The 137,938-nt window shown below is 45.0% G+C and overlaps 18 protein-coding genes across 20 annotated transcripts; 9 read left to right on the top strand and 9 right to left on the bottom strand.

Moving 5' to 3' along the window:
* Positions 1-7,498: 7,498 nt before the first annotated feature.
* Positions 7,499-8,736, bottom strand: LOC117592695 (odorant receptor 42a-like). Its single transcript, XM_034286659.1, has 2 exons — positions 7,961-8,736; positions 7,499-7,895 (listed from the first exon to the last, which is right to left on the bottom strand). Exons 1-2 carry the CDS (start codon positions 8,734-8,736, stop codon positions 7,499-7,501), a joined length of 1,173 nt encoding a protein of 390 aa, XP_034142550.1.
* Positions 8,737-23,042: 14,306 nt separating this feature from the next.
* LOC117584523 (odorant receptor 42a-like) lies at positions 23,043-24,539 on the bottom strand. The gene is made up of 3 exons (XM_034273473.1): positions 23,658-24,539; positions 23,235-23,592; positions 23,043-23,174 (listed from the first exon to the last, which is right to left on the bottom strand). Exons 1-3 carry the CDS (start codon positions 24,464-24,466, stop codon positions 23,079-23,081), a joined length of 1,263 nt encoding a protein of 420 aa, XP_034129364.1. The 5' UTR covers positions 24,467-24,539; the 3' UTR covers positions 23,043-23,078.
* Positions 24,540-29,498: 4,959 nt separating this feature from the next.
* Positions 29,499-30,723, top strand: LOC117584422. The gene has a single exon (XM_034273309.1). The coding sequence runs from the start codon at positions 29,535-29,537 to the stop codon at positions 30,255-30,257; it is 723 nt and encodes a 240-aa protein (XP_034129200.1). The 5' UTR covers positions 29,499-29,534; the 3' UTR covers positions 30,258-30,723.
* A 5,439-nt stretch (positions 30,724-36,162) lies between these two features.
* LOC117592694 (alpha-amylase 2-like) lies at positions 36,163-40,515 on the top strand. The gene is made up of 3 exons (XM_034286658.1): positions 36,163-36,237; positions 39,904-40,056; positions 40,111-40,515. Exons 1-3 carry the CDS (start codon positions 36,163-36,165, stop codon positions 40,513-40,515), a joined length of 633 nt encoding a protein of 210 aa, XP_034142549.1.
* A 177-nt stretch (positions 40,516-40,692) lies between these two features.
* On the top strand, positions 40,693-42,363 carry LOC117584421 (alpha-amylase A-like). The gene is given in 3 exon segments (XM_034273293.1): positions 40,693-40,831; positions 40,834-40,910; positions 40,965-42,363. Coding segments are annotated over 3 exon segments (1,452 nt in total). The 5' UTR covers positions 40,693-40,764; the 3' UTR covers positions 42,273-42,363.
* Positions 42,364-44,893: 2,530 nt separating this feature from the next.
* Positions 44,894-47,241, bottom strand: LOC117580573 (alpha-amylase A). The gene is made up of 3 exons (XM_034267181.1): positions 47,049-47,241; positions 46,352-46,415; positions 44,894-46,297 (listed from the first exon to the last, which is right to left on the bottom strand). The coding sequence occupies exons 1-3, from the start codon at positions 47,159-47,161 to the stop codon at positions 44,990-44,992; spliced, it is 1,485 nt and encodes a 494-aa protein (XP_034123072.1). The 5' UTR covers positions 47,162-47,241; the 3' UTR covers positions 44,894-44,989.
* Positions 47,242-61,934: 14,693 nt separating this feature from the next.
* On the top strand, positions 61,935-68,239 carry LOC117586560 (zinc transporter 2). The gene is made up of 10 exons (XM_034276724.1): positions 61,935-62,197; positions 64,468-65,053; positions 65,655-65,828; positions 66,020-66,182; positions 66,487-66,640; positions 66,767-67,066; positions 67,334-67,469; positions 67,558-67,727; positions 67,800-67,870; positions 67,935-68,239. Exons 2-10 carry the CDS (start codon positions 64,694-64,696, stop codon positions 68,042-68,044), a joined length of 1,638 nt encoding a protein of 545 aa, XP_034132615.1. The 5' UTR covers positions 61,935-62,197; positions 64,468-64,693; the 3' UTR covers positions 68,045-68,239.
* Positions 68,240-77,936: 9,697 nt separating this feature from the next.
* Positions 77,937-83,974, bottom strand: LOC117578430 (nuclear pore membrane glycoprotein 210-like). 2 transcript variants are annotated; one of them, XM_034263892.1, is made up of 8 exons: positions 83,806-83,974; positions 83,375-83,506; positions 83,091-83,290; positions 82,689-82,946; positions 81,860-81,985; positions 81,505-81,608; positions 79,464-79,466; positions 77,937-78,248 (listed from the first exon to the last, which is right to left on the bottom strand). In XM_034263892.1, the coding sequence occupies exons 1-5, from the start codon at positions 83,906-83,908 to the stop codon at positions 81,860-81,862; spliced, it is 819 nt and encodes a 272-aa protein (XP_034119783.1). In that variant the 5' UTR covers positions 83,909-83,974; the 3' UTR covers positions 77,937-78,248; positions 79,464-79,466; positions 81,505-81,608. The 2 variants fall into 2 exon arrangements, with proteins under 2 accessions (XP_034119783.1, XP_034119784.1); XM_034263893.1 differs by lacking the exon at positions 79,464-79,466.
* A 396-nt stretch (positions 83,975-84,370) lies between these two features.
* Positions 84,371-85,046, bottom strand: LOC117578431 (nuclear pore membrane glycoprotein 210-like). The gene is made up of 3 exons (XM_034263894.1): positions 84,905-85,046; positions 84,664-84,787; positions 84,371-84,603 (listed from the first exon to the last, which is right to left on the bottom strand). The coding sequence occupies exons 1-3, from the start codon at positions 84,928-84,930 to the stop codon at positions 84,442-84,444; spliced, it is 312 nt and encodes a 103-aa protein (XP_034119785.1). The 5' UTR covers positions 84,931-85,046; the 3' UTR covers positions 84,371-84,441.
* A 286-nt stretch (positions 85,047-85,332) lies between these two features.
* On the bottom strand, positions 85,333-86,591 carry LOC117578429 (hydroxysteroid dehydrogenase-like protein 2). Its single transcript, XM_034263891.1, has 4 exons — positions 86,433-86,591; positions 86,201-86,364; positions 85,933-86,146; positions 85,333-85,867 (listed from the first exon to the last, which is right to left on the bottom strand). The coding sequence occupies exons 1-4, from the start codon at positions 86,444-86,446 to the stop codon at positions 85,399-85,401; spliced, it is 861 nt and encodes a 286-aa protein (XP_034119782.1). The 5' UTR covers positions 86,447-86,591; the 3' UTR covers positions 85,333-85,398.
* A 119-nt stretch (positions 86,592-86,710) lies between these two features.
* LOC117578427 (mitochondrial intermediate peptidase) lies at positions 86,711-89,176 on the top strand. Its single transcript, XM_034263888.1, has 4 exons — positions 86,711-86,962; positions 87,022-87,284; positions 87,350-87,616; positions 87,676-89,176. Exons 1-4 carry the CDS (start codon positions 86,822-86,824, stop codon positions 89,108-89,110), a joined length of 2,106 nt encoding a protein of 701 aa, XP_034119779.1. The 5' UTR covers positions 86,711-86,821; the 3' UTR covers positions 89,111-89,176.
* On the bottom strand, positions 89,113-89,543 carry LOC117578432. The gene is made up of 2 exons (XM_034263895.1): positions 89,385-89,543; positions 89,113-89,300 (listed from the first exon to the last, which is right to left on the bottom strand). Exons 1-2 carry the CDS (start codon positions 89,444-89,446, stop codon positions 89,204-89,206), a joined length of 159 nt encoding a protein of 52 aa, XP_034119786.1. The 5' UTR covers positions 89,447-89,543; the 3' UTR covers positions 89,113-89,203.
* Positions 89,544-89,797: 254 nt separating this feature from the next.
* LOC117578428 (glutamate-rich WD repeat-containing protein 1) lies at positions 89,798-91,371 on the top strand. The gene has a single exon (XM_034263889.1). It carries the CDS (start codon positions 89,878-89,880, stop codon positions 91,249-91,251), a length of 1,374 nt encoding a protein of 457 aa, XP_034119780.1. The 5' UTR covers positions 89,798-89,877; the 3' UTR covers positions 91,252-91,371.
* Positions 91,365-99,060, bottom strand: LOC117578425 (mismatch repair endonuclease PMS2). Of its 2 annotated transcripts, XM_034263886.1 has the most exons (8): positions 98,883-99,060; positions 98,670-98,829; positions 98,467-98,610; positions 97,829-98,397; positions 97,138-97,768; positions 96,395-97,075; positions 96,071-96,324; positions 91,365-91,504 (listed from the first exon to the last, which is right to left on the bottom strand). In XM_034263886.1, the coding sequence occupies exons 1-8, from the start codon at positions 98,988-98,990 to the stop codon at positions 91,388-91,390; spliced, it is 2,664 nt and encodes an 887-aa protein (XP_034119777.1). In that variant the 5' UTR covers positions 98,991-99,060; the 3' UTR covers positions 91,365-91,387. The 2 variants fall into 2 exon arrangements, with proteins under 2 accessions (XP_034119777.1, XP_034119778.1); XM_034263887.1 differs by lacking the exon at positions 98,883-99,060 and having other exon boundaries at positions 91,374-91,504; positions 98,666-98,754.
* On the top strand, positions 91,790-95,650 carry LOC117592197. Its single transcript, XM_034285806.1, has 11 exons — positions 91,790-91,976; positions 92,039-92,154; positions 92,207-92,965; positions 93,024-93,236; positions 93,290-93,392; positions 93,455-93,733; positions 93,830-94,020; positions 94,101-94,850; positions 94,909-95,121; positions 95,193-95,295; positions 95,357-95,650. The coding sequence occupies exons 1-11, from the start codon at positions 91,889-91,891 to the stop codon at positions 95,611-95,613; spliced, it is 3,072 nt and encodes a 1,023-aa protein (XP_034141697.1). The 5' UTR covers positions 91,790-91,888; the 3' UTR covers positions 95,614-95,650.
* Positions 99,061-99,344: 284 nt separating the features above from the next.
* Positions 99,345-102,887, bottom strand: LOC117588070 (DNA replication factor Cdt1). The gene is made up of 3 exons (XM_034279136.1): positions 102,571-102,887; positions 101,721-102,367; positions 99,345-101,067 (listed from the first exon to the last, which is right to left on the bottom strand). Exons 1-3 carry the CDS (start codon positions 102,649-102,651, stop codon positions 99,627-99,629), a joined length of 2,169 nt encoding a protein of 722 aa, XP_034135027.1. The 5' UTR covers positions 102,652-102,887; the 3' UTR covers positions 99,345-99,626.
* A 423-nt stretch (positions 102,888-103,310) lies between these two features.
* Positions 103,311-109,026, top strand: LOC117588049 (SRSF protein kinase 3). Its single transcript, XM_034279105.1, has 4 exons — positions 103,311-103,615; positions 103,840-104,513; positions 105,596-106,549; positions 106,625-109,026. Exons 2-4 carry the CDS (start codon positions 103,925-103,927, stop codon positions 107,548-107,550), a joined length of 2,469 nt encoding a protein of 822 aa, XP_034134996.1. The 5' UTR covers positions 103,311-103,615; positions 103,840-103,924; the 3' UTR covers positions 107,551-109,026.
* Positions 109,027-130,089: 21,063 nt separating this feature from the next.
* Positions 130,090-130,375, top strand: LOC117588239 (metchnikowin). The gene has a single exon (XM_034279393.1). The coding sequence runs from the start codon at positions 130,131-130,133 to the stop codon at positions 130,284-130,286; it is 156 nt and encodes a 51-aa protein (XP_034135284.1). The 5' UTR covers positions 130,090-130,130; the 3' UTR covers positions 130,287-130,375.
* Positions 130,376-137,938: the final 7,563 nt, after the last annotated feature.

Genomic DNA, 137,938 nt, shown 5'->3' with positions numbered 1-137,938 from the left:
AATTCAAATTTTTTGGCGGCTTAGCTCACTTAAAATGTATACTTATTTTAGCTTATAAGAAATTAAGAATTCAAGAATTTATATATGAATATAGTGGCGGCAGTAAGTATACGGACTAAGAATCAGATGTATTTATTATTAGAATAAAGAGGGGGGGGGGGGGGGGGGGTCGAGAGGTATCAACCCATTACGGTTATGATTAAATATTTATGTATGTGTCAGTTTCTGGGGGAAAATAGAAGTTATTAGCAATATATGCACACGAGCGTACGTGCAAGTACGACTTAGCTATATCAATTAATAGTTTTAAGGTCTCATACCCATTTTGCTAGCTCCGGTATGGTACATCATCTGATCGACGGTACAAGGTGGTAGAAGTTCCAGGTGAAGAGAGGTTTATTTGTAATCATGTTAACATTTTGGAAATGGCGTATGTCTCACTTTCGCTGTTAACCGGGGTGTGCAAGAAGTTCAGCTAATGCCACGGGCTTTTCAATTCTGGACGTGAGTCGATCAAGTCGCTTCTCAGACCAAACCCAAGTTTTAGTGCGAAGAGCTTAAACCGCGGCTGGAAATTGTACAAAGATAATCAGAAAATACCTGAAGAGAAATACAGCCGCCGCTGGGCCGCTTAGAATATCGAAAAAGTGCCAAACGCAAATAAGCGATTGGCACTTAGTACTTAGTGCAAATCTGTTACATTGAAGCTACAAGTACATTCACCCTTGAACCAAAGCCGTGTATTAAAGGCAATAAAATCACTCAATTCGCCGAGTAGAAAAGCAACACACAAAAACAGCAGAATAATTAAGAATTTATTGCGCTCCCAGCGATCGAGCAGCAACTAAAGCCGAGAGAAGCCGCTGCAATTGGACGTGAAGTAGTTTAATTCGCACCTCCGAAGCCACCGTCTGGACGGGGAAGCCGCGATTTTCTAACCGGGAAATGTCGATTAAATAACCCTTCGTTTACATTTTTATATACATATCTCTAGTTTTTTTTTTATCCCACCCTAGCCTAAGTGTAAAATAAGTTGGGTAGAGTTGAGTGAAACATGAAATATTAAGTGATTGCCGAGGAATGTAAAAGTCTCATAAAAGTGGTTAAAAATTGTAATATTGTGTGGAGCATTAGAAAACGCCGTTAATTGGTGCAATCGACGTTCCTCTTCCCTTTTTGTTCTTCGTGCATGTCTCTCTCTCTTCTAATATGGTCGGGTATTGTTTTTCTTCCCTTTTTAAAAAGTGCAACAGATTCGCCGCCTCGCATCGAAAAAATCGCTTTTGGAGATGGAAGGTTCCGAGACATGCACGTAAGTGGAAAAAAATGACTTTTATTGCATGTTACAAAGATTATAAGAGCGCACTAATATAGTTTTAACCTTTTTTTTGTCGACATATACTTATGTGAATTTAAATTGTATTACTTTCAAACCATTTATTATAGCTGACCCGGTGAACTTCGCACCGCCTAACAGTCAATGAATGTCGTGTTACTTTTTAGCTGAACTAATTTAGGCTTTAATGAACGTAAAACAATGATACAAAATAATATGTTTATACAGATAGAAACAAAAAAGTACCAACTTGATAGCGCGTGATTTCATCGTTGGTATTGGATGTTTGGATACCAAAAACCGCCATGTCGCTCTCTTTCGTGACATATTTGCAAATGTATTTAATTGACTTGACACAATTGCAATCACTTGGCATGCGCTCTAAAGCAGTCTTGAACAGCCTGACCAATGCATGATGTTCATGAAGCATTTGCTGTAGATCTTGGAGAATTGCTCTCTTCGTAGCTGTGTTGATCCCTTGACGCCTGTCAAGTTGTTCTTCCATATTGCCCATATTGCAAGAATTTATGCTGTGCGTCTTCTATTGGTTGCAATGATCCAATGCGATGGTAATCGGATTTTCATTCAAGCACTTTGTGGTAAACGATATTCTTTGTTTTTTGGTCAGGCGCAAGAACAAATAAAGCGGATGGTTTGCCGACACGTGAGCATGCCTCGTACAATTGACCATGAGAAAAACATTCATTTTCTAGATTGAGGCCACAAATAGTCAAGGATTGGCCGTGGGATTTGTTGATCGTCATGGCTAAGGCAAGACGAATCGGGAATTGAATTCGTTTAAACTCAAAGGGCATACCCGTTAGGATCATCGGAATCCTTGGAATAAGAACTTCCTCATCTTTAAATTTTCCTTTAAGTATCGACGCGTGAATCACATTGCTCATCAGTTTTCTTATCACCAAACGCGTTCCATTGCAAGGTTTTGGTTGGTTTACCTTTCTAAGCATGATGACGACAACTTTAAGTTTTAAATTGTGCGGTGGTAAACCAGGCACATCCAAGGAGTTTAAAAATTCAGTTGGATAATTAGTGGCTTCTTCTTCGTTTGTTACACAGTCGATAGATTTGAATGAATATAAGTACCTACGATTTGATTTTGAATTATAAGATTGAGGTCATCTACATCTTTATTTTTAGCGGCCAAAATTGTTCGCTCACTTAACCACTTAGTATTTTTGTGGTTAGCAATGATATCCGGGAATACGTTGTTGATAAGCTCGTCTTTTGATGATACGAAATCGCAAAAATTTGGAGGAAATGAAATCAAACCGCTCGATTTGTTAACAGGAACACGGCCATTACCGATAGTCAGAAATTGATTCGAGAAATCATCAGCAGATAGATCGTTCAACAATGCAACTCCCATATTTACAGACAGTTGAAGTTTCTTTACATATCGCCACAGCTTTGATGCTTTGAGGCAAGCGTTTATTTCGTCTGCAGCAGTAGATCTTGGAATGACTGGTAGTGTTTGTCGGAAAACGCCAGATAATAAAATCATTGTGCATTCGTCCCATATGATGATTTTTTGATGCTACTAAAACTTTGGCCATTGCGGAGTTTTTCGAAATGCTACATGTCGGTTGTTCAGTAGTTTGAAGGTTTAATGGCAATTTTAACGCTGAGTGAGCCGTACGGCATCCGTCTAACAATGTGGCCGCTATTCCAGAAGAAGCAATTGCTACCGCAATTTCGGATCCCGCACGTACAGTGGCCAAAATCAATGACATGAGGAATGTCTTCCCAGTTCCACCGGGGGCATCCAAAAAAAAATAAGCCGCCATTTCCATCATCAATTGCATTAATCAGTGTATCATAGACTTCCGTCTGCTTAGGATTCAACAGAAGTACATTTGTTTGAACTGATTAAATTAGTTCATGTGGATCATATTCATGTTCACATTCCAATTCTCTATTAATTCCGCGATCAGGCGCTGGCATTCCTAACATAACTAACAAACTGCCGCACATGAGGTAACACATATCTTCAATCAAGAGCAAAGTCTGGTTATGGATCTTTTCATTTACCTCAAGATCGTAATTTCTTGAGCTGACGCGAATTCGATGTAAAATATCTTCGGACATGCTATCTTTGTATTTGTTCCACAGGTCAAGTGGGTTCGATGGGAAGCATGTTGAAATGATGATAGCAAATAATGTGCGTATCTGACTTGGAGATGCAGAAATAATTGCTTCAGCGATTGTCGTGTCCCAATGAGTATCGTTTTCCAGCAAATTGCTCTTGACATGCTGCACGAATTCAAATGATTCAAATGATGTTGGCCCTCGAACATGTACCAGCAACAACCGCAAATAGAAACATTCATCATTCTTCGGATGAACTGTGTAAATACGACCAATAGCATCAGTGGAACGCATATCTGTCGATGGTGCAATCATACAGACACGCTGCTCGATTCAAACCATTTCTTCTTGCACTTTGAAGATTATTCATCTGTTCTTCTGTACGATAAGCTCGACAATTTCTCTCTCTTTGCTCTTGTGTGTGAGAAGCACGAATTAAGGCCCTTCTTTGCTCCATATTAACGCGGCGCTGTTCTCGTGCAATTTCAGATAATTGACTCGCGATATTCCGTTGCCTAATTGCATTACGGCTTCGCTGGGAAAGATTGGATCTTCTAGGACGCGGCATTGTTATTAATATGATTAATACAAAATTAAACAAATACAAATGAACAAAAAATGAACAAATGAACTTTTTAGACAAATTTCTGAACACACACATGATGTTTTCAGACAAAAATAAAGTTTTGTTATATTTTTATATATATTTTTTTATATTTATATTTATATAAGTTGTATTCTGCTACTCGCGACGGAAACAAATCCAACAAATCAAAAACCATGGCAATCGGTCCAGCCGTTCTCGAGTTATAAGTGCTTTACAAAATACGACTTTCTTTTATATATATATAGATTATTTTTACCTTTTTTCTTTTTGTTCCGTAACCTTTTTTTCTGTGATAACCTTTTTGTGAAGCACGCTTAAATTCACTTTTATATCTACTTTTTTTTTTGGTATTGTGTTATAATAAATACGTTTTAATTTGAATTTCAATATGTTCTAGTTGTTCGGATTGTGGGTGCCATGTCTCGACGTAGAATGGAAGTAGTGTAGAGTGTTAGGTCGTTCAAGGGATCATCGGCCTCTCTTTTGGTCTTGCGGCTAAGACGATCATGGTAGGGTGGGCAATCACCAGCGCAGCAGTAGAACGGCTTAAACCAACTTTTGCAACAACATCTTGCAGTGTCATAACTAGTCAATTTTATGTGTGTTTCATATCCTTTCTGTCTGTCCGATCGAACCTGTATTTGGCCTAAACTAGCACGCGAATTGTAATGTAATTATGTATATATACAAAGCGAGCAGGTAGCACAGTGGTCTTTTTAACACCCCCCCCCCCCCCCCCCCCCCCCCCACCAAATCTTTTATCTTCAAAATTGTAGGTTTGGGAGGTTTTCGCAATTTTGCGGGGGCGTAATGGTGCGTGGCTCATTTTTGAAATACACTTGTAACAGTGTGAGCATACAGAAGTCTAGACGCAAAATTTGGTGGCCCTAGCTTTTATGGTCTCTGAGATCCAGACGCTCAACAAGATGGACGGACAGACAGACATGGCTCAATCGACAAGCCTATTGATGCTGATCAAGAGTATACATACTTTATGGGGTCGGAAACGTTTCCTTCTGTGCGTTACATACATTCACTTTGTGCACAAATAAAATATACTCTATTTACTCTTAAAGTTTAATAAAATGTATAAAGTGTTGTGAAAGTTGTACGTATTGTATTTTATTGAACACAGCTGTATGTACCTCCTACTCGAAAGCAAAGAACTTCAGACCAATTAGTCTAACCTCCTTTCTCCTAAAAACATTTAAAGAATAGTCGGACTACATCTGAGGACTATCATCAACCCTCAGATGCTGTTAGGCTCACAACACGCATACCGGAAAGGTGTATCTACGGAAACGGCCCTACATGAAGTAATTTCAGGTATAGAGATAGCTCTACATCTAAAGGAATACTCCCTAGGGGAGCCTTCAAGAACGTCGAGCCATGTGCTCTGTGATCTCATGACCACAAAACTTGAGCGAATTTTAGAATGGACAAGATCGTGCGGACTGGGTGCAACTCCCCGCAAAACGGAGCTTGTGCTATTCACTAACAAGTACAAAACTCCGCCGTTCAACCGCCCAACACTAAACAAATGTAGGTTACCCTTTAGCGACAGTGCCAGTTACCTTGGGTTGGTAATAGACAAGAAGTTAAATTGGAACCTAAACACGAAAGAAAGAGGGAAGAAGGGTACAATGGCCCTATAAGTTAACACATAAGAAATAACATATAAGAAATTAAACACGAATGTTCATGTGCTACCCTAACTTAGCGCATAAGAAATATGAAATGTCATGTGCCGTCGTAACCTATCCAGTCGGATATGAGGGCGCCGATGCAGTAGATGCCGTTGCAGCGGGCGGCTCTCTAATCTGATGGCGCGCCAGTGATCGCATGATCTTGTTTTGTGAGTGGGCGGCTCTTGTCTCTTTTGTGAGCGTCCGGTTCGCCGGTAAAGTTTCGGTTTAGGCTTAGAAGTAAGCTTTAATTTAAATTTGGACAAATAAATGATACGTTCATGTCAACTCCGACAATAACGACGATAATTTATACACTTGCAAAAAATCCATCGGATTAAAACGGGGCATGGTATAGGGGTAAAGTTCAATGGATATACCCAGCTGTAGCCAAACCAATACTGCTCTACGGAGTCACATGGTGGCCGGCTTTGTCAAAAAAGACAACACCGCTCAACTGGAAAAAGTTCAACGAACGTCCACTCTTTGCATCAGTTCGGTCACTCGGCGTTCCTTAGGAACACCATAGTATAGGAACACAAATAGTACTTCACAAAACTGATTATTGCGTTCCCAGGGAGTACACAGCTTCCCCCTTCTAGGCTATTATCCCCCGCAGAGAGGAATGGCTCGACGGCACACCTGGCCCAAAGGGGGCCATCAACATCTCTATAGATGGATCCAAATTAGAAAAAAAAGTTGGCTGAGGAATTTACTCCGAGCAACTAATCATAAGGTATTCATTCCGCTTTCCAGATTATTGCAGTATCTTTCAAGCGGAAGTCATGGCGATCAAGGAGGCGCTGAGATGCCTCGACATCTCGACATGAGATGGCAGAGCAATATGTTATTAGCCTTATATGGGTCCCGGGACACCAGGACATTGAAGGCAACTGCATAGCAGACGAGTTGGCCAGATCTGGCACGACACTCCCCGTTAATCAAGATAAGGAGGAAATACGTATGCCAATGGCCACTTGCAAGCTAATTATAAAAAAGAACTATACCCAGCAAACAAACAACAGATGGCAAATGGTCTTAAGATGTCGCATCACCCGACACACCGGCTGATAGGCCGCAAATCGGCTTGTTGGCGTAAGGGGCATATAACGACTTCTGTCACAGCTGTAGAGACGAGGACGAGGAGGAGACAGTGGAACATCTGTTCTGCTCTTGTCCGGCTCTCAGTAGAAAGAGGCTAAGATATCTAGGCTCACGTTTTCTAAACGAAATTTCAGAAATGGCTACTATAGGCCCCAGGAAGAAAGCAAACTTTGTAAGAGCATCGGGAGGAGAAGATGAGTAGATCCAAGCGGAATCACGACGGGCCGAAACCGGCCTTGGTGTGTCCGGATTGTAAAATCTCGACCACCGCATCAACCTAACCTAACCTAGATGACTGACAAGAAGTACGTCCGTATCTATGGTACCGTGGTGAAAAACGTATACCTGACCAAGCGACAGGAGTACAACTGATAAGTGCCTTTCGGTACAACCATTGAAGATCTTGATGCTAAGAACTATTTAGTATTTTAGAACGATTTCAGATAGATATATATATATATATATATCTATATATATGTGCATTTAAATTTATCCAGTTTAAAGAAGATCAAGTTGTGTACTCGAAGTTTCTTTAAAACTATCTTGTTAAATCGTCGGTCTCATCGACTTTGGCAAGCTTCTCAGCAATATTCATTTGCTTGACCAACGTAAAAACTGAGAATGAAAATTTGGTGACCTGCACGGAAAAGCGTTAGTTACTTATGTACAATCGCCAGAGCAATCGGGAATAATGCTCACACTAATGTTGGTGCCCACAGAAATGGGAAACACGTTCATGGCCATGAAGGTGATGGGTTGCTGAAGCTTCTGCAGGAAGTACATAAGCGTCTTTTTGTAGCGCTGCTCGCCATCGATCCAGTTTGATTGGAAAAGAGCGTTCGCCAGGTTATCGCAGTCGTCCGTCAGATAATTGCAGAGAATGCAGAACGGAGTAGTCTCCAGCAGAACGGCGGCCATGAAGGACAAGGCGGCAACGGCCGAACCCAGATTGGCAAACAGCACAATGTTGATGAGCGTGAATCCAAGTACCAGTCCCACCACCAGAAATTGCACAAAAATGGTGCCCGAAATCACGGGTCGCAAGCAATCGACAAAGCTGCAAGGGGTCAGCAGATTAGATTTAAGAAACAACTTCTTAATTAATGGATGTTTTCAAACTACCGAAGAATGGTTTTGTGGTCTTGAATGCACTGGACTAGTTGCTCGTAGCGCTTCTCGTGGCTCACATCAGGGTCCTTGCCCAACTGTCTTAGGCGGTCCTCAAATATTGACATGTGGGCACGGAGGACTAGGACAAAGTTCACTGGATAGCAGTCCACGCAGACGTCCTGGAAGCAGGCACCGGCCATAGCAAAGTACTCCAGTCCCGACTGCAGACCCAGGTTCCAGGAACTGGAGCGCCAGTCCAGGTACGGATAGTAGTTCTGGTAGGGCGGCCTTCCCATCATTATCGCTGTTAGGAACGTGTTGGTGGCATACACCATATAGACTGACATGAAGAAGAAGAATATGCGGTTGCTTCTGGAGACGGCGCGATGGACACGGAGGCGTTCGCTTGGTTTGGTGAGACGCTTATCCATTTCGTCCAAAATATTATTGGCCTCGTCGAAGTGTTTGACGAGTGCCCAGACGATCAGAACCTTGGTGGAGCAGGACCAGGCGTTAAAGGCCACTTGCAGGGAGGTGAGGAACTCCCCTGGTGAGAACTCAGACAAGTGGCTGATGTATCCAGTCAGGAATCCAATGGGCTGGTAGAACGTCGAGCTGAGGTTCAGCGCAAAAGACCACAGGCAGTAGACTATAAAGAATCGTGCGGGTGGCTGTCGCACCCCCATTAGAAAGATGCAGCGCAGCAAGTAGAGAGTCGCATTCCGAGAGCAGGCCGGTGTCTCCTCCGATAGTGTGTACATGGCCGGGAACACTTTACGCAGCACCATCTTGACTCCAGTTGAATGTCTATTCTTGATACTAAATTGAAGCCTTTTATACTTCCTACAGTTGCGTGATTAAATCGCTGGGCATGTAAAATTTATGAGCGACACTTCCAAACTCGTCTACCGAAATCAATTAGAGTTTGGGTAACAGTTATTCAGCACCTCGGATAGGACCTATTCCACCGAACTCTCGGCACCCTCAACCCCCAAAGGGCTCAAGTGTAGCAGCGTCCTCATTCAAGCCGAATTCCCGATATGTTACGGCGATGGCGATGGCGCTTACCACGTTACGCTCCAGAGAAGTGTAAAAGTTTACACTTGCATATAAATAAAAAATGATGGACATGTTCTCGCCGAAGGGAAGCAGGCTGCCGCAGTTCACAGAGCGAGGGGTATTAGTTCAAATTTCTTTTGCAATGAGGCGCCGACGAAGTGCAGTTTTCAATAAGTACGGAAGCAAGTCAGTAATTACGGAAGCACCATCATGGTAATCAAATCCCAATGACTATTCAGTTTTGACAATAGACTATTTACATTTATACAAACATACATGCACACATGTTTCGCGCTTGTAAAGACTTGACAAACAGCCACGTTTTTATACTTGGTACTCGAAGAGTAAATTGGGGTATATTGTATTTATGCTCGAAAAATGTATCGCAGAGAAGGAATCGTTTCCGACCCTATATGTATGTATGTGTATGTGTATGTTCTTGTCAGAATGAAGAAATTCATCAGCAGTGGCTTGCCCGACCTCTTCCAGCAGCTTTGTTTATGCTTGCCTGTTGCCATTCTTTCTCGCACGCACACTCTGGCTCATGCAGTGTGCGTCACTGGGGACGGTGGCGAGCTTTAAGGGCGTGTTGGCGGGAGAATTAAAGGAGATATAGATAACATACATACAAATGTATCTAGAAAAAATTTATAATTCGCAGAAACATAAGGTTACTTACTAATGTACCCATGGATCACACTAAGGCTATATAAATATGTACAATGTTCATACTAGAGGTCTGCATTAGTGCACTGCACCCAAAAATACTGAACTCGTTTCTTGCTGTACAGTATATTCTATAGCCCGGAAACAAGTGTACAACATTTTGATGGTGTCATTTAAAGAAATTGACAGTGAAAGTTGTACAATCTTTAACCCGTTTAAACTTTGACCCGTTTTAAAATATTGTACACCACAAAAAATTATGAGTTCATATCGTGTTCTCTGTCATAATATGTGAGAATATATACTTGTAATAATTTGCAAAACGTTTACAAGGCTTATAAGTAATTGACGCAGGTACTCCCAAGAAAATGCAAGAAAATTTTTGTTAAAGTATTTACATTTGTATATAAATTGATTGATAATGTTACTTCTTTGCTATATTTGTTTGTGTTTACTGTGTTTGTTTATGTTTTTAAAAATGCGATCACAATTCACAAAGCTTACGAAGGAACAAACTGTAAAAGGCATAGACATAATTGCGAGTATTATAGATATTCAATTATTTACTACATACATACATAAATATGTCTATATTTACCACCGGGTATGAAGTTGCGACCGGCACTCGAAGAGTAAAAAGAGTATTTTGTATTTGTGTTTGAAAAATTTAACAGACAGAAGAAAACGTTTCTGGCCATGAAAAGTATATATTTTCTTCATCAGCATCAATAGTCGAGTCGATATACCCATGTGTGTCTGTCCGCCTGTCAGTCCGCCTTGTTTGACGCCTCGTTTTCATAGAAAATAAGGGCTAGCCGAAGCAGTTCCTTCTGGGCCCAACGAGCTCCTCAAGGACAACTTTTCTTTAAATAGGAAACGATTCGTAACGATGGGTATTGGTCAAACCAGCAGCACTAGCGGGACGGAAGTACTGCTAGCAGCCCAGCGTGACAGCTGGTAGCACACCCGTATGTCGAAAGCGATCTGAGAGTTGGCTTGCACTCGTTCTAACGATATAAATCAAAACAAACTAGTACATATAAACACATACACAAATGTATATAAATAAATGCACATCCCGGACTACTTTTGTGTCGGTGCCTTTGCAAAGACAGCTATTTAATTGGGTACTACCTTTTTATACCTGGTACTCGAAGAGTAAATAGGGTATATTGTAATTATGCACAATGTGGATGTAAGTAACGCAGAGAAGGAAACGTTTCCGAACCCATAAAGTCTTCATATATTTGATCAGCAACAATAGACGAGTCGATATGGCCATGTCTGCCTATCCGTCCGTCTGTCCGCCTTGTTGAGCGCCTGGATCTCAGAGACTATAAAAGCTAGCGCCACCAAATTTTGGCTCCGGACTGCTGTATGCTCACACTGAAACCAGTGTATTTCAAAAATGAGCCCCGTCTCCTTCCGCCCCCCGCATATCGCGAAAAAGCTGTGGTATTCACAATTTTAAAGATATGAGAAAACTAAAAACGCCATTCCGTAAGGAATGATCATATCTATCAGATCACCGAATTGGGATTCAATTGGATCATTATTATAGCCAGAATGAAAAGAAATTAATTTGCAGTGGCTAAGCCCACCCCGTCCCGCAGCTTTAATTTGTTTTTTGCACATTCCACTATGGGCTAAAAGAGCTAAAGCTCTACAAATTGGCATGAATGTTCGTTAGACCAAAAAATGTGGTGATTTGGACCCCGCCTACCTCCCGCCCCATATAAACTGGAACCCATTTACGGCGTATTTATTATAAACGAGAAGGGACGTGTGAGACGCTTCTTACGCGTCGCAATTTGTATACCCGGCATTCAGTACTACTTCTGCACCTTAGCGGTGTTTTGTGAAACTTTTAAATTTTTCCTCATCTGTCATCTACATCTTCAGCACTTCTTACTTCTCCTTTAGCTCGCCCCCCTTCCCTAGACCAACACACTGCAGACTCTCCGCAGAGGCAGTGGCCGCACACAGCAGAAGCAGAATGTGAATGAGAGCATTTGAAAAAAACCAATATAAGCTGCGGGGCGGGGTGTGTTAGGCCACTGGAACTTAATTTCTTCATTGTGGCAATAATATTGCTCCAATCGGATCCCAATATGGTTAGTTGATAGATATGGTCATTCCCTACGGAATGGCGCTTTTAGTTTTCTTTTATCTGGGAGGTTTTCGCAATTTTGCGGGGGCGGAAGGGGGCGTGGCTCATTGTTGAAATACACTTGTAACAGTGTGAGCATACAGAAGTCTGAATGCAAAATTTGGTGGCTCTAGCTTTTATGGTCTCTGAGATAAAGGCGCTCAACAAGATGGACGGACAGACGGACAGACAGACATGGCTCAATCGACTCGGCTATTGATGCTGATCAAGAATATATATAGTTTATGGGATCGGAAACGTTCCCTTCTGTGCGTTACATACAACCGTTATTCCCCACAAATACATAATTTACTCTTCGAGTACCGGGTATAAAAAGGTATTCAAAAGATGAGTTATGATAAAAGATCCTTTAAAACATTTTAGAACTTTTCAAAAATATATTTGATTGACTGATTGAATTATTTTTGGGATAAAAGTAATTTAGTTGGAATCGCTCCAGCAGCGCTGCATGAGTGAACTCATAAGCATCTGCAAAATATTTCGAAAAGGGGCAAAAACAGCAAAAAGCATTAACACCACGTGATTTTGAATATTGGGTTAATAACTTGTAACTTGAACTTCTGTGCAGTGGTGTTCTGTGTAAAAGTACTATTCCACAGAAAACACGCGCAATTGTTAATACCAAGGTTAAAAGACACACGAACAAAACATTGGACCATTAAATCAGGAACTGCAAAAAGTATTATTTGTTATTTTTTAAATAAAAAAATCATTCACTTGCGGAAACTTTGAGGCTGGCGGACATGTGCCAATATTCATCTTAAAGTATATTCTATGCATATCCACCATGATTTAATTGTGTTCAAGTAATATCGAAATACTCACAATATAATGATAACTTTTTGAGTTATATTTTACTACTCAATAAATAATGATTATGTTTTGGGCAAACAATTAAAACTCAAGAAATAATAATTAGTCGTTGAGTTTTATTTTTTGCTCAAAAATAAAACTCAACTTTAAATTGTGACTCCATCTTACATAGGAAATGGAAAAGTTATATTTATTCTTCATCAGTGAGACAAGAGCAACCAAAATATAAAAAAATAAAAAAATAAAATTTAAATAAAAATATTTCCTAGTGAAATTTATTATCTATTTATATATTCATTTAATATTGAATTTCGCATAAAGCTGCTTCTGCTCCAAAGAAAAGTGGGCAGCCATATTTGGCAAATGAGTTCATCAACAACATAAGCAATTAATGTTTTCGTAAAGGCTGCGCCTAAAGATAACAGAATGTATTCCTCTTCTGCATTCTGCCCTTGGCTATGATTATCTTGTATGTTCGTACATACAGCTGTGTACAATGAAATAGTAGTGCGCAGCTTTCCGTCACCCAAATTTAACATGTGAAATTAATTTTTCATTCCATCTAGCTCTTTTTCATGAATGGGTCGCCTCGAATGGGTCAATAAAGTCAAGCTTTGATAAAAAAGAAGAAGATGTTTTGCAAATGTGATAATGTGTTTTCGGGTTTATAATGCTTACATTCGATTCAGTTCAAAAAGGTATCCGTATCGAAATACGGAAAGAGCCTTAAAAAGAGTTGTAAAAGTGGTAGGTTAGGTTAGGTTAGGTTGAGGCGGTCGTCGGGACTTCACGAACCCGACACACCTAGGCCGGTTTCGGCCCGTTGTGATTCCGCTTGGATCTTTTCCTCTTCTCCTCCCGTTTGTCAGGGTGTCAACAGTGCTCCCATCCAGATGCTCTCAAAAAGTTTGCTTTCTTCCTGGGGCCTATAGTAGCCATTTCTGAAATGTCGTTAAGAAAAGGTGAGCCCAGATATTTTAACCTCCTTCTACTGAGAGCCGGGCAGGAACAGAACAGATGTTCTACTGTCTCCTCCTCGTCCTCGTCTCTATAGCAACGACAGAAGTCGTTATAGGGGGCACCCAGCCTATTCGTATGGTTGTCGATTAGCCAGTGCCCTGTAAGAGAGCGAATGACTACGCTGCACCTATGTCTGCTTAGTTTGCATAGTTCAGCGGTGCATTTTTTCGAGATGTCTGGCCACAGGTTGATGCGACAGCCCGTGACCATTTGCCATCTGTTGTTTGTTTGCAGGGTATAGTTCTCTTTTATAATGAGCTTGCAAGTGGCCATTGGCATACGTATTTCCTTCTTATCTTGATTAACGGGGAGTGTCGTGACAGATCTGGCCAACTCGTCTGCTATGCAGTTGCCTTCAATGTCCTGGTGTCACGGGACCCATATTAGGCTAATAACATATTGCCTTGCCATCTCGTGTAGAGATTTGCGAAAATTTGCCACTGATTTTGTGCCGCCTGGTTGTCATTATAGATGTTGAGGTGAGTAGCCGCGACTGAGATCTCCTGAAGGCATCTTAGCGCTTCATTTATAGCAATGACTTCCGCTTGGAAGAAGGAAGGCGTCTGGAAGGCGAAAGGAATGCCTCATATTTAGTTGCCTGGAGTAGATTCCTCCGCCAACTTTGTTGTCTAGCTTGGATCCATCTGTAAAGATGTTTATGACCCCCGTTGGGCCAGGTGTGCCCTCGAGCCATTCCTCTCTGGGGGGATTATAGCCTCGAAGGGGATGGCTGTGTACTCTGTGTCCCTAAAGATCTCTGAGTGACCATCTCGCAGACGTATTGCTGCCGTTGCTGCCTGTTCCTTCCCTGCAAGGTCTATGCCCTGCAGGCATAGGATGGCATTTAGTTCATAATTTGGTGTGGTGCGGAGAGCGCCACTGATGCAGAGAGTGGTCGTTCGTTGGACCCTTGCCAGTTGAGCGGTGATTGTCTTTTTTGACAGAGCCGCCTGTGACTGGGACTCCGTAGAGCAGTATTGGTTTGGCAACAGCTTGGTATATCCATTGGAATATACGTGGGTTCATACCCCATTTTAGTCCGATGGCTTTTTTGCAGGTGTATAGGGCCATAGTGGCCTTCTTCACTCTTTCTTTCGTGTTTAGGTTCCAATTTAACTTCCTGTCTATTACCAACCCAAGGTAACTGGCACTGTCGCTAAAGGTTAACCTACATTTGTTTAGTGTTTGGGGGTTGAGTGGCGGAGTTTTGTACTTGTTAGTAAATAGCACAAGTTCCGTTTTCGAGGCATTTACACCTAACCCGCACGATCTTGTCCATTCTGACTATCGAGCAAGATAGCCAACTTTGCAACCACCCCCCTCGAGGTCACATAGAATCTTATTGATTGCAATGTTCCATAGGAGGGGAGACAGGACACCTCCTTGCGGGATGCCTCTGTTGACATACCTTGTCTTAGTGGACGAACCCATTAATGATGTCACCGTCCTGCATGTGAGCAATTGATCGATGAGCATTACCAAGTGGCAGTCCACCCCCAGGTCAGTCATGGCCGCCGTAATGGCTCCTATCTCCACGTTGTTGAAGGCTCCCTCAATATCGAGGAAGGCCGCTAGGGAGTATTCCTTAAGGTGTAGAGCTTTCTCTATACCTGAAATCACTTCATGTAGGGCCGGTTTCGTGGATTTACCTTTCCGGTAAGTGTGTTGTGAGTCTGACAGCATCTGAGGGTTGATGATTGTCCTCAGATGTAGACCGACTATTCTTTCAAATGTTTTTAGGAGAAAGGAGGTCAAAGTGGTAAGCGCTAGTGGTAGTGCCGCTATTTCATCGTACACAGCTTTGTGTATGTATTTTTATGCATATGAAATAAATTATGATTTATGAAGCTTATCTTAAATCAAACCTTAGTTGCATTGGTGCATCAGTTGCTTTGGTCATTCTTATCACGTGAAATAGACAATTATAGCCCAAAACCGATCGAATTAGATACAAATATAATGCAATATTGGGAACAAAAGAATTACCAATATCCGAATTGATACCAATCGGCAAAAGTTGTGCAATCTGCCCCTGCAACGCAAGTCAGTGTGGAAAGAGCCTTTTCTGCACTTAGATTAGTTCTTTCCGATCTGAGGTGCAACCTATCCACAGAGTCGTTGCAGAAGCTGATATTTGTTATATTAAATAGTAAATACATACATTTATATAAATAAATGAATATACACACATAGATAAATAAATATATATAAATAAATTGCACTAGGAAATTTTATTATTTAATTTTTTTTTGTATTATGCTTGCTCTTGTCTCACTGATGAAGAATAATTATTCCTTTTCCATTTCCTATGTAAGATGGAGTCACAATTTATAGTTGAGTTTTATTTTTGAACAAAAAATCAACGATTAATTATTATTTCTTGAGTTTAACTTTTTTGATTGATCTCATTACTGATTAAGTAGTAAAATATAATTCAAAATTAATCATTCTATTGTGAATATTTCGATATAACTTGACAGATAATCATTATCGTATAATTTTTTTTATTATGATACCATCCCTGAATTAAATAACTACACACAACTATACCCAAAAATGTATTAACGATTAATTTAAATAGCTCGACCTGATATTTCCATATTTTTACTTGTATATAAACTATGTAATCGAGCTACAATTATAGTTGCAAGTTGCTCAATTTATCCCGCACTTTTTCACAAGTCAAAGCCTCTCAAAATCAGCCGACTTTGAAAGCTCGCAAAAAACATATGGTAATACGTAAAAATCTTCTAAACCGGGTTTTGTTCTATTCGGATATTTAGAAATCAGAAAAATATTTTCGCAAATATTTCAAATATTTTACACGAAAAAATTACATAAATGCCAAAAATTCGTTCCTTTTACCCATAGTTCATAGTACCCATTCTATCATTCACACTGTACTTCTGCAATGTGCGGCCTCTGCAGTGTGCAGCTCTAGGGGCAAGCTACAGGAGCGAGTAGGGGTGAGAAGTGACGTAGATGTAGATGACAGATGAAGAAAACATGTAAAATTTGATAAAAACCGCTAAGGTATAGATGTAGTTCTGAGTACCGGGTATAAAAGTTGTGACGCGTAAGAAGCGTCTCACACGTAACTTCTCGTTTTATGTTAACAAAAGCCATATATATATATATATATTTTTTTTTTTTCTCTCTCTTTATATTTGCAATCTGTTTTTTTAAACAATAAGTAAATTGTATAATTAATATTCAATTAACAGAAATAGCAGTTTTCCAATGAGTCTGCTATTATATATAACATCTTTTCAGGTTGTTGGATTTATCTATCAGGGATATCGAGAATGTGGTATCTTTTCAGTTTTCTTACTGTCAGGCTATGTCTAATAGACTTAAGGCTAAATTATTTTCGTGGTTGTGGAGTCTGTCGATGTATTTCTTACTAGTTTTCTTTATTTCTTCTGTAATTGTTGGAATATTCAGATCTTTGTGGATGTTTGCATTAGATAGTGTATTAGTGTCGCAAAGTTTTTGATTGGTAACGCTGAAGTATCTCAATATTTGAGTTGCTAGCAGTTCCCCAAAGCTGTATAGCGTAGGTCCAAACAGGCTTCAGTATGGATTTGTAGAGGCGAATTTTGTTTTCCAAAGTGGTTTCTGATTTTCGACTTATCAACCAGGACATTTTTAGTGTTTTAAGTCTAAGTTGTTGACATTTTGCTTTAATGTGGTTTTTCCATGTTAATCTGCGGTCGAGATGCAAGCCGAGATACTTCACACAGGTACTTTGTGCAATTGGTGAGCGGTTAAGTGTAACATTTGGGCAGTTACCTGGTCTTAATGAAAACGTTATTTGGACGGATTTCAGGGAGTTTATTCTAATTTTCCATCGAAGGAACCCGTCTTCAATTAGGCTTAGCTCACTCTGCAGGAGTTCAGAAGCTTCATTTATAGATGTTCTTGTGGCTAAAACGGCTGTATCATCAGCATATGTTGCAACAGTGCAGTTGTTTGTAACTGGCATGTCGGCCGTATATAGGGTGTAGAGAATTGGTCCCAATACGCTTCCTTGTGGGACGCCTGAGTTCATGAGAAGTAGTGATGAACTATCGGTTTTCTGCTGCACGTAAAAGCATCTTCTAGCCAGATATGATTTGATTAATAAATAGTACGGAGCAGGTAGCCATTTCTTTATCTTGTACAACAAACCTTTGTGCCAGACTCGATCGAACGCTTGTTGAACATCAAGATATGCAGCAGTGCAATATTTTTTGTTTTCAAATGCCGAAACTATATCATTAATAACCCTGTGACATTGCTCAGGGGTCCCGTGACCCCTCCTGAATCCGAATTGGTATTCAGGAATGATGGAAAGTTCGTCCAAAATTGGCAACATTCTCTTCAATAGTATTTTTTCAAACACTTTCGAGAAAATTGTCAACAGACTAATGGGACGGTATGATGTCAATTCCGTTTCTATTTTGTTTAGTTTTAGGATCATAACGATCTCTGCACATTTCCATTGACTTGGAAAGTGGTCTAGTCTGAGAATCGCGTTATATATAAGAGTGAGAAACCGAATGCATTTTGGTGGTAAACTTTTTAGGGTGATACCGTCTATTTTATCAGGGCCTGGTGCTTTTTTAATGTTCAAGCATTTGATTTCTGTCACAACTTCTTCATATTTAATGCTTTTAATAGGCAAGCTCATTTGGCAGGTGACTCAAGGAATTTTTCTACTTCAGTCTCTGTTGTATAATTATTTATATCGTTTGGCTGAAACACAGAGTGCAGATGTTGTGCAAATGTTTGTTTTTGCGAATATTTATGTTTCTTTTATCTGGTTTCTTTAGGTATTTAGTCGCCCTCCATAGGTTGTTGCTGGAATTAGGGTCTAAGTTTCTCAGATACGCAGCTATAGATTCATTGCGTAAGTTCGACAGCAGTTGTCTAAGCTCAGATGCAGCCTTGTTGTATAATCTTTTGTCAGCAGGGTAGTGAGTTTCTTGCCAGCGTTTTCGCAGATTCCTTTTATTTTGTATTTTTTGTCGAAGATCGGTTGAAAGGTTCAATTGGTTTGGTTGTTGATGATTAAGAGCATGATTCGTGTTTCTGTAGCTCGCATTATGAATTGTATTTGTGAAAAGCTCCACAGCATAGTCTATCTCCTCTCCTGTTTTTAACGGAATGTCCAGGCTTATAGCTGAATCTAAATGGCTTTTAAATGCGTTAATGTCTGTAGAGGCTGTTATTACTTTATAGGGCTTTTCCAACATATGGGCTATTGTTCTGTAAGTTGCTATTATTGGAGAATGATCTGAGTTAAGGTCAAAGCTCTCCATTACTCGCATGTGTGATTGTGGGATTCCAGAGAATACTATGAAATCAATCAAATCTGGAATTTTTCGACTATCAGTTGGCCAGTATGTGGGCACACCAGTTGACAAAGTCGTTATGTTATTGTTTCGTATGCATTTGTATAACTCCGATCCCTTCGGGTTAGTTAATCTGGATCCCCACCATGGATGTTTGGCATTGAAGTCGCCTCCCACGATAAACTTTGTTCCCAGTCCTTGGAAAAAGTTTTTAAAATCGAGTTCTTTTATTGTGAATCTTGGTGGGAGATAAATCGCTGTTATTGATACATCTGCGTGCATACATTTTATCTGAATTAGAACCTAGTACTGTCCAAGATTTGAAATTTAAGGCCCTGCTTGACAATAATTGCAGCACCTCCATGAGCTCTATCTGATGGATGGTCAGCTCTTACTGTGTCGTATCCAGTAACTTTAAAAAAAGATTTGCTAGTGAAGTGTGTTTCTGAAATAAGCATGACGTCAATGGCATTCGTTTTTAAAAATAAAGCTATTTCATTTACATGGTTGGAAAGCCCATTGGCATTCCATATTCCTAAGTTTAGATTTATTTGCATAGCTTATTTACAAGTAACATTATCATGTTAAGTAAATTATTGGTAAGTTGAGATTGTTTTTCTAGAAGCTGTTCTATTCTTTCTAGAGACTTGTTCGAGTTACTATTTCCTGCAGCAACTTNCATTACTCGCATGTGTGATTGTGGGATTCCAGAGAATACTATGAAATCAATCAAATCTGGAATTTTTCGACTATCAGTTGGCCAGTATGTGGGCACACCAGTTGACAAAGTCGTTATGTTATTGTTTCGTATGCATTTGTATAACTCCGATCCCTTCGGGTTAGTTAATCTGGATCCCCACCATGGATGTTTGGCATTGAAGTCGCCTCCCACGATAAACTTTGTTCCCAGTCCTTGGAAAAAGTTTTTAAAATCGAGTTCTTTTATTGTGAATCTTGGTGGGAGATAAATCGCTGTTATTGATACATCTGCGTGCATACATTTTATCTGAATTGTGGCAGCTTGCATAGCGTTTTCCCTAGTACTGTCCATGATTTGAAATTTAAGGCCCTGCTTGACAAGAATTGCAGCACCTCCATGAGCTCTATCTGATGGATGGTCAGCTCTTACTGTGTCGTATCCAGTAACTTTAAAAAAAGATTTGCTAGTGAAGTGTGTTTCTGAAATAAGCATGACGTCAATGGCATTCGTTTTTAAAAATAAAGCTATTTCATTTACATGGTTGGAAAGCCCATTGGCATTCCATATTCCTAAGTTTAGATTTATTTGCATAGCTTATTTACAAGTAACATTATCATGTTAAGTAAATTATTGGTAAGTTGAGATTGTTTTTCTAGAAGCTGTTCTATACTTTCTAGAGACTTGTTCGAGTTACTATTTCCTGCAGCAACTTGAGCGTATGATTGGTAATCTTTGGGTTGTTGGGTCGAATTATTAAACGGAGCAAATGATTGATATGTACCATGGTCATTTTTATTATTGTCATCTTTGGTGTTTCTCTGGTGGTTGCGTCCGCTTACTATTTTTTTTGGTATAAGATCCTGATAGACTTTACACCCTTTGTAACTAGCAGCATGATCTTCGTTGCAGTTGGCACATTTTGCTGGTTGCTCTTTATCTTTTGGGCAAACGTTGCTGGGATGGTTAAGAGAGCATTTCACGCATCTGTGAGTTTTGACACAATATGACTTTGTGTGTCCAAATTCCTGGCAACGATAACACTGAACGATTTCTTTGGTTTTACGGGGTGGTTCTATATTAACAACTGCGTTACCAATGAGTTTAACTTTGTATATATCTAAGTTCTTATTGTTGGGCTCAATGTCTAAGTAGAACAAATTCAATGGCTCTTTGGTTACACGACTTTTAATATTACTAATGTTTCTAACAGCGTGACCTTTGGACTCCACATCTTGTTTGATTAAGTCGATATCCGTTGAGAAGTGCAAATTCTTAATAACAACTCTGAATGCCCTCTCATGTTTAAGTTGGTATGTGTGAAATTTGACAGAATCTTTAGTAAGAGTTTTAACAAGTTTCCTGTATTCTTCAATAGACTTTACCATAACTCTCACATGACCATCGCGTTGTACTTTATAAAAGAAAAGCTCTTTTTTAATTGTAGTCTCGAGGTAAACTAGCATTCCTTTTATATCAATGACTTCAGATAAGAATATAGGTGGCGGCTTGGCAGATTCAGTTAAGTTATCTTCAGTTATCATGTCCAGTGCTTCGTTTTCATCTTCATTTGCGTTATTTGGCGTGCTGTCGCTTAGGAGGGCATATTGATTGGAGCTGGTGCTGGGTGCTAAGTCCAGAGTGATTTTTTTCTTTAGTAGAATAGGAGAGACTTGGTTTTGTCTCTTGACTGCCTTTGACTTCAATTTTACTCTCTGCCAGTTCCAAACCGTTGTGTCGTCTTCGTCGTCGTTCATGATAACAACAACACTTTCTTATTGCTTATCAGTAACCACTATTTTGTTTGCTTTTGTTTTGTAAAAGCCATATATAATATTTATTATAAATCTTTATTAAGAGTTAACAGGAATTCGGGCTGCCGAAAATTAATATTAGACAGTAATCTCTGGATCATAGTTAGTTGGGCAGCATTAAAGTAAATAATGTTATTTCTTCGTTTTTATACCCGTTACTAGAAGAGTAAATAGGGTACAATGGTATGTAAGGCACAGAAGGAAGCGTTTCCGACCGTCTGTCCGTCCGTCTTGTTTGTCGGCTTGTTCTCAGAGACCATAAGAGGTAGAGCCACCAAATGTTGCATCCAGACTGCTGTATGCTCCCACTGAAATCAGTGTATTTCAAAAATTAGCCCCGTCCCCTTTCCGGCCACGCAAAAGAGCGAAAACCACCCAAATCTACAATATTAAAGATAAAAGAAAACTAAAAAATTGCATTCCGGTGGGAATGACAAGATCTATCAGATCACCAAATTGGGATCCGGTTGGATCATTATTAAAGCCACAATGAAGAAATTAATTTGCAGTGGCTAAACCCACCCCGTCCCGCAGCTTATATGTGTTTGTTGCCCATTCTCAAATTCACACTCTGCTTCGCGCAGTGCCTCTGACACGTCTCTGCCTCTGCCGCGTCTCTGCCCTCACTCTGCTGTGCGTGTCTCTAGGGGAGGGTGACGAGGTAAAGGAGCGTGTTGGCGTGAGTAGTGTTGTTGATGTAGATGACAGATGAAGAAAAAATTTAAAATTTGACCAATAACCGCTAAGGTGCAGATGTACTACTGAGTGCCGGGTATAAAAGTTTTGACGCGTAAGAAGCGTCTCACACGTCCATTCTCGTTTACACTGCCCATATGTAAATCCTTACGCAACAAAGCTGAGTCATGGTGTTCTCATTCCTAACTCGTTCGCTATCGTTTTCGCGATTGTTCAACTGCTGTAACTATCGTTCTAATCACACATACATATGTACAAAACTACAACTCGTTTATATTAATAAATGTACCTATGAAATTGAACCTCCTCAATCAATCAAACTTCATTTCAACAGCTATTGAAAAAAGCTCACTAGCTTGCCGCGACCGAACATATTTTCGTTGCTTTTCTTAAAATTCGTTCATTAATAGAAAAATTGTATAACAAGTAGGAACTAAATAGTACATCCCATTTAAATCTTATTTTCGGCTCTGAGAGAGACAATTAAAATTTTAACAGCTATACAACTAAAGGTTGGCCGGATCAGCTCTAAGGAACTTTTGTTTTCTCATATATTTAACAAATACAAACAACACAAAAGACACTATATATATATAGGTCAGATCGATACTTTTGCATACCCGAGAGCGATTTTGTTCCGAAATATATTTCTTTATTTACTTTTAGGCTTGAAACCAATTAACCTTCTAACAGCATAAAGTTGATCAACAAGTTGCTAAAGTTACGTCCAATGCTTGCTTCTCTGCGTTTGCTTCATGCCTTCAAGTAGTTAAAGCAGTTTAAACAATCAAGAAAATTCAATTTTAATACATAGAACAATTAGTCTGTTAGAGAAATAATCGAACTTAAAGCTCACTTGCTAATTTAATTTGTCTTCCTCATCAGCTTTGGAGAGTTTCTCCGCAATATTCATTTGCTTGACCAGAGTAAACACTGAGAATGAAAACTTGGTGACCTACGAAGAAACCTTTGTTCGAATACATAAAGTCCACGGAAATTAATTATGGATACTTACAATAATGTTGGTACCCACAGAAATGGGAAAAGCGTTCATGGCCATGAAGGTGATGGGTTGCTGAAGCTTCTGCAGGAAGTACATAAGCGTCTTCTTGTAGCGCTGCTTGCCATCGATCCAGTTTGACTGGAAAAGAGCGATCGCCAGGTTATAGCAGTCGTCCGTCAGATAATTGCAGAGAATGCAGAACGGAGTAGTCTCCAGGAGAACTGCGGTCATGAAGAACAGGGCGGCAATGGCCGAGCCTAGATTGGCAAATAGCACAATGTTGATGAGCGTGAATCCAAGTACCAGTCCCACCACCAGAAATTGCACAAAAATGGTTCCCGAAATCACGGGTCGCAAGCAATCGACAAAGCTGCAAGGGGTCAGCAGATTAGATTTAAGAAACAACTTCTTAATTAATGGATGTTTTCAAACTACCGAAGAATGGTCTTGTGGTCTTGAATGCACTGGACTAGTTGCTCGTAGCGCTTCTCGTGGCTCACATCAGGGTCCTTGCCCAACTGTCTTAGGCGGTCCGCAAAGATTGACATGTGGGCACGGAGCACTAGGACAAAGTTCACTGGATAGCAGTCCACGCAGACGTCCTGCAGGCAGGCACCGGCCATAGCAAAGTACTCCAGTCCCATCTGCAGACCCAGGTTCCAGGAACTGGAGCGCCAGTCCAGGTACGGATAGTAGTTCTGGTAGAGCGGCTTTCCCATCACGATGGCCGCAATTAACGTGTTTGTGGCATAGAGAATGTACACGGCCATATAGAAGAAGAATATGCGGTTGCTTCTGGAGACGGCGCGATGGACACGGAGGCGTTCGCTTGGTTTGGTGAGACGCTTATCCATTTCGTCCAAAATATTATTGGCCTCGTCTAAGTGCTTGACGAATGCCCAGACGATCAGAACCTTGATGGAGCAGGACAAGGCGTTAAAGGCCACTTGCAGCGAGGTGAGGAACTCCCCTGGTGAGAACTCAGACAAGTGGCTGATGTATCCAGTCAGGAATGCAATGGGCTGGTAGAACGTCGAGCTGAGGTTCAGCGCAAAAGACCACAGGCAGTAGACTATAAAGAATCGTGCGGGTGGCTGTCGCACCCCCATTAGAAAGATGCAGCGCAGCAAGTAGAGAGTCGCATTCCGAGAGCAGGCCGGTGTCTCCTCCGATAGTGTGTACATGGCCGGGAACACTTTACGCAGCACCATCCTTACTTCGCAGAAGTTCCGATTGTTCAACATGGACTGCAGACTGTTGGAATTTATATGTCCGCCGTGGAGTGATTATAAGCTCATCAATCGCCTGCCATTGAAAATTTATGAGAGAGACGTGCGAACTCGTCAACGGAATCAATTAGGTTTTGGGTAACAGTTGTTCAGCACCTCGGGCAGAACCTTCTGCTCCGAACTTCTGGCACCCTCGACGCCTAAAGTCTTCAGTCGCCTGCCAGTTGAATTCGATGGCGCTTACACATTGCTTTACATCTGTATGTTAATAAATGATGGACATATTCTGGTCAAGAAGCAGCTGACTGCCGCAGTTCACAAAACGAGGCGCAATAGTTAAAAATTAATTTACGAACTAGGATTACTTGAACACCTTCATCAAGCGCCTATCAAAGAGGGGGAGAGATATATCAGAGGAATATGCATGATACATTTCGTGAATAAATTAACAACGAGAAGGTAGTAGTAGTACATCTGTACGTTGTACTTTTTTTTATACCCGGTACTCGAAGAGTAAAAAGGATATTGTATTTGTGGGGAATAACGGTAGTATGTAACGCACAGAAGGAAAAGTTTCCGACCCTATAAAGCATATATATTCTTGATCAGCATCAATAGACGAGTCGATAGAGCCTTGTCTGTCTGTCCGTCTGTCCGTCCGTCCGTCTGTCCGTCTTGTTTGTCGGCTAGTTCTCAGAGACTGTAAGAGCTAGAGCCACCAACTTTTGGATCCAGACTGCTGTATGCTCACACTGAAACCAGTGTATTTCAAAAATGAGCCACGCCCCTTTCCGCCTCCGCAAAAAAGCGAAAACCTCCCAAATCTACAATATTAAAGATAAAAGAAAACTAAAAAAATGCATTCCGGTGGGAATGACAAGATCTATCAGATCTTCAAATTGGGATCCGATTGGATCATTATTATAGCCACAATGAAGAAATTAATTTCCAGTGGCTAAACCCACCCTGTCCCGCAGCTTTTGTTGTTCTTTTTACATTCTCTCATTCACACTCTGCTTCTGCTTCACTCGGCCCCTGCCTCTGCCCACCCCCTGCCGATGCCTCTACCGACTTTTAACCCACCCCATCCCGCAGCTTATATTTGTTTTTTTGTTTGTGTGCGATCGCTGCCTCTGCCTCTGCCTCTGCCGCGAGTCTGCAGTATGTGGGTCTAGGGAAGGGCGGCAAGCGTGTTGGTGTGAGAAGTGTTGTAAATGTAGATGACAGATGACAGATGAAGAAAAAATTTAAAATTTGACCAATCACCGCTGAGGTGCAGATGCACTATTGTCCCAATGACCAGTTTTGGTGGCTTTTTAAGCCAAATTAGCGCATAGGGCTTATGACCGGGAGCAATTAGTAATTTGTTTAAGTAAAATGAATTTGTAGCATTAAGATATTGAATTGTTGCATTTACGACATACTCACAGAAGTTTGTTGCTATAGAACATACATGTAATATGTGAATACGATAGAGAAAGAGGAAGAACATGCATTTAATAGGTGAATATCGAAATTTAAAAGAAGAAGAGATTAAATTGATTTGAATTCCGACTCGGTCGAACCAGCAGCTCTTGGCTTTTTATTTCGAGATTTTGATTCCGAACTGGTTGCGAGGAGTTGCGGAAACAGTGGCCAACAGTGGTTGGCGATGTCTTCTACATCTAGATGTAGTCCTGAGTGCCGGGTATAAAAGTTGTGACGCGTAAGAGCGTCTCACACGTCCCTTCTCCTTTAATTTTACATTTGTTCTACATCCAAATCACTTTTTACGCCAACACGCTGTTTTAGCTCGCCCCCCTCGCCAACACCAGCACACTAGACGTAACAGAGTGAGAGAGAATGTGCAAACAACTTTAAAAAAACTTCTGATCGGGATGGGTTTCATTCTGGCTATAATAATAATCCAATCTGATCCCAGTTCGGTTCTCTGATAGATATGGTCCTTCCCTACAACATAGGTTTCTTAGTTTTCTTCATAATTGTGGCTGTGGGAGACTTTCGCCCATTGCAGGGGCGGAATTTGAAATACACTTGTGACAGTGTGAGCATACAGGACTCTGGGTGCAACAAGCCCAACGGACAGACAGACATGGATACATCGACTCGGCTATTGATTCTGGATCAAGAATATACATATATATGCACAAGTACAATATAAACTATTTACCGGGTATAAAAAGTCATTTGTGCAGGTAATTATCGTCAACCAATTTTTATTCACAATTTAGCAACGCCCCCTTCCCTCCCCACAAAAGGGCGAAAATTAGCTGCTGGCCACCCCCACCCCTACCTCCATCACCTTTGTTGTCATGCCTTGTTCGACACTGGGGGAGGGTGGCGAGGTAAAAGGGCGTTTGCGAGGGAGAAGTGTAGTAGATGTATATGTAGATGTATATGTAGATAAAAGATATAGAAATAATCTAAAATGTAAAATTCGAAAAAAAAAAACCACTAAGATACAGTCTATACTGAGTACTCTGTATTAAAGAAGCGTATCACAAACATTCGTACTCGTTTCAAGTTGGAATTGGTCAATCAAGTTTATTGTATTCTTCTATTTGGCAAACTATTCAGGTGAAGGAGCCACTAGCCACAAGGCCGAGAGCGTCAGTCATTGGGAAACATCGATTCTCGGCTGGAACAGATGTTACTGCATTGCCACTTTCAAATTAAGTCAACTTTGGATCTAAACTGTGACAGGAGTCTCAGCTGCTGTTTGCTTATTTAATTAGCAAACGGCAACAGTCTCTTAATTGCCCTAACTTTTTATACCCGGTACTCGAAGAGTAAATAGGGAGGGGGTGGTCTAAAGGTCAAAAGGACCGTGTTGGCGTGGGTAGTGTTGTTGATGTAGATGACAGACGAAGAAAAAATGTAAAATTTGACAAATAACCGCTAAGGTGCAGATGTAGTACTGAGTGCCGGGTATAAAAGTTGTGACGCGTAAGATGCGTCTCACACGTCCCTTCTCGTTAATTAAAAGCCTTAGCTCAATTAACAACAGCTAACACAGAAGGCTGAATTACCCGGACACTGAGAGTGCTTCCTCTAAATTAGCCATATCAGACAATACTGCTCACATCAGTAGAGAATTCTTGCACAAATTTTCCAGTAAATAAAGCAAAAATGGCACCAACGAGACTTCCGACGCACATCTTGACTTGGCCCGTCGGCCAATGGGCGTTAGCACGTGAAGAGCACGAAGTCACTGTAACGAGATGGAGGGCATGCCACAGCGCACAGTGGGTGTAACGACCAATCTAGCATGGAGAATGCAATAGGTCCCAAGTAGTTAATATATCATATTCATATGTTTTAAATTTATGTATGGTTATGTTTTCATTTATAAAAAAAACTCGTTCGCTTTGTTGTTTTTATACCCGGTACTCGAAGAGTAAATAGGGTATATTGTATTTGTGTGAATAACGGTTGTATTTAACGCACAGAGGGAAACGTTTCCGACGCCATAAAGTATATATATTCTTGATCAGCATCAATAGCCGAGTCGATTGAGCCATGTCTGTCTGTCCGTCCTTATGAGCGCCTGGATCTCAGAGACTATGAAAGCTAGAGCCACCAAATTTTGCATCCAGACTGTTACAGTGTATTTCAAAAATTATCCCCGCCCCCTTCCGCCCCGCAAAAGAGCGAAACCCTCCAAAAGCTAAAATTTTGAAGATAAAAGACAACTAAAAGCGCCATTCCGTAGGGAATGACCATATGTATCAGATCACCATATTGGGATCCGATTGGATCATTATTATTGCCACAAGGAAGAAATTAAGTTCCAGTGGCCTAACCCACCCCGTCCCGCAGCTTATATTTGACAGATGAAGAAAAAATGTAAAATGTAAAAAAGAACCACTAAGGTACAGATGTAGTACTGAGTACCGGGTATAAAAGTTGTGACGCGAAAGAAGCCTCTCGCACGTCCCTTCTCGTTTATTATTTTATCAATATATTTTGCTTGAGTTTATTAGAGTTCTTAGTTACTGAGACGAGTTGCTAATTCAAACTGATTTATTTTCAGAAATTATTGTCTATATACAGGGAACGCAAAGTGTGCAGTACTTGTGGACTGTGTGACAATTGTGTCTACAGATTTGGGTTCGACGCCTCCCATGCTAATGATTTGACGTTCACACTGCTAACTGCGAGTATGACCCCTCCTTCAAATGGACTGTTTTATGTACCGCGTGAATTCTGTTGGGTTCTGTTTCGTATTTATTAACCTCTTGCCGCGATCCGCCAGGGTTATGATTACGGCGGCGTAACTTGGTGTCTGGTTCTGATCACGTTCTGAACACTAAGAAAATTCTGAAAGGCTACAGCTTAGACCTTCACAAACTTACAGGCCACAAAGCCTCAGAAAACATTCTTGAACATTCCACATATAAAAAACGTCACCCACTGTGCATCTTGCGATTGCACTTGAACTTGTCTTTACGGCTCTTTTTTTCGAGACCCGACCCTGTTCAGACAAGTGGCAACAGATTGGGCCTTCAGCTGCAAAGCATTTCTTAAATGCGAGCGAACAAACGTCATATGTACATTAAAGCACTGCCAGTTTTAAATACCCTGGACAATATTATATCGAAATTTGAGGCTTTGGGCGTTTAAATGAGCGGATCCTGAATAATGATTCACGCCCCTAGGATCCTTTCAGTTAAGAATAATTTTAAGGACCGACCAAACAGTAGCTACAATTGTAGTACAGCATATTTTGTTTGTCCTTCAGCTGGTGCCTGAGCCTTTCCTGCCCACAGTGCGTATGAGCAATCAGCGAAAGGTTGATTCAAGCCACCTCACAAATATTTAATTTTATCAGGCTGTTTTTATTGCGTCGCTGCCTCAACAGGTGTGCCATTTCAGGCTGTCAACGCAAACTCATTTGCACTCGAAACCGTCGCAACGAGTCAGGAATCTGGAGTCGGGGCGGGCATCGGCATCCGAATGAAGTGACAGCTAACCAAATGTTGATATTACCCACCCAAAGCCAACGCAAACTCAGGATGCCTCCAAGTTAACTTCAAAACAGGCTCGCTTCACTTCAAAACGAACAGAGTCAAAATTCTCTAGGATGAATAGATTGTTTCGTCGGTGTCGCATATCGGACGTCTCTGTGCTGCAGATCAATGTGGTATTGCTCCTGGCTGGGTTAATCTTCCTGATGGATGTGTTTAACCACATGTATGTGAAGAACACACTGCTCAGGGACGCCACCATCTTTCCGGGCGCTCTGCTTGCCTGGATGTTCCTAACGCGCTTTGTTACCATGTTGGGGTACATCCTTAACGCCATTCTAGGCATCCGTATGGCCCAGCGAAAGAGTATGTTGAAGTTTGCCTTCTACATGTTAATAAGCTTAATTCTGCTACTTTACACGCTGAGCATAGCGGCGTCTCGGCTTATGTATCGATCACGCTTTGAGCTCTCCGCCAAGATGATGATTCTGCTGCTGTGGAGGAATCACAAGTTTGGAAAGCTGGAGGAGGAGTTTGGCTGCTGTGGCGAAGCGGGCCTAATCGATTACCAAATCTCAACCGAGAAACGCAACTGGGCCAGTGGCGCATGCTGTGGGACAGAGGACTGCGACGGCTGCCTCTCTAAGCTGATCAATTACCTCTGGGGCATCGAGGTGGAGGTGGCGCGGGATAACTTTATTCTATTTATTTTGCTTTTGATAGGAGCGATAGTCATGATGTGGCACTACAAGGGTGTGAAGTTCCACGGTGATCAAAACGAGACAGACGAGAGGCCGGAGGAGAGAAGCAAGGGGTCAGCTAAGAAGACTGAAACCTAGGCGAGCACTCTATATTGAATCTTGCTTGGGGAGCATTGAACAAAACCATCCAGCCGTATTGGCGATTAAGGGACAAATTAACGACCTCTGCCACGGCTCTGGTCAATTGAACTTTAATTTAACATTACTGCCACACCTCCAACCAGTCCTTGTGTGGCTGGCTGTATGTGTGTTAGCTTGTTGCGGCTCATTAATTAGAAGGCCGTTATCCAAGTCCGACGCTCCGCCAGCTTGGGGTAATGCCCGCACTTAATTAGCCTTCAAAACGATTGCCCTGAAATATATTTTAATGGCTTTGGGTTGAGCGTTAAGCAGAACAATCGAATATAAGTTTATGGAATTCTCTCGATTTATTTGGCACAATTGAGATTTACTTACGTTTGTTTTTGTTTCGAGCGGCGGATAAAACTGCGTATGATTAATGTTTACAAAATAGCCCAAAAGTATGCTCCATTGGACGCTCTCAATTGGGTGTTTTAATGGACATGCATAAAACTGTGGCATAAAACTCTTGCCATTAAATGGCAATTGTGGCGCGGTACCAGCAGGAGAGGAAAGAATTTAAATAAAATCAAATTTTCATGAACTTGGGTGCATTGCCGAAAATTCTTTAAGGCGAAACAGTTTGTGCCATTTGTTTTGTCATTTCATTTTTACTTTTCTCCGAATGCGGCAGAGGAAGATGCCACAAGGAGCGCTGGATAGTGCACGGCGGTGCATCCGTTGCGGTTTGTCTAAAGGAAGCGCTGCCGAAAAATAAACAGCCAGAAAGGATGCGAAATGTAACGGAAGTGTGCAACATTTTTGCACATTTCACCGAGCGACTCCACCGTGTCCCGCAGCAGCAGGGTCTGTGTGGATGGGTGGTAGCTTGGCGGGTTTTGTGGGTGGACCGCTGAATGGTTGGGTGGATTGACAGTTCAGAGCTAAGATGCTTTGGCGGGTGAAATGGCAACTTTATGACATTTTAATGATGTCGACATTTATGACAGTTGGCTTGAAGATTTTGCAATGGTTTGACAGTTGGCCTTTTTGCCGCAAATTGAAAGGGATCCAAATCGAATTTCCCGATTCTCTCCTGACAAATGCAGCAGAAGCAAAATTGAAATGCAAACTACCAAGCCCACTGCAATCCTCTTACTTCTACCAAAGCTTGGAAATTAATTTTGCCATGTTTTCACCATACAGTAGCACAGTTGCACAGTGCCACAGACAGGGCCAAGCACAAGCACATGGCCTGTTGATTTGTCACCGAATTGGTATGAGTGTATGGGGTTAGGGGTCACACTGGGAGAGTGCCAGCACAATATTGTGACATAAATCAATCACTCTCACCACAAGCAACGGCCAGGCCTGACATTTATTAAAATCCCATGTATCCGTACGCCAATCAGAATAAGTCGTACTCGTGTTTCATGACTGCTCTCAGATGCTACTGGATTCTGATTTGATTTATTTTTCTATATACATATACTCCTATGTATGCGGTTAATTGAACATTTTTTGAAATTTAATCCGAGTAAGATATCTCTTGGAATTCTCAGAAAATATAAACAAAAAATCGCTATGAACGATTTGGGCAATATTGCGACTATTAAGTACCTGCAAATAGGGAAATGTTAATATGTGCTCAGTATGTACATAAGTATGTACATGTGTCAAGACGATAATCTAGGAGTCCTGTAATTTTCATGATCCACTCGGATTCAAGAAGTCGTGTGAAGAAGGCTTGAACTTAATTGTATGGTTTTTCTGTAACGACATACATTTTACACGAATGCAGCATACCCACGTGCCAATACAGTACCGCGTATAATAAATACGAACAGACTACAAAAGAAATTCTGCCAGATGCACAAGCAGGAGTTTGTCTGTCGTCACGACTAGAACTTGGACAAAACTTTGCACACATAACAAACAAGTTTGGATCGAGTACATTGTATATAGAGAACAACAGTTCAAGAACAACAATCATTTCTACAAATGACACTGACTATGCAAATAAGGCCAGGAATTCATTTTTAGCGAAGAAAAACGATGGGTTGCATTTGTAGAAATTTTTGCAACGTACTCGTATTGAACAAATTTTAAATAATTGTATTCAATGTGCACATGTATTGCATGTATAAATAATCCCACCCAAAATTTAGTCGTGCTGATTCAATCTTTATTTATGTGTGTTAATGAAAACTGGCACTCAGATAATAAATAGTTAGTTAAACTAATTCTTGAATAAGTTCAAGAACTTTAGGCTTTTTCCGTATTTAAGAAGGCCGAAGATAGCCCTAGGAAACTTCTTGGTGGCTGTTACAGTCGAGGGCCAAAGACAGAACTGTCTTCGACAGTAAAAGAAATAAGTCGTTCTCAACTGGCCATATCCGCTTGGAGCTGTTGTACCTTCTAATTGTGGTGCGGCATGCACCAAATAAGAGACTATGCAGTAGAGAGAAAAAAGTTTCACTTCTTTTGCATTTTTCGGCCCTGTCCTGGCCTTGTGCTGCCATACAAGGAAATAATTATTTTATTCGACGGAATAACGGCACTGGAAATAATTATTTCTGCTTTGCAGTGAAACAAAAATTAATTGTACAACTTTGGCCATAAATAAAGCCACAAATAATGTGGCACGATAAGGGCAGAAAAAAGGTCATCAGAAAGGTAACTCTAAACTCAACTTTGCACGAAATTTCCATTTTCGTTTGGCCTCCATTATTTATGCTTTTCGGGACAAAATACAACACGGAGACAAAGTGCCAAACAAAATGTTAACTTTAAACTTGTTACCCGAAACTCGAAGGTAAGTATGAATTGCATTTTAAACACATGCTGCCTGCACTTTGGTTCTTGGCTAAAAACTTCAACTTGGAAAAATGTATCTCTAAATTTCATAAAAAATAAACTAAATACAAATTCGTTCAGTTGCGTCTTGAGGCTACACCAGCGCTTCCAAGCAGCACATTCATCTCCTGGGTGGATTTTCAGACTTCTTCAGTTACATCTCACTTCAGTACGGAATGGACTTGGAATTGAACTGCTCCTCGTGGTCGGTGAATTGGCTATATACAGGCAGCTCTTAATGATCTTCCGAATGCGTGGCTCTTCCTTCCCCGTCGTCAGAGGCAGTTCGATAATTATCGAATTAATTAGAATTATCGAATTATCTGTTCATAATCGACGATCCATACAGCCTTTGCCCAGCTGGTATGCTGCCTTAATGTCAACTAACTCCAGCTGCGACCCCTTGCAGTGGTTTATGAAGGCTTCGTAGACATCCGGCTGATCCTGGTAGTTTTTTATTAGAGACCAGCACAGGGACAATAAGGCAGAGAAGGCCATGTTTAACTCACAGCTGGCGCTCCCCTGTAGGAACGCGGATGGGGAATCATATAGACCCCGCTGTTTGTCGTTGGTCAGGATGCTCATAATTCTGAAGAGTTAATGACACCTTTCTAGAGCCCTCTTCCGTTCGGAGCAACTTGATTCGGGTGTTCGTTTATGATCAGCCGAACAATCGCCACCAATCACCGTACACAGACATAGAATAAGGATTGGACTAACTGCGCAAGAAAAATTCTGAAAATTTAACAAAAATTAAAATAGCTAGCCCCGATTTAGAGAAACATTCCCATCACTCGAGAGTTGAGTCAAAGCCAAGCTTCTCGCCAATGCGCACGAGCTCAAGACAATTTTTGCCTTCAGCTCATGAACTCATATGAATCGTATGGTATATAAATTTGCAAACTTTGGCCCCAAGTTTAGCCGGGAGAAGACCACATAAAGTTAAATTAATGCTCGGTCTGTGGCTACGTCCCCCTCCCATCCCATCCACACTCTCTTAGCCAGCCTCCTGTCTGAGTTTGTCGTTTTCAATTACACTTAAACTTTAAGCGTTTTTCGTTTTTTGATTCTCTAGAATACCCCTAACCTTACCCCTGCCCCTACCTCTCTCACTCTCGCTTATATATCTCTTCAAAATCATCAACTTTGCCCGAGTGGTTCATAATTTTATTAAGCAACGTTTTGAGTTGCGTAGTGCCAGGTCCTGGTGAGATTCATGCCACGTGCTGCAAGTAGTTATACCTGCTGCTCAAAGGATACTCGCACAAGGGTATACTGTATTCGTGTCTATGCATGTAACAACAATAAATCACAGTCGATATAAAAAAGATAAACAATACCTCGGGATTAATGTTTTTCGATACAGTGATATATTGGACATACTATATTTTCTTCTACTCAGTACCAGGTATTGTCAAGACGCCTGTAGCACTCTGTGGCGTATATATTTAGCATCAACTTTGGACAGGGCCAGGCAACGGTCCTCCATCTGTTACATGTAGCACTATCTGCCTGTCCGTTAGTCTGTGGACCCTGTTTTCACATCATTTGAAACGTGGCCGGCATTCAAATGGGGCGCATTACCTTCTCCTTTCGTCTCTTGGGCAGCTTAATGCGAAAAGTTGAATATTTCTTTGGCCGGCTTTAGTTCATCTTCTGGTTAATTTAGTTCGCAGACCAGAACTCAACAAACAAACGATTTATCAAGATACGTGTTAGTTTAGCCCTCTTTTCTGGCTTTATTTTTTGGGGACGACTGTTCGTTCCCATTGCATTCGTAAACGGTTTTTAATTCGAATGGAATTCGGTAAAGCTACGTAATCCACTTAGTTGCTGACTTATCCTGAAGTTGTTTGACTCAAATCAATTTCAGCTTCATCAGACGCTTTGGTGCCAGAACGAACAGAGCCGTTTGTGAATCGGTTAATGCTGCGGTTGCGACTAGTCAAGTTTTTCCATGCCAATCCTCAGATTTCGGGTTAACAGATAATGGGCTCTAATGGGCTAAAGGTCTTTGTCTACTCAATAATACATAACATTTATTATTCGCCTTTCAACGACCTATTGTCTGAATGTTGTGGTGATTGATTGATTCGCTGACTATTTTTTTACGGTTCTCTTGAATATCAACGTCAAATATGACAGGCAGGCATTGTGCAAGCATTTTTACAATTTGCATGCAAATATGCTCTTATTCATGATATGAGCACTTTTTTTGTCGTACGTCCCTTTTTGGCCTTGCAAATATTTACATTTGTCGAGCAGCCAAGGCAGTGCTCTGCACGATTCTGCCAGCGTTCTATGCGAGTAGGAGTATATTGACAATTCCTCAGTTCTTTAGCAAAAGGAACATAACAAGCGTAATAATAAAGAAAAATATCGGATGCACAGCACAATGCAATAAATGATAACTGTATGCAAAGAATGCGCAATATGAGAGACCGCTCCCCCAAAAAGGACACAGAAAAACGAAAATGTATTTCAAGGAAGGCACAGAATCGAGCACCTGTTAGCCAGAGGATGGCAATCGTAGGCAAAATGATTTATGCAGACTGAATTGTCTGAAATATCATCTTTTAGGTCGAGTCATTGCTTTCTTTCCCTTTTAAAGTCAATTTCAACACACAAAAATCAAAGAAGGTTGTGATTAGTTCTGGGACTGCACTCGACAAACGATTCGAAGACGGACACACTAACTACGTAAGTCAGCTCTAAACATGCACACCAGCAAAAAGTAAAAGACTCGCACCCAGACCACAGGCCACAAACTGGCCTCAAGTTAAACAACCACAGAAATCCACACACACGAAAATTGGGCCAGGACGGACTCAATCGCAATGTGAATGAACGGCAGGAGATTTCGTTAAAAGCGGATGGCTCGAAAAAATAATGCGAACAGAGAGAAAAGAAAAAGAAAATAAAATCTAAAGTGAACTAGAAAAACGTGACCAGAAAGAGGAAAGGGCAAAATCATTTGAAAATGGAAGAGGTGCAAAAAAAAAGTGAAGCTAAAGGAAAGACAGAAGTGGTAATTCAGAATGAGGCTCGACGTGTTTAGGCGCTGGTAATGGACATTGGCGGTGAAAATGTCACAGGAGATGAGTGTGTGGCAGCAGCAGCATGGGAGAATGGCAGCATAGGCGTTAGGATGCCATCGAAAGCTGTTTATCCACTGCCTGTCAAGGCGTAACACGCTGTCCTCTCCTGGTTGCTGGCCAGGTGACTGTCGCTATCCTACAGCCGCAGAAAAAGCCAGTTAGTTGGCAATGACATCTGCAGCAGTGTGCAGTGTGTGCTCAGAACATGTGCAAGTCGCTCATTCGGAGCGCCACTTGGCCAACTGTTGAGGGAGACGGACAAGCCGAGGCCCGGTGCCCAAGGGCTTTGTTCTGGACAAATAGGCCGCCTGTCATTTGTGAATGTCGGACCGGCAGAAGCCCGCATCTGACCTAATTGCCTGGGGCTAGAAACGAGCACACATTGCTTTATGTTCAATTGGGGGGTTCTCTGCTTTTGTGAAGACTTGCCTAGCGCCTCGGAGAATGCGATGACATTTGTTCCTGGGTCACAGTCAACAGGGAATGATGCATTGAAGAGCCTAGTTAAGGGTCTAGCCATCTCATAAACATATACCAAGCGTGATCATAGTTCGGCTGTTAAGCTTAGCCGTCAAATAAAGAGACTGAAAAACAGGTAATAAGTAAAAACCAATCGGCATTTAACTGGTGCGAAATTGAAACAAGCTGCGGCTATGTGTTTCTTTTATGGGAGTGTGTACATGCGTCTGTGTCTGTGTGTGTGTGGGTGTGCACGAAAAAGGGAATTTCCATTGCAGTTGTTGTGCCGCTTACATATTTTCTGGCTTGTTTTCGTAGCGCTTCTTAAGCGCTGTTATTTATTTTTCACAATGCGCATACGCCGCGTATGCCAGCGTAGTAATGCAGCAACAAGCAGCGTGCCTCGTACTGCTCGATGTACCATATTATTTTGTCTGCTCGCATTTTTTTTTTCTTCCTTTTTTTGTAATTTTTCCATTTCTCCCTTTATTTGTTTCATTTTGCGTGAAATACACCACTCCCAACGAATCCCCTCCCTTGTGCTGTTCTGCCCGACCATATCGCTGCCATGCCTCTTGATGTACGGCTTGGGCAATATCAGCATTTTATTCTGTGCTTTCGTCAGTTTCCGCTGTTACTGCTCCTACCCTGCCGCTGCTACCACACTCCATGGCTACGGCGACGGCGACGGCGACGACGATGGCGGCGGCAGCGGCAGCGGCGGCGGTGGCATCCGCCATCATCATCATTGCTGGCATTTTGTGCGCACTGACCCGCTTTTTGCGCTTTTCCCATTACATTCGGTTTGCCATTTCTTCCCCTCTGACTCTCTCCCCGCCCTCTCCTCTCGCTTACTTATTTATAGTATAACTGTTTCATTGTTGGCTCGCGGGCATGAACTATCTGCCATTCGTTCTATGTCCAAGCTCCGCATGTGTCCGTGTGTGTGCCTGTATGTAGCTGTGTTTTCTACTGGATGCACCAAATCAGTTTTGCCATGTAGTTTTCATGTTAAACGCGCTCAAAATTAATGGTCACACATACGAACATGCCGCACACACACACATACGCACGCACACACACAGCCGTTGGGTTTCTGAAATAGAAACGAATGTTATCGTTACAAATGTCCTTTCCGCTGCCTGTCAGCATGACTGTAGTTCGCGGGCTGAACCCACACCCCAAACCCTCCTCAGCTAAGAGACACATTCACATTGTACCCTAGTAAAGGGTGTTACGATTTTGACCACATACTTGAAACACAGATAAGTTGCATATTAGCCATTTAAAATGTTTGCGGTGTATTGCAAGGAACTTATGAATAAGCAGAGCAAAATCAATATTTGTTAAGGGCAAAATTGATTACTTTAAAGTAAACGAGAAGGGACGTGTTAGACGCTTCCTACGCGTCACAACTTGTATACCCGGCATTCAGTACTACTTCTGCACCTTAGCGGTGTTTTGTCAAATTTAACATTTTTTCTTCATCTGTCATATACATCTACAATACTTCTCACACCAACACGCTCCTTTAGCTCGCCCCCCTTCCCTAGACCCACACACTGCAGACTCGCGGCAGAGGCAGAGGCCGAGTGAAGCAGAAACAGAGTGTGAATAATGTTCCAATCGGATCCCAATTTGGTGATCTGGTAGATATGGGCATTCCCTACGGAATGGCGTTCTTAGTTTTATTTAATTTTTGAAGTACACTGTTTTCAGTGTGAGCATACAGCAGTCTGGAGCCAAAATTTAGTGGCTCTAGCTCTCATAGTCTCTGAGAACCAGCCGACAAACAAGACGGACAGACGGACATGGCTCAATCGACTCTGCTATTGATGCTGATCAAGACTATATATACTTTATGGGGTTGGAAAAGTTTCCTTCTGTGCGTTACATACAACCGTTATTCACACAAATACAATATACCCTATGTATGCCTTTAGAGAGCGGATCAGACAACTGTCCATTATGCTGATCTTTAGTCACCATTCACACCATTATCTCTCTTCGAGAGTGGAACAATACAACATGGCAAAGTCAAGCTATATTTACATATATTTTTTAAGATATTCTAAATAAAATCCATTTTTTTTAACCTATTTTGTAAAAAAACTTGGAAGGGTATTATGTGACTCGGGTGTCATGAAACACCATCCTGTGTAGTTGTCGGCTCTGTCGCTTACCATTTGGAGTTTTGTGAACACCAACGAGCACCGGACCCACACACAAACTCGAACTCAAACCCAGCGTGCATTTAATATTTGCTTGCAGCTAAATCAAATTGTTTTTCTGCTTCATTTTTTACTTGTATTTGCTTCGGGTGCACAGCGTTTAACATTTTTTTTCTCTCTTCTGTTTTAGTTTCACTTTATATTTCACTTCCAGTCTCTTTTTTGGTAACATGCGCATAAAATATGTAAGATAAATGTTAGTAAATGTCATTTTTAGGAGCCCTAATGTGCCACAACAATTTACCTCGAGGTCCTCATACCCTTTTTCCATTAATAGCCGCAGGATTTGTGCTTTTTGCACTGCCAGATATAATAAGCACTAAATACCTCTCGCCCAACACCACAGTCCTTTTTTGTTTATTTCTTTTTTTCACATCTCAGATAGGGAGTGACTTTTATATTTATTGTTCAGCGCTTATATCACTGGCACGAGTTCTTAAAAATATTTATGATGTGAGGATTCTTAAAGTCATTTAAATAATTATCAGCGGACGCAAGTCGTCTTGAGTCTTCTTGACAGATTTAATATACAGTAAAAGCCCAACATTTGACAATTTATCGAGGAGCTGGGTATGCTATGTTGTGCACATTACCGCAACGGATTTAGATTTTCCACAATTTTAAATTATCTTCTGGTCGATCGGAACATCGATCACGCTCTGAGTAGCAAGCACCTCAAGTGGCCCATAAATCAAGCACTCTAGCCGATATCAAAGGAATGCACTGTCCCGATGAATTCATCGGATTAGGCTCTCTAATTCGAGTAATTAACCACTCATCTAATCATCATTGTGAGTTCGTAGCAATAGTCTCCCATCGTACTGCCCACAATCAGCCAGAACGTCTAGCTCGTCTCCCATTAATCAGCCGGCGTGCTGTCCCACACGCAGAGAATAAATGAATCGAAGAAAGCCGATAAGATCAAGTCGCAAATCACTCCCCACGAAGCCAATGCCGACCCCCTATATAAAAGCGGTGCAAATCTCAATGCACTCAGAGTGCTTTTTGGATTCCACCTAGCATCAACATGTTCCTGAAAAACTCCCTCGTTTGTATCGCCTTCCTGGCGATCGCCAACGCTCAGTTCAACACCAACTCTTCGAGTGGAAGTGGGACGACATCGCCGCCGAGTGCGAGAACTTCCTGGGCCCAAAGGGCTACGCCGGTATTCAGGTGAGATCCGTTCTCCGATTTTCAGAAATCCTCATTCACTCATATTTTGCTCAGGTGTCGCCCGTGAACGAGAACGCCGTGAAGGATGGACGCCCGTGGTGGGAGCGCTACCAGCCCATCTCATACAAGCTGACCACCCGTTCTGGCAACGAGCAGCAGTTCGCCAGCATGGTCAGGCGTTGCAACAACGTCGGAGTGCGCACCTACGTGGACGTCGTCTTCAACCATATGTCAGCTGATGGTGGCACCTACGGAACCGGCGGCAGCACCGCCAGCCCCAGCACCAAAAGCTACCCTGCAGTGCCCTTCTCTTCTCTGGACTTCAACCCCACCTGCGGCATCTCGAACTACAACGACGCCAACCAGGTTCGCAACTGCGAGCTGGTGGGTCTGCGTGACCTGAACCAGGGCAACTCCTATGTCCGGGACAAGGTTGTGGAATTCTTNCATCCTGCATAGCGAACTCATATCTAATCTAGGGGTCGATAACTGCCGATAGACCCCCCAAGCCGCTACCGGTGAGGAGAAGGGCACCCCACGGCAAGCGGTCCGATAAGATCTCAATTTGAATCGCAAATCACTCACCCAGCAAAACAACAAGCCGATGACGCCGATCAACTTTTTCCAGGCACTCCAGACACCTTATAAAAGGCGCAGCAACGACCGGGTTGGTCTCAGAGTGCTTCTTGGATTCCACCTAGCATCAACATGTTCCTGAAAAACTCCCTCGTTTGTATCGCCTTCCTGGCGATCGCCAACGCTCAGTTCAACACCAACTCTTCGAGTGGAAGTGGGACGACATCGCCGCCGAGTGCGAGAACTTCCTGGGCCCAAAGGGCTACGCCGGTATTCAGGTGAGATCCGTTCTCCGATTTTCAGAAATCCTCATTCACTCATATTTTGCTCAGGTGTCGCCCGTGAACGAGAACGCCGTGAAGGATGGACGCCCGTGGTGGGAGCGCTACCAGCCCATCTCATACAAGCTGACCACCCGTTCTGGCAACGAGCAGCAGTTCGCCAGCATGGTCAGGCGTTGCAACAACGTCGGAGTGCGCACCTACGTGGACGTCGTCTTCAACCATATGTCAGCTGATGGTGGCACCTACGGAACCGGCGGCAGCACCGCCAGCCCCAGCACCAAAAGCTACCCTGCAGTGCCCTTCTCTTCTCTGGACTTCAACCCCACCTGCGGCATCTCGAACTACAACGACGCCAACCAGGTTCGCAACTGCGAGCTGGTGGGTCTGCGTGACCTGAACCAGGGCAACTCCTATGTCCGGGACAAGGTTGTGGAATTCTTGGACCATTTGATCGATCTTGGTGTGGCTGGATTCCGCGTGGACGCTGCCAAGCACATGTGGCCCGCAGATCTGGGTGTCATCTATGGGCGCCTTAAGAATCTGAACACCGGTCACGGCTTCGCGTCCGGATCCAAGGCCTACATCGTGCAGGAGGTCATCGACATGGGTGGCGAGGCCATCAGTAAGAGCGAGTACACTGGCCTGGGCGCCGTCACCGAGTTCCGTCACTCCGACTCAATCGGCAAGTGCTTCCGCGGCAAGGATAAGCTGACTTACATGTCCAACTGGGGCACCGGCTGGGGCTTTGCTGCCTCCGATCGCTCGCTCGTCTTCGTAGACAACCACGACAACCAGCGCGGACACGGTGCAGGTGGGGCTGATGTGCTCACTTACAAGGTGCCCAAGCAGTACAAGATGGCCTCCGCCTTCATGTTGGCCCATCCCTTCGGCACTCCCCGGGTCATGTCCTCCTTCTCCTTCGACGACACTGACCAGGGTCCACCCACCACTGACGGACAAAACATTGCTTCTCCCACCTTCAACAGCGACAAGTCCTGCGGCGGCGGATGGGTGTGCGAGCACCGCTGGCGCCAGATCTACAACATGGTCGCCTTCAGAAACGCCGCCGCCGATGCGGCACTCCAGAACTGGTGGTCCAACGGAAGCAACCAGGTCGCCTTCAGCCGTGGCAACAGGGCTTTCGTGGCCTTCAACAACGACAACTACGATCTTAACAGCTCCCTGCAGACGGGTCTGCCCGGCGGCACCTACTGCGACGTCATCTCCGGCGAGAAGAGCGGCTCCTCCTGCACAGGCAAGAGCGTCACCGTTGGTTCCGATGGACGCGCCAACATCAACATTAGCAGCTCCGCTGCCGATGGTGTCGTGGCCATCCACGTCAACGCCAAGTTGTAAAGGACACAGACTCAGTGCTTGTTAAACTCAAAACCCAAGCACCCAAAATCGAGATTATTATTATTAAATACACAATGATATTATGCAATACTCGTTCACTGTGAGTTGGAATGCGTTGGGAAGTGATAAAAGGTTAGGCTAGGCATGCCAAAAGGTAATTTCTCAAGACGGTCGGTCAGAGCTGTCCCTACTTTAGTGCGCCAACTAGTTGAGGTGATTCTGCTGTGAAGCGTCCATTCAATCCAGAAGGGACGAGCAGTGCAAAGTGTGGAAATTAATTAAATTCTAGACAACAAAGGAACGAGATGGGTCACTGCGGATAAGAGGCGGTGCAGATGACAAGTACAGGTGAAAGGCTTTATAAAGTGAGCAGTACGAGTAATGTGTGTCAAACGTGGTCCTTCACGCACAGTGGCACTTCACGACAATTCCACATATTCCGATCCCCCCGCACGAAATAATAGATATCGCAGAGCATTATTCTGGTAGTTTGTTTGTCAGTTTGTCAGATATCTGGCACTCTGGTCGGTCCTCTTGCAGTGTGTTCTTATTTGTGCTCATCGCATGAGCAAATTTTTGTCTTTCTGTGTGGGTTCAGAATGCAGGAGTTGGAATCGGATGCGAGTGCGGATGAGGGGGACTGGCAGGGGAAAATAGTAGCATGCACTTAAATCTGTTCAACAAATATACCCCGAAGAGCATCTGCATCTGCAGACGGACATTGCCTCTCATACTCCTGTTTGCTGAAACAGTTTCCCATGCCAAGTCGATGCTCAATTCGGTTTCATAAAAATATGCACTCATAACTTTCGACCATGGCCCGACTTGATATGAATAAATGTGAGCAACATATCAGAGGATTTTCATGTCATTTACTGGGGGTCAAGAGAGAGTCCGAGTCCGCACACGAGCTGGGCCACACACAATGCAGCAGTACAGAAATACAGATGAGCAGGAGTCAGAGTTAGACCCGCTCTAAGGATGTGGGACCTGCATTCAGGGAGGAACGTAGGGTTCATGCTCCAACTTCCGAGTACTTACCGTCTGCTGCTCGGTCGTTTGCAGATTGCGTATTGTAAATATATTCAAAACATCGCATAATTCTTAATAAAGTCGTAAAATTGCAAAGTAAATCACTTTTCTAAGTGAACGCAGCGCAGATAAACTCGACTTTTTATTACGCAAACACAATTTTCATATGCTCCACGGATTTAGAGTGTGGAATTGAGTGTGTGGGGCACTTGCTTTACCTTCGACAAGGGTATAATGTTTTGTTTGGTTGGTTTGGTGGCCGCCAATCCAAACCAAATCCGTCAGTTGTAGGTATACTATAATTTTCCATGGATCAAGAGCTGAATATTATTTGAATCTGAGTCGAGGGTACTTGAATCTACGAGCACCTAAGCAAGCCTTCCGTTCTTCCTTTTGCTCTGCCTGACAACTATTCGTGCCGCATGTGTACATACAAGAACGAGTTTGTGTGTGTGTGTGGTGTGAGTGTGGGTAAGTCTGCCAAGAAGGAAAATCCATCTACATAAAGGGCAGAAAATCAGAGTTCGCATCAAAAATGATATGTAGATACTCGTACACATAGATACGCACAGACACAGACACAGACACGAACGCAAAACGAGCTGAAAGTCAAAGCTGAACATGTCTAGATTGCGGTTGCACGGGCTCCTCTGTGACTCTGTGACTGAAATGGGGTTGCTGCCTGCTGGCTGCTGCTTGTGGGTGTGGGTGTGGGTGTGGGTGTGACTGAGGCTGAGACCAAGGTGGACCGGGATGGACCGGAAGTGGAGAAACGAGCTAAGCTGCCTCTCGCTTCTCTGGTGCACAAAAATTAATTTAAATCTGCTGACAAAGGAAACCATTCTTGTATTTATGCAAAACATCAAAATGAAACCACACAAGCAGTCACACGGCGTTTGTTCTCGGTATTTTTGCGGCTCCTGCGCGTCTTCCTCCGCGAGGGATGATTTAGGACATTGTTCGGGCATGGGGCTGACACACGTGCCAGAATGCGGGGCTGCGAAGACTTTGGAAGGGCACTATGCAGGCCGAGCAACTGTTGGAAGTGCCTCATTGGACTCTGACGGAAGCACGACAAAAATAATTCCATCTCTCTGATCGGCCTGTAATCAACCATTTGAAAGATTCTTTAAGCGCTTTACGGAACTCCGTTGGGATGCCCCAAGCCTCAACCCACTGTAAGTTTTTATTTTGAAAGTTGCCACAAACTGTCTGTCTGGACTGTCATGTATTAGCGAGCACTGCAAGCATATGTTTTCAATTTTCGCTCAGTGGCAGTGGGAATGGGAGTGGGGTGGCGCTCTTCTTCTACCCCTTGCCGGTAAACATGTTCTGACAGCCTGTCAAACAAGTTTCAAAGCTGACTCTTAAATATTAATGCCACATGGGATATGGAGGCTTTCTTCCACCCACAGACCGCATCGGTAGCAGGCACTGCCAAGCAGCTCTGCGGCGGAGAGCAAAGCCAAAGACAGGTGTCTGACGGTGGTGTAATCACGGGAGTTCCATTTACAGCTCCGACAGGATATCCTGGAAAGTGATCTAGCCGAGTTGCATGAAGGATTGAGGCGATTGCCATGAGGTGTGTGTTTTGTTTTGCAATAATATCATTGTGTATTTAATAATAATAATCTCGATTTTGAGTGCTTGGGTTTTGAGTTTAACAAGCACTGAGTCTGTGTCCTTTACAACTTGGCGTTGACGTGGATGGCCACGACACCATCGGCAGCGGAGCTGCTAATGTTGATGTTGGCGCGTCCATCGGAACCAACGGTGACGCTCTTGCCTGTGCAGGAGGAGCCGCTCTTCTCGCCGGAGATGACGTCGCAGTAGGTGCCGCCGGGCAGACCCGTCTGCAGGGAGCTGTTAAGATCGTAGTTGTCGTTGTTGAAGGCCACGAAAGCCCTGTTGCCACGGCTGAAGGCGACCTGGTTGCTTCCGTTGGACCACCAGTTCTGGAGTGCCGCATCGGCGGCGGCGTTTCTGAAGGCGACCATGTTGTAGATCTGGCGCCAGCGGTGCTCGCACACCCATCCGCCGCCGCAGGACTTGTCGCTGTTGAAGGTGGGAGAAGCAATGTTTTGTCCGTCAGTGGTGGGTGGACCCTGGTCAGTGTCGTCGAAGGAGAAGGAGGACATGACCCGGGGAGTGCCGAAGGGATGGGCCAACATGAAGGCGGAGGCCATCTTGTACTGCTTGGGCACCTTGTAAGTGAGCACATCAGCCCCACCTGCACCGTGTCCGCGCTGGTTGTCGTGGTTGTCTACGAAGACGAGCGAGCGATCGGAGGCAGCAAAGCCCCAGCCGGTGCCCCAGTTGGACATGTAAGTCAGCTTATCCTTGCCGCGGAAGCACTTGCCGATTGAGTCGGAGTGACGGAACTCGGTGACGGCGCCCAGGCCAGTGTACTCGCTCTTACTGATGGCCTCGCCACCCATGTCGATGACCTCCTGCACGATGTAGGCCTTGGATCCGGACGCGAAGCCGTGACCGGTGTTCAGATTCTTAAGGCGCCCATAGATGACACCCAGATCTGCGGGCCACATGTGCTTGGCAGCGTCCACGCGGAATCCAGCCACACCAAGATCGATCAAATGGTCCAAGAATTCCACAACCTTGTCCCGGACATAGGAGTTGCCCTGGTTCAGGTCACGCAGACCCACCAGCTCGCAGTTGCGAACCTGGTTGGCGTCGTTGTAGTTCGAGATGCCGCAGGTGGGGTTGAAGTCCAGAGAAGAGAAGGGCACTGCAGGGTAGCTTTTGGTGCTGGGGCTGGCGGTGCTGCCGCCGGTTCCGTAGGTGCCACCATCAGCTGACATATGGTTGAAGACGACGTCCACGTAGGTGCGCACTCCGACGTTGTTGCAACGCCTGACCATGCTGGCGAACTGCTGCTCGTTGCCAGAACGGGTGGTCAGCTTGTATGAGATGGGCTGGTAGCGCTCCCACCACGGGCGTCCATCCTTCACGGCGTTCTCGTTCACGGGCGACACCTGAGCAAAATATGAGTGAATGAGGATTTCTGAAAATCGGAGAACGGATCTCACCTGAATACCGGCGTAGCCCTTTGGGCCCAGGAAGTTCTCGCACTCGGCGGCGATGTCGTCCCACTTCCACTCGAAGAGTTGGTGTTGAACTGAGCGTTGGCGATCGCCAGGAAGGCGATACAAACGAGGGAGTTTTTCAGGAACATGTTGATGCTAGGTGGAATCCAAAAAGCACTCTGAGTGCATTGAGATTTGCACCGCTTTTATATAGGGGGTCGGCATTGGCTTCGTGGGGAGTGATTTGCGACTTGATCTTATCGGCTTTCTTCGATTCATTTATTCTCTGCGTGTGNTGCCGCAGGTGGGGTTGAAGTCCAGAGAAGAGAAGGGCACTGCAGGGTAGCTTTTGGTGCTGGGGCTGGCGGTGCTGCCGCCGGTTCCGTAGGTGCCACCATCAGCTGACATATGGTTGAAGACGACGTCCACGTAGGTGCGCACTCCGACGTTGTTGCAACGCCTGACCATGCTGGCGAACTGCTGCTCGTTGCCAGAACGGGTGGTCAGCTTGTATGAGATGGGCTGGTAGCGCTCCCACCACGGGCGTCCATCCTTCACGGCGTTCTCGTTCACGGGCGACACCTGAGCAAAATATGAGTGAATGAGGATTTCTGAAAATCGGAGAACGGATCTCACCTGAATACCGGCGTAGCCCTTTGGGCCCAGGAAGTTCTCGCACTCGGCGGCGATGTCGTCCCACTTCCACTCGAAGAGGTGGACCATACCGCTGCGGCCAGCGGCATAGTTGGTGTTGAACTGGGCGTTGGCGATCGCCAGGATGGCGAGACAAACGAGGGACTTTGTCAGGAACATGTTGATGCTAGGTGGAATCCAAGAAGCACTCTGAGACCAACCCGGTCGTTGCTGCGCCTTTTATAAGGTGTCTGGAGTGCCTGGAAAAAGTTGATCGGCGTCATCGGCTTGTTGTTTTGCTGGGTGAGTGATTTGCGATTCAAATTGAGATCTTATCGGACCGCTTGCCGTGGGGTGCCCTTCTCCTCACCGGTAGCGGCTTGGGGGGTCTATCGGCAGTTATCGACCCCTAGATTAGATATGAGTTCGCTATGCAGGATGCGCTGTCTTTTGGCGGATGGCTGAGATTTAGTCGAAATGGCCATTGCGGAAGTCTATCAGCGGATCGGCCCGATTAGAGCGGATTCCTGTGGAAGTCCATAGACATTGCGGAATTCCGCCGGGGGGTAGGGGGACCAGAGGGTCCACTCGGGCAGCCCGAGCAGAGCATATAAATCGCTGGTGTTAATTCTGCCAGTTTCTGTCTTGATTTACAGCCGCGGGCTGAGATTCCAGACATACGCTCGGTGGGCTTGGGTCGTATATATGGCTTAGTTTTACGATGCTGATCGGAAAAACAGCGAGGGGGCTTATCAGGCCGCACTTTGGTCGCGCAACTCCGCACGGGCGGGTAGAAATATGGGCACCTCCCTCGGTTCGGCCATTTTCGGAGTCGAACGGCCAAAACGCAGTTCGTCCCGAACAATCAAGCGATTGACTCTCCAACTGAAGCCTATTTTTAAAGTCCAGCATTTGCATTGGAATGCAGCCACGCCGATTCCGAGTGTTCGTCGCGTGGCGACAGATTATGAACCCCCCAGTGGCTGTCGAAGGGTGTCCGTGTCTGCAATTGGACGAGCGACTCGCTTGCTAATCTGCCAACTAAGCAACGACCACTCCAAGTGTTTCTCAAGATCCGTTATGGCACTTACATCCACTCGAACCTAATGAGAAAACACGCACCAGTGAGCCGCAGGTGCCAGCAATATATTAATTGGAATTTTTATCTACAAATGCAGCTCATGTCCGTCGAGTGCCCAGGTTGTGCCCACTTGAGGTGGCAAGTAACATACATTTGATAAATATTCAATTAAGCCACATTGAGCACCAACAATTCATTTGCTGCTGTTTTCATTTACCAGTTATGCAGTGCACTCATGAAGATAACTAATTTTTACACCTCTCCCCAAAGTCAAACACGATAGATGACCGAAACAATGGGAGCTTTTGGAGGAGAAGGCAGCTGTACGATACAATTTTGCATCAAATTGTAGAAAACATTTCAGCCGCAGTGCAAAATGTGACACGTGTCTTGTGCAAATTGATTCGAGCTCGAAATTGGATTCAGATTGGGAGAAGGAAAGGGTTGTCGGTTAGTCAAGTTGGTGAACAAATATTTACCTTAAAGTGCATAAACGAGAACCAAGGTCTGAATGCGAGCATTTCCGCACATTACACCTGAAGTTTGGAACTTTTCTGAAACGGACAGACACAGGCATACAGCCACTCACACAGTTACAGGCAGAGGAAAGCAAGAAAGTTGGTATCTCTCTTACATGCCCCGTGTCCTCCTTCTACTTGTCATGCCTGTTCCTGCCTTGAAAGCCAATTTGAATTGTAAGCAAATGCCGGATATGGCAAAGTTCAAAGCGGAAACGTTTGCAGCATTTTCAATGCCAGAATGGCTTTCTCTGCAGCAACAAAATCAGGAGCAGAAGGGCAAGAGCCGTCCAGGGAATGGTCATGGTGCACAAAAGGTGGGCGGGTGTCAGCGTCTGGCATAAGCCAAACTTCCAAGTTGCAATCTATAAATGCAGACGAACTTGCCACCAAGCACAGTTAGCTAAGTCGGCTCAGAACTTTGCACCTGTATATATGTATGTAGATGGCTCCAGAATTTCTGTGCTGGCATACGAGAAAAATTAATTTACATTTAAATTAGATCTATGCCATTTTCGGTATAGAAGATTTGACGTTTGACAAAACAATTGCCTGCCGGCTTCTTGCCAAACATCTATTCGAATGAAATCGAAGCCCTCCGTCTCCATACACCACATACATATTTGCGTAAAGTGTCCTGCATGGGGTATGCAAAATATGCAGACTGTGCGTGCCACGATATGCAAAGCATTTTTGTGGCATGTCGCACCCCGAAGCGAAGAGCAAGAGCTACCATAGCAGGGTCCATGGCAACTGATATAACCAGCAAGGATTACTAACCTCAAGGCTGGAGAGTTTATTACCTGAGCATTGAATGCAAATAAAGTGGATGTCCTGTCTTATTTCACTTTAAGGGAATATTGAAACTTAAACCACAATAAGGTTAAAATAATGATTGAATTCGCTTGGAATTAATTCTGCTGACGCAAGGAGTCAACAAAAAGTTTAGTATGTTAGTTTTTAATTAATAACTCTGCAAAAATTATATTTTCTGATCTTTAACACATGAACCATAAAATTAATAAAATATTGATCAAATTGCATGGGCAAACGAATTACAACGACAAGTCAGAAATTGCCATAAGATACTGTAAGAACAGGCTAACCTTAAAACTTTATTTTAAAAGGCCCACCATTAGAATAAGTAAGTCCCATCAGTAGGCATTAAAATCGCAATGCAGAACTTCGATTTTCGTTTATCAGACAGAGACGTTTGTCCAAAGAAAGTAATAACGTCGTTTCCATTGTCTTTCAGAGTCGTTTCAACCCGATCCCCCCACACCACATCCATATGAGCACTTGCTCAATAATGGCACACCACACATGTAAATATGTATGCAGTATTTATGTATGTGTACACCCCATATGGGGAAAGCTGGATAGGAATGAGTCAAAGAACTGCATCCGCGCACACCGTAAGCGCGATTGCTGGCAAAACACTTAACGGCATCGACATACACAGACTCACCTATACACCGAAGGACCGCTAACGACATCAACGCGTAGCTGCCAGAGTGTGTTTGTGTGCACCGTGTGTGTATGTGGGTGTTGTAAAACGTATGATGTAACTTTGTCACATTATCATTTTGATTGCAATGTGCTAAGCACTCGCCCTCATCCACACATGCCCGCGTGTATGTACATACATACATACTTACACATAAATATATGTATGTACCTATAGCTTCCCTGTCTCTATGCTCCATGAAGCTACATTGTTGAATCAGTGATTCGAATGGATTTCATTGCTTACTTTTAGGCGGGAGAATTTGCTGCATTTTGGCAAACTGCTTAAAGGGAATTACACTGCTCGTATTATTCGAGTTCATAAATTTCGCCAAGACTTACTGGCCCAATAAAATATAATACACTGCCACGACCAGACAACGACAGCGACGACAAAATGACCAACTGAAATGCCGGCACCGAACGCTAATAAAAACCAACTTTGACTCTGACTGCAGCGCTTCCTTTTTAGTGTCGCTCGAAAATAAAACGGAGAATAACGAGGCAGCCGAAAGCGGACGAAGGAGAGCCAGGCTGCAGCCACGCCTCCACACAGTTGCACACACAGTGCAATGTAGTTGAAAATTATGAAAATTATCTACCACGCCATTTTTATGCCAGAAACTTTGCATCTAAATGTCCATAAAAGCGGAAGCGTCGCGACGCCAAATGGCAAAAAAATAAAATGTGAAAAAAATCAACGAAGAAATAGTGGAGAGGCAAAGAAAGAAAGATCAGCCCATGGAACCGAACCTGTGGATACCCTTACATTTTATCGTTTCAATGGTAAATTACTCAGGCTATCAGTTTTGAAGTTTCATCCTATTTACTGCCTCTAGTAGAAATTAAATGTGGAAACCTGAGACTCAAAGCTGACTTTGTGGGATCGGAAATGCATTCCTCCTCTTCAAGGGTATACTAACGGGAATAACTGAAAATAAATGAAAAGAAATGAAAAGAAATGGGGTAGCGCTATGGGGGAGATAAAAGGCCAAGCAACGTGGCTACATGGGTACGTGTGGGCGTGTCATCTGCCGGGCCTCAGACTCCACCTCCGCTCCATCGTCGGCATTGCCACGGGGCTCGCTGCCTGGCAGCCGGCATGTCATCATTATAATAGAAATTAAGTGCAGTCACAGCTCAGTTCCAGTGGCACCAAGAGCAGTCAGTGCTCCGCTCCTCTCCGATCCGGTAATGGGTAATAGAATTAAAATGGCTTGGACGCATGCCACCCAGTCAGAGCACCACGACAAAGGGACAAACAATAGCACCGATTCATTAAGAGGCAGCACAGGACAGCAGACGACGACAACTAGGCAAACTTTGCCTTTGGAAAAGCTTAAAGCCACAATTTAAAAACAGACAATTCGCCATAACCGTGACAATTGCAGTCTGGTCTTGTTCACTGGAGCACTCAAGTGTAAGCAACATGTCATTTGAAATGCTTTCACCGTTCAGGCAATCCAGGAAGTCCATGCAGTCGGGAGTCGGGAGTCGCAGTCAGGATTGGCCACCACAATGCAATATTGCACTTTCAGCACTCAGGCATACGCGCGTAGGGAAAACAAACCATTTGACAGATGATTTCCCACATTTCAGCGGCCATTTTTTCCACTCTCAAAGCCAGATTGCCCAAAATTGTATGCGCAATTTATGCCAACCAAAAAAAACATTTGTGTGTGTCATTAAAATGCAAAGTTTCTGCAAAATATTTAATCAAACAGCATGCAAGAACAGGGAATACTCTTTGAATAATAGAATATAGAACGCAATAAAAAATGGGACAATTTAAATGTAAAACTGGTCTGTTTAGTTTATGCAAAAATAAATATTCTCATGAAAATGGGCTGTTTACTTAAGTTAAAAACTGAATGAAGAGACTTCGATGCAGCCACTTTGAAGATCAAACTAGGTGTCAAATTTGTGTTACCCACCCACAGAAGAGAGGGCATAAACAGTCGCAAAGTACCACACACGTGAAGAGGTGGACCAGGCCAGGCCGCAGCAACCGCAGCAATGAAAGTTGGTTAGCCACACACCTACACACAGAGATCGAATGACCTCCCAAAGGACTCCAACTTCCCATCCGAACTACAATCAAAAATCTCCACATGGCAAACTCAAATGTGAAAACAGCCACGAACCAAACTCCATTTCGGCAAAGAGAAAATTGAAATTTGAGGTGAACCATTTGCATTTCGGTATTAACTGGGCCACGTTCGGTGCAAAGCAATTAAAATCGCGTTCGAGACACCTTAAGCATCAACAAAACTTTAGTAAAAGAATCCAGAGCCATCAGCTGCGATCCCCAATGGCATTTAGTTTTGTATTAGCCCCATGCCACGAACCGATTTATTCAACGTTTGTTGATGGAGAATGACCTAGCTTTTTGGCCTGCAAGCCATTCAATTTGTCTTAATGCGAAAACCAATTGCATGCCATAAACCAAATCGCAGTGGCGAAAAACAAACTGCACCGCCAAGTAAATGACAATAGCATCTCCACACAAAGCCATATCGTGAAACATGGGCAGGACATTCGATTTGATGACTAACCTTGCGTCGCGACGCACCGGGGCTATGAACATCAAATCAGCATTGAGTATACACTCGTAGCTGTGTTAGACCGATATTTCTTTATGGGTCACATCAACTAGTTACGAGTCATGTATCTATCCACATCCATTTGCCATATTCAAACTCCTCCTCTAGTATGATTATGTGGGGTCGGGGACGCGGACAAGGACGGGGACTGCCCACCATTCTCAATTTATGACCTACTATTTGTGGCCTCGACTTGAACCTGGCTCCGACCCGACACGACCCGTCGCATCCGGGACTGAATCGATTGTTTCGGCAATGGGAGTCGTGAGTATCGGCACATAAATCAAATCAAATGAATTTGATTTGTGCGTAGGAAATTGTCACTAAAAATAAGACGTCATAAATGTAATTTCCTCTGGGTTGTCTCAGGTCGCAGAGGTGCTGGGGTAGGTAGGTATGAGCTGGCTAGTAGGACAAGTCACCTTGTATTTCGAATACTTTCTGACTATAATCCCTATCCATCATATCAAAGATACAAGTTTGAAAGACTGATGTCAACATTTTCTTAAAACACAAAACAATTAAGCACATATTAAATTATATTCCTAACACTGAACCATTGCTGGAACAGGGCGACAAGCGTACTTGTTTATATTTTACTTCAGTCCTCCACTCTTTTTATAGCAACAAACGCTATCGGCTTGTAGGCCCTTTGCATAATGTGGAAAACTTTAACCTGCATTTGCCCAGTGAAGAATCCGAACGTAAAAGCATTGTATTTCGAAACGAGCAAATATTCGCCAATACATTCCTACTTGTGCACTGCCAACGCGAATGCCAAATCTGGTTCTGATTCTCGCATGGCATCAACCGGCGCCAGCTCTCATCTTTACTAGGCGCATTTCCCGGGAAAATTCACACAACTGTGCACAACGAATTATCAAAACGGCTCAGAGACCATGAATGGGACTCACTCAGTCTCGAACTGAAGCACACACTAGCGCACTCGGGCCTGGTAGTTGGAAATCACTAACCGCCGACTCATTTTTAAACGCAATTGATCAACACACAGACACACACACATCACACATGGCACGGTGGAAACAGGGCAGTAGCCAGGACAGGAGCAGACTGGACCGGCAGACGAATAATGAATAAACCATGAGCGTCATCGCCATTTGGCCAAAACAACGACAACAGCATCAGAGCAGCCGCGAACTGGACCAGGACTACACCAGGAGCCTACAGCTGGCCAGAATACAGGCCCGACTCTGATGGCACTCACAGTGCTTAGCATATTTTGCAATGATGGCGGTTTCCAGCCCTTAATGGCCGAGTCACAGTTGCAGGCTGCTGTGGCCAACAGCCCCGAGCCCCGCCTGGCCCAGTCAGCTTATAACACACACACACTCCACCTACGACACCCGCCTCCGGTACACCGGTGAAGCACTAAAAGTCTTAATTATTACAGAAGGTGTACGGGGCACACCAGTGGAAGCCTCACGCACAATGATAATGCAGGTGTTTGCAAGATCTAAAGTTTAAATGTTGAGGGAAATGCTGCACATGTCAGAGAAACTATCAAACAATTGCACGCTCGACTGAGGCAGAATTAAAATTATGTATCGCATTTCGGAATGCATTTTAAGTTGCAACTGCCACTGCATCTGCCTCTTATCAGCAGAGTTGCAGCTTGCCAGAGCACAACAAAGTCAACAGACAAGGGGATGCTGGACGCAGGGGTGTGGCTGCTGGGACTTCGCTCAAAAGAGCAAACAACTTTTTTGGCTTACTTTTAGACAAGCATTTTCTTAGCTTATCCGAGTGGACAGAAACAAGCAACCGAAAAAGAAACAGCATCCACCCCCAAAGAAAATTAATATTAAACGAACAATTCGACAGGAACTTTAACCGGGTAAATGTGAAGAGCAAGATTGACTGAGTGACCATACGTCCGTGGCCTCAACACATCGAGCGAGCTAAAATGCACAATTTCAGGAGTAATGGCAGTCTACATGATATAAGTACTCTAGACTACTCTAAACAACAAATAACAAATTATAGAAAGAGACAACCACAAGAGACAACTCCTATTCGAGCTTGCAGTAGTATACGAGCCATCTGATGGCTTTCAGGTTAGTATACAGATTATAACACCTAATATTTAATATTTTATGTACAACAGAAACTCGATTGTACTCGATTTGATGGGGTCGCCTACATCCAAGCCAATGCAATACATGTATGCCCCAGCACTCTAAAAGCACTACAGGTATACGAGGAACAACAGCAAATCGGGCCAATTTTCGAGACTCGCCCGTGCGAGGGAAGTCGTGCCTGCAGAAGTTGATCGTTAACAGGAAATTTCAGCTTTAGCTCTGCCAGAAAGTTCCAACGCTCCAACTTTGCGCTGCCTTTTATGCGCTGTTATAGTTTATCGTTAAAAAGTTCCCGAACATAGGGAAACTTCTATTGGGACCTATGCAACAGAACCGCTGGCCATTCCATTTCATTCCTCAGAATATGTAAGCCCCCTCAGTCGGTGCACGAGTACTACGCGGGTATTTAGTTCTGATGATGCTCCTGTTTGGTTTCTCCAAAAAAGTTGGACACAACAAAAAGAAGAAAAATACTCGAATCTTCCGGTGCTGAAGTGTTAATAATGCACTAACTGGCTTAGAGAAGCGTACTTTGCAGCCGCAGCCTGGTTTGTCGGAGGAGGTGGAAGGTGGAAGGTGGAAGGTGTTAACGACCCCTAGACGACCTTGACGTCCGCCGCCCGTGTCGTGCATCTATTTCAAATAGATTGAAGCACCGCCTAAATGCGTTCGTGTGCAATTTATAAGAACGTGCTTCATCACACACACACACACACACACACTCCCGGATAGAGGGGGTGCGAGAGCTTCCTTTAGCAAGTTTAGATCTTATCATTCATTCTAACGAGTTCACCTTCATACCTTCCCAGTATGGGATACCCCATCTCAATTTCCCTACATTTTGCAGCTATACCCAGCCCACCCACATGGAGATACACACGACTCTGCTTCTGCAGCATTCTCGCTCGACATTTATCTGTGCCAGGAAAACGTTTAATTAAGTCACTTGAATGCGTAGCCGGTTGTCGTGGCATTTATTCTCAATGATGTTCCTAATGCTGATGACGATGGTAATACTGCCATTGCTGATGGTGATGATGATGATGATGTCAATGCTGATGATGAAACGAGCGATGGAGCGTGCTTGGTACTGGAGCTCGGGGTTGCCTTGTCTCCCTTCGTCTGGTGTGCTGCATGTCACCTGGTGTGACCTTGTCAGCAGCATTTCTTGTGCACAACGTGATTTTCTCTACAGTAAAAGCTCCCTTGGGCGAACACCCACGGCATTGGTGGTCTCCTCCCTCCAAGGGAGCAATATTCAATAGAACTTTCCCTGTACATACTTAATGTGGGTACCTCTCAATTAGTTCCGATTGGGCAAGAAATCGTATAACTGCTGAGCGGGGTACAAGTACATAAGCACATGCCCCACTGTCTGGCATCATTAGCCATACGAGTCAGTCCATCATTTAAGCGAATATATGAAAGTCGAAACAGGAAGAGCTCATTACGTATGTACACTCTTCAAATTAATGGGAAACTACTTTTGCTTGTACAACGACACTTGTTTCAGCATTTATCTGTACTAATGCGTAGGAAAAATAATGAAGAGGCGTGCGTAGAGTTAGTCTAATTATTCGTATCAAAAATCCTCCATAAAACGTTAGGAGATATTAAGGAGCTCCTTTAGGAATCGCGAAATTGAATCAGTTGGCATTGAATCCACTTGAGTGAGACTCCTTCAGCCCTTAATCTTTATACAGAAGGTTAATGCGAGTATCTAGCAGTGCTCGAACCTGGCTGACCTGGCTACTAATCACTCTGCATCATTTTTGGTTTAATTTCGGTCGTTTAATAATTGTTAATTTTTAATTGTTGTACCAGGAGTCGGAGATGGAGCTAATTGACTTCCGTATGGGCGCTTCTTAGTCGTGTTGTTAAACACTCATTATTCATTCAACCGTTTGTTGGTTACTCGACCTCCACTGCAGCTTTTGTTATCTGTATTGTGTATAGTCTTACTTGCTAATACCCACTACCCAGCCCGCCTTCTCTTTCAAATCCCTGACGTCTCATTGTTCACCGCAAAAAGCAAGCAACCACACAGTACACACACTCACTCAGAAAAGTATGCATGCAAGCGAAAGTGAAAATGCTTTTTGTGGCTGGTGCTCTATTTATATAGTAGTATGCTGCTGCACTTATTATTTCTGTGCTTTTGTGAGCCTCTTGTGGCTGCTTCTGCTGCTACTGCAATATTAGTTGATGCTAAGCTGCATCATTATTTATGCCATCAATTCCCTTGATTAATGTGCAACGCTTCTTCTTGCTCTGTCTTCTGTAATTAGTTTATACGCTCTAGGCCAAGGTAAGTTTCTATAATCCCCCAAGGTTAAGTAAATCATACCGATTGGACAGTGTACTGCCTATGGTCTTCTCACATCTCAGGATTAGATACCTATAAACACAGTATACACAGTGTACGCTTTATTTATTTTCTGTCATGGGCCATTTATTTGCTGTCGTTTCCTATGAGGCTGTCTAACCTGATTGTACGGACACATCCTCAAATATACCTCAGTCAACAGCCGAATGCAAATACAAACACATTATGTTTAGACACTGCTACATAATTAAACACACACTCTAACCCACACCCACGTTGGATGAAATACACATAAAAAGTAACCAAAAACCAAGTCACACTCACTTGTATGTGTCAACAGAGAGAGAGAGAGAGAGAGAGTAGTGAGTGTGGTTGTGTTAATATGAGCTCTCTCTCTACCTTGCTCACACTTGTTTGCCTCTGCCGACACTGTGGTGCACACTCGATTACGAGAACCACTAAATTCGATTTGAATTTCCAACGATTTGAACGACTTTCCGGTTAAAGGTCGATGCAGCCTAAAGTACCTAATAAATGCATTTAGCAGAGTAACATAAAACAAATGGCGCGGAGGGAGGTGGAGGTGGAAAGGTCGTTCAGCAAGTCAATTTGTCAATTTTAAAACAAAGTAAAGCGGCAAAAAAGCTAAAAAATAAAGAAAGCAACGCTTCAGGCGAGTGATCCGACAATTTATTACCCAGTACGCTAGACCGCAGGGAGTTCCAAGTGCAAGACCAACTGATGTTTCGAAAGCAACTATTTTTAATATGTGATGAGCAATTACGTAAGCCCAGCTACTTTTTTTTCGCAAAACCATGGTAACAATTCGTCTCGGGATTACTCCTAAGCATGTAATATAAAAGAATGCACTAAATAGGTCCATAGCGACTGTCACATACATTTCCATTGACGCAATATACTCTAGTAGACTATAAGTATTGTATGCATAACAAATGGTACAAAAAAATGTGATTGAGACAGAGAGGGGTATACAAAATATACGACCATTGAGAAAAAGTTCAAAACAAACACAGTACACAAGTGTATGTGTGTCTGTTTGCAGAGCCTTGTATGTGACAATCTGTAAAATTCGACGTGCCAAACGCCCACAAACGCACACAAACAATCAACAATCGCAGCAGAAAGACAGACAGAGAGACGGGGGCAGTCATTCAGGCACAGCACACCCCCTCACCATCCCTTCCCAAACTCACTTATGTATTCACTCACTCACTCACTCAGTCACGCAGTCAACCATGGGGTCGGCGGAGTCTGAGTTCGAGTGGCATTTCCGCCGAAAGCAAAATCAAAGTTAAGCACTCAATTTTCAATTAAGCTCGAAAAATGCATACTCATATACACACACACACACACACACATAAGCAAAAGCTACCCTCGTCCGATGGCTCTGTGGAAAAGCGACCAGAAAAATGCCATCAAATTGCTACCAGTGGTAGCAATGGATTCCCTGCCAGCCTTATCAACAGAAATTCCCAAGGATTCTCTACCCATTTGAAGGGTAACTCACTTGGGAGGAGAGTAATACACAAATACACTGAACCAATTTGATTTTATTGAACTTTAACAAAATGTGGTGCTTTTTTTTGTCTAAAATAAAATCTGTTTATTTTTTGTTGGATCGATGGGATAGTGGGATAGTAATCCAATAAAAACCACCGATCAATATACAGACGATTATAAAGTTAGACATCTCTTCTAGCTCACTTTTAAGATCATCTCCACACAGAGGATTTCGAATTCGTTCAGAGGTTTCACTGTCTAGCTGGACAGCAAATCAAAGAAGAGCACACATACTGACTTTCGAGGGATGGCCTCAAATTCATTCAAATGCCTAAGGCAGTTTGTGTTAAATTCACTTTGCCTGTCACCTGCCCGTCCCAGGGTGCGCACCTCCACAGGCGCCCAGACTCCCCGCAGTAATGGACCGGGGCCAACACATGATACGTACATAGAGATGTGTTTCACCTTCGAGTTATTCTACGTTTTTTGCTGGTAAAGTGGCTTCTTATTTTCGTTCGTTACGCGGCTGGATGATGTTTCCGTTTGTCTATGACCCGATGGAACGGGAGACAACGTTGCTAGTGTTGGGCAGGGTGGCAACGTCATGCCGGAGGCGTAATCTGTTTGCTCTCCTAATTATACGTGGTAAATGGGGGTGTGCCACTGAGCTGATGGCATTTTCTCATGCGATTAGGTTCAGAAGTTAAATGTTTAATGTTTAATCTGTGCCTCATGTTTGTCTGTTATCATTAACCTGCCGCTATACACAAATTATTGCCTGGCAACTGATTGTCGAGCCCACCCACTCACGGGGAGGCTCTAAGGCAGAGGCAGAGCCGAAGGAGCAAAAGAGCTGAGGTAAAAATGTCAGACAGCCCACAAACAAACGCAATCAACAACATCATCAATGCCAGCTAGGCGTCAATAGTTCCAAGGGAAAATCGAGCAAAAGAGGAGGATGTACTTGACAGACAGGCAGACAGACATGAAATGGGTGGCAACGTAGGGAGCGTTTGCATAAGATATTTGACTTGTCTAAGAAACCCGTCAGACACGCTGACAGACACTTCCACCTACAGCTTTAGCTCCAGCTCCTGCTGCTCCTATCCACCTCCTCATCAATGCCATTCCAATGGGGCGTATACGCAACAGCGCTGACTCGTGTTTACAGCGTACCCGAATAGCCTTTCTAATGCCTAAGGAATTCCTAGAAAATTTAATTTATTTTTGGAATTTTTTTTTCTCTGCTTCAAAACGCTACTGCTCCTGCGGTTTATCTTTGAAAACAGGCTGTGACAGACGCATACAAGCTGTGACAAAGTGAGACAGGCAGGTAGGCAAACATGCATACAGACCAACAGACGGACAGACAGACAGGAACAAATAGACAGACAGACACACAGACAGACAGACAAACCACACATTGCCATATCTTGTGGTGGTACACCCTGGTGGGACCGCCAGGGTTATTGTACTTTTCGTGTTCAAAAATTTCGATAAGTAGCAATTTTCAAGTTATGCCTATTTCTTCCTCCCGGCAACCTAATACCCCAAAACTGAGAGCACTTGAGCACCCAGGGGCAGGACTCGGAAGGCTGGAATAGGGAATTTAAGCTGTTCAGCTATTAATTGAAATCTTATCTTTTCTGTGGTATTTACGTAAAATGTTGGGCCCAAAATAAGCCATTGGGGAGGCCGTAAAATGTTTTTCGGAGATACAATTCCGTTGCTTAAGTGAAAATATCAGTTACAAAAGAGGGAAAGAGATCAAAAGTAAACGCTATCCGTGAGCATGTATCCGTACTTTTTAACGGATACTTGATATTTAAATGGAAAGGATATTTTAACGTATTCAACCTCAATAATTTAATCTGTGGAAATTTCTTAGCCACTTTAAAGGAACATTAAATAAATAATTCCCTTGAACTTCTCTCCTTTATTTTATATTTTCTAATTCATTACATTTTAATGTTAGTCTCTTTTTTTACCATGACTAGCAGAAATAAGTCAATAAATTTTGTGCTCCGAATAGGAAATTAGTCTCGAGTTCAACCAAATTTATTCAATAAAGAATTTTAATTGCTCTCTAATTGTTGGTCTCTGGCTTATCTGTTGATTCATTTGACATGCATCATACACGTACATTTATACATACATACATATGTATGTACATATCTGAACATGCACTTGTACTGTTTTTCACATCATTCTCATCTCTGTAACCCGAACGATTGCATTTAGATTAGTTTTATAAACATTTGTATTTATTTACATATGTACATATTTATATGTACAAATACTCTTAGTTTTTTGCACAAACAATATTCTGGTCTATTACAAAAGAAACGTTCATCTTTCCCGTTCGGTCAGTTTTTGCTTTGTTTTTCGACATTTGAAAGTTTTTCAATAAATGGGTGTTTGTTTACTTACCGATCAGCAACAATAAACACTTTTCCGAGCTAACGCCAACACGAGACGAATAAATCAAACAAAATAATTGTTTAAAAGTGACAAAGGCAGACTGGGAACTGATCTTCTCAGCCTCATGGGAGGCCCCAACGGAGAGTCACTCGAAGTGGGGCGAAAGCACTCAAACAGCGAGCATGAAGCAACTATAAAGGAGGGCCCGTCGGCTTTTTTGAGGAAAACGTAGCAATGCTGTCAATAAGTGCGAGTAGACGGGGCTCTCGCTGTAAGTGTGAGCGAAACGACAATGGAGTGAGCGCCTCAAGCACTGAGCTCAGAGGAAAATGACCCGAGGAACGCTGCCGACGACGGGCCCTCCTTTATAGTTGCTTCATGACAGCGAGCAGAACAAAGGTGTTTTATCATAAGGTGGAAACTCTCCCACAGTTCTCTCCGACTAAAGTGTGTTTATTTTATTAAGGGATGTTGTTATATTTACGATGGGTACTATTCGCACTGCGTTAAAATCAAACCAAAAACTACTTATTATATAAAATTTAAAACAATTCTTTAAAAAAAATTCCACAAAATAAAGTTCTTTGCTTTGTTTACACGAAACATGTTACATTTTATATAATTTTCTAATATTATACAATTCTCTCAGAGTGACGGAAAAGGAAAACGATCACCCTGAATAAATACCCCTTGGCGCAGAACATTAGTCGAGCACCTCTCAGCGATTATCATTTTGGAGGCAATCAGAAAGCCCCCAACGCTCTCTTTTTAGTAGCTAAAGCTCTTTATCTTTCGCTCTCTCCCTCTCTCTGCCTGTGTCTCTGTGCATGGGCTAACTGTAGTCGGCTGCGTCGTCGTTGTCCGTTGTCTCTGATTATTTGAACTTCACGCGTCGCTGACAACGTGCGCGTTTTCTGGCGGTGAGAAATGCTGCTACTTGCGATCGTAAATTATTCAACTAAAAAGAGTTTGACGGGCTTCGAAGGAAACGCAATCAACAAGTTATCTAAAAATCGCTGTCAATGTGAATTGCAAAGTGCAGAGTGTAAATTTCCCTAGTTCTCAGCTAGTGACAAGTGCTATTCTCAGCTGACAAACAACTTTAATTTTGAAAACCCACGAAAACAAAGCCGACACAACTGTAAATATCATTCGTCATTTCATTGTGTTTACATAAGTAATCAGCAAAATTTCGAGGGCTGCGAATTAGAAAACGAAACGAAAAATGCAGTGAATAGAATAACAAACATCATGAAGTGGAATATCTGAATTACGCTTATTTAGGCTTTGGGTTCGTTCACTCCCTTGCCCTTGATTGCTGTTTCGCTCTCTCCGTTTCGCTACACTCTTTCTGACTCAGCAGCCGGCTTCACGTGCTGGCAGACAACACCAGCAACAAGAAACTAAATCGAACTTTGAGGGCCGAGTCTTTGCATACCCTTGCGGATTGCTCTTTTCCATGAGCTGAATTTGCTGACTGCATTGTCTACAGAAGCAAAGATTTTCTCACCAGACCAAAAAAATACAGATGTTAATTGTATTTTCGAAAAATACTTTATGCACTGTGTCACATACATATTGTCAAAGTTAGTTTACCCTCTGCCAGGGTATAACAAAAACAGAGTGCAAGCACCATCTGCAGCAGATGCAAAGAGAGCGCTAATCACGCTCATTACGCACTCGGAGAGTCAAACCTGTTAATGCACGTTCTCTCTTCTATTAGTCGCTGGGATTTTTGTGCTTTTCTTTTGGTATTTTGCATTTTTTATTGCAATTACCGCTAGCACAGAGCCGAGGCAGTGTGGGAGAAGTTCATGCAAATTCGATTTGGTCAGCTCTTTCCCCCAACAGCCATGATATAGGTTTATATTTCCTATTTCTCTGATACTAAAAATAACAATGGAAAATATGCCAAGAGCATTAGAAGCCCCCACGAGCACGTTCGGCTCTCAGTTCGTCCCTGCCTGCCCCATAAATAAAATGTTATAAATGGAAATTAAATGAAACCTAAATAGGAATGAAAACACGAACAAATCAAAGAGCAACTGTCAACAATAAATTCATTTCGAAATCTGCTTTTCAAGGCCTGCAAGGTTGGGTGGCATGGGAGAAAGTAAGAGAGTGCTCCGGTACTCCAGACGCACGTATTTTTTATCAATACTCAATGGGAATTAGTCTGAACAGTATTCTAGTACTGTCTACGATATAATAACGCATTGATTATTTCTTATGAGAGCATGTACATACACATATGTATGTACATAAATGAGTAACCAGTACATTGAAATCTCTTTTGTGGGAGAAGTGAGTCCAACAGAGCTTGCAAAAGCATTCCGAAGGAAAACTCCAGCCGGTAGACTTAATTGCCACAATTGTCGTGAGTCTTATCAAACTGAAAAGAAAGCGATATTGAATTCCAACAGATCATCAGCCCAAGATACCCCTCTCGTCGCTGATTAGATCTATCAAGGCTTATCTTATCGTGTAGGTTTATCGAGAGACGCCAGGCAAATACGTCCACACACATACTATACTTCTGCATGTACATGTCAATATATGTACATATGTATGTATGTTTGTACATATGTATTCTGCAAGTGCCAGCACCTCAATAAAATTGTGCCTCCACTCTAGCCTACTCTGGAAAAAGTTTTTTCACTCTCGGGAAAAACTGTCTCTTAGACGACTGGAAGTTCGGGATAGGAAGTAGAGTGGAGTTGAACCATGTTTTACTATGTGTGTGTCCGTGTATCTGTGAAGTGGGCACCAACGGCACCAGCAACGCTGTTGCCGCATTGACAACCCCAATGTTGGAAACGTATGGCTTATCGCAACTTAAGTGCCCCAAGGCAGTGGAGCAACAAATGTGTGCGACCACATACTCGTTCATAAAAGAAGCAAAACGATAAAAAATTGAATCAGCAGCAGCAATAAGAGGCCCAGAAACATAACCGCTACACACACTCTAACAACCAATTATCGCTGATAAAAATTCAAACAAAGGTTGTAAAGAAACTGTCAGCGAATCGACTCATGTGCACATTATCACACGATGCCACCGAAGGGCCCAGATATTATGTTGCTTTTTTAAGTAGTTCACTCCCTGGAGTTCGGAACAAGTAAACTAGGTTACAGGCAATGTACATATAATAATCCCCGAGTATACAGAAGAACATGCAATACATATTCCTAAAGAACTTATTCTTTAAAAGTAGTTCTTTCCAGAGATCTTATTCAATGATATTTTAATTGAATGCTTCCCACGGATCATTTCCAGCAAGACATTGCTGTAGGTCTACTTTTGAGGTTCCTATCCTAGAAAAGGAAACCCAAAGACAACCTGAGTAGGCCGTAAAGTTTCTAGGCATATTTCATTGAATCATACATTTAAACATTAAAACATTTCCACAGGATATGAGCTGGGAGCGGCGCCAATGTACGAAGTAGAAGTAGATTGATTTCATTTGACAGATGCCGGGGCGTAGTACGCACACTAATTATGATAAATGTGTTGCTCACATTGTGTTAACTAAACAAAGGCTGATACAGATACATGAACACGCACAACACACATACACACAGAAAATACTAACAAAGAGCACCGCAAAACCAAAACCAAAGACCAAAGACCGAGACCATGTCAAAATATCAAAAGCTCGACAGCGCCCAGGCCCCCACGTCAAATGAAGATGATTACGATGAGAGTTTCTCGCTTTACTTTGATGGTAATCAGCCTCAGTCGGGTGCAGAGCAGGAGCTTCATGACTTCAGACAGCCTGCCAGGGGAGCCTCTCATCTGACCAATCATAGTCCCAAATACCAACAACACCATCCCCACCACCAGCAACAGCACCAGCACCACCACCTCAACAACAACAATAGCCTCGAAAGCAGCCATCGAGTGGCAGGAATAGGAAGTAAAGCTATCCGGGATCTGGACGAGCAGACGTGGGAAGTGCCGCTGCTGGGCAGCAGCGAAGGAAGTGCCAGCAATCTGGTGAGCAACACTTAATTGTTAATAATTAAAGCAGTAACCGAAAGAGCAGTTAGGCGCCCTCTGTGGTATGCAACGAAAGTGCTCCATGCCCTCTTTATATGCATAGATACAAAGGCAGAGATACAGATACTCAAACTCGCGTACAGCTGGGATCACCATTATAGCTACAGATTTTTGCGTGGCATACAATTTTTTAGCACAAGTCGCAATCGAATCTCTTTTCTTCATAAGTTCACACATTTGATTGCAAAGGAATTTAAGATTGAAATTAGTTTGAATAATATATTCAACTTTTTTTCGCTGATCTTCCTTAAACTTGAGGATTGATTATAATTGATTTTAATTAATGAAATAATATTCATTTGACAGTCTAGACATGTCCCATAGGGAAAGGATTGTGGAAAATTCGAATTCAGTGTGTCTTATTTTACATACATGCATCCAGATGTACATACATTTGTGTGTATGCATGCACATGGTACATATATAGCTATATAGGATCCCATGTACATATATGGGGTATCTTGCTCCACTAATTTGTAGACCGCACCTGTAGACACACACGTTCATATTTATAAGCAATTTGCGCGGTCACTTGCAGCACTCGGAGCACGAGCATGACACTGCAGCGCGAATGGAATTTGAGATGGAGATGGGGGCGGACAGGGAATGCCGCAGCTCCCAGCCGGGATTTGGGGCGAACCTAAAGAGCAAATCGGCACAGGAGGCCAAATTTAAAATTCTGCTCGCAATTTCTCTCTGCTGCATATTCATGGTGAGTGCTCGGACGCGGACACGGACACGGACACGGACACGGACACGGACATCGTTACGCACATACAAATACCTCCTTTGGCTTGTGTGCGGGAGTGCCCATTGTTGATTTAATTATGATAAATTTCATTCCCCACGACAACATCAACTACGATGCTCCACGATAACCACACTTGATGGCAATGACCGCAGATCATTGAATTCCTTGGCGGGTACGTGGCCGGAAGCCTGGCCATTATGACCGATGCCGCCCATTTGGCAACTGATTGTATTAGTTTCGTCATCGGACTGGTTGCAATTTGGTTGGGCAGTCGACCGCCGGACGAGCGCATGTCCTTTGGATACAAACGCTATGGTAAGTACCCAATAAGGGTCGACACTATGCTAATGAGTGGACAACTTGTTGTCGGATTGTTGTTGCCGCACAGACACAGGTGCAGTCGCGTGGTGAGCCAGACCCACCCATTTAATCCTTCAGAAATCCTCTGCTGTCATTGGAGACCCTTCACCTAAGCTGGTTGACGGTTTGAAGTATGGCCCACAATAATTGCATTTATGTCAAATCCATCTGCCTGCCATTGGACCAAGCCCCAACTGTGCGCGAACCTGGCCAGTTCTCAACACCATTTTCATGATGATTCACTATTCTCGATTTTCAGAAGTTATCGGTGCCCTGGCCTCCATCCTGGGCATCTGGCTACTGACTGGCATACTCGTTGTGGTTGCCATTCAACGGATCTATTCCCAGGACTTTGAGCTGGATGTGAATGTAATGATGGCCATATCAGGGATTGGCATTGCCATCAATATTGTGTGAGTTGTTTAAAGGAACAGTTAACAGTTATGTTCGTATTAATCAGCAAGTCAATAACTAAGAACCTTATGCTGCGTTCTCCCCTAAAATTACACTTTAATTTGTTACCATCGACGTATTTCCAGCATGATGTTCGTTTTGCATGGGTCCTGGTTGGGCATAGGCGGCCATGGACATAGTCACGGACACGGCCATGGGCACGGGCACGGACATGGGCATAGCAACAGCCACAGCCACTCCGACTCCAGCTCCAACTCCCATTCGGGTTCCTACGCGCTCATTGCCGCAGGCAGCGAAAGCTCTTTGATGGCGACGACAGCCACCGATTCGAGAGCAACAATTCCAAATGGCCATAATGTGGCTATATCAAATGGCTCGAAGCCATTCGAGCGCATCGGGACAGGGGAGAGGCCTAAGCATGAAGGGTAAATATTGATTTAAATGGCATTCACTTTCTGAAACTGCAAGCGCAACTGAAACTGCAACTGCAACAGCAACAGCAATTGGCCAGCGGTGTTTGAATTCGAGTTAGCAATAACATTCGTGGTTGATGGGGATGAACCTTTTCCGGACAGTGCGGTTTGCTGCCAATTGTTTGTTTTATTGCAAGTGATTCCAATTTAATTCAGTTGACAGCTGCTGTAATTGAAACTGCCTTAACTCTAATACGATTCGCATTCGCATACCAACAGCCAAGAGATGAACCCTCCTCCGCAGGCCTTGGTCATCGAGGAGAACCTGAACCTGCGAGCGGCGATGATTCATGTGATTGGCGATCTGGTGCAGAGCATTGGCGTCTTTCTGGCCGCCGTCCTAATCAAATTCCGCGTGAGTTCTTGCCCCCTGTCTAGACGACAAGTCAATTAATGCACACGCCTAGACTGTTCTCTACTAATTCAATTTGCGACCCGTGCAGCCCGGCGCCAAGTATGCGGATCCACTGTGCACGCTACTTTTCTCAGTGATTGTGATTCTGACGACGGTGCCGCTTTTCCGGGAGTCAGTCGCCATCCTGCTCGACGCAGTGCCACATACCATATCTCTGCGCACTCTGCAGCGGGAGCTAGCCAGCATCGAGGGAGTGAGGTGAGTGTCCTGGGAGCAGGAGAAGAACGATAGCGGCATATCATTTACTCTTGGCTTATCCACCCTTCACAGATCGGTGCATCATCTGAATGTGTGGCAGCACACCGCAGAGCACCGGATACTCATGGTGCATCTTGTCACAGGTAAGTCTGCCCCCAAACGCTAGGACAACCCCACCTGATTCAATTTCCCACACATCCTTTGCAGAGGCAAGGAGCAACAGCGAGGACATCCTGCAGTTGGCCACGCAACTTGTCGGCGGTCCCGAGTACCACATGAAGCATGCTACAATCCAAATCGAACGTCTGACTGCCTAGTTTAACAGAAAATTTTGCGATTCGCGTGCCTAGGTTATAGCTACAATTTTATGAACCACCAAAGTCTCAGTGCCACATTATCGAAGGCATTTTGTGATTTCACCCACTCGTGTATTAAGTTTTATTTTATGTATAGCGTATCACCTTTGAGAACTGTGTTTTAATGGCCTCCAGATAAAACATTTTATTAATTTATTTTCTTTTTTTCGCCCCACGGCAGAGGCAGAACAAGACATTTTGCAATACAATACTTGAGTAACATAATTGTGCTGACAATTTATACAATAATGCTCTAAAAGGGATTGGAAAGCCGTTTGTTCTTAAGAACTTTCCAGTTCCAGCTTCCAATTAAATGTTGAATGTGTGTGCTTCTGCCATGCATAAGAAACAATCGATGAATGTCTGCCTCATGGGGCACAGTGCTCCCATTAAAGCTCTGTTCGTAAGCCAAATTTCATGTTTTATTGTTTAATGTTGGACCAGTCGGAAGGCACAAGCTCTGTAAAATGTTGAAGGGGAAAATAATTGAAATTTCTCTGAGGCTGAGTGTGGTTAAAATTTGAGTTACGTGCAAGTAAGTATGAAGAGCAACTCGACGAAATATGAAATGAAATTAAAACAACCCGCTTTTATACACGCGTGGTGGCAAGGCCAAGTCAGTCCTACGTGGACTCTGTGCTCGTAATTAATTAGAACTTGCTGCATCAGCAGATGGAAAGTCTGCGCATGTTTAGCCTCCTATTTGGCTGTCTAATTGATTCCTTATCTGTTGCTTTCGTTTTAATTAGAAAGCAGCAACATCAAAGGCAGCGGGAGAAATTATTAGGTAATCAAATTGGTTGGAACTCGTACAGGGATTTACAGGGCGTCTACTCAATGAAGTAACGAAATTCAATGTTAATTTACTGCTGCAACCGATTAGGGTCATAAAGTCAGCAACTGTTATATGCATAAACTCATACTCATAATAATGGTAAGGTCTGATTTATGCGAGTATGATTAATTTGGAATAACATTTTAGCTTGTTTGTACACTCGATATTTATTTATGCATGTAAATACATACATACTCGTATACCTACATAAGTATGTATGTATATACAATAATTACCTTGGCTACTAATTGTTGTTTTAATAATTCATTTGCTTAGTGGCCAGCTCACAGAAATGCACAACATTTGTCGCATGCGAGTCTGGCCATAATTCATACAAACATTCACATACATATGAACGTAAGTATGTATCGGACAAGCATACAAATCCGATTAGAATATCGCTTGCCAATAAACACCCACGCACACATGGACCATGTACATACTCCCCAATTGGATTTCAGTGAACCGGAAATGAGCAAATCAAGCACACTGAGAGGAAGCAAGAGAGAGATGGAGAAGGGGAAAGAGCTAACCAGAAAATATCGCATAACTACTTATACTACTATAATGTTAACACATGAGTGAAGTCAAGTTGAAGCATCTTAATCAACTTAGAGGACACAGGACACAGGGCCAGGCCGAGCCACGTCAACTCGAACTCTCTGGAATCCTCTCAAGATCCCGAAAGTGAGATTCGGTGCCGGTTCGGTCACAGGCCTCAACCGGGCCTCAACGAACCTCACGGTTCAATACGCTCGGACACGATTAAGTTATTTATAATTTATGGGAGTGGAAACCAAATTTCCATTTCACTGCCAAACAAATTGTGTTAAAATGATGGAAAGATGCGACAGGAAAACCCATAAGAACCAGGCCCCGCTTAAGCTGTAAATCAACTGATTGAAAGTGGTTCTGGTACTGGTCCTACTGGGATGGTGAAACTCCATCACACACACACAAAAGAGTTCGATTCATTCGATTGCTGACCCCATTGCCTGTTTCAGAGAAGCTTTGCAACTAATTAATACGGCCACAAAAAGTAAAACGAGAGTGAAGAGTGAGAGGAAGAGAGAGAGAGAGAGACTCGGAATTGCAGTCAAGTACTTCGCCCATTTCTCAAGTGGCTAGCGGGGGGTCGTGGCGCACTTGAAATGCGCAAATGTAAAATTAATGGCATACTTCACTTGATGCTTTTCTAATTAGAAATGCATATAACAAAAATCGGAGCACGCTTTTGAGAGTAGGAGCGGGATACACGGCAGAAAGAAAATGCTTAAAAATTTGTTCTCGAGTACTCCGATGCCACTTTACAGACACAGTGTGATGGTGAGAGCAAGAGAAAGTGGAAGAGCGGCAGAGTAATTGGAGTGCCTTTGCACGTGCCCGACAGCCGTTGGTCCTGAAGATCTCAGCGTTGGGGTAGCGAAAGGTTACCCGAAATGCAACCCGTTGAATGGTGATTTCTGCTTTAAAGACGAGCACACTTCACTCTTCATCTTTTATTTAATCTCTTAGTTTAGGATTTTTAACACATAAATGCTTCTTAACGATCTGATAAGTGTTAAAAGAGAAAATACACATTGTACTCTAGCTATGTTACACTTCAACTTAACGACAGTCGCAACGGAAATCGCCAAAAAGTGCCACCAATCTTCGAGTATTGTTCTTAACATATAGGGAGCTCGACATTTTATTTGAAGTTTGAGCAAGGCTTATATACATTACATCAAAATAATATAAATAAGGGGGGGAGTCGCAGATAGATCGCAGATAGTTCCTATCAAACTTCAAGGCAATATCTTTTTTCATCCGTTTTAAGTTCAAGTTAGTTTAAGCGAGGCGAATTGCCGGATCTGTTTGCGGAGCTGAGCCGCGTACTGCCGTAAACATACGAGTTCATTGAGTTGTCCAAACGGTCCCTTCGACTGATGTCAGAATAATTCCGGCGAATAGATGGCGAGTCTGAAAAAATATCAAAAGCATGTCATAGCTCATGGCATCAATCATTATTTGGAATTTAATCAATCCACAACTTACTGTCAAATGAATTAGGACTTGCAGTGGGACTGTTTTTGGATTTCTGCACCTGGAAAACTGTTAGAAAAAATGGGGTTTAAAACATAGGAAGCAAAATCAAAATTCCCGGGAATTCGGGTTTCCCTGACACATTTATCCTAGGGAGCAGCATCGATACCCGCATTTGTGCCGACCTAAGCAACACCCAAGCATGTAATTAGTCCTTGTAGCCTGATAGTTACTTGGGTATGGGAGGAGACGGCATTGGGCATTTTTGCCAGCACTGGGCGAAACAACAAATAATTTAGCTATTAGTGTGAAACAACAAATAATTTAGCTATTAAAATTAGTGTGAAAATTACGTGCAGGGCAGCCACTGGTCGCGGTACGCGAGTGGGTCGACTTACTGACCTCGCAAACCCCTCATTATGGGGGAGTGAGGGCTGGGAGAAATCCTGAGTAATTAGACTAATTTCGTAATTAAGGTAATTCGAGAGTGCGCAATGCAGGGTCCCTCCGTTGAGGAGAAAGCTGACAAAAAGCAACCGACCCCCGAGCGCAAAGGCTTCCAGAGGAAAACCTTTGAACTGTAGAATATTATATCTAGATTAGATAGATTTCTGGACAGAGTGCAGTCTCCGACCGGCAGCCTTTGGGGTCGCTATTGAGTGCTTTGCGTTTAAATGAGCTGCCTGTGATGATTAGCACGCTTTCAGTGGATGCATCAGCAGGCAGCGCCTTTCTGTGGGTCGCTCTGCAGTTTCATCACGATGGGCGCGACCAGAAAAAATTGCTTGAAAATCAAAGTTCAAGTCATAAATAAGAAATTCTGTAAATGCTGCCAACGCTGCTGATGATGATGATAGTGCAAAGACGGCGCCTTTTATCGCTCGGGTTGCCATCGCTGGAGCTGCCCGAAACTTTTTGGTATTCATGCACGAAATGACTAAAAACTTGAAACTAATAGAGAAGTGTAGCCAAAGTTGTGCGTGGCTGCTGCTGCCTGGCTGTCCGCCCGTCCACCCGCCCGCATGCCTGGCTGCATGGCCTCCGTCCCCAGCTGGAGCTACTTCTCCTCCAGATGCTCCTCCTCCTGCCGCTGCCGCTGCTGCTGCTAGCCCGGGGGCTGTGCGCACTCAAAATTATTAATTAAACTTACCCTCAGAGTTGACTTGCGTGACGCCCTGCGATTGAAAGCAAGCCATGTACACTGCAATGGAGACAGAGAGAAAAGATAGAGAGTGAGTAAGAGAATAGCTCCGTAAAAAAAATAAATAAAAGTTTTGGCGATATATACGCGCAGCGTCATTCTATGGACCCCCATGCATGGGAGATGCAATTAATCAAGGATGTAGTCTGCTTTTGCTTTTGCTGTTGCCTGCTACTTGGCCGGGGTTGTTTACGCACCCTCTGACAGGGTGTGGGTGGGAGGACTGTCCTGTCCCAAGTCAAACAGAACCGAAACTTCTTATCAGTTTTGGGAGTTTGGCAAGCGAACAAGGTAAGCGCCAAGCCAAGCTGGTTAGCCATGACTCTTTTTATTTGGTTTTTTGTTGTCTTGTGTTGTGTTTTGTTGTGTTTCTCACTTTTTTATTAGGTGTAAAGTGTTTTCGAAGCGATAACACAAAACTATCAGAACCCGCCCACTGCACCACCACACCCCGCGGGGCTGGGCCAGAAGTACATACATTGAAAAATGGCAAAAGAGCGAGTCCTAAAAGGGAAAACTTTGCCACAACTTTCGGACCCCAGACTCAGCTCGATTGCCGTACTGTCTGCTGCTGCTGCTGCGCGTGTAAAAATGCAGGAAAATGGCCAAGGTTTAACCAAGCGATGTCCCAAACGCAGGACACAGGTTGCGTCAGCACTGAAAAGGTCTGCATCAAAGGATAGCCCTCAAAGATACCACGCTCTATCTGGCCCTCAGCTCCAACTCAAGATATTCTTCCTTTTCCGTTTCCTCCAGCGAGGGGCTGATTAAAAATGCATGGAATTCGCGATTAACTGCAAACAACCGCAACAACAGCAGCAGCGGCATCAGCACCAAAAGCAACAGCAACAGAAACAGACACAGAAACTTCAGACTCCAAGTTCAGTCTCAGTCCAGTGTTTCCTATGATTTATGATGTTGCGGCTCTAACAGAGCCAAGCCAGCCCGGGCCGAATTTAGTTTTAAGCATAATTTACTCGGTCAATAGAACTAACAATATTATTTAGTTATAGTCACCCCAACTCGAGATGATTACAATCACAGTCGTGGTGAGGAGGAATCCAATATTCTCTACCAGACAATAAACCAGAGGTCCGCGCACTTCTGGCTCAGCATTGTGCTGCCCTCAATGGGTACCTGTAATGACAAACAAGCAAACGGAATTATAAGCAGACATAATGCTAATCCTTGACCGCACAGTGCAATCCACTACTAATCATCTTTAAATTCTGTATCAGAAGTAAGCTGCAGGCGATGCGGGCAGCAGCATCTGCAGGATACTTTTGCTGCTCTCCGAATGACCCAACAAGCGTTCTATCGACTTATGGGCCAAAATTTATTGGCAGTTCAGTGTCCCCCAGCGTTGGATGCCACAATAGCCAGGACACAGCCCCAAAGCTTACGATTCTGCCTTTGTTTATAGGCAAAACGGTTGCAGATACCGTTTATAGGTCGAGAAGAGCAGAAATTATGTAATTTCGGCAAAGCTTGAGCAAGACAGACGTCATTCCGCTGCCATTGCTTTTGCTGTTGCAGTTGCTCTTGCTGCTCCTGCTGCTTCTTCTGCCTTTTGTTCGGCCAGTTGCAATGACCATTCTCGGGGTGCATAAGCGAAACTTATTTATTCGATTCCGCTGTCTTCCCCCGAAAAGACCATTTGTATTTCCCTTCGAGGCGCCACCAAAGGAGGGGAAAACAAGTTTCCGCAACAACAAATTGATACGCGGCTGGCTATCAACGTGTTTGCACTATCTAATGGCATCAGGTAGCGAATGAGAAATGGTCATGGCAAGGTAGTGGCAACGAAGTATTTACATTTGTGCTTTTCTCTGCTGCAACTGCTACCACGACCGTTGCCAGTTGCAAGAGAGACAGAGCGGACACGAAAATGTACCAAATTGAAAACACGCAGCACAGACAAAACACAACAGAATGCTTTGAATTGTATAGTCCAGTCCCCGACTAGCGGATACTCGCTGAGGAGAAGACCCATGGACCCTTTATAGATTTTGATAGCTGTGCTACAGAATTTTTAGTTTTATTTTTCTTTAAGCTATGACGACATTCCGCTTCTAGGGTCTGACGTCATGTCCCCGTCCCTTCCGCTCTGACTGTTACATCTATTCGCGAAAAGAATATGCCCAAAATAACCAAGGAACAGGCATACATACCCAAGCGAAGACCAAGCATTTTTTTCTCTTGGTGAAATATTACCAAATCGTTATCCTGTTGTCTGGTATCTTTGGCACAACACTTTACAGGAACGAACTATGTATTCGTTAACTCTCTCTCCCAGTCTATTGTTTTGCAATAAAAGATTCTGATTCAACAGCGCTGGAGTCAGGGCTGGAGTTTTAACATATAGTACCTCAATGAACTGCTCCGTTACCGGGGAATCGATTAGTATGTAAGAGTCAAGGATGTCCACAGAAAAGTGTTTGCTGTTCGCTGGTTTGACCTAGCCATGGATTAAATTCATTTATTTTATTAATTTAAATTTAGATTATCGATTAAACATGAGTGTGAGCGCAGAAAGGATATATGCATATTTGTTTATTATGGTTTCCTATTCAACATGTTTCCTTTCCCCAATTTCCACGCTAAAAGCTTCCAAGGAAATACAATAAGCACTCATTAGCATCCAACACAAAGAAGAGTGGGCTGGACGACCTCTGATAACAACTGTGGGAGAGGGGGGATTGCATTGTAGTGAAATGAATTTTGATATCTGAATGTGCTGCAAAATCATTTAATTAAAAATAAAATCTCAAATAAATGTCACCCACAAAGAACACACTTTTGTGTGCATTTGGTTGAAACTTGAAATATAAATTGCATGTTGAACACGGATTCGGTTTCAGGCAAACACAGGTCCTCTATGACCGGGGGACAGTCGGACAGGGGGACCATTGGCGGACCATCTCAAAATTGTTACTTTGCCACCTGCTAGGCAAAAGAACAGACAAGTATCTTTTTCAATTGATAATATTTGCCCAACACTCTCAACTCTCTCAACGAAAGGCTGCTGGCAGGCAGCACTACAATTTCAGCCTTGAATAAACATTTAAATCAAATTTCATTTGCAAAAAGTAAGCTCATCAACAAGTATCTGCGCTTCTTGCAGCATTTTGTGGCATCAAATCAAGAGAGAAAGTAAATACATGGCTACACTAACTGAACTTTAATCTATTTTCACACAAACAAACGCATCTGTTTGTACATTTCTGCTACATTTGAATTAATAATATCTGAAATTAATTATTCAGTCTGCAGAACATTCAGTGGGGCAGTAGTGGCTCGACTTTGCAATTCCCTGACCTTCGAAAAAGCTCATAAATCATGGGATTATTTTTAAAATCTATTGTTACTTTGAAGTAATTGCCAATTGGTAAAAGTTTTTTTGTGTTAATTAACTCTTTAAATGCAAAACTTTAATTAAGGGAGAAACAATTTCTAGGACGTGTGACATGGAAGACGTTTACCAACTTCATATTGGGAGAATCAATGTCCTTCAATGATTGAGAACTCGATGAGTTGAGAACTGGATGATTGTAAATGGCAAACTTGCACTTTTACATTTGCTATTCATTATGCTCATTCCAATATGCCCTTGAGTCCCCAACAATGCATAGGTAGGAAAAGGCAAAAAAAAAAAGTGAAATAAGTTATTACGGCAACGGATGTGAATCGAGAACAACTGCTGACATCCGAACAAGCCCCACATATCCACACATGCACTGGCCACATTTATATTATATTAATGCATAATAATAAGTACTTGAAAAAAATATCAACATTGTTAATAAACGGAAGTGTCGGCACATCGACAGCCAGAGCAACTACGGAACTCGCGAAAAAGCTCCTTATTAGTCCATCGATAATACACGAAAGGGAATATTGAATAATTAATTTTAAATTATGCAGACCAATGTATTTTTTATGAAACCCATCGACGCATCTGAGTGCGTGAGTGAGTGCATGCCGGGCGTGGGGGAGTGCGGTCACACACAGTCGTCTGTTTGAGAATGCGAATTTTAATAAAATGTGCCGAGAGCACTGAAATTGACAGCCACATAATTTGTCTTCTGCGGTCTGTCTCCTGTGCGGGTGTGCCGAAGCTGATGACGCTGCCTGTTCGGTGCATCAACTTTAAAAATAATTAATTAATAATAATCAAGACCAAACCATTTCAAGCAGTGTTATCAGCGATCAGCGCTGTCGTGGCGGAGGAGAGAACAGCAGGATTAGTGAACGGACGGACGGATGGACGGACCACTTGCGAGTTGCATGCCCCCGATTCTCAGATGAGTACTGCACCAATAAAATGCTCAATTGCACCAGAGACAAACAGAGGGACAAAACACAGGCAGCTCAAACAATGCAGAGCACCCACCACCACCCGAATGCCCGAACGGACAATGGCCATTGCATCTCGATGACAGCTGCTAAGCGCCCATCCACTCCCAGTGGCCACTCCAGAACAAACATTCAAGTTGCAGTTGATGCTCTTTGAGTGGCGAACTGAGCATTCAAGTGCCAATCACCACCACCAGCCAGCCCCTCTTCACCCCTCAGCCAGATCACTAGGCTACATTCAAGTCACAAATTTCCCAGAGTCAGCTGCATTAATGTTGATGTTGCTGTTGCTCGGGCTTGTCCGAAAATGCAAATTATCTTGAATATCTCAAATGGCCACTTTACTGTAATTAGAGTTGCTGCAAATGCAGCTAATATTTTACTGAATGCCAGGGCAAATAAAGCCTCAAGCTAGCCGGAAACGGAAGTCAAGCAAAATGCTGTCATTTTGCATTTTTCAGACAAGGGCGAGACGACTCGACTCTGCTCTGCACTGTCTTTCAAGGGTGGAGAAGGGTGGCTTTATGTGGCCTGGATGCCTGCTGCCTGTGGCTGCGCCTGCCTTGCATTGTCATTGCATTGCTGCCCCTCCTTCTTGTGCCAGTGTCTTGTCTCTTGCCGCTGTGGCTGCACCATCTACAACTTGCGGCGATTCTTGCGGCCCAACAACAGTGGCAACAATGGATGGTTGCCCAGCTGCCTGGCTGCATGGCCGCCAAGGACAGACAGTTCATGAGCAGGAACTTTTAAATTCATGGAACAGTATTCGGCTGGTCTGTCCCTTCGCTCCGTTGAATTCGAAGAGCACGCTCAGCGCTTGTCTTACATAATATTGTACTTTGAAGAAGCCGCCAGTGCCACTGGCGATGGCAGTGGCTGGAAACATCACTGGAGTACATTGTAAAGCAATTTCCTGTATTTTATTACCGTACAGAGTGCGAGAGCGAGTGCGAGTGGGAGACTCTTTCGGTCTCCTCCTACTTGAACTTATGATTGTCTCGCAAATAAGAGCAAAGTGCGTCATCTCAGAACAGCCCGAAGCATGTAGGGCGGGCATTGCTTCCTTTCATCCCACTCACCTGCAGCTTGTGCAGTGCCTTGTCCAGCCCACTAATATGCAGCTCCTGTGGCTTCAAATCGGTCACCTGCACCGATTCGGGCTTCACTTTAATGCCCGGCACCAATTTCAGTGACATGGTATCCAAAACGCCGCTGGGCATCGCCGCCTGTGCACAGCAGAGTGAGGGTTAGAACTGAGGGTTTGGAAATAGTTTGAGTAAATTGCTGTGTTGCCAAAAACAATAAGAACGAGCACTCACCTGCAGCTCTAAAAGGACATCGTTGGTCTTGACGACGGCAAGCAGCTCGACGAAGCTAGAGAGCAGCTCTAACCGACAGCTGCACTGACCGCTGCAGGCATCAAACATGGGCTGTGCCTTGTAGAGCTTCAGTAGCTGCCGGCCGAGAGCGTTCTTGGCCACCAAGCGACATGGAATGAGAGAGCGTTAGCAGGAGTTACTTTGAGGAGAGTGTGCATACCTGTCTGCATACCAGGTTCCTGCGATTCTAGGAACAGCAGCTGAACAGCGGAGGCGCTGGATAGAGGAGTTGTATATTTGCAGCAGGCACCTCCTCGCGCACCTCCAGATCGTACGTGAAGAAACCCCCTCGGTTGGCCTTATCGCCGCTGGTGATAGAAATCTTTTCACCCAGCTTGTGGCGATGGTTCAGCACGCGGGCACGCAATGCTTAAACAAAACACAAATTATGACAAAAATTAATGTTTTATTCTATCAAGTATGCTCCAAAGAGCAGTGCACGTTGCACGTTGCACATTGCAACGAGGCATAAATAATATTTAGGACTATAACTAGAAAGGCGCAGTGGCACGTGTCAGTAAGGACTCAAATGCCAAAACAAAAGGAGCCAATTTAAATTAATTTTTTACCGGAATAACACATTTCTACATGACACATAGCTTTGGGGCGGGGCGGCATTATGGACATACATTTGTGTGTATGCTCCAGCCTGATTATTATTCATTGTTTGATTGAAGTCAACTTTAAACAACAGCCTGACAACAGATGGCTAATTGTTTGGGGATTTACCCACTCAGGACACCCGCCTCCTTCCTCATGCCACACAAGAAGGGGGCTTTGATTTTGCACTTTTGTTCTCCTTTCCGCACCAACGACACAGCAACGACAACAGCAACAGAAACAACGACAACAAAAACAACTTAAACTAAAACTAATCTGCAGATGTGGAGGACATTGGCTGTATAAATTGCTTGGGGATCTCGTGTCGCTTCCCTGAACAAAGGCGAAATAGTCAATTGAAAATTGAAAAGGAAATAAATAATCGCTTTCCAATAAGGCTCATAAAACGAGAGGCATTAAAGGGGCACACGGCAAGCAGCAGGCGACATTCAGCGTCGAACTTAAATGGTTCAGCGACTGAGATGTACGGAGAAAAGCCTTCCTTAAGTAAAACACATGCTCCTACATTCGACTCTCCTTCTCTGAACTCCATTCGGGCACTCGTAGGGTGAACATATCTTGCAAATATTGCATTTTTAATTATTGTAATCGATATCATGTGTAGTTAAACTGTAATGAAATAATCCATATCATTCTTTAGTTTAAAGTGTGAAATTGTTAAAGATGTGGAATGTGGATCCTGATGCCCATACCGACAAGAGAACACAAACCGACTAAAAAGCTCCTCCTGTCCTGTCTGTTCCCTACAAACCAAACATACATAGTAGTACAATACGAGCACAATACATCCTTGCCAGCTACGAGTACCGGGTAGCTTCAAGTAACTGAACAAACAATGCTTAAATGGGAGGAACCTGATCCGATTTCAACTTCAGCAAACTTTTTATTTCGCCCCGAAGCAAAGTTTGGGTGTTCCCCGTCAACAAGTTAATGATTTAAGGCGAGGAAAGGAGAGGCGAGCACTGCCTCAGTGGAACCCCAAAGATGATGAAATTGTAATGATTCAATTTTTCAAAGCACTTCTGTACAAATGCGACAGCGTGGAATATCCCAGCTTAGACTTTTGGCAACAGTTCAGAATCAGATTTCAATACTGAATATAAGGCACGGATTCACTGTGCATCCGTCGCGGCTTGCTTTCGTATGTTTTCAGCGGAAGAAACGCCACTCGTTATATTATTTAGTTATTTTTCAGGCTCGTTTATAGCTGAAACTTTGTATGAGAAGTACATACATGTGAGGTAGGGAACTAGTACAGGAAGATACATCAAGGAATTTTTATTGGAAGAAAGTTTCAGACGTATTCACCTGGTAAGTTATTCTTCTTTATCTTTATGCTTGAGTGCAAGCTCCAGTTAAGAATAATAGTATTGAAAACAGTAACACAAGCCACACACCAAAATCACATCTCGGCATGCTTAAATTTGGTTGTCTGTTGGTTTTGTGTCTGTTAAATGTCTCCATTTTGTTTGTGGTTGGTTTGGGTGTTCGTCTGTTTGCCAATTCGCCAGCCTTTTGCCACCTTTTCTTTTTATACCCGGTACTCGAAGAGTAACTAGGGTATATTGAATTTTTGCGAATAACGGTTGTATTTAACGCACAGAAGGAAACGTTTCCGACCCCATAGAGTATATATATACTTGATCAGCGTCAATAGCCATTATTATGGCCACAATAAAGAAATTAATTTGCAGTGGCTAAACCCACCCCATCCCGCTGCTTATATTTGTTTTTTTGCACATTCTGTCATTCACACTCAGCTTTGCGCAGTGCCGTGGCTCTATGGGAGGGAGGCGAGCTAAAGGAGCCTGTTGGGGTAAGTAGTGTTGTTGATGTAGATGACAGATGAAGAAAAAATGTAAACAAAAAACCGCTAAGGTACAGATGTAGTACTGAGTACCGGGTATAAAAGTTGTGATGCGTAAGAAGCGTCTCACACGTCCCTTCTCGTTTATTTCTTGCTACGTGAAAAGTGTGAAAAATTGTATTTTCCTTTGCGCTTCTCCATTTGTTTGTTCCGTGGGTAAAAGTTGTCTTCCATGAATAATGTATTATGCTTAGCTGGCTTGCGTAGGGAATTTTGTCAAGGGGTTTACCCGTATTCCGGCAATGGCTCAACAAGAATTGTGAGCGTTTGTGGTAAGACTGCAGTAGCATTGCCACTGCCACTGGCCTAAGGACAACTGTGTGATGAGGATATCCCCAGCAAGCAAAGGAAAGAAAAAGGAATCTCGCACTAAACGCAAAGGAAATATTTCCCAGGGGATTCTTTCTCTGCCACTGTACTCGCATTAAAAATCTGTCCATGGGGGCGTAGGAACGTGATTCCTTTCTATCGTTCGAAACAAATTCCTCCTTCGACACAATATTCCCAACAATGAACTTGCACAAATATCCGTCAAAGATTTCCATTACGCTAACAATTCAGGTTTTTCAATTTTCGCACACTATTATATTTCAAGCGATCCACTGAAAGTGCGCACTTCGGCGAACCCAAATGGAATTGCAAATTCGTCGCATGCCATGGGAAAACTATGGAAATGTCAACGCGATTGCCAAGTAATTAATGCAAATTATTGCCAGAGAGTGATAATGGCCGGGTTTGGGAATCTAGCTTTCTCTATCTCCCTCCCTCTCTCTCTGTCTCTCTCTGGCTGTTATTCGGGGCTTAGTTGTTCCTAAACCAGACGAAAATAGGCCTAATTGGGTTATCAACAAATCGAACTTGAAATATAGGCCAATTTACAGGATTTGTGCGCGTGCAGCACTGTGCAAACAACGCTCTAAAATCCACAGCCGGCCAGTAAGGGCATGCATAAATTTGAAGCAATGAAAACTATATTCCAAACCACGAATTATCCGGCCATCAAATAAACATTCAAGTGACCATTTAAGATAGTTATCCCCAGTTATAATCATAATCATAATCGTAATCGTAATCATATTCAAAGTCAGAAAAGAGACATTCCAAACTGGGGGAAAAAGGGGAGTACAAACTACTCACCTGTGTGCTTATTAATCGTCACAATCTGCTCATTGGAGCTGCTCCAAATCGATGACAACGTTAGCGGTGAATCGAAGCAAATGATGTCGCCCACAGAGAATGGTCTGTGGATCCGATGGTTGGATGGTTGGTTTAAGGTTTAAGGTTAGTCAAAGGCGAAGGTTGACGCGGTGCATGTGATGTGCATGCGGTTGCAGCAGTCGAGAATTTGTGGGTTTTGCATGCAGTTGGGGAGACACAAGAAACCGGATTGAATTATGAGAAACGTTTAGCATTACTAAATAGATGTTCTGTCCTGTTGTCTGCACATCCTGTGGCGACATCTGCTGCACAATTAACTGCACAGCCAACTCACCTAGCTGGGGTAGATGTTCTTCGACTCAACCACGGACAGCTGGATATAGTCATCAGCATACTTAACGCCCGTTGTGTCCTTTAAACTGATGGAAATCATGTTGTTTGTCTCCCGTTGTAGCTGCACCTGTGTGTAAAGTGGGGAGAGTCGAGTGTGTATTCAATATTAATAATGTGTTTCACTCAAGACTGCCATTTGAATTTAATGCGAATGCGAATGCGAGTTGGAACAGGAATTTCCCTGGACAGGGAATATGCCTCCAGAGTGCTGCTTGTGGTCTTTCTGCTATGTGGTCACTCGCAACTTTTAAAAGCACCAAAAATCCGCCTGCCTCAGCCCGACCAGCGTTGGGCAGCATCATGTGCTGCATTTTTACGTGGAAACGTGCCATGCGGCCGGATTTTGAGATTTTTAGCGCACCTTCGTACACCTCGTACTCATCCGCAGGTGGCAAGGCAGCGGCCCTGTCTGTGTCTCTGTCTCTGACTCGAGCTCTGCGTTTATACAGTGCATTAAAATGCAGAGGATTTTTTGCCGCCAGAGCGTGGTGGGACACAGAAATAGAAATTGAAATAACTTGCCCCGAAAAACTTCAAGTTGAAATTTACATATAAACCACAAAAGTAAAGTCTTTCTCTTGGTCTATGGCTCTGCCTCCTCGGCCACGCTTGATCTCTCCACCAGGAGCCAGCAAATATGACAAGCGAAAAGTTTTCTGTGTTTTGTTTGGCATAAAACTTGCAGGAACCCACCCGTAACCGATTTATGTAAGTTCTATAAATGAACAGCATCTGCTGGACCCTTCCAGGACACTGAAATGGAAACTCACCGCAATTGTCAGATTATTGTCGATCTGAGCATGAACCACATCCTTCGTGGCCAGATCGTAGCGCAGCCCATTGGCGTCCTCTACGTTGTGCGAGAACTCGTTGCCCAGATTGTCCTGCAGCAGGAACAGAAAGTTCATGCCACGCGGGAGTTTGTGCTCGAGCTTCTTGAATTTCATGTGGGGCAACAGCGACACCAGGATGTACTGCACGTTTTTCACCTCAATGGCGATGGGCAGATTTTGGTCCACGGTTTCGGCCTGAACGCAACACAGGAAATGCAATTTAGCAATTTAGGAATTTCGAATTAAGCCGATTTTGGTTTTTGGGACACCAAATCACACACACATGAGTGGCAAGGGTACACAAGCAGCACACACACTCACTCACACACGAACACTTACAATTATCAGATCCCGGCCGAGGGTTTCCTTTGTGTGGACAATGCCATCTGGCGTCACGCTAACAATGCCGCTGCTCTGCTCATCCAGCTTATAGACCGCATCGACCATGTTGGACTTCAGCTGATGCGTGCTGCGGGGCGCCGCCAGAATTGAGTCCATTTTGATGGGCTTGGGTCCGAGCAGCTCCAGTGTTTTGAAAACTGCGATAACATTTTCAATTTGCGGTGCCATTGTCAGAAAGAGAAATGGAGAGGCAGTAGAGCTTCAGCCGAATGGGAACTTACCAATTAGCTCCACGCTGGTGGCGGGCAGCTTTGTGCCATCTGCCAGACTCACAGACGCTATGATTGTGACCTGGCCGGGATTCAATGCCCGCACACGAGCCGAGATTAGGTAGCCACTCTGGTACTCAATTCCTGTGGAAGAAACGACATTTAAGTGTTAAAATGTGGGACCAACAAATAGAGTCCAAAGATCAGACGACACACAAATTTGTGGTCAGTATCTGTTCCTGCACTGGAGCTCAACCGTGCAGGCTCATTCTACGTGCACTGGGTGGACATTGGGCTGAAATATTCTGGCCGCAATGACGTATCGGGGTACGCTAAATGTAAACGTAAATCGAAACTTATACATATTGAGTCTTATTGCGACACACAACCCACCCACTGCGATAACACACATTGAATATCTCGACAACATCCGGCTGACTCACTTTCCATGCGATCCGCAAGTTCTCCAGCGTTCCCAGCACCATGGACGAGAAGTCCGGGTGGCCCGGCGCGCAACCTCGATGGTGTCCTGCGATACGACTTCATCCCTGCCAGTGATGGGGTTCTTGAGCAGGCACTTTCCGATGATTTGGGTAGGTCCTAGTCGATGGGCCGTGACAGAGCTGATGGCTAAGTGAAAAATACGTGAGAAGATTTGGTGAATACGTGTCCGTAAAGGACCCTTCGATTGCTACCTACTCGAGTTGGTATTGGGCTGTGGACCGCCCTGGCAGTAGATCTGGATGCTGCTGCCCACCACGAGGCGGATCTGGGAAAAGACCTGGACAAGGACCCCTTGCCGGCCTGGAAGACTATCTTGGTCTTCCCGACATTGTTGCGGGTGATGCTGTACTGATGCGCTGCTCATCCAGACGCACGCCCATACGGCCGGATCAAAGACCACATCGGAAAGGTCGTAGACAGCCTGCTTGTTGGGATTTACGGCCAGTACATTGTCTTTGGTGTCGAAGAGTTGCACAATCGCTTCGATGGAGTTCACGCGCTCTGCCCGATCCATGCTGACCACACCGATGGAGTCGATGTTACCCACGGAGATGGACAGGACACACTGTTCCAGTTCAGTAGGCAGCTGTAGGTGAACTCGAGACGATGGCGATGCGTTCTCTGTGATTGGGGGCGAGGAAGACGCTGATGTGATCCTTCGGCAGCCGCGTACTATTCACCGTGTAGAACCTGATCTCGTTCTCAATCAATGGCGTGGTAATCCTACCCGTTTTCAGCTGAGTACGAGAAGTCAGTTAGCTGTGAGTTAGGAACTCCAAATGTGTATTGCCACTTACATTCTTGACCCCAAAGGGAGGGCGTTCCGCGTAAATGTCCTGTTGGGCCAGCATCTTGTCTTTGTAGCGGACCACTGCCGTGGAGGAGCTCCACTTCGGACAGCTGGCATCGCGGGAAGACGTCCTGCGAGATATTTTATGTATGTTAGTAATTTAAGGTTAAAGTGCCGGTCCGGTCGGTCAAGCCGTTCGGGTCGGGAAGCTAGCAAGCAATTTTAGGTTAAAATGCCGGTCAACTCACCATTTGCAGCAATTTCGTTCGTCCATTTGTAATGGAAGATCTTGGAAGATGGGTACGAGTAAGCGTTGGTGATTTAATTTGCCAGCGTAATTAGCATAATTGGCAAGTGATGCGATGCGGAAATTAGCGAAAAGAAAATCAAAACAATAATAATAATAAAATAAATGTACTGTGCAATGCTAGGGATGCGTTGTTGAAATATTTGTACTTATCGATATATCGGAATTCTTTGGAATTGTTCTATTGCACAATCGAATTGCGTTTAATTTACTTTAGATTTAATTGATGTTGTTAGCATATTCCCATGCCAGCGCCACTAACCAAATAGTATAGTTATATAGCGCCTACTTGCAGGATAGCTGGTATAAAAATATCGATATTTCTTTGCGATAAAAGCCCCGAATTCCACATTTGAAAAAACAATAATATTCCATAATACACTTTAAAGTCGGAATCGGCTACAATACAATATAAAACATTAAAATATTTGCAATCTACAATTTAGCGAAAGGCCCTGTATCGTCTAAGAAAATATCAGTAGCCAGCTTATGTATATTCTCCGGGTAGCAGGCATATTTTGCAAGATCCTTCACTCCAACATCCAGCAAAACCTCATCGTCAATAAAGAAATGTCCGGTGTAGTCCTTGGCATCGCGGCTAATAATTGCATAGGCAGCATCGGCCATTATGTCGGGTTTGCGGGAATACAAGGCCCCCTCTGGACCACTAAGCATCTCCACCGCCGCCGTGTGAACGGTTGTACGCGGCCACAAAGCATTTACCGCCACGCCTTGATGACGAAACTCCTCCGACATCCCGAGAACACACATGGACATTCCGTATTTGGCAATCGTGTAGGCGACGTGATTTCCGAACCACTTCGGCTTCATGTTGAGCGGAGGCGACAGATTCAGTATGTGCGGATTGTCGCTCTTCAGCAGGTGCGGCAAGCAGGTCTTCGATCTGTGGAGTTTGATCGGACGCAATGAAATTGGGGGCCAGCAACAGATAAGCCCGAGTCCACTCACACTAGAAACGTCCCCCTAGTGTTGATGTTCTGCATCAGGTCGTAGCGCTTCATGTCCGTGTCGAGGGTGGGGGTGATGGATATGGCACTGGCATTGTTGATGACAATATCGATGCCTCCGAACTTGGCCACCGCTGCCGCCACAGCCTGCTGCACTTGCTTCTCATCGCGCACATCGACAATGCAGGCTAACGCCCGCCCGCCAGCCCGCTCGACTAGTGCAGAATACAAAGGTCAAACTCCACTCCTTTCGAAAATGGTTCACTTACTCTCTTCAGCCGCCGTATAGATGGTTCCAGGTAGCTTGGGATGTGGCTCCGCCGTCTTGGCTGCGATCACTATGTTCGCCCCATCGCGAGCCGCCTTTAGGGCTATCGCCTTGCCGATTCCCCGGGATGCGCCGGTAATGAATAAGGTTTTGCCCCTCAGCTTGCTAATAGATTATCAAAGATTAGCTTGGCCAACAACATGGCTCTCTCGCCCATATCGAATTGTACAGACCCACTGTTCTTCATGATTGCGCTGCCAGCTAAGGAATGGTACTTGTTTCGGGTAAACGAATTATAAGTGAGAAAAGATAGTATTGCCACCCTAATCACTGGCAATTCACTGGTAAAAGTAGATTCCCTCAAGTCGCAGCATTAAATGCCCTTTAACTGGGAACACACCGACTCATGCTTGAACATTTTTATTATATTCAACAATATGTCGCTTTAGATAATTATTTGTTTAAAATTGTATTGGGACTATTTGGTTTATATTTGGTTAGTGCTTGGGTGCACAGGTCGAGACGCCAGCCCTGGTAGGAACAGCTGATGGAATATGTAACACAAACGAAATAAAGACCGTAAACAATTGGCTTGGCCCACACTCAAGCAGCCCATCAGAGCATGATGTTACATGTGAGTCGCAGCGCAACTATGATGCGGATGCAGATACGGCATCGGAAGCTAGTGTCCACCTGGTCGCCGCTGGCAACGGCATTCAATGCGCCGCCGTCGAAGCGCATCAACTTTACCCGCGATGATGTGGTGAGCCATGAAATCAATCAGCATGGGAGCACTGATTTTTATAAATTGTTGATGGACAGGGCCTTTTCCGGATGCCCGAGCTGCGCACCTTCGAAGGTTTCTACTTGCTAAGGGACAATGTGGAGAACAGGGCGCAGGATCTCATCGCAGAGGCGATCTCTAGTCAAAGACAGCGCAAAATGGTAGACATATTTGACGAGCTCTCCGACTCGCTGTGCAAGGTGGCCGACTTGGCGGAGTTCATACGGATTGCCCATCCCAAAAACAAGTACATGGAGGCGGCGGAGCAGGCCACCATCAGCATTTGCGGTGTGGTGGAGAGGTGAGTCTAAACGCATATATGTAGAGACCTCTCTACAGCCCGCTCTAAATGGTTTCTCAATGCAGCTTGAACACGCACAAACCACTGTACCAGGCCCTGAGGAAGGTGGTGGAGCAGGGAGACTTGAAGCCCACCACAGAGGTGGATCGACACGTGGCCCGACTGTTCCTCTTCGACTTCGAACAGTGCGGAATTCACCTGCCGGAAGCGGAACGCCTTCGAGTGGTGCGTCTCAACGACTACATCCTGCAGCTCGGCCAGAAGTTCATGAACGGAGCTGCCCAGCCCTCCGTGCTGCCGCGCTCCTATGTCCCAGAGTCCATCCGGAACTAGTGAGTCCATAGAGAATCTGACCAACAGATGATTACCATGAATTTTTGCCACCATTCAGCTTCCCCACCTCTGGGGAGAATGTCATCATCACTGGCTTGTGCACCAACGCAGAGAACGTTCAGATGCGAGAAGCGGCCTACCGATTGTACTTGCAACCGTCCGAGAACCAGGAGGAGCTGCTGAGGGATCTGCTGCTGTGTCGACATGAGCTAGCCAGGAGCTGTGGCTTCGAGACATACGCCCATCGTGCGCTCAATGCCAGCACAATGGAGCGACCAGAGCTAGTCCGCGAGTTCATCGATACGCTGTCGGATCAGCTGCGTCCGCGCGCCGAGGCAGACTTTGCGCTCATGACGCAGATGAAGCGCAAGGAGAGCGGCCAGCCCAATGCCCTGGTGGAGGTCTGGGACACGCCTTATTTTACAACGCAACTAAAGCGACAGTCGCTTGAGGAGCAGGCCAATGAGTTCCTCCCGTACTTCTCGCTTGGCGGCTGCATGGAGGGACTGGATAACCTCCTCCAAGCACTGTACGGTGTCCGGCTGGAGAACAGCGAGATGGAGCCAGGCGAGTCCTGGCACAGCGACATCTACAAGTTGGCCGTGGTGCACGAGAGCGAGGGTCTGCTCGGCTACATATACTGCGACTTCTTCGAGCGGAGCGGCAAGCCCAACCAGGACTGCCATTTCACCATCCAGGGAGGCAAGCGACTGCCCGATGGAACCTACCAGCTGCCCATCGTTGTGGTTATGCTGGGACTGGCGCAACCACGATGGACCGGACCGACTCTGCTGTCGCCGGCTCGGGTGGATAATCTCTTCCACGAAATGGGCCATGCCATGCATTCTATGCTGGCGCGGACCGAGTACCAGCACGTGACGGGCACTCGATGCGCCACGGACTTTGCGGAAGTGCCCAGTGTTCTCATGGAGTACTTTGCCAGCGACCCTCGCGTGCTGCGCACATTCGCCCGCCACTTCCAGACGCACAAGCCTATCTCCGAGGACATGCTGCAGCGGCTGTGCGCCTCAAAGCATCTATTTGCGGCCAGCGAGACACAGCTGCAGGTCTTCTACTCGGCACTTGATCAGGAGTATCATGGGGACACGGCCCAGAGGGGCGGCAACACCACGGAGACTCTTAAGGCTGTGCAGAAGCGCTACTATGGACTGCCCCATGTGGAGAACACGGCCTGGCAATTGCGTTTCTCCCACCTCGTCGGCTACGGGGCGAAATACTACGCCTATCTCATATCGAAGACGATTGCCTCCTGGATATGGCAGACCTACTTCGAGGGTAATCCCTTCAACAGGCAGTCTGGAGAGAGGTACCGGGCGGAGATTCTGGCACATGGCGGCGCCGTGCCCAGTCGGCAGCTGGTGGCCAACTTCCTGCAGCGCGAAATGACGCCCAGCGTGCTGGCCAATAGTCTGATACATGAGATAGACACGGACGAGTCCAAGATCAAGGAACTGATAGTCAGCAGAAGCTAATCCAATGTGAATACATAGTCCTTCTCCTCGCTTTTTATTAAACTAGTTAACTTTAACTGCCTTAAATGTTTTGTTTTGTCTTCGTGTTTGTGTCTACGCTGGACCCACGGCCGGCATCAGTTCCAGGCCCACCAGCTCCTTGGCCACGCGGACACCCAAAAAGAAGAGGGCGTAGCTCTTCACCAGCATCCTGCCAAGGGGATTCAGATTAGATTATGTAAAAACTTCCTACTGGAATTACTGGATTATATTCCTGGTATCTCTGGACACTCACCATTGGAACTCGTTGTTGTATATGCTGCGTACAAAGCTTAGGGGATTTCCTGCCTTCACCATTTTGATAAAGATTTTTTTAAAATAATATTAACTCAATATGTTACTATATTTTGCACGAGGAATGAATGAATACCGATATACCACTATAAAACATGAGTGGTGGGACAAACTTAGCCCACTACAGCCCCCTATATTTACACAAGGGAACAGCCTGAAAAAAGCACTGCTTTCAAACTCTCCTTGTAAATCAAACGATTCATTTAACATAAATACAAATTACCGCGATTTCTCGCAGCTTATCTTCGCTTAAATTCTTCAAATTTCATAACTTTCGTGGGAATATATTTAGGTACTAATCGGTCGTCAATGGGCTAATTAAATCGATATTATCGATGGTTCCATCGATGATTTTGCAGCTGCTAAGGCTAGTGCACCACGTGCAACAAAGAATCTAAATCCCTAATATCATAAAACAGGAGCAATAACTTACTATGGAGTCCGAAAAGGAAGAGTTGAGCATGGAAGTGGTGGAGCCCGAAGATGCCGAGACCGACTCAGAGCCGGACAGCGACAGTGGGGGGTCGGAAGACGACTCCGCAGCGAAACAGCCGAAGGAAGTTTATCTGCCGGGCAAAACTCTGGCCGAGGATGAGGAGCTGGTCTGCGACGAGAGTGCCTATGTGATGCTGCACCAGGCTTCCACTGGGGCGCCCTGTCTGAGCTTTGATGTCGTTCCTGACGAGCTGGGAAAGAGCCGCGAGTCATTCCCGATGACCGCCTACATTGTGGCGGGCACACAAGCGGCCCGCACCCATGTCAACAATCTGATTGTGATGAAGATGAGCAATCTGCACAGGACCCAGGACGATGAGGCAGAGGAAGACGATGAGGAACTGGAAGACGACCAGGACGATGTGCCCGACAAGGAGGAGCTGAAGAAACCACAAATGACCTGCGCCCTGATTAAGCATCAGGGGTGTGTCAATCGTGTCCGTGCCCGTCGTCTGGGCAACACAGTGTACGCCGCCTCCTGGAGTGAGCTGGGACGCGTGAACATCTGGAATCTATCACAGCCTTTGCAAGCCGTCGAGGACGTGCAGCTCCTAAAGCAATACGAACAGAACGAGACGCGTCCGGTGTTCACCTTCAGTGGACACCAGCAGGAGGGCTTCGCAGTGGACTGGAGTCCCAGTGCCGAGGGCGTGCTGGCCACGGGCGACTGTCGTCGCGATATCCACATCTGGAGTCCTCTGGAGGATGGCACCTGGAAGGTGGACCAACGGCCGCTGGCGGGACATACACAATCGGTAGAGGACTTGCAGTGGAGCCCCAATGAGCGCAGCGTCCTTGCATCCTGTTCGGTGGACAAGACCATTCGCATCTGGGACTGCCGGGCGGCGCCACAGAAGGCCTGCATGCTGACCTGCCAGGATGCCCACGAGAGCGACATCAATGTAATCTCTTGGAATCACACAGAGCCCTTCATCGCCAGCGGCGGCGACGATGGCTTCCTGCACATCTGGGATCTTCGCCAGTTCCAGAGCCAGAAGCCCATCGCCACCTTCAAGCATCATACGGATCACATTACCACTGTTGAGTGGAGTCCCAGCGAGGCCACAGTCCTGGCCTCGGGCGGGGATGACGATCAAATCGCCCTCTGGGACTTGGCTGTCGAGAAGGACGCGGACCAGGTGCAGGCCCAGGCTCAGAACGAGGAGGAGGTAAGCAAGCTGCCTCCGCAACTGCTCTTCATCCACCAGGGCCAGAAGGAGATCAAGGAGCTGCACTGGCATGCGCAGCTGCCGGGCGTTCTGCTCTCCACCGCTCACAGCGGCTTCAATATCTTCCGCACCATCAGCGTTTAGTCCCGTGCACGTGTCATGGCGTGCCTCCAATTCCCGTTCCAACTCCAAACCCCCGCTGCCGCTCCCGCCCACGTCCACAATCTACGACAATGCAAATAAACCATAAAACGAAATCTGTGATTGCCTAGATTGCTTTTTATTGGGGCTTCTGGTCTGCCGTAGCTTCCTTCGCATCAGCATCTTCATCATCCTCATCCATTAGCATCGTGATATTGATTAGATGACGCATGGTGGGGCGACCGTGCGGGCAGTTCTGCGAATAGAGAGAGGATTCATGTGGTCCATTATAAAACATGCTAGTCGGGGGATATATGGATCGATGGATAGTTGCTCCCCGCTGATGCACTTAAAGAATTATCACCTAATAAAATTATTTACAGTGATTATTACAACCCAAGCCGCTCCCCCGTGATGCAATCCGTCCCTCGATTCCATTCCCTTTGGATAACTCATATTTGGATAACTTTGGCAGCGGTTATCTCTCGACGCCTTAATCTCCCTGTGGGGCGCCTACGGAGCTCTGGCGAACGAAAATGAAATACGACCGCAGCACTCCGCATGGAGCTCTTGACCAGCGTGATTCTCCTCGGCAAGCGAGCAACCTGCATAAAGACAAGCTCCTACCAGCTTCAACGTCATGGAAAAGTCAAAAGCCAGCGACCCCGAGGAGGAGCAATCATTGAGTCGACCAGAGGCACCGCTGATGGCACACGGAAAGAAACAGACACAGGTGAGACGAACAGCTCCTTGACCAGGAAGGAAGAACTTTCATCACCAGATAAACCCTTCCAGCAGGATCAGCCAAAATGGAGCTTTTCCCTCAATTTGGCCTGCATTGGATCCTCAATTGGAGCAGCCGTGCCCGTGGGCTATTGCATCGGGGTCATGAACAGCCCCGCCGTGGTAAGAGGAGGAGCATGATTCGAGCATAATCCCAAACCATTATCCTACCCAGCACATGCGCTCCTGGTGCAACGAAACTCTGATTACACGCTATGATCTGCACCTGGCAGACTCTGGACTGGAGCTGCTCTGGTCGGCGGCCGTCTCCATCTTTCTGGTGGGTGGGGCCATCGGTTCAGTGACGGGCGCCTCGATCGCCAACCGTTTTGGACGTCGCGGATGCTTCTATATATGCGGTTTGCTCCTCGCCCTCGGTGCCATCTGCTTCGCTTTCTGCCGCTTGTGGGCCTCCGTGGAACTGCTGCTCCTGGGCCGACTGCTGGTGGGGCTGGCGGGGGGCCTGGTCACCGCCTTTATGCCCATGTACCACAGCGAACTGGCCGCCCTGTCCCAGAGAAGCACCCTGTCCCCGTGCTGTGCAATGGGCCTCACCGCAGGCGTGGTCGTGGCCCAGGTATGCAGCCTCCAGTCGCTGTTCGGGGGGCCAGACCGATGGCACATTGCCTTGGCCTCTTATGGCCTCCTCGTAGTGTTCTGCTACGCGCCATTCAGGTGGTACCCCGAGAGCCCCAAATGGCTGTACATAGTCAAGGGTCGGAAGAAGGAGGCCAGGCAACAGCTCCAACAGTTGCGGGGCTTTTCCCCGGACAGCGAGGCACTGCAGGCGGAGCTCGACGAAATGGAGCTGGAAGCATCGGCCAAGGTGGAGGCCAGTGGACTCGTGGAGGTGTTGCGTAATCCCCGGCTGCGCCTTCCACTCATCATTGTCTGCGCCTTTCTGGGGGGTCAGCAGCTGTCGGGTATCAATGCGGTGGGTGGAGCAATCCTCCCCATCATCCGCGCACCCTTAATCCTCTCTTGCCTTGCAGATATTCTTCTACTCTGTGTCCATATTCCGCAAGGCGGGGTTGTCCACGCAGGCGGCAGAGTGGGCCAATCTGGGCGCTGGATCCCTCAATCTGGCCACCTCGATGGTGGGTCCGATCTTGTTGGAGCGCGTCAATCGCCGCCCGCTGATGCTCTTCTCCACCTTCTTCTGCACCGTCTGCCTCTTTCTCTTCGCGATGATGCTCTACTTCATTGTGAGTGCTGGACAACTGTGTTCGAGTTCCTCTAATCTGTTCGGCTCTTTCAGGAGAGCTTCAGCTGGTTTGCCATGGGCTGCATTGGCTGCATCTTCCTGTACATTTTCTTCTTCCAGTTTGGTCTCGGACCCATTCCATTCTTCATAGGAGCAGGTGAGCTTTGTCCCATTTATCCTTTTGCATTTACCGAATTGACATCTCGTATCCTTCTTTAGAGCTGTTCGAGGTCTCTCCGCGTCCGGCTGCCATGGCTTTCGGGAGTGTTGTCTACTGGCTGTGCAACTTCATCATAGGCATGGCCTTTACCACGCTGCAGAATGCCTGGGGCGCGTTGGTCTTCCTCCCATTCTCTGCCACTTGCTTGCTGCTCTTTGGGCTGACCAAACGCTACTTGCCGGAGACCCGTGGCCGCGATCCATCCGAGGTGGCACCGCTCGTCGCTGACGGCTTTAAATCAAAGGTCTTGCGCACTCGCACTGCGAGCCAATCCTCTTAGTCCAAGTCCACTAAATCACACCCCTGTCTGAGCCAATAAATCCCACAAGTTTACACCGCGAGGCATCCGATGGAGATAAAATAAAGTTCTTAAGCATCTGGCTACACAGTTTCGACGCAGCCGCACAACATGATGGAGGTGGAAAGTGCCAGCTCTCTGGTGGAGCTCAAGAAACAGCCCAGGAGCCGTTGGACGGCTCTGCTCGTGTGGAGCACTGTGGGCAGCACCATTGGCTCTGCCCTACCCTGCGGCTACTGCATGGGCGTCATCAACACTCCAGCTGTGGTGAGTTATTCTTCCACCTCTTTCGCCCGTGTGGCAGCAGTTGGACTACGAGCTAAATCCAATTTGTAATCACTTTGTAGCACATGCGGTCCTGGTGCCAGGCCATGCTCAATGAGAACTATGGCCTGGAAATTTCCCCTGCAGCGCTGGACACTCTCTGGGCCCTCATTGTGGCCATCTATCTGATTGGCGGGGTCCTTGGCTCGGCCTGCGCTGGCTGGGCGGCTAACCGCTTCGGACGCCGCGGTTGCTTCCTATTGAGCGGCGCGCTCCTCCTGCTGGCGGCTCTGATGTTCGTCAGCTGTCGCTGGCTGCGGTCGGTGGAGCTGCTGCTGCTGGGTCGTCTGGTGGTGGGCCTGGGCGGGGGTCTGGTGAGCACTTGTCTGCCCATGTACCACAGCGAGATTGCGTCGCTGTCACAGCGCGGCACGCTGGGAGTCTGCTGCTCCGTGGGCTTCTCCATCGGCATGGTGGTGTCGCAGATCTGCACCCTGCAGTCGCTCTTTGGCGGCGAGGAGCTCTGGCACATTGCCCTCAGCTTCTACGTGGTCTTCATGGCGGTGTGCTATGCTCCTTTCCGCCTGTACGCGGAGAGCCCCAAGTGGCTGTACATTGTGAAGGAGCGGCGCCAGGAGGCCATCCAGATGCTGATACGGCTGCGCGGCTCTGACCTCGGCATAGGGCAGGAGATCCGCGCCATGGACGACGAGGCCTCCGACAAGGGCACAACCCGCAGTCTGGGCGAAGTTCTCGGCGACCCACAGATGCTGCTCCCCCTCGTCCTTCTCTGCGCGTACCAGGGAGGTCAGCAGTTGTCCGGATGCTCAGCGGTAATCCTTAACTCACGCATTGGCTCTCTCTCGTATTGAAGGTTTTCGTCTGTTGCAGATCTTCTACTACTCCGTTTCCATTTTTCGCAATGGAGGGCTCTCGACGAGCGCCGCCGAGTGGATGAATCTGGCCGCTGGCAACGTCAATCTGGCCACCTCGCTAATGGGTCCTCTTCTCATGGCCAAGTTCAACAGACGCACCCTTATGCTGTTCTCCACGGCATTTTGCGGCCTCCTCATGTTCTCCTTTGGCTGGATGGTCGAATACACTGTGAGTCCTTCCGAATCCTCGCAATCCAATCGAATCTTCACCAAAGCTTCTTTCTCATTCTGGATTTGTAGGCCCAGATACCATGGCTCTCGTATGGCACAATGGCTAGCATTTTCCTCTATCTGATCGCCTTCCAACTCGCCCTGGCTCCCATGCCCTCGTTCATTGGAGCGGGTAAGTAGCTCCACATTTGTGATTGCAGTTTTTGTTTTTTCATATTTTCCAATTCTTGCAGAGATGTTTGAGGTTCCCTCCCGCTCGGTGGCCCTGTCCATTGGCAACCAGGTGGGCTGGGGATGCAATTTCCTCGTTGGCTTCCTGTTTCCCGCCATGCACACACTCCTCGGGTCCTATGTCTTTCTGGTATTCGCCATGTGCAGCTTCCTGGTCTTCCTGCTGACCAAATTTTACCTGCCCGAGACGCGCGGCCGGGAGGTCTCCAAAGTGGCAGAGTTGGTGTCCAGAGGCTTTAGAAGTAAAGTCCTACAATAAAGTTCAATACATAAATATTCATAGTTAAGCAGGAAAATGATTCGTCTCACTCACACAATCGAAAATCTCTAGTGGGGAAGGAAGAGGCTCTACCCAGCGAGACGAATGCCATGGCAGAGGGAAGCTTTCTCTTGCGCTGTGCTCTATTACCACATCCATCCATATAAAATGTAAAATTCTAAAGAAAAACCACTAATGTATACTGACTGAGTACTGGGTATAAAAGTAGAGACGCGTTCGAAGAGTCTAACACACGTTCTTACTCGCTTTCATTCATTTTAATTTATTCCAAATGCGCTTCCATTCTGCTCTGGGGGCTGTGATCTTTCTAATATTTTCACTGTTTGCCTGATTATATTCTGCACGGGAAGGCAGGGTCGCGGATAATTATCCGTATTGCTCAACAAATCAATGGATTATATTTCCCTGTAATAGATTTAGATGTTCCCCTTCTTACCCAGGGCTGCTCGATTTCACCCATTTGGGTGATGAGCCGCCTCATGGTGGTCGTCCTGTTCAGAGCAGTGCCAATCATTACGGATTTGCGGCATGCGCGAGAGGCAAACATCGAGCGGACTCGCGAGGGTCGGCAGATGGTGCCCTCGGGGGCGTCTTGCAGCATGAAGATGAGCTCATCGATGTCCTCCTTGCCGAATTCCCATTGTCGGCTGTAGGGTTTGCCCAGCAGTCGCACCTTCCGCGTGGCGGGAGCTGAAGGAGAGAAATGTTCAAGTCTTCAGCCTCTAGCCTCAGACAGATGGGGGCAGGGCAGGGCACTCACCCTCCTGATTGATCTCAAATTTAAAGCCATTCTTCTCGAACACTGGCAGATGATCGATGAGCACCATCTCGTTGACGGCCGTCAGATCCAAGGACTGGGGCACAGTCAGACGCTGATACTCTAGCTGTGTGCTGCGTTGGAGCGTCTCAAAGTTGTACTTCTCGTCCGAGGCGTGCTGGTCAACAATGAACAGATCGTCCTGCAGCTTGACAATGATGAAGCCCAGATTGAACTGTCCAACGATGTCCATACGGGCAAAGTCCTCCTTGGCAATCTCCCTTTGCAGCTCGTCCTCTGCATTATTGTTCTGATTTGGGTTTATTTCGCTCTTGAAGCGCAGACGCTGCAGCTTAGCCTTCGTCCTGCGCTCCTTCTGCTGCTGCTCCTGTTGCCTTAGCCTAGCTGCAATCTCCTCGATTGAGGTCCGCAGCTCCCCGCTTTTGTAGTTGGCAAACGACTGCTCCTCGCCATCATCATCATGGTTGCCATCGAACTCAATTCGTGCTGGCAGCTCGATGTGATCATCATCATCGCTCCGATCAGCGGTGCTGACAGTTTCCTGGGCGGCCTCTGGCCTGGGCATCAGAGCCTCTACAATGCTCTGACGGGATTTCATTGGAGTCAAATTCTTGCAGTCAATGCGGACTGGCTTGGCTGGCTGGCGCAGCAACAGATCGTAGGCTGTGGGAGATTCAAGGTGAGTAACGAGACCATCCTTCTCCCTCTCTGTGCAACATGCTCACCCTTTGACTCCGTCTCCAGCTCCTTGAGGTTCAAGAAACTCTCATCCAGATTGGCCTGCACCTTGGCAGGCTTTTCTGGCTCATCGACACGATCCTCCTCCTCCTCCTCCTCCGATATTGAACCACATTTTGGACTCTGCTCTTTGGGCGACTCTTGGCTGAGGAAATCATGTATCTTTTGCATTTTCATGGAGCGAGCGGCCAACTCCTCGCCTTCCGCGCACCTACGCTTGACCGAAGCGCTGGGAGCAACTCCCTGAGTGTCTCCAGTGCGTCGCCACTGTGTGAGCACATCCATAAAACGCCGAGAGGAACTGATGGGAACCTCTGTCTCTGTCTCCTCCTCACTGGCCTTGCTGCCATCCTCGGGCTGAGGCAGAGGCTGCGGATGCAACATACTCACTATGGTTGTATTTTGCATTTGGAATGTTGATGGGGTTTGGCCAAAGGTCTCTAGCAGCGACTTCTTCAGGGCCAGCAGGAGGATCCGCTCGTTGTTGAGCAGCAGCTGCCGCTTGTCGGGGGTGAGGTTGACGTCCACGTCGGAGCGGGCCGTGACAATGTTGAGGTAGACGAAAGGCTGCTGCTGCACGTTGTACCGATGGTACGTCTCGTTTATGACTTTGGCTATCTTTAAATGCAGAGCAAGTCAGAGCATAAGCGGATGGTGACAAATGGATGATCGACTCACATTCTTGGGATCGCAGGGTCTGGCGTTGACGAAGAAGAACTGGCGATCCCTGGTGGAACGGCCTGCGCCATGGCGGCAGCTGGATATGTAGCCCTCCAGCCGGAAGTCGGCCTGGTTCAGCCGCTCCACATCCTCGGCGCTGAACTGTGTGCAAGTGGTGTCGGCTGCATCCGCGGACGACTCCAGCTCGGCCCGCAGTCCGGCCTCGCTCAGCTTGCCCTTCTCGAAGGGGCACTTTAGGGGCACAATGTCGGCCGCTTGGCGGGCCCCGAATACCGCGGATACGTTGGCCAGCACATCCTGGGCACCGTGGGTCTGCAGGACCACCGTCTTGGCGCCCTTCGGCGTCTGGTTGCTGCAGATGATGCGCACGCCTTTGGTCACCAGGCAGTAGGCCTGCAGGATCTGGCACATCTTGGCGAACTCTTTCTTGATGTTGCGCGTAAAGTCGCGCCGTCGCACTGGCAGAGTACTGAATAGGTTGGAGAGGCTGACGGTGGTGCCCACAGTGCGGGCGCAGGGCGAGCGCTTCTTGATCTTGCCCTCGTGATCGAGTTCCACTTTGAGACCTGCCATTGGGGGTGCAGCATACAGAGTCATACAGAGTTTAGGCCCGCGATTCAGATTTGTAGACTCACCCACATCGCTGGACTGGTGGCGGGTCTGAATTGTCATGTCGGACAGGGCGCAGAGGGAGCTGAGTGCCTCGCCGCGGAACCCGAACGTTTCCACTCCCAGCAGGTCAACGAATTCCCTTATTTTCGATGTGTGATACTTGGCCGCTGTCGACAGATCTCTTTAGAGTTTGGTTTTGCCTGAGGTTTTTTTGGTTTCCACTTACTCATTCCCTCCAGGTTGGCTTCCACCACTCCGCTGCCGTTGTCACTGACCTCGACGCCTTGCAGGCCCTGATCCTTCATCTTAATCTCCACCAGCGTGGCCCCTGCATCGATGGAGTTCTCCACCAGCTCTTTAACAGCCACAGCCAAGCTAAGCACCACCTGAAATGGCAAAAGGTGAATATGGACAGAAATAAACCATTTCAGATATGTACCTGGCCGGAGCAGATTTTATGCACAGTGTCCTTGGCAATGGGCTTGATCTGACCGGATGCAGCTGTGGTGGGTGCTGGCAGCGCGACATCCTCTTCCTTCTCTGCCATTTTGGTGGACTTCGGATGATTCGGTGTCTTACATTCAAACCAAACAAAAATGAAAATAAAATAAATTCTGGCGCGTTTTTAAAAACAGTGTGGCCAAATGCCCTTTGTATACTATATAGTGCCACCGCTGATTGATGGTGGCGCCACTGTGCCATGTAGATATCTTGTCGAATGTTTATAAAATTAAAAAAAAATTAAAAATTAAAGCATCACCACCCCTAAGACATGTTTCCATAAAACCAATAGAACAAAGAGCAGCACATTGTATGGGATTTAGGATTTAAACTTGCAAAACATGCAGCAAATCCAGCAAAAACATTTATTTATTAACGTATTACAACATGAAAAATGATCTTAATAGTACAATAAACGTTTATATCTAAATGTGATGAATCGATTGCGAAATAATTGTCAATTATTTATGAGTTGATGTGAATGTCAATGTGGTATATGTAAGAATAACAAAATATATATATATATACGTATATGCATGTGTGTATGTAGGTTTGTGAGTAGAATCTGGTTAAAGAATTCACCAGCCAAACATTCACTTAGATCTAATATAGCTGGATGTGGCCACAGGGTCAATAATGATGAGGGTCGGTCACCGGGTGGTTGCCGTTCGCGCTGAGGTTATCAGGTGGTCTTCCCATTCGCGATGCTCTCCAGCTGCTCGATGATCTTGTTCATGTCCATGTCCTTGGCGACCTTTAGGTACATGGTCTTGCGCACCTCGTGGAAGGCTGCCCACGCGGGCAGCTCCTTGGCAAGCAGCTTCAGGTGCGCCTCGATCTCCTGGGGCGTTAAATTGGCGCGGAAACTGTTCTGGATCTTTTTGATAATTACCTCGAGGGTGAGCACCCCCTTGCGCTCCGTCACGAACACGTTGCGCAGATGTCGCGCCAGTTCCGGCAGGCGCGAGTACTTGGTTGCCTCCTGGTCCTGCGACGGTCGCCTCGTCATGGCTTCCAGGGCCTTAGCCGCCTGCTTGGCCCGAATTTTCTCGATCAGCGACTTTGGCAGCCCCTTCAGCAGATTCGATGTGGCGTCTGGGACCTTGGGACACTCCTTCACCGTGGGCGTGGCTGTAGACGTTTCGGGTATTGATGTGTCGCCTTCCGTTCCCGTTCCCGCTGCCTCTGTTGATGTTGGCTTCTGCGGTGGTTGCTTATCCGGAGCAACAGCAGCAGCTTGCTTGTCCGCCTCCACTTTGGACTCGTAGCGGTCCATCGCCCTCTCCATGGGCGTGGCGCAGTTGAACAGATTGCGAGCCGTCGAGAGGATGTCCTTGGCCGAGGAATACTTCTCCACATTCGGGGGCTGGGGCAGTGGGGCCGGTTCCACCTCTGGACAGTTCTCCAGCTCGAACTGTGGGTGCCAGCGGGTCAGCGCCTTCTCAATGAAGATTGGGGGGTCCAGGGAGCGCAGGAACTTGGCGTGTGCCTGCTTCACGCGATCGAGCAGAAGGTTCTGGAATCGATGCATGCGCGACGTCATGACGTGTGGATTCATCGAAGTCGACTGGGCCGACGCGAGCACATCGTCCTCGTTGATCTTGCTGCAGCGGTGCTGCTGCTGGTCCTGCGCCTGCTCCGGGACCGCCTCCACATTGGGGCTGATCATTAGCTGGTAGTAGTCCGCCTTGGAGACCGAACCAAAGTTCCGCATCTTCATTTGACTGAAGACGAAGGCCTCCGGATAGACAGCCTTGATCTGGGCCAGATGCAGCTCGGTGAAGTTCTTGCGCAGCATTCGCTGCACCGCCGGCTTCAGCTTCTTGAACGTGATGCACTCCTTGCGATTGTGGAACATGGCCACCACCGAGTCCAGCCCCTTGAAGACGTCCAGCAAGTAGCGGTACTTGTACGGCAGCGGGAGCTGTCCGGCCTTGCTGGTCTCCGCAAGGCTGGCGTAGCGCTTGTAGGCCGGAACCTCCACCAGCTTGACGGGCGATCCATTCTTGGCCGGACTGAAGTGCAGCCGCTTGGAGGCGTCCGTGTGCCGCGGCGACATCAACTCATGCTTGTCCGGTGTGGGTGGTGGCAGTTTTGTGGGTGTCTTGAAGGTCTTCAGGGGGCTGCATTGAGGAGATGGAATGGTTGGAGAAATGTTCTAATCAGTTTTCAGTTTCTATTCGAAATAGTTTCAATTTTTAAACCCACCCCGAAATTGCAGGAAAAGCCGTTACAGAAAAGGTTCCTAAGGCTACCTGATAGACACACACACAAACACACAGACGATCCCAACAAAGGACACACACACATGGGAAACAACCCCTGAGAGAGAGAGAGAAAGCGAGAGGGAAGGAGAAGGTCAGGCCGGAATTTAGCGTCAGCGAAGGGTAAACATGCATCGCTATGCATAGCCATACATGCTGCTGAGGGCAACATAAATTCAAGTACATGCGAGAGAATGTTGTATCATAGCGATGGGTCGTTCGGCCGGTTCTGTGCTGTGCTGGAGAAATGCCATTTCAGCAATTGGACTCGAGCGACCCAGAGCGACCTCGATTGCAGCAGAGACAGCAACAATTTGGCTGGGCATTTGGCTTTCGGTATTGATGTTACCCACATTTTTCGCTGGCCAGCTGTACTCGACTCTGGCGCTGTTTACGCCGATTCTAGGCCACAGCAAACAGTTCGGTTGGAAATTATTGTGGAAGGCAGCAGCAAACGGCAATGCCATCTGACATTTTGGCATTATTAATCTTATTGTGCTTTTTATGCTTACCTTGTCAGCACCTCCAGCTCAATGGTGTCGAACTCCTTCAGCTGCACGGACAGGCTCGACTTTGATGGGGAGGGGCCGGCCTCGCGCAGGCGACGATTGCGTTCCTCCTGCTCCTTGCGCTTGAGCTCGAGGGCCGCCTTGCGGGCCAAGACCGCCTTCAGCTCCTGCATTTTGGCGCTGCGCGAGATCTTGCTCTTGACCTCATCGAAGGTGAGCTGGCGCTTCAGGTCGCTGTGCTTGATGGGCGAGGCGTCCTTGAGGATCTGTTTAGTGGGCGTGCGCATGCCCCGCTGCATGTTGTCCGCATTCTGCTGGCTGGTGATGGTGAAGCTCACTTTGGGCGTCTGCTCGCTGGCCGGCTGCAGCAGCAGCTGCTCCTCGTCGATCTTGGTGGCCGCCTGCTTCCTGGGCGAGAGCGTCCCCTTGCGAATGAACTGTACCAGCTTCGGCTGCTTGATGTGCGGCTCAAGCTTGGCTGGCTTCTTCTTGCTCGTCACCATCTCCTGAGGGGTGACAATCAGCTTTGTGTTGCGACTCGAGCGGGTGCGCATCCCGCTGGCTGTCGCCTTGAGCGTGTCGATGTCCGCATCTTGGAGCGCGGGGGCTGGGCTTTGCGGCTGGGCAGACTCTGCTGGTTCCACCAGGCGCTGCAAATGGTCAAAAAGGGATATTCCATGTAAATATGAATTTCGAAAATGGCCGCAGGATGCCGACGCACCGACACCCACACACAAGCACACACACAAACGCACAACATATGGGCAAGCGTCGGTGCAGATACAAAAGTATCTGAAAATCTTGGAAACGGCTCTCTTTGCTCGTGTGTAGTCACGTTCCTGGTGCAACTTACTCGGTTCTTGATTGTGATCGCATCATCGAGAGCGGCGCGTTTGCGATTAGTAAAAAATGCTGCTACCGAGGGCTGGGCCATTTCTGTGTGGTCTGATTAATAGTTGTGTTGCAGTTGAAGTTGTTTGCTTATTTCACTTATGGCACGTCCGGTCTTTGCTCGCGTCTTGGTTCTTTTTTATCTTATTTTCTCTTTATCGGTCAACACGCGTCGCGCCACAGCAATGATCAAATTACAAGTGGGCAGCCACGAATTTTCTCAAGATGCGATTTCCCTCCAAAAACTAATTTTGCGCCAAAACGCGAGCAGTGTTTGAAAGAAACCTTTGGGCAGCGTTGGTGTTGGGCAGCATTGCAATAATAAATACTGAAAATACCACAAAATGTAATTCTAAAATACACAAAATATTTCACAACACTGCAATAGTAAATACTGAATAAAATAACTAAAAAATTTTAGCCGTGCTGGTGGATATCTGCACGTTTTTGCAATGTTTGCTATTTGGATTAGCTGCTAAGGCGATACGAACCATGTAAGTTGGTCAACATCGACACAAAAAGGGCAACGACGAGCTACAGGCAAAATAATCTCTGCGCAAAAATGGTTTTAACGAGTGTGTGCCAACTACAGCCAGCGGCGGAAGCGAGTCGGCAATAGTGACCTGGCTGGTTTACACAGTGGTGTGCGAGTGAGCAAGGAATAGAGCTTACGTTACGTCGTTTACTTTACCAAGTGGCAGGCCCTGTTTTCGATAACACACAACACACATCAGAGATAAACCGATTTGATTTTTCAATGAAATAAAACATACATTTCTGTACCAAAAGAGCAAGGAACCCAATGTTTGATAGTATTAAGCCGTAGGAAGGCGATTTGCTGTGCCATTGTCATCTGTTGCCGACATTCCCGTGAGCGTTCAATGTGCTAATTTCGTCCCGATTTTTTGTGCAGAAATCCAGTTGTCAGAGCATAGGCAAAAGCAGAAGCAGCGGGAAGAGCAGCAGCAGCGGAGCGGTGTCAATTTGGAACAAGTGGGAGCCCCGAGGCAAGTAGACGATTCGGTTTTTTGTTGTTGTTGCTCGATTTGACGAAACGAAAGCCCCACCATTTGGCGCTGGCTCTCTGGGCCTGGCCTGGCTCTGAGTGGCTTTGGTTTTGGCAAGGCGTGCGCATACAGCAAGAACACAATACAAGCGTAATACATCGTACATTGCCTTATTGAGATCTGTGCACGTTGTTTCTTCTTCTCATTTTCACTCCACACAACAGCTGTTACACACTAACACAACACACACACACCACACACAGTCGGCGAAAAAGCGAATAATACGCGAAAAGCAATAGAAAGAACATCATGAACGCCAAAGCTGACGTCAACCGCCGCGTTTTGACCATTCAAGCGAAGAAGAAGCGCCATAAGAACAACAAGAAGCGGGGCAAGCAGAATGGAGTGGCAGCTGGGAATCCGTCGCAGGAACCACAGCAACAGCAGCAGCAGCAGAATTCCCAGACTGAAAACTGTGCTACGGCAGCAGCACCGGAAAATGCTAATAATAGCCCCAGTAAGCCCGAACTGCATCCGTCTGGCAGCGTTGGAAAGGCATCCGCCGCTGTCGCCACGTCCTTCAGTAAGGCCACAGCGACAGCAACTGCAACCGCCACATCCACGTCGAGCGGTGGATCGGGCAGCACCCCAGAGACCCCTAACCACTATCAGGCGCCGTTGCAATCGCAAATGCAATCACAGTTGAAGAACAAAAAGAGCAATCACAATCAGCAGCAACAGCAGCAAAAGCAGCAGCAGCAACAGCAGCAGCCGCCGCGCAGCTCTTCGAACGAGTCGTATGAGTCGGAGCTAAACAGCGAGAACGAGGAGCAGGAGCTAAAGGAGGACTACTGCAAGGGTGGCTACCATCCAGTGAACATTGGTGACCTCTTTCAGGGTAAGCTGGCACCTGTTTGCACGCCACACTCCCCAAAATCCCACCCCACTTGAATTGGGTTACTGGCTGCTGTCCTGTCATTTCCACCGTGGTAACCCTCATCGCTACCCATTCCCAGTCCCGTTTGTGTGCTCAATTAGATGCCTGGCTAGGGGGCCATATTGGCTTTTCGAGCATGGCCTCGGCCTCCGCCCCAAAAACCGAATACAACAACAACAGGTTGCCAATGGGTCTCGTGTCTGTGCGAAAGTTTCCCACAGATAAATCGAATTCTGTCCGTGCGTGCGTATTGCTGTCCCCTTTTCAGGGGTGCTTTCCCCTTCAGTAGGAGGGGCAGGGCAGCTCGTGTTGTGACAACGACAACAGCAGTGATAGTAAAAAGGGGCTCTCAACGTTTTTGACAGCCACCCATGCACCCATTCTGCAGCATTTTCATTTTTAGAAGGGCCTCTCCGAAAGAAGCACCGCCCCCGTAGTCATCGCCACAGATACCACATCCTGTCAGCTGCATGCTTTCCCCAGTAAATCCATTAGCCTGCCCAACAGTTGAAAGCTAATCCCCGTCCAACCTTCGATCGCGATAAAAGAGACCGCCCGATAACGCAGAATGAATGCTTAAAACTCTGATGTATGCAAATTATTGACCTGCGAATTCCGCCCATCTCTCGGTCACAGAACCTAAAAAGTATAACTGAAACATTTCCCCATATTGACAAGATACCAAGAACTACACAAAGTACTGGCCTATCCCAAATTTTGGTCAGGTCTAAATGCCCCTAAAGGTCCACCCCGAGTCTGTGCATTCCACAAACGACGGGGGGAGGAAGCGGACTGCTGACTGGTGACGGACTGCATTTAATTGAATTTAATCCACGGGTAGATGATGTAGAGTAGAGCCTCGTTCTCGCAGGTCGTTAGTCGTGGAGTGTGAGTGGGGCGATTAAAATGGATTTGCTGCCAGCAGAGGCGGATATTTGTGATTTCATTTTTTTGAGTGGTTCCGTTTCGTCCCATTTTGAACATTAACCCTAGAGAAGCAAGAGATATATTTTATTTTATTTTATTTTATTATTACTCCCCAGGTCGCTATCATGTCATCCGGAAATTGGGCTGGGGGCACTTCTCCACGGTCTGGCTATGCTGGGATCTGCAGGAAAAGCGCTACGTGGCCATTAAGATTGTGAAGTCGGCACCGCATTTTGCCGAGACGGCCAAGGATGAGATCAAGATACTCAGAACTGTGCGCGAGACGGATCCGTCCAATCCGCGTCGCCAAAAGACCGTCCAAATGCTGGATGACTTCAAAATCAGCGGGGTGAACGGCACGCACATTTGCATGGTGTTCGAAGTTCTGGGCGACAATCTGCTGAAGCTCATCCGCAAGTCTAATTACCGTGGAATACCGCTGGCCAATGTAAAGGCCATCACGCGACAGATACTGGAGGGCCTGGACTACTTGCACACCTGCTGCAAAATCATTCACACGGACATCAAGCCTGAGAACGTGCTGCTGTGCGTAGACGAGCCGCATGTGCGCTCTATGGCCACGGAAGCCACCAAGCTGTACTGCATGAACTCCAAGATGTACCCCTCGCTGGTCAGTCGGGCGCCCAAGGAGTACCGCGAGCCTCAGATCACCGGCAAGATGAGCAAGAACAAGAAGAAGAAGCTCAAGAAGAAGGCCAAGAAGCGCATGGAGCTTTTCAAGAAGCAGCGGGACTATCTCGAGCAAACCGGCCAGCCCGTGGCCGACGCTAATGCGTCTGCTGAAGACCAGGCGGACTTTGGCATTAATCACAATGCGGTGCAGAATGGTGATGCTGAAATCTCTGATGGAGAAGAGGACGTTGACGTGGACGTGAAGGTGAAGGTGAAGCTGGAACAAGATCCAGAAGAGAACGATGGCGATGATGAAGATGTGGCTGTTGAGCAGCCTGTGGTGCCCAAGAAAGAGCAGAAAGAGGAGGCCGTCAGCAACCAGAAACCGGTGGATGACACCGAGAAAACCAAAAAGAAGAAAAAGCGGAAGAACAAGAGTAAGTATCACAGTATGCCTTTCCCTAATGAATCTCCATTGATTGTCACCTCTTCCCCCACTCTTAATGGACCAGACAAACCCAACCAGCCACAATCGCAGCAATCTCAGCAACCTCAGCAGCAACTGGAGAACTCGACGAGCAGCGGCGACAGTAGCAATGCCGTGAAGAGCGGCGCCCACACCAACGGCAGTAGCAGCAACAGCAAAAGCAACAGCACAGTTAAAGGACAATCAAATGGTGCGGCAGACGGCAAGCAGATTCCGCTTCGACCCAAACAGGAAAAGCAGCAGGAGCAACAATCGTATCAGCCACTGAACAACAACAACTCCAGTTCGAAGCCGACATCAAACAGTAATTCGAAAATCTCAAGCTCTCTCAACTCTGTGTCGAACTCCTCGTCGGCCACTAATGGACCATATTCGGATCCTGGAGTGCCTCCGGCGCCACCACCGCCCCTGTCGAAGCACAGGCCAAAGCGGGAGCCGGCGCTGGAGGAGTGCAACGTGCAAGTGAAGATTGCCGATCTGGGCAATGCATGCTGGGTGGATCGCCACTTCACGGAGGACATTCAGACGCGGCAGTATCGCTCACTCGAGGTGATCCTGGGCTCGGGCTACGACACATCGGCCGACATCTGGAGCACAGCCTGCATGGTATTCGAGCTGGCCACGGGCGACTATCTCTTTGAGCCGCACTCGGGCGACACGTACTCCCGGGATGAGGATCACTTGGCCCATATTATAGAGCTGCTCGGCCCCATACCCCGTCACATCGTGTTCCGCGGCACCTATGCCCAGCAGACGTTCAGCCGGAACGGGGAGCTGCGAAACATAACTGGCTTGAAGCCCTGGGGTCTGATGGATGTGCTGCTGGAGAAGTACGAGTGGTTGAACAGCGAGGCGGAATCTTTCGCCTCCTTCCTCAAGCCCATGCTGGAGTTCGATCCGGCAAAGCGAGCCACCGCTGCGGAGTGTCTGCAGCATCCGTGGCTTAGATAAGATACGATGCCACCTGGTTGTTGGTTGCGCGCCACCCAGCCAGCAGCTGATGGAGCAGGGGCAGTAGGACTTAGAGAGGCAGGAGCAACGTTCATAGAGTCATCGGCGTCTGTGGCCACATTGGCCTCCATTTCATCAATTGCATCCACATCGGCGGCAGCTATGGCAGCGCTCAGGGCTCGCCCCTTTTCGGTAGCACCGTTCATGGCTGCCTCAGCTCCGCCCACACCTCATCCGCATGCGGCTAATTCAACGTCCACGGCCTGTACAGCGCCAGCCACTCCCTTGAGACGCCGCATCATCAACGACGATGTGGAGCGGGATGTCTTAGAGATGTTTGATCTTAATGTTTCCCACATGGAGGAGCCGCAGCCATATCCAAAGTCCAAATCTCAGCGCATTTTCTGGCGCAAAGCGCTGCGTCGCGTCTTCCAGCGCCGTAAGTGACATCAGCTGCGGCGTCGACGGCAAGACTTGCCCCGTTGGCATCGTCCTGCCCGTCGCTGCCGGCGTCGCAACTTGGCCGAGCGTGTGCGTCGCGTCTGCGCCTGCTGCGCCTACGGACAGATCCTACTGAGGGCTGCCCGAGTTGCTCTGCTCAGCTGCATCCGTTGGCGAACGCGCGGCAATATACGCAACAGCAATTTCTACTTTAGCAATCACTAAACAGCACAGCCAACATCAACCTGAAACTTCAATCAGCTACCATCGACCAGCGACCATCGAGCGGCGACCAGCAACCAACAACCACGAAGAGGCGCCAAAATACCTGCTACACACCAGCTCCCACGCGAACCAATTTGAATTATAGTTTTTAATGTAAATGATGAGATATTCATTTGGTTTAGTTCTTAGCTATGCCAGGTCTTAATTTATTTCCTGTGTTTCACACCGACAATTATACTATTTTCGTTGGTACATAAGAAAGTAAACACTGTATTAGCGCTTACACCTACCCACAAATCCTGTGCATAGGACATGGACATCACTGCCAGAGCACTGTGCCTGGTCCGTGCTCATGCTTTATCCACCATCTACCATCCAACTTGTTGGTGTGCTAATAGACAGAACTCCACTACATAAATCATTTAATCGCAAGGGTCCCATAGAAGATTCGAACGAATATATATAGATAAATGTCTTTTTGTTAGTGTACATTTAGCCAAGAGGCGCAATCTGCATCCGTTGCGTGCACGAACATAGCGAGTTTATAGCGAACATGCATACATAGTTAATTGAACTAGAGTCCATTGGTCTGCGAGGGCCGAGAAGGAGTTTTTTATTAGCATATGTCGACGGAAATGTGCATGGGAAGGCATTAATTGAGCTGAACATAACAATAATATAAACGTAGCTAATTAGTTTAACCTAACCTCGGTGGAGGGACCGTCTGAACAATCTGAAATTAAATTACGACTAATGGGAGAAAAAGCAGACCAGAACCACCTCCTCGAGAGCACTAGTAAAAGCACTACCAACATCAGCCACAAGTGAATCCAATCCTTAAATCTTAAGCGGAACTAAGTAGTATGCTTAAAAATACCAATGTAGCTGCCACTAACAAAATATTGTTCAACATTTAAAATTAGCAAAAGAAACACAATAACTAATTAAACAAAATATCGGTAGAGAAATATTTGAAGCTCTCGCAACCAATCAACCCAAACACACTTTTGACACACCTACGAGTACTAAAACTTAAACACTAAAATTATGCAAATGCACTCTCTCTCTCTCTCTCTCCGCATACACACACATACACACAAATGTATTCTAGAAGGCCACTTTAGTTAAGGCTAGAACTTAAAATGTTTTCGGCAATAGATACGATACGAAACACGATCCTTAATATGACATGAAGTAATATGTATTTGTGTATTATGTTGTGCAAGATTGGCTAGGAAAGCTTATCAGAAGTGCATAACTGCTGCTGAGCTGGAGGATTGTTCTTAACTGACTATTTACTATACACATACGAGTGCATACATACACACACAATCATACATAAATATATATATATATATATGGAAAAGTGGCCTTATTAATTCAATTTTCCGCACTACACCCAGGCACCGCACACACACACACTCAGCAAACGAATCACAATTGAAGATTTATAAACGGAAAAAACCTTATTGCTAAACTTGATTTCCCCCTAAGAAAACTTAAACCTTAAACCAAGTAAGCGAATATCAAGCTAAACTACAATTAATGCAAATGTCTACGAAGTAATAGAAGAGAGAAACGATCCCTAATTGTTAGCCACAATCAATCTACGATGTCATCAGATTAATCATTAACCGAAATTCAAATATCTTCGGCTGGCCGATGTTTCGACATACATATACTCTTTGAAACCGCAAACTTCCAAAAGAAGCTAAACTAAACATGATATCCCAGAGGTGGAAGTGGAGATGGATGTGGAGAAGTGGGGAAAGTTCACACGGAGAGGACTCAAGATGAACAACTCTATTCGCTTCTGAATCAGGAACCCAGTTGCCGGATCGCTATTCCAATATATTCTCACGCTTTCAAAGAGTATGATTATGAATTATACGATACGATATATAATTTATTGATGTAGTTATAAAAAATAAACAAAAAATTACACAAATTGGAAAACAATCGACAGAGTTTGTCTTTACTAAATATTGTATGTTTATATATGTATCTTTGAAGAGCTAAATCTCTTGTTCATACTCGAAAATTCCACCAATACCCTGAAGCAAGCACAGATTCGAATAAAAGACGAAAATTTATAGCCACATAAAAATCACAATGGACGGCAACTGCCAAATGAATGGGTAAAATTGAAACATCTTCGTCGTGGACATAGACAAACATCAGGAGATGTGTCCGAATGCGAGCTTCTGGGACCGACCTTCGACCTTCTTGCATCTCAACGGACCGTTCTGAGCTCCCTCCAGAAATACATCACGTTTTGTTTGTCAATGGATTTGTCTGAGCATAAATTGAATTTGCACTGCCTGCCTACATTGCCATTTCCTACATACATATACATATGTGTGTACATGTGTGTTACGCAAACGCCAGGTTTAATTTCAAGTTCACTGTGTAGTATTTTCACAGGAAAACTTTCAGTGCAACATAAGTTAAGTCCTACCTCTGTTGGTTTGCTTTCGGCAACTGCCAGGGAATGCCAAAGAATTCTCCAAGACAAGTGGCAAGAGCTGAGCGCACACTGGGCAGGCTCTCGTCTTTGCTCTGAATTGTTTGCCAAAGTTTTAGATAAGTGCAAATGTGCGCTGAGAGCGTAAAGCAGCATTTCTCCAAGAACAATACCCCTCAAGTTGGAAAAAGTAATCTGTCAATTAAACCCTTAAAATAATTAATCCAGACTTTCAGATTCATTCCTCAAACTACTCTCACTTCGAATGATTCGGTTTCTACTTTTCAATTTAAATAAATAAAATCTTTTCTTTGTATGTACGAGTATTTATGAACTTGTAAATAATTTTGAAAGCTTTAACAGCTCAATTCAAGCGTTTTGGATGGACATTCGATTCCATTTACTTGAAAGTTTTACAACAGGCTCCGCCTCCTCGAGTGTGCTAACAAGACCCGCACTTGACGGACCCGGATTTGGTTATAAATGTCCAACAATTGACAAACTCGACAATCTTGAGAGCATCCACACACACACCCACAATTGAGGCGAAGTTTTGCATGCTCCGAACCCAAACAGAAACGAGAAGGGACGTGTGAGACGCTTCATACGCGTCGCAACTTTTATACCCGGCACTCAGTACTACATCTGCACCTTAGCGGTTATTTGTCAAATTTTACAATTTTTCTTCATCTGTCATCTGCATCAACAACACTACTCACGCCAACACGCTCCTTTAGCTCGCCACCCTCCCCTAGAGCCACACACTGCAGCGTCAGGGCAGAGACGCGGCAGAGATGCGGCAGAGGCAGAGGCAGAGGTAGAGACGTGTCTGCGCGAAGCAGAGTGTGAATGAGAGAATGTGCAAAAAACAAATATAAGCTGTGGGACGGGGTGGGTTTAGCCACTTCAAATTAATTTCTTCATTGTGGCCATAATAATGATCCAATCCGATCCCAATTTAGTCTGGTCCCAATCTGCTAGATATGGTCATTCCCTATTGTTGCTGATCAAATATATAAATACTTTATGGGGTCAGAAACGTTTCCTTCTGTGCGTTACAAACAACCGTTACTCACACAAATACAATATACCCAATTTACTCTTCGAGTACAGGGTATAAAAAACTGAAAAGGGAAAAGGAAAATCGAAAAGAAAACTCTTTAGACAAGTCGGTCAGAATGTTTGTGATGCGTCTGAATGAAACCCTAACAATTGTGTGTTCTGTGTTTTGCCATCCTAGATGATCGATATTCGAGGCAGACACAAGCACACGCATATAAATATACAAATACAAAAGGAACTTTCAAAAGGACCCTTTTTGTAAATGCTGCGAAGCCCAAACGATTATTCAATTTGCACTCTGCGAATCTGAGCCTTCGCGCTCTGAAGGGAAAGGAAACGTTTAACGTCGACGACCTACCCGAAGTCCCCCCAACCATCCGACCATCCCACCAACCTCGAACCATTGTGCACTTTCAAACGTCCTTGTTGAAAATGCCAGCGAGTGGCAAACTGATGACATTAAGTAGCCGTCGGGTTGGCCAGGATTAGATAGCAAAAGTGCCTGATGTTAGTTTAAAGTAGATAAACAAAAGCGGAGTCTGTCTCAGCCCCTTCATAGCCCCTCTATTTGTTGCCGCCTATCCGTCAGACTGTGCTACCCAGTCTCATTCCATACTCAGACTACTCAATGTTGTGGCTTCCAGGACTCTTGCGGTGGTTCAGTGTTGGTGTTGGTCTGTGGGTAGTTTGTGTACGTTTGTCAAACATTTGTGATTTACTTTACTTTAATTTACTTTACACCCCTTCAAGAACTCACAAATAGATTTTGATAAAATATTTTTGGGGAATAACGGCAAAATAGTTGCTTTTAAAGAGGTAAGCCGATGTATGGGTTTTTCCTCAGAAGGCCATCGTTGCTATCCACCTAACTTAACATAAATTAAAGTTTCTCCTTTGTAATTGCACGAGCCTCGTTCCTCTTTCTCTATCCCCTGCAGTCTCTCTTTTCTTGAGGCAACCACTTGTTTATAAAATGTACGTACAACGCGTTTTCGGACTGACTCCGAAGATTTCGGGGCTCCTTCTCTTTGACCTACTGCCGTCCTCTCTTAAGCTTACCCACAGGACAACCTTTTTATTTCAACCTCAATATGTTGTTTGTATTGTATCCCGGAGTATCGCCCGCCGACTGGCGAACATTTTGCAAGCTGAGTGTGGAAACTTGGCGCTGGGCGCTTCGCAATTTGGAGTTTCGATGTAAAGTTTGGTATCCTTTTAACACCATCCCCGCACATTTGAAATTGGGAAACTGAGGACTTAATTAAAATCAATGGTGCATGCCCTGAAGAGCAATAAAGCGTTGAATCAAACAAACCTCAGCGGCGTTTGGGGACTGGGGTTATTTTGGAACAAGCGACGCGTATATAATTTCGGCTCTCAATGACAAAGGAGTGTTTGGCATGCTCGGAACGTGAAAAATATTTTCAATATTATCAAAATAATGCACACATATTCCAAAAAAAACTGTTTATTACATCTCTCTATTCAATCCTTGAGGAATGATAGGTCGGTCATAATAATCTTTTGAAATGCATTTGCGATGTGTGTTATAATTATATTGAACATATCCATGGGGAAAAGCTCTTCCCGCTGGGAGGGAATTGCCAAGGATAGAGCGAGAGATAGTAATATCCAATGTGAATTGAATTTGCCGAAACGAAGAGGAAATAAACGATAGCCACTTGATTAAATTTATATTTCTTCTGTCCGACTTTTTTTACAACACATACGGCAGGGCGGAGAGAGGGGTTGGATGGTCAGGAGTGTAGTGGAATGTGATGGGAGGGTCTGTCATCATCAGATGCCACTTTAACTTGACCACCCATCGTTGAACTCAATATTTACTTTTCCTCACCGAAGAGGCGGCTCCCACTGGAGTCGAGGACCAGGCCCTAACCAAACAAACTGTTAAAATAGAACTCATGTACAGAAGGAATATACAAATACATACAATATAATAACGTATACGAGGTGCATGCTTCTTTTCTAGTGTCCTCCTACTATTTTTGTGTAGATTAATTACCATGAAAATTAACATTTAATTGCTTAATGTTTTTATTTGTTAAATAAAATATTTCCAGTTGGAACTGCTGGGGATCCCACACGTTTCGTTTTCTCTCTCAAACAGATACAGCCATTGGATACTTTCATCTAATCCCTCTTGTATGTGTGTTATTGTGTGTGTGTGTGTGTGCATGAGTGTGTGTTTGCATGTGTATGTGTTTGACCTTGAAACTGTTATATCAGTACACAAATACACAGATAGTCAAAAGCACATACTCGCAACGACTCTATTCCAAGTGCTGCCTGCGTCTATGCGTCTGGCCATGAGGAGTCGCTCTTGAAAATACTGGGTGGGAGTGGGAGAATGGTTTTGGATGGGTATGGGTGTACATGTATGACTGTTGAACTGTCTTACTGTCGGACTGTCCCATTTCGACTGTTTGCATTTGGCATTTTCAATTTGCATGGTGCATAACACTTTGGCAGATGCCGAGCCATCCAATATGTCACGTAGGATTGCCCATCTCCACGGGATTGGAACAGATGGATTGGGGTTCATTTCACGTACAGATCTATGTGTTTACCCACGAATCTGTTCCCCAAGAACTTTCTGCTCTTCTAATTATTGTACGTATCTCCCTACCAACACTTCTTTTGCACTCTGAATTTCGGTTCATAAAATGGAATGGACGAATTATAAATGGAGGTCTTGGAAGCACTCGCCGCACGCACACTTAATTTTCCAGCCCGTCGTCGCTGGAGTTGAATAAACTTTCTGCCGCTAATTGATGCGTCCGAGACCTTCAAGGAATTCTTTTCGACTTAGGCTCTCAGCCAAATTTTCGGGGCTTTGCGGGTAGTAATTCAATTTTATTCTGGCTGTTAAAGGCCAACTTTTTGAGCAAACATTTGCCTCGGTGATAGTTTAAGCTTTTAATGGAGGAATCTTGTTCGCTTGGACCCGGCTCTCGGTATTACGATATTTATGAGCTTGACATTCATTCTTCGCCCACATTGCCTACATTTGACTCATTCTGCTCCTGTTTTATGGCCTAAAAGTATGCCGCATTTTCGGTTCCTCCTCTCTTTGGCGCAACCGGAAATTGCCGGAATTTCGCGCTGCCACCTGACAATTATAGTCATAATGGCAAATGCATAAATGTGTGTGTTTAAGTCAGACTGTGTGTGCTCGTTTGTGTGGATTTTGCCCCTGAGTTTTATGGGACCTTTTTTGTTCTTGTTGTCCCATCAATGACAGAATTTCCGAGAAATTCCACTGCATTCTTAAATTACCAACAAAACTATAACAAATATTCGATTAGGATCTTAGGATTAGAAATCTTTCCAAAAAATATGTGGTTCGACCTGAATTTAATGTGTGAACATCCTCGGTCAGGCTTAAAAATTTCATCCTTTTTTAATTTATAATTTCAGAAAATATGAGCAATTTCTGTACCAATTACTTTTAAACAATACACCAATCCTGTCTAAGAGCTCCTTCCAAGAGCACAGCATCACCTACAGTTTTGAAGATGACTTGACCATGGTATTATTTTTGCCACACAGCTGAAGTAAGTAGTCACCTAAGATCGAAGAGGCATTTGTTTCTCGGGGCGGCCATGGCCTTACGTCCTTCCTTGTTTTGATACCCTTTCAAAGGCTATTATTGTTTCTTTTCTTTTTCACATGCGGAGCACATCCATTTTTTATTGACATTTATTTGTTTTGCCGGGGCGGGCCCGGCGGGCTGGGTCGTGGATCGCTGCAGTTGGCCATAAGTCATTGTGCCATTAAGGATTCCCTTTCTGCACAACAATCGATTTCTTTAGTGCGGACCTAGCTTGGAGCAACCCTAGCCACAGCCCAAGTCAGAGCCAAAGCCAAAGCCAGAGCCCCGGACTCGATGAGAATCGACTTGGGTGTAGAGTCTCTCCCTTTGTGTGTGGGCGTGTTGATTTACATATTATATTTTCATTGCAGTGCAAAGTGCATTTATGGAATGCCTTGCTTCTCCTATGAGTGCCCCTAGGCACGATTTCTGTAACGAGGGACGATTGCTTTGGGGCTTCCAAGGCTCACACGGCTCCACTTGTTGCACTCTTTGCGCTGAAACTTCCGCACGTTTTAGTTCTCCTTCGGCACATATTTCCATGTGTATTTCTGTATGTATTGTACTCTGCAAATGGCGAACAATTTCCGTTCGCTGTACCTTGTCTGGGGTTTCGACTAATTGAGACACCAAGCGACGTCCGATATGTCATTCGAGTTTTTGGCTCCTAGGAAGAACACACAGAAACAGGGCAACATTTTGCAGACCGCAGCCATCAAAAATGTAAATATATAATAGCTCAAGAAGAAGACCAAAGCCAAGAACAGGCCAAGAAGATGGCATAGAAAAAAAGAGACAAGTCGGGAAGGGTCTTGGCGTAGCTCTCGTTGGGCCAGTCTCCTGAAGTGGAGCAGCGATGAAATAAATATAACCCAGCCCAGCAAAACCATTCCAAAATGTATACGCTACAAGCTTTTCGCTTGATTGCCACTCCCCCGTTCCATACTGGCCAGCCCTCGCCTGGCAAATGGAGCTCGATTTACGTTTCAACTGCAGCCACAGACCACAGCCTGACGTAAGCGTCAGTCCTCCCTGGGACAAACATTTCTATACCCATATACACATAGATGGCTGTGTGTACATATGCATATACACACTCGTTCGTACATGCTGGGATCTGTTTATGTAGTAAAATACAACCAATAAACTGAAGGGCTGCAGTGGGCGAAAGGGTATGGGCCTTAATAATTTACCGACTGGCTAAGCTTTGTGACTGTTTTGGGTCTGTTACGCCTTCGTTTTTCCAAATTGAAATGTTGGGAAAGTATACAAAAACTTATCAAAGTTTTCAGGTGAAATTTCAGAATTGATTATAAATGTACACTCATTTTATAACAAGCTGGGGAGTTTTGCAAGGATTTCCAATTATACTCGAGAGCAAGTTACTCAGTAACTTAATGGAATAAGTGAATTCTCATGGAAATTCATGATTTCTTTGACAATTCCTTTATATCAATCCTATACATATAGAAGAAGATATTATACAAACTGCTTTCGTACCGCTGTATTTGTTAATAGCTCAAGTGCTTGCTTAGCCATTTCAGAGAACAGAACACTGAGAAAAATTTGATTTACTCGTATATTCCAAGTCAAATATTCTTACTGCAAGTATACAATTTTATTGGTCAGCAATTGGTGTTGTTGAAATTATTATTATGTTTTGTGTTAAAAATTGTCTTTGACTTGACCATTCCTATGAATAAGCTGTCAGTCCCGCAATAGGGTGTTGATCGAAAAAACAGCTTAGAGACGGTAGTGAAATATTACTATTAAAGACGAGAAGGAACGTGAGACTTATAGTCTCTGAGAAACAGACGTCAAACAACAAGGACAGACTTCATAGGGTCGGAGACGTGTCCTCCTGAGCGTTACATACATACTTTCGACCACAAATATAATAGAACCAATTTACTCTTCGAGTACCGGGTATAAAAAACTACATGTTTCTCACTGGCACGATATTGTGGAAGTTGGTTAATCGAGCCTGATTGACTGTACTTAACAGGTACGACACAATAATTTTAACCCACCCCGTCCCGCAGCTTATATTTTTTTTTTTTGTGCGGACGGTGCCTCTGCCTCTGCCTCGAGTCTGCAGTGTGCGTGTCTAGGGAAGGGCGGCGAGCTAACGGAGCGTGTTGGTGTGAGTAGTGTTGTAGATGTAGATGACAGTTGAAGAAACAATTTAAAATTTGACAAAACATCGATAAGGTGCAGATGTAGTACTGAGTGCCGGGTATAAAAGTTGTGACGCGTAAGAAGTGTCTCACACGTCCTTTCTCGTTATTTTGGTTTTGAATAGGGACCACAACATTAGCAATACACCTATTTATACTCTCTGCTTTTAAAACAGAAGCCCCCGTCAACCGTAAGGAAATAATAATAATAATGGTGATCAGTTTCAGTGATTAGATGCATGGTCTTGATTGGATTTGCATTTCAATTATACATATGTATGTACATACTTATATATATAGTGATCTAGTATCTTCCCATTCATTATTTAACTTTTTCGCTGAGTGTATGGATGAATACATATTTGGCTAGAAGGACGAAAGGGCTTATGTATGCCCGGCGGCCGTTCCTCCTCCCATCCGTACCCATCCGCTTCCCGTAAATTGTGACTGAGCGGCTATCGATGTCGCTGTCTGCCGTTCAATTCCATTGCTCCGGTATGTCCTGCATATTAAAAGAGTCGCGTAAATAAATAAGCATATTCAATTCTGTATGGAACGTGAATCGTATCGAAATGTTTAACAAAATACGCAAAATACGTGACTGTGCAGCAGCAGAAGTAGGTACATACATATAAGTAAATAGTAACAGCATCAGCATTTACATAAGTACATATATTTTGCGGCAAGTATCCCGTATCAACATGCTTGTCTACTGCATTAAGTGCTTAGCCGGAACAGCTGAAGTGCAAGAGACTTAGAGACAGAGACAGATCCAACGCAGTTGACGGGACATTATGATTTCCATAGACAACCACTGGAAGCACTCCGCCCGACTTCAACTTGCTGAATTATTCACCTAATTGGCCCCTAAAGGTCCCGTCAGGAATGTCCTCGGAATAGACGTCGAATGTCAGAGTTGATGCTAACCGAGTACAACACGAGTACAGCAAAACACAACAGTCAAAAAAAAAAAAGAGCGGATATACCCACCCGGGGGAATTTGAATGTATGTATGTATCTGTAGCTTGCATTTGGCATGCAAATGCATAACAACTCGCAATAGGAATTCTGTTTCATCTGCTCGATTGGCCAAGGGCATATCCAGTTGTTTACGTTGACCAAATATATGCCGAATCTAATTATCGGTGGTCTGTGGTCGGGCCTGATTATGTTCAGCTCGAAAGTTTGCATTTAATTAGAGCATGCAGTGGATTCTCATTATCGTAATTGTCCAGCAGTGTTTATCGTCAGCTTCTTGATCCATTTTTTAATAACTACTTAAACTGACGTAGAGGAGAGTATCTGTAGTCTGCTCGTTTGACTTTGTGATCGCTCGCATGGCCCATGTTGGCGAAACACAATTTAGCTTCTGTGAATTGAATTTAAAGTTAAAGTCTGCCCAAGCCTGACCTTGAACCTGTGTGCTGCTGCTGCTGGCATTGCAAATAATATTTTCAGTTCATTAAGCGGGATTTTCAGCAGATTATTTACCCCATCGCTTGCGCTGGCTGCGTTGGGGCAAGGATTACCTTGCCCCACGAGGCAAGCACGGGCACGGAGCAGCAGTTGGACCCATACTTTGTTATAAGTGCTGCACGACGTGCCACATCCTTATTCTCATCCTCATCCTCACCATCACCGTCGTCCCCGTGCTCGAGAACACGGTAAACGAGAATTGGCGGCGAGAGATTCATCTCATTTAACTTTGCCAAGTGGTGGCATTTGGCAGCGAGTTGTCGTACTCCCATGTTGCTCCATGTGTTGCAGTTAGTTTTGTCTGTTGGCAATCTCAGCTGCAGCACAACTTTTTAGCTCAAGTTTATTAATTACATGTTCGGTTGGGAATGCCACTCAGAAGGTGAATTTCATGTACACATGAAAGCTCTAGAAAAGTTCGCTGAGATAGAGTTCACAATAATAGGGACTTGGAGAAGACTTTCCGTTTGGAAGCTGTGTCTACTCTGTGCCCCGTAATTACAGTCGATTGTTTTACCTATTAACTCTTGTTTATGGATCCATCCCGGATACGCACAGCTTGTTATATTAAGCCAAAATATAATTATTTACCTGTATGGATCGATGGCATCGCACTTGTAGCTTACCATAACCAAAACCAAAGCCGTCTTTCCGAATGCCGTCACATAAGGCAATACTTATATTAGGCAGCCAAAAGCAACAATATAGTATATATGTATGTATATCCACATAATAATTGCTTTTGTGTTGGCAGCTTAATGAAATTTTAACAAAGGTAAATGTAAGTTAGGTTTATCTATTGGATAATCGAAACTGTTGCAGTGCTGGAGCAAACTATGGACAGACACGCAGTGGCAACGGGCAGAGAGCTGTATCCGGGCACTGTAGGCTGGGAAAAGCCGAACACACATTTGTCAAATAGCAAACCACCCACCAACCCTCACCCACGCACATATCCCTTGCTCAATTGTTTGTGCTGACAGCTAAATGGAGGAGGTTCAGGGCCACACGAAAATGTAAATGCTCCGTCCTTCGGATCTCGTTCCTCCATATATCCATCCATCCACATACCCGAACCCCTGGTCTCCATTCAGCCTTACATTAGCATGGAAATTGTTAAATTGAAATTGTCATTCACATTTCCGATGCTTGAGTTGGCAAATCTTGCGCTGCGATTTGGGGGTTTAGGCTTGGCACGTCATCTGCCATGATTTACCTTTGTCAGTTGATTTCGGCTTGGTTGTGGCTACACGTGGCAGCCACTGCCACTTGGCGACATGAAAACAACGAATGTGCCCATAATTACGAGTAATGGCCCAAAATCGATGGGTTCGACCAGTGAGCCAGGACCAGCGAGGAAACCAAAAATAAACAAAAATTAATATATAGATTGCTGGATTGATGGCTTGCCGGTTCATTTGATGGCTTGGATACCCCCACCAAAATGGCAATTTAATATCGCCTTAGCTCCCTGGCGTCCCTCGACATTTACTAATTGGATTTCTAATTATGCACTTTCCACAAATTTGCGCGTTGCCTCGGCAACTACTTTAAGGGCCAGTAACTGTAACTTGACCAATTATCGCCCAGTTAGTGATAACGGAGATTTCTCCCTCAATGCCAATACGTGACTCTGGAGCTGCCCGACTGCTGAGAGGAGTCACTGCAGGAATGTATAAAGCTGCAGTGGTGGCCCTGATAATTAAAACGCAATTACGTGGCCTGAAAGTTGACAAAGTCGCCAGGACAAAGTAAGTACATAAATTTGATTAACTCCCTGAAACTGCAATCAATGCACTTAAGCAAACTTTCATCACTTTCGCTCTCTTTTTGGCTCCGGCCCGACCCAAAGAGCTGTTCACACTCGAGGAGTCAAAGGAGAGATTGCATCTGCGGAGACTGCAATTTACCAAAGTTTCCAATCAGAAGTTGCCGCAATGATTGAGCAACCCGAGTGCCCAATGAAGCATGCTGGGAACGTGTCCTTTCAGCAACAAGTCCGCAATGCGTGCATATCGTTGGAATATATATGCAGGCTAACGCAGAAGGACTACTTGAAAGATTTCAGGCTGTCCTCTACTTACAAATTTTGCAAGCCTAAGTAATGTAACTAGTTTTTTTTAACAAATCCAGCTGACGGACAATTGCTTTAGTCATGGTGTTCTTTGACAGGCATATAGAGGTCACATAATCAAGCGTGATTCTTGTGGAAACTTCATTTAATTTTGTTGTTGCTTTTGCCTGTGGTGGACAGCATTCACTTGACGAATGTGTTTGAGTGGAGAAAAAGTCCAATGCTTCGGGCGTCATTAATATTTATAGCCTCTAGGAGAGAAATGTGGTGGTTGGTCTGGGCAGCTCTGTTGGGCTGCTTACTTGGGACTCTGCTACTCTGCCGCAACCGCTGAATCCGATTTCCAGTTTCAATTTAAATCTAATCTAAATTATATGATATGCGCACAATTTGAGCGCTAATGAGCAATGACTTTGGGTCTGGGGTACGACGCTGCGTATGCGCAACATATTGCGTGTGAATTTTAATTAAAAAGTTTTCTCACTTACCGCCAAGATAATCTCTGGCTCCCCCTCTGTTCTCCCTTCCTTATACTGTAATGAAACGGATATCGTGTCTCGTTGTTCTCCTTTCCTCCTTCGATTGCATCGATTTTCTGCTCACTTTCAGCTACCTTCGAGAGGAGCTAGCCTGTTTCTTTAGCCCTTCAGCGAAATCCTATTCTTCTGACCAGCACTCTGACCGAGTTATTCGTATTCCCAAAAACTGGGTACCACGATTTTGCAAAGAAGTTTGTGAATAAATATCAAACTTCCCAGATATTCATTCATGACTCTCGACATGGGAGGCAAAGGGTATATTAAGGAACGACCTCTTTAGATTGCACTTCTATCCGGATTTCTCTTCTATTTCCCGCGAAGTTGGTTTTAATTTATATTTAATTGTGTGTACTGCAAATTTGCAACAGACTCATTCGTGGTTGCCACGCTGTCCCCATAAATGTCCCTTTCTTTGTGGCCTTTACCTCTACCTCTTTCTCACCAGGCTCTTTACAACCAGTGGCCAGGTCGTTTGGAAATTACATGACTGCACATGAAGGGGAGGGAATTAACTTGTGATTCCATACCTGGTAGAGGACAGCCAAAGCATCTCGTTTGCTGTCTAGAAAATTGGTCCGTTCATGTGTCAAAAAGTTTCCCTAATCGACTAGGAGCTTATCGAGCAATACATAAGTAATGTAATTAATCACGACTATTCATAATTCGTCCATTATCACGACCAGATGATTAACTTTGTGTGCCCAAATGCGGTTTTTTTGGGCCATTGAGACAATGGGCCACCGGGCCCGCCTGCCGTTGCTTCAACCACTTGCTTGATTCTGTTTGGCTGCTCTCCATACCTTATGTTCTCTTTTTGTCTCTCAGTCACTTGTCGCACTCACTCGCTCTCTCTCTTTATACCTCTTTGGTTTCTCCCTCTCTTTCGTTGGCGCAGGCGCTGCAAGTCAGTCCGAAAATAGCAGGCCAGTGGGAGCATTGCGTATACGCAGCATTGTCGACTGTGCTCAGTCGCTAGCTGGACGTGATGTTGGCCGGAACGCCACCACGGAAAACAGAAATAAGCCAAACGCCTGAACCATCAGTCCCGACACGACCCGAGACGACACGAGACCACCAGTAACAAATCCAGTAACAAGTGTGGCCTGAAGGCAGTACTTTTTTAGCCGCTGAAACAACAAGTACCTAACCGAATCGCTCTGAACCGAACTTTCCCTTTTTACGTTCGCCGTGCGTGTGTTTGCGTGTGAGTGTGTTTGTGGCCCACGGCGGCTGTGCGTGTGAACTCCGTGTGTGTACTGTGTGTTGCTGTAAGAGTATGCTTCTGTGTTTGTTGTGTAGATGCAAATCAAAGCGCAGCACACCTCAAAAGTATGCTTTAAATGTTAACTATCGAGCGGCACATTGAAGTTGTGTATTCGAAACTCATATAACTCGTAACTCCTAACTCGTACCTCGCGCAACCTGTAACTCCGGAACATTTTTATTTGGTCGCTCGGCACATTTACATAAGTGAACTTTGGCATGCGCCCCACATGGACCTCCGCTGTGTATAATGACGATCCAGCAACGCCACTGACGCCGACGACGACTGCTACTACTACGTTTGCTCTGAATAATTAATGCAATCAGGCAATTTGAGCCCGTTTTAGTCCAAAGTTTTGGGCGTATGCCTGGGTTAGCACGGTTTCAAATTCATTTAAGTATAATAAGACTCCTCAGCAAGGCTCTCTCGCTAAGGATCAGACCAGACCAATCCAAACCAAAACCAAAACCAAAACAAAAACAAGGAACTGAAACAGGGAAGGAAGAAGTTAAGGAAGAAAACTCTATTTTTCGATACTATACTAAATATACTACGCCACTATTTAGAATATACTGACCACACATATTCCAATCATAAATTAACGTGATAAAAATTCTTAGCTGCTGAAAGCCCATTTCAATTTTCACATCAAGAGAGAGGGGCAACAAGAGAAAAGGAGCGGAGCCGAGAGGAGAGGGAGAGAGAGAGAGAGAAAACTGTCTGCAGACCAAGCAACAAATTACTAATAATTTTCACATTTAAACGACAACAAAGCAGACAAACAAACGTAGAAACATATGCTCAGAATTCAAATAGTTAGGTATATGTAGGTATTTGCAAATGTATGTATATGTGGACGTACCGTACGTGTGTTTAGCGGCAGCCATATGAGCAGACAGCTTGGCAAAATATATTTCGATTAAAATACAAACCAAATTGGACTGGACAGAGCTTTGACACAAAAACTAAATTGCCTGCCAAGTGTCCCCGCCGTCGAAATTCACACGGGGAAAGCAGCAAAGATAAGAGCCGCTATCGGCTCCAGATAGCGCGGATCCATTACCCATTGAAAGGTAAGTTAAAAATCAGAGGATAATGAATAAATGTAAATAGCTATGTGTACATATGGAAGGTATAAATATAGACTTTATTACTCTTTTCCTAAGAGAAAGTAATTCATATAAATGTATTCTTAATGAGAAACTATATGTCTCGGCTATTCAGGCTGGAAAATAATATGTGTATATATCGTATACATGTAGGATATACATATGTACGTCAATAGTAAAAGTCTGGTGGATATTTACTGATGAAAAATAAGTTATTGACTGTGGTAGACTCGTCTTAAGTTTCGCTTGAATCGTAAATTTATATTCGATAATCCAATTCTTCGCACAATCCCATGCCCGAGACCGCTTTCTTTGGCCACCTGATAGCACTATGGAAAAACATGTTAATACTCTCTTATAGTTCTCCTTCAGAAGAGGACAAAATATGAGAAAAAAGACAAAGGAGATAAAAAACACCAGAGGGATGGGATGGGATGTAAGAGTACTGACCATGTCACAGAGTGCCATAAGCAATTTTACAGCATTTTGGCTGTCATAAGATTAAATGTGCATAAACTGGTGGGGCAAGGCGACAGACAAGCAAAACCACTAGATAAAGGAGCAGCGAGTGTTGGGCTATGGAGCAATGCGATGTTTGAGAGCAATAACTATAAAACAAGGGAAAAGCAGAAGCCAAAGCCTGCTAAAAATGGCATTGCAGTTACAGAAACCAACTTTATCTAGGGAGCACGAGTACGAGTATGTATGTTTTCTTTCTGGGATTCTTCTTTAGTTTCTTGTGAGGACGATTGCTGCCATGCCGGTATGCACGAGGCAGTAGCCAGCAAGGAGACGAGAACATCCAATTACAAAAGTGAATATTTCGAACCATCATGTTTTGACTTTCTCTCGCTTTTCCTGGTTTTCATTTTTCCTCAGTGTGTGTGACCTTAACATTTATTCCATCTCTTTATTCTGTTTCTTTCATTTTGTTTTGTTGTGTTTTGTTGTTTTGTTGTTTTTGCTGCCGTAAAGTGACTCTCAAGTTTTTGTTGCCCCCCACAACAACATCTGCCCCTGCTTCTGTCTCTGCCTCTGACCTGATTTTGATTTATTCTTTAGCCTCAGCAACAGCAGAGGAAATTCCAAGTGAGAACATTCCATGGAGACGGCCTTAGCCGTGCACGTTAGCAGAAATTCCTGGCATAGCTGCTCCCCAGAATAATGAGGCACGCGACCATGCCCACTCGAGCACGTTTTACATGAATTGCGGCTGTCGCTGCTGCTGCCGATGGTGGCGTTGATTATGATGCCAGAGCTAATAATGGCGCACACCTTGCTCCCAAATGAGGCACAAAAACACAAGGCCCGAGAACGTACATAACCATATAATATATTTCCCTCGCTTAAACGTTTAGGCAGTGGCTGTCATTTTAGCATTATTCACGCAAAATCAACCAAAAGGCTCCCCTCTCAGACAGCTATCAGTCTCGATGAGCGTAAAGCGCCTCCTGACATCCTACCCAAATTGTGATATTCGACTTGTGGTTCCCTTTGTCACATACAACTTGGTCAACAAGTGTCCGTCTCGATTTTTGGACAGCTGTGTGAAACATAATTAGGTATATGCTGGCTTTGTCCTTCAAACGGTGCGTATACTCCACGCTTGACCTGACCTGGCCCGGCCCCCACGTTCCCTGAACCAATTCATGCCCGAACTGAAAGGCTTCACCTGCCAGCCCTGTTCAAAATTGACCAGCAAAAGCACTTTGCCCCAGCCCATTGTCCTATGAATTTCGGGGCAATTTGTATGGCCTTCCTAGGGGCCGCTCTTCCTTTTCCGGACATGTGCCATTGTGGCACAGAGAACAACAGCACGTCGTCCTCTCCGAACGTGTGGCGTGTGGCAATCACAGAGCAGCTCAATAAAGGCGTAAATCTAATTTTTTATGCCGACACAAGAGTCAAAAGTCGAGTCGACGCGGGCGCCAAAATGCTGAGATGAATATCAAAAGATACGTACACCTTTTGATTGATTTGGTCTCACACAGTCTTTGCGTTAGTACACCTGCATACATACCTGCGAATTTTGATCAGCTGCCAGTCTGTCACTCTCTGACAGCTAAAGGGAAATTATATATTACATTCTGGGCACGCTGGGCCAGCCTCCTTATCCCAACAAACAATAACACTTTCATAGTAGACACTCTGACAACAGAGACACTGTAACGAGGTATTTACAGCGGTTTTTACAAAAAATAAGGCTCAAATATTTGATGACCTGCAAACTCAGATGTGGAGCCTCAACAAGGAGAAAGCTCTACAAATGTATCATATTAATTTATTAAGTATCCAATATACATTAATTTATATTTAAACGAGAAGGGACGTGTGAGACGCTTCTTACGCGTCACAACTTTTATACCCGGCACTCAGTACTACATCTGCACCTTAGCGGTGTTTTTTTGAAATGTACAATTTTCCGCCCTACTTCCCTAGACCCACACACTGGCGTTTTTAGTTTTCTTTTATCTTTAAAATTGTAGGATTGGTCATTTGCTCATTTTTTAAATACACTGGTTTCAGTGTCAGCATACAGTAGTCTGGAGCCAAAATTTGGCTCTTATAGTCTCTGAGAACTAGCCGACAAACAAGACGGAGAGACGGACGGACGGACTGACGGACAGACAGACATGGCTCTATAAACTCGGCTATTGATGCTGATCAAGAATATATATACTTTATGGGGTCGGAAACGCTGCCTTCTTCCTTCCTTCTTCTTACATACAACCGTTATTCGCACAAATACAATATACAATATTTACTCTTCGAGTACCGGGTATTAAAAATAATGGACATCGGATAATCGCAGCCGCCCATGTGCAGTGGGTAGTCACAGGGAACGAATGTACCCCTTGCAGAATAGGAGAGGGATGTGGCATTAAATTACAGCCACTGACGTTGCATAATTAACCTTTTGTCTTTGCATTTGTTTGGGGCTCTGCGCCGTATGGCAGGGATGGCGGCAGACGAAAAACGCCCGTCAGATAAATTGCAAAGTTAATAAGGAATGTAGCTGAGGCTGCTCTTCCGTTGCCCGTTTTCAGTTGGTAACGCTTTTTGGGTTTAAACACATCATTAACTGCTTAAATAGCAACATTTCCGTGTTCATGTGGGAATGTGTGTGGGCGGGGCGGGGCTCCGAGTGCGTTCATTATCACCTGTCTGTCCGGGGCAGGCAGTCAGGTAGGCGGGAAGGCAGTAAGCGATACAGACAAAGGCGATATGATATTCTTACGGTGAGGTGGATGGGAGCTGTTCCCCTCCCACACGATGCTGACAGCGCACAACGTATTCTTAAGTGCTTCATCTTGTCTGAATAACATTTGGGGCAGGACCTGGGCAGACACAGTGGCATATTTTCCTCATTTCCATCCCCCAGACGCCACCTCCTATTTCACTCCCTGCACAAGCGCTCTGCCGAAATGAGCTGCCACATTTATGGCATTCATTTTAGGGACGAGCAACTGGCATTTAGATCCCCTCGGCCGCCTTCTTCTACTCGCTCGCCTGGCCATACATTTCTAATGAGCTGTGTGCTCTCGAGCCGAACGCTCATCTAAATGGTTTCTGTAAGCTTCAGGTTACCAGTTTCAGAGTTGTAGGTAAAAATTTATATTTATGCATGTTTCGGCATGTTTTTCTTCTGTTCCGGGGCAGTGCCTGGCATTTTTATGGGGCTCCAGCTCCAGATACAGCTCCAGCTCCGGACACCTGAATTATGAACTTGCCACCTTCACTTGGCATACGTCTGCAGTAGCTGCTACATCTAAAGTAGTAAATTAGTTTTGCAGTAACTCGAGAGTTTGACATTGCCGTCTTACATATACACAATTGTTTCTGAAGCGCTGCATATTGATTAATTTTGATTCGTTCAACAAGAAGAGCATCCGTTTGGGCGGCCAAACTCCAACAGAGAAGCAAACCATTGAAATTCCTGCCTGAACTTCAAAATAACCCTTTAGGAACATGTTCTCTAACGTTAGATCTATTTAAGATTAATAATTAATTGAAATGCTGCATGTCAGATCAAATTTCCATCAAATTCGTATTTTGCTCTCACTGAACTTGCTCGAAATTATTATTGGTTGATTTAAGGCTAAAAGTTTGTCCAAGAACTCTCACAAATGTGAATTAATTTATCGAGTTTAGCCAACTCGCTTTGATATGGCAAAACAAAGAACTCTCGCCGAGTTTTAGATGATTATGAACTTGCATTTCCCAGCAGCACATAATTAGAAAATATTTCAGTGATTTTTCAGCTGTCAACGGCCGACAAGGCCGTATCGATTGGGCTGATGGAGAGAACTTGTCGAGTGTTTCACCTTCGAGCCGATATCCGTTTCCTAGGAACGGTACGAAAAGACTTTCCCCCAACACTCCGCTCCTCTCAACTCGACTGCCAGTTGACAACATTTCTTTCTTTTCGATTGAATTGCCTCCATTTTTGGCTCTTATTGGCCCAAATGTTACTTTTCATAGCTGCGCGATTTTTGCCCAAAATCTGTACTCGACATGAAGATATTTGATAATCGAATGTATACTTTTAGTAGGGCTTCGGGGCAACTTTTTTAAGCTCAAACATCAGCCCATTGAACATGCAATAATGCTAACTTTTTTTTCTCGGTGCAGGGGATACTTTTGCTGCTTTACTGCCGCCGCGGTCGTTAGACTGCGCGCGCTGTGTCGTGGTGAGGGGTGTTCGACAATAATTTGCAACGAATATTTCAAAATGCCAGCCGCAGCAATGGAATGAATGCCAACGAGAAATGGCAAACTTAAAAGTTCAGTTTCTTGCCGCAGCCAGTCTCAAATTTCTTGGCCTAGTTCTAGGGCAAACGGAGCCCTGGCTCGATCTGACTCTTGAACCATTTGCCGTCAGTCAGGACCAGTGCCTGAAGACGGCAATGATTGATGGACTAATGCCTCAATTTGCCTGTCGCCCTCGCTGTGTACACTGGGAATCCGTTCGGATATGTTGTTTATGTAGTATAGCAGCCATTCAATACACAATGTTTACATTTATTTTTTAATGTGCTAACCATGAAAATCGATTAAATGTATTTTGAATTTTGTTTGATTTATTTGATTTATGGCCGACCATAGAACATTAAGCAAACACCAAAAGGCAACATGTACATAGAATCGAAATCCAAATCAATTCGATACAAATACAATTCGATAAACAAGTTTTGTTATATATCATTTGACTTCAAATTGCGTTTTTTATGATCCGGAAATTTCGTCAGACTGCTCGCCTCTCCCATTTACCCCTCCACGTGTCCTTCTTAGAAGCTTCGCACATCGCTAAAATTGATTACACAGAAAGTCTTACACTTTTTTGAGGGCAATGAGGCATGGATTAAATCGCTTTTACGCTTCAGAAGAGTGCCAAAGTTAAGTTGATAATTACGGAAAATGTCAGTCAAGATATTCAAGGGCCAAAACTCTGCCCTCAGATCCACCTTAAAGGTGTTCCAGAGGTGGTGAAAGTTATTATTATTTTACTGCGAGCTCAATGCGGATATGGGGAATTGAATGCCAGAATTCACTACGCTACAACAAACACCCTTTACCCATTGATCCAAAATCCTAAGAAAGCTAAGAAAGTGCTCTAATCGAGCCAAGGGGCAATTGCCACTGAATTCGGAGACCTGTCCCTTCCTTTAACCCTGCTCCCCAGCTTCAGACTCACAGTAGCTAAAGCATCTTGCTGACGCCCATTGACGCTGTTTTCCAAAGGCTTTCGTCTGTCGCGTGGTAATTTGCAATGCAGAAACAACATCAAGTGGCAGACTAATGCAGGCAGCGGGGCTCCACCCTCCACCCTGTGACCTTGCTCGGGAATATAAAAATACAGTGCTAGTTTCCATACTCATATTTAATTACTGCTCTCTGAGATGTGATTGATAATCCCCTGTAGGGGGATGCCCCAGCAGGCATGTTTCCCCAGTCCCAATCGCTTATCGGTAGCGCTGACATTTGGCCGTCATTCATGTGGCTGCTTATCAATAAAGCTTAAATAAAAGTCCCCAATCGGAGACTCGGTTGGGCAAAATAAACCGTAGTACGGCTCCGGGTATAAAAGCTGATCCCGATTTCCACTCAATCAATCCATTCACGACACTCAACAAAGATGCAATTTAATATGGGAGCCGTTTTTCTGGCGCTGCTGGGTCTGCTTGCTTTTGGGCCACTGACGCCATCCGAGGCACGCCATCGGCAGGGACCCATCTTCGATACGAGGCCGTCGCCCTTCAATCCCAATCAACCCAGGAGAGGACCTTTATAAGGAACGACCGTGTTGTTACTGCTGCTGCTGATGTCGTTAACACATTTAATTAATTTAATGCAATTAAAGAAAACTGAACATCAAAGGCATGAAAACGAGTAACTAAATTACATTCATTCCAAATGGAAAAGGGGAGAGGGAGGCTCTGTTGGAATATACCTTTCACTTCATCTAGGAGCAGCACGCAAATCAGCAAAACTTTCCAGTTGCTGAACAATTTTCCAAGTCTCTTGCGGCCTCTCACTCTGCGAACTTTGTCGGGTTGCCACGTTTTGAGCAAATTATAGATAAGTACTAGATGCAGTTTGAGACACTTAAGTTCTGGGGAGAGACTGCAGTTAGTGTAAATTTGAGAGCCATTCAACTGTTCGTGATGATCATTTCTGACTCATAAAAAAATTCTAAATTTGAATGGAGCATCGGCTACCACACTACCGGCTAACATTTGAATGCAATTTAATTTGCAGGCGGGGTATGGGGGCGTATGATTTAAATCTACTGCCATAGCCTCTGCATATATGTACATATAAATAAATAAATGTGTATAAATCTACTCGAATGAGTAGATGCAAATAAAATTGAGTACGCGCAAACATTTCAATGAGTTTCACACACAAAATCGAAAATGTTTTCCTCACGCTCTGCTTTTCTATTTTCAGATGCGATCCAAGAAAAGCGCAAAGAAAAACACTTGCAAAAATTAGCAGCAACGCCGGCAGTAGCAGTGGCTGTGGCTGTGCCTGTGGCTGTGCCTGTGGCAGTGACTGCTGTAGCAGCAGCTGACGGACACCGGCAGCGGTCGGGAGGAGGCCGTGCATCTATAAATAGGAGTCGAACACTTTGTGCGCGTGACAGCTGTGAAAACGGCAGGGGGCCGGCGGCAGTGGCAGCCACAGAGATGGCAGATATGACGTCATTGGCTGGATAAGTGATTACGTTCGGCAACGTCACGGATGCGGTACAAACTGGTCCGGCCAGGCCAATAAACCACATATCGCGAATACCCATTCCCCGCATATACAGTTGTATGTAGAGATGTATATACGTGGACCTGGCATAATGAGAGCACCAGACAAACGGGAAGAAAACGAATGCCGAGCAGCGGCCGCATCACCTGAAGCAGCAACCGCATCAAGAGCAACAGCAATAGCAACATGCAAAGAGGCAGCCAGAGCAGCAGTAGCAGCATCAACAACAGTAGCATCGGCAGCAGAGCAGCCATGAGAATCGCGAGAAAGCACATCAAGAAGAAGGAGAATCGTCGTGGCAAAAAAGACAAAAGTTGCTAAAAATCAAAATATTTCAGTGCTCACAGCTGCTCTAGAATCAGTCTAAATTCGTCGTCGATCGGCAGCAACGAGTGTGCTGTGGTGAGCCCCAGATCCACAAAAGCGCGCGCGCTTCTATCTGTATCTGTGTGTTTGTGTTTGTGTGTAAGTGTGTGTGTGCGAAAAAAGGAAACGGAAGTGGAAGTCAAATTGAAAGTGGAATTGAAAGTATAAGTGTACACAACTACCACCACCACCACCACCACCAGCAGCAGCAGCAGCAGCAGCAGCAGCAGCAGCAGCTGAAGCTGAAACGACTCAAACGAGCATTCAACGACACTAAACCCCAGCATTAATTTACCAATAAAATCAAGCCAAACGGCTGCAAAAATCTGTTCGTAAACATTCAAATAGCTACCTTCCTTGTGCTTAAATATATTCTACAACTGAACAGAATACTGAAATGCCGACCACAGAACGTCAAACAAATGAAATTGTGATGTTTTAATCATTAACGGTGAGTGAACATATTTTGAGTTTCGTTTTAAGAAGCCACGTCTAAGATCGTGATAAAGATTCGGTTCTGAAAAACTTCAAAGTGTGAGTCTTTGTACACTCAAGACATTCTGCAGAGAGAATGTTAGTTCGCTTAGGACTGTTATTCGTTGACATCTAGGAATAAGGATTGCTGGAAAAATAAACTCCCTTCAAGATATAAACTCCCTTCAAGTACATACTATGTACAAACACATTTATGTACTTCATCCGTGTACTTCATTCGGCTGTGCACGGTTCCTTCTCAAAAGTGTTACAATTTTCTTATGTAGAAGCAGCTGTATGATATATTCATGGGGTGCCACGTTGCTCGAAGGCATTTCTTGCTGGTGCGTGCTTTCCCAGCCTCTCCAAAGGGTCTCCCCATAAATTGAGATCTTTTTTCGGCAGCTTTGTTTTCCCTGTCTATATATCTGCCCTCGGAAAGCGTATGTATTTCATGGCTATGCTACCTGTATCATTGTCGGTGTATCTTTATGTACAAGCACATATGTATGTATATCTGGTTAACTGTTCTTTTGCATGGGAATTATGGTGAATTATTTGACAGCTGCATTGTTAGGCTCGTTACATTAATGGGTCTTGGCAGGAGGGCATAGTTCCTGGTTGGAATTGATTGAGCCCATTACCCTGAGCATTTCCAGAAAATAAATTACTTTTAGCAGCTTGAAGATATTTGCTCTCTGTTTTCACTCGAAGTAAATTGCAGCATGACCTTGCAGCTTGAACTGGGACTTGCCCCTAGCGTTCTTCTCCTTCCTCTTCCTCCTTTTTGCAGCGTACAGCATTCGTTTTCTTTTGCAAGTCGCCAAGAATTTGGTTAATTTGCAGTCTCATAGCAAGCACAGAATAACTCGACACACAGCCATCCCATGAATTTGTTGTATGTCTTTACATTTCTATATCTGTAACAATGTGTAATGTCAGGAACTTTTGCATTTGGATGCCGCTGAGGCAGCATCAGAATCATCATCATGATTATCATCATCGTCGTTGGCTTCTTCTGGGCTCACTGCCATGCAATTATGTCTATGTCTATGTCCGAGAGCATCGCATCCCCTGGCATAGCGTCGTTGGGACGCCTTGACAATGCACTTGAGTCAAGTTTGCTTCCTCTACTCGGATTCGGATCTGCTCCGATCCGTTCGCGTGCTCTCTATTTCTTTCTCCTGGGCTGCTGGTTGCCAAAATGCATGCGAGGGTAGAGGGTAAGACTAGAGGTAGCTCTCTTATTTATTTATAAAATTTTGTTTGCTGCCTGTTTCCTCATGCCACTTACGCGCCGTATACCTTGGCCTTCTTGAGAGCACGCCCGTGAATGATAAGCGGGGCACAGCGTCGCCTGTCTATTGTTATACCCGGCATTCAAACATTTTGTGGTTATATTGAATTAGTGAATATATATGTAGCAGCCAGAAGGATTGCTGAATAGCTCAATAGGGTCTACGTCTAGATCTCAGAGCTATAAATTCGAAGCAGCTTATTATATATAGCTTATATATTCACTCTGAAACAAGTATGCCGAAAATCTGTGGAATTCAAAAATTTAAGGATATTAGAAAACCAGAACTTGGAGTCTTTACCATATAAAGCTCCGTCTGAGGGTTAAATCATCTGGGCTGTTGATGATACTGATAAAGATATTATGGGTGTACAATGTAGATACATATTTTATGAATGGAGTCAGTGTTGGTGCAGTTGGAAATATTCCATTCTCTCCGTTTTCTTTTTATTCCTCTCCTTTGTATGATGCATTGCCGCCCTGAGAAAAATGACATCTACATGCCATTCCCAGAAAATGTCACCCATCCGTCCTTTGCAACTTTAACTTCGTCCCCCAGTTCAGGCCATTGTGTCGAATCACTTTCGCTTTCCCTTCTCCTCGGCGCGCTTTCCTCTTCTCCGTCCGTCCCCTTGCCGGCCTGGTTTGATGGATCAATGTTGACAGATTTAACGAGCTGGTAAAGTGCAGCAAAACAATTAAATTATCTGCGTGTGTGGAAAGTGTGTGCAGGTGGGTGTGCGAGGAGATTTCGCCACTGTGGAAGATGGAGCAGAAAAGGCCTGGGGAGTGGCGAATGGAAAGGAAATATTTGCGTACAGCGTCAGATAGTGCCACCGTCCCATCACATCCCATCCCATCACATCCCATCTTTAGTCGTCGTCGCTTTTCAACCTTCAGAACCAGGTTGGTTGCCTCGGAATTAAATATGAGGAATTATTCATGTGCCACACTGCTCGCTTGCCCTGTTTTCCACCTCTCTCTCGCGCTTGCTCTGTCTCTCTGTGGCAGCCAATAAATAATTCACATTGAATTAAATTGCGTGATTTCTTCTCTACTCAAATCGCCTTGCCACAAACGCAAAATGTAGCCACCTATTTATGAAATGCAATTTCTCTGCTGGGCTCGGTTTTCTTCGCGGCTCTCATTCTCGAAATACCCCTCCTCCCTCCTCATCCGGTTAGTTTTCTTTTTGGTTTTTCCTCACATATCTCGCATCCACACACGCAAGGCCGTCCTGCTCTGGCTTCTGACAATATATGAATTTAATCTCGACCGATTTCCCCGTACCGTGCCCTTGTTCGATTAATGCGATTTTAATGCCGGCCAAGGCATAGCCCACCTATATTCGGTCGTTCCCCGAGGGTGAACAATATCAGGCAAATATCATTTATATATCAATTATGCAAATTTTCCATCTACAATGCAACAGGGAAATACACACTCGCTTAAGTCAAGTTCGACCCTTGGAATCAAATGGGTAAGGGAACAATCGTTTGGGTTGGGTTTAATTCCAGCATTACACTTTTCACTACTAAGCATTTATGTTAGTTCTTCCAGTTAGTACAGGGCATTGACTTAAGACTAAGGCAGCTGCTTTATTTTACGTATACATTTGGCACAGACTTAGAGAAATAATTGAAGCCATGCGTCTACTATGGTCTATATAATATTCTCCCAGCAGATTTAAATTGAAAGAGAAAAATCAATCAGTCTTTATAGCAGTTTCAATAGCTGTTTCTCTTAGTCCAAGATGATACCAACAAACAAGCTGCTTAAAAGTGTAAATTATACTGTGTGGCCGTGTGGCGGGTGTGAGGAAAGGAGGAACTCGAAAAGCAATAATTTCTCATCATGTTAACTCTGCTGTAATAATTAAGTCGGCGTGGAGACATCGCTTATCGTAAATATTTAATGGAAATTTAATTGATATGGCTCATCAATTGGCCAGTAAAATAGCATAATAATAAACCGTGCATGTGGCATGTCTGTTATTATACCCGGTACTCGAAGAGTAAATAGGGTATATTGGGAAAAATTGGATGTATGTAACACACAGAAGGAAACGTTTCCGACCACATAAAGTATATATATTCTTAATCAGCATCAATAGCCGAGTCGATATAGACATGTCCGTCTGCCCTTCGTCTTTCCGTCTGTCCGTCTTGTTGAGCGCCTGGATCTCAGAGACCATAAAAGCTGGAGCCACCAAATTTTGCGTCCAGACCCCTATATGCTCACACTACAGTGTTACAAAATTTCGACCCGTCCCCACAAAGGTCGAAAATCTCCCACTGGCACAATTTTGAAGATAAAAGAAAAGAAAGAACCATATATATCAGAGCACCGAGTTGGGATCAGATTGGATCATTATTATAGCCAGAATGAAGAAATTACTTTTTGCACATTATCACGTTCTCACTCTGCTTTGTGTAGTGTGCGGCTCTAGGGGAGGGGGGGCGAGCTAAAAAAACGTGTTGGCGTGAGAAGAACGTAAAAAAACTACTAAGATGTCTTACTGAGTACCGGCTATAAAAGTTGTGACGCGCATGATGCGTCTCACACATTCCTTCTCGTTTTCTCTGACCTCTGTGGCCGCCCCCACAAGAGGCTTTAACACGCACCACACGCACTCGTCCAAAAGGGGCATGCTGTGGGGTAAGTTTTGCGTTCCGGCTGCCGATGGCAATTCTGTTGACTTGTGTTCAAGCTGGCTGCCATAAAATGATCAATTAGAGGTAGACTAGCCCTAGAAGTCGAACAGTAAGTACGTACAACACAAGGAGGAGGCTAACTTTGACTGGTCCTTGGCCATTGGGAGCCTGGTCTTGGCGTGGTGGGGCATGCAAAATGTGCAGAAGGTAATTCGAGGAATGCCAAACTTTGTTGTGTAGACAGCGAGAAGTTTGGCCCGAGTCTTGGGTCATGGAGTCGAGGGTACTGGAGCAGATGGAAAAAAGCTACTCTAAACAAAACGAAACAATTTAATGAGCAAAAATACTCGCATGAGTGAATGACCCACAAAATGGAATTTTTTTAATGATGCTTTGCAGCGGTTTTTGCGGGCAAACTTTTGTATTGTGTTGTTTGAAAATTAAAAGTCGAGCAATTAATATAATGAATTTTATTATTCTCTTGTCTTTTCTTCTCCCATTGCAGAATATCCATTCTTCGAGCATCGGAAGTATGCACCGATCCAAATGACAGCACGACCCATAAATTAAATCAAATTCGAACTCTCCTTGTGATAGCCCCAAACTGCGGAAAGTACGTTAGCTTAGCCTCTATTTAGATACTATACAACATATATATGATTTCTTACGGTGACCCTAACCACTGAGAAAACTCACAAAAAGACAGGAGACCCGAACAAAAGACAGGACAAAGCAAGCAAACCCTAACCGAAACCCAACTGAAAACGGAAATGACTGAGCCCCGCCGAGTGTAATGTATTCTGAACCGATCCCAATACGATCCCCATACGAGAACTAGCTGAGGATATACTTAGCGCAGTGTCACCATGTCGCATGGGGGCCGTAAGGAATGTACGTAATATATCCCGCCGATGAGCTCATCTTGATGACATATGGTTTCTTTGCGCCACGTGTGAAACCACGACCCTCACTCGACTGCCTCCGAGAACCGCTCGTCCCCATCGAGTACCCAGGGAGAGGTGCCACCACAGCTACAACTACAACCACAGGCACAGCCCCAAGCAAAACCAACAACTCAACCGCTGCCGTAACCAGCAGCAGAGCCACCGCCTTCACTCCCACACCAGTCCAGTTTCAGTTTGAGGTTCCGGGGACCAGCCCTTCCTTGGGCATCAACCAACATCCGCAGCCACCTGTTCCATCACCTGTTTACAGCAGCTTTTTCAGCTTTGAGGAACAACCACCCCCGGTCCAGAGTCCCCCGCAGTCTCAGAGCCTGCCGCCCACGCCCACCCGCCGCGCATCGCGCTCCTCGCTGACCCACTCAAATCACAGCCACACCTCCGGCAAACGGAGCAGCGTGAGGAGCGGACGCCTGCCGCCTGCGTCCATGTATAATGATGCCAGCCAGATGCAGGGGAACAGCGCCACTGGACCAGGACGAGCACCATTCCAGCGCAGCAGCGCAGCCTATGACGACGAGGCAGGAGCACTTGGCGGCAGCCTAGACTATGGCGCTGGACAGTTGGTCAGCCGCTCGCGAAGTCCCAGCATCTTCCTGGAACCACCCACACCAGATCCCACACATGCCCACTTCGGACCCGGCTGGGGCCGGCCCATGTCGCCAATGGATCTGCCGCCTGAGAAGTCGTCAAGCAGCGGCATGGGATCCGGCGTCGGTGCGAGTAGGTCTCCGACGAGTAAGTCCCGCCTGCGACCCAAACTCCACCTGCCTCTGGGCCGGCTGGGTCGTTCCACATCGTCGGACACACGCGAGAGCAACCGATTGCGTGAGGACGTTCACGTGCATGTGGAGAACCCGGTGTTCAGCAGCGAGAATCTGCGCCAGAACAATTTCGATGCATTCTTCGAGGCCCGCGAGCCCGTCATTAA

The sequence above is a fragment of the Drosophila guanche genome, unplaced genomic scaffold (assembly GCF_900245975.1).
Source record: "Drosophila guanche unplaced genomic scaffold, DGUA_6, whole genome shotgun sequence".
NCBI classification, from domain to species: Eukaryota; Metazoa; Arthropoda; class Insecta; order Diptera; family Drosophilidae; genus Drosophila; species Drosophila guanche.
The sequence above is the reverse complement of the archived record's forward strand: the minus strand, read 5'-3'. Positions and strand labels throughout refer to the sequence as shown.

What these genes read in the sequence shown, in the direction of transcription:
- LOC117592695 (XM_034286659.1), bottom strand. Translation starts at nt 8,736, where the DNA reads ATGGTGCTGCGTAAAGTGTTCCCGGCCATGTACACACTATCGGAGGAG. An exon ending in GACCACAAAACCATTCTTCG is followed by an intron (nt 7,896 to 7,960) that starts GTAGTTTGAAAA and finishes GACCCCTTGCAG; the next exon opens with CTTTGTCGATTGCTTGCGAC.
- LOC117584523 (XM_034273473.1), bottom strand. Translation starts at nt 24,466, where the DNA reads ATGTTGAACAATCGGAACTTCTGCGAAGTAAGGATGGTGCTGCGTAAA. An exon ending in GACCACAAGACCATTCTTCG is followed by an intron (nt 23,593 to 23,657) that starts GTAGTTTGAAAA and finishes GACCCCTTGCAG; the next exon opens with CTTTGTCGATTGCTTGCGAC. An exon ending in CTGTGGGTACCAACATTATT is followed by an intron (nt 23,175 to 23,234) that starts GTAAGTATCCAT and finishes GTTTCTTCGTAG; the next exon opens with GTCACCAAGTTTTCATTCTC.
- LOC117584422 (XM_034273309.1), top strand. Translation starts at nt 29,535, where the DNA reads ATGAATAGATTGTTTCGTCGGTGTCGCATATCGGACGTCTCTGTGCTG.
- LOC117580573 (XM_034267181.1), bottom strand. Translation starts at nt 47,161, where the DNA reads ATGTTCCTGACAAAGTCCCTCGTTTGTCTCGCCATCCTGGCGATCGCC. An exon ending in GTCCACCTCTTCGAGTGGAA is followed by an intron (nt 46,416 to 47,048) that starts GTGGGACGACAT and finishes CTTCGAGTGGAA; the next exon opens with GTGGGACGACATCGCCGCCG. An exon ending in AGGGCTACGCCGGTATTCAG is followed by an intron (nt 46,298 to 46,351) that starts GTGAGATCCGTT and finishes TATTTTGCTCAG; the next exon opens with GTGTCGCCCGTGAACGAGAA.
- LOC117586560 (XM_034276724.1), top strand. Translation starts at nt 64,694, where the DNA reads ATGTCAAAATATCAAAAGCTCGACAGCGCCCAGGCCCCCACGTCAAAT. An exon ending in GGCATTGCCATCAATATTGT is followed by an intron (nt 66,641 to 66,766) that starts GTGAGTTGTTTA and finishes ACGTATTTCCAG; the next exon opens with CATGATGTTCGTTTTGCATG. An exon ending in GCCAGCATCGAGGGAGTGAG is followed by an intron (nt 67,728 to 67,799) that starts GTGAGTGTCCTG and finishes CACCCTTCACAG; the next exon opens with ATCGGTGCATCATCTGAATG.
- LOC117578430 (XM_034263892.1), bottom strand. Translation starts at nt 83,908, where the DNA reads ATGAAGTCGTATCGCAGGACACCATCGAGGTTGCGCGCCGGGCCACCC. An exon ending in CACCAGCGTGGAGCTAATTG is followed by an intron (nt 83,291 to 83,374) that starts GTAAGTTCCCAT and finishes ATGTTATCGCAG; the next exon opens with TTTTCAAAACACTGGAGCTG. An exon ending in TCGGCCGGGATCTGATAATT is followed by an intron (nt 82,947 to 83,090) that starts GTAAGTGTTCGT and finishes TGTTGCGTTCAG; the next exon opens with GCCGAAACCGTGGACCAAAA.
- LOC117578431 (XM_034263894.1), bottom strand. Translation starts at nt 84,930, where the DNA reads ATGGACGAACGAAATTGCTGCAAATG. An exon ending in GAACGAAATTGCTGCAAATG is followed by an intron (nt 84,788 to 84,904) that starts GTGAGTTGACCG and finishes AATATCTCGCAG; the next exon opens with GACGTCTTCCCGCGATGCCA. An exon ending in CTCCCTTTGGGGTCAAGAAT is followed by an intron (nt 84,604 to 84,663) that starts GTAAGTGGCAAT and finishes TCTCGTACTCAG; the next exon opens with CTGAAAACGGGTAGGATTAC.
- LOC117578429 (XM_034263891.1), bottom strand. An exon ending in CTATACGGCGGCTGAAGAGA is followed by an intron (nt 86,147 to 86,200) that starts GTAAGTGAACCA and finishes ATTCTGCACTAG; the next exon opens with TCGAGCGGGCTGGCGGGCGG. An exon ending in ACTAGGGGGACGTTTCTAGT is followed by an intron (nt 85,868 to 85,932) that starts GTGAGTGGACTC and finishes CAAACTCCACAG; the next exon opens with ATCGAAGACCTGCTTGCCGC.
- LOC117578427 (XM_034263888.1), top strand. Translation starts at nt 86,822, where the DNA reads ATGATGTTACATGTGAGTCGCAGCGCAACTATGATGCGGATGCAGATA. An exon ending in ACTTTACCCGCGATGATGTG is followed by an intron (nt 86,963 to 87,021) that starts GTGAGCCATGAA and finishes GTTGATGGACAG; the next exon opens with GGCCTTTTCCGGATGCCCGA. An exon ending in CCAGAGTCCATCCGGAACTA is followed by an intron (nt 87,617 to 87,675) that starts GTGAGTCCATAG and finishes GCCACCATTCAG; the next exon opens with CTTCCCCACCTCTGGGGAGA.
- LOC117578432 (XM_034263895.1), bottom strand. Translation starts at nt 89,446, where the DNA reads ATGGTGAAGGCAGGAAATCCCCTAAGCTTTGTACGCAGCATATACAAC. An exon ending in TACAACAACGAGTTCCAATG is followed by an intron (nt 89,301 to 89,384) that starts GTGAGTGTCCAG and finishes TCCCCTTGGCAG; the next exon opens with GATGCTGGTGAAGAGCTACG.
- LOC117578428 (XM_034263889.1), top strand. Translation starts at nt 89,878, where the DNA reads ATGGAGTCCGAAAAGGAAGAGTTGAGCATGGAAGTGGTGGAGCCCGAA.
- LOC117592197 (XM_034285806.1), top strand. Translation starts at nt 91,889, where the DNA reads ATGGAAAAGTCAAAAGCCAGCGACCCCGAGGAGGAGCAATCATTGAGT. An exon ending in CGATGATGCTCTACTTCATT is followed by an intron (nt 93,237 to 93,289) that starts GTGAGTGCTGGA and finishes CGGCTCTTTCAG; the next exon opens with GAGAGCTTCAGCTGGTTTGC. An exon ending in GCTGGATGGTCGAATACACT is followed by an intron (nt 95,122 to 95,192) that starts GTGAGTCCTTCC and finishes CTGGATTTGTAG; the next exon opens with GCCCAGATACCATGGCTCTC.
- LOC117578425 (XM_034263886.1), bottom strand. Translation starts at nt 98,990, where the DNA reads ATGGCAGAGAAGGAAGAGGATGTCGCGCTGCCAGCACCCACCACAGCT. An exon ending in CCACCAGTCCAGCGATGTGG is followed by an intron (nt 98,398 to 98,466) that starts GTGAGTCTACAA and finishes CCCCAATGGCAG; the next exon opens with GTCTCAAAGTGGAACTCGAT. An exon ending in GTGAAATCGAGCAGCCCTGG is followed by an intron (nt 91,505 to 96,070) that starts GTAAGAAGGGGA and finishes CTCTATTCGCAG; the next exon opens with AACTGCCCGCACGGTCGCCC.
- LOC117588070 (XM_034279136.1), bottom strand. Translation starts at nt 102,651, where the DNA reads ATGGCCCAGCCCTCGGTAGCAGCATTTTTTACTAATCGCAAACGCGCC. An exon ending in CGATCACAATCAAGAACCGA is followed by an intron (nt 102,368 to 102,570) that starts GTAAGTTGCACC and finishes GACCATTTGCAG; the next exon opens with CGCCTGGTGGAACCAGCAGA. An exon ending in GAGCTGGAGGTGCTGACAAG is followed by an intron (nt 101,068 to 101,720) that starts GTAAGCATAAAA and finishes TCCTCAATGCAG; the next exon opens with CCCCCTGAAGACCTTCAAGA.
- LOC117588049 (XM_034279105.1), top strand. Translation starts at nt 103,925, where the DNA reads ATGAACGCCAAAGCTGACGTCAACCGCCGCGTTTTGACCATTCAAGCG. An exon ending in CATTGGTGACCTCTTTCAGG is followed by an intron (nt 104,514 to 105,595) that starts GTAAGCTGGCAC and finishes ATTACTCCCCAG; the next exon opens with GTCGCTATCATGTCATCCGG. An exon ending in GAAAAAGCGGAAGAACAAGA is followed by an intron (nt 106,550 to 106,624) that starts GTAAGTATCACA and finishes TTAATGGACCAG; the next exon opens with ACAAACCCAACCAGCCACAA.
- LOC117588239 (XM_034279393.1), top strand. Translation starts at nt 130,131, where the DNA reads ATGCAATTTAATATGGGAGCCGTTTTTCTGGCGCTGCTGGGTCTGCTT.